This window comes from Acomys russatus, chromosome 24, assembly GCF_903995435.1.
Source record: "Acomys russatus chromosome 24, mAcoRus1.1, whole genome shotgun sequence".
Classification (NCBI taxonomy): Eukaryota; Metazoa; Chordata; class Mammalia; order Rodentia; family Muridae; genus Acomys; species Acomys russatus.
Window position 1 is genome coordinate 13293331 of NC_067160.1, and position 143647 is coordinate 13436977.

At 43.1% G+C, this 143647-nt stretch overlaps 4 protein-coding genes across 4 annotated transcripts; 2 read left to right on the top strand and 2 right to left on the bottom strand.

Moving 5' to 3' along the window:
* Positions 1-9590: 9590 nt before the first annotated feature.
* On the top strand, positions 9591-48785 carry Gpr155 (G protein-coupled receptor 155). The gene is made up of 16 exons (XM_051166203.1): positions 9591-9967; positions 10452-10943; positions 18904-19303; positions 21784-21949; positions 23418-23573; positions 25695-25778; positions 26535-26652; positions 30698-30782; positions 30860-30950; positions 31975-32185; positions 37493-37597; positions 38728-38864; positions 40558-40653; positions 43225-43289; positions 44495-44632; positions 48273-48785. The coding sequence occupies exons 2-16, from the start codon at positions 10484-10486 to the stop codon at positions 48571-48573; spliced, it is 2613 nt and encodes an 870-aa protein (XP_051022160.1). The 5' UTR covers positions 9591-9967; positions 10452-10483; the 3' UTR covers positions 48574-48785.
* Positions 48786-54223: 5438 nt separating this feature from the next.
* Scrn3 (secernin 3) lies at positions 54224-77383 on the bottom strand. Its single transcript, XM_051166089.1, has 8 exons — positions 77249-77383; positions 75293-75453; positions 73134-73315; positions 71919-72115; positions 68535-68744; positions 59641-59803; positions 58430-58604; positions 54224-54432 (listed from the first exon to the last, which is right to left on the bottom strand). Exons 2-8 carry the CDS (start codon positions 75449-75451, stop codon positions 54256-54258), a joined length of 1263 nt encoding a protein of 420 aa, XP_051022046.1. The 5' UTR covers positions 75452-75453; positions 77249-77383; the 3' UTR covers positions 54224-54255.
* A 14-nt stretch (positions 77384-77397) lies between these two features.
* Cir1 (corepressor interacting with RBPJ, CIR1) lies at positions 77398-108651 on the top strand. The gene is made up of 10 exons (XM_051166091.1): positions 77398-77544; positions 79269-79363; positions 82901-82974; positions 83489-83499; positions 83581-83645; positions 83988-84036; positions 86642-86759; positions 105224-105330; positions 106491-106576; positions 107999-108651. Exons 1-10 carry the CDS (start codon positions 77473-77475, stop codon positions 108636-108638), a joined length of 1317 nt encoding a protein of 438 aa, XP_051022048.1. The 5' UTR covers positions 77398-77472; the 3' UTR covers positions 108639-108651.
* A 9594-nt stretch (positions 108652-118245) lies between these two features.
* On the bottom strand, positions 118246-121202 carry Sp9 (Sp9 transcription factor). Its single transcript, XM_051166494.1, has 2 exons — positions 120966-121202; positions 118246-119952 (listed from the first exon to the last, which is right to left on the bottom strand). Exons 1-2 carry the CDS (start codon positions 120984-120986, stop codon positions 118510-118512), a joined length of 1464 nt encoding a protein of 487 aa, XP_051022451.1. The 5' UTR covers positions 120987-121202; the 3' UTR covers positions 118246-118509.
* Between the last annotated feature and the right edge of the window lie 22445 nt (positions 121203-143647).

Below are 143647 nucleotides of genomic sequence, written 5' to 3' on the forward strand. Positions count from 1 at the left end.
TATGTAATAAACACCCTAAAGTTCCAGGTTGCTTGCCGAAGTGGGTTCTCTCAATCAGAGTGCACACACCCAACCTGACCTCAGCTTTTCTGTCTGTGTCCCTGTGTCTCTGTAATTCCTTCATTCCTTCAATGCCATTTGTCATGGTTGCAGATCCAAGCTTGTGGGTCACAGCACTGAGATATATGGCGGGGGTGGGGGGTGAGAAATGCTGAGAAAAAGAAATAATAATAGAAATGCTGAACATCTCAGGCAGTGGTGTTGCACACCTTTAATCTCAGCACTCAGGAGGCAGAGGCAGGTGAATCTCTGTAAGTTCGAGGCCAGCCTACTCTACAGAGCAAATTCCAGGACAGCCAGGGGTACACAGAGAAACCCTGTCTTTAAAAAAACAAAACAAAACAAAAAACAAAAGAAGAAATACTAAAAGTGACCAGGTGTGGTGATACACACCTGTAATCTCAGCACTCAGGGAGCAGAGACAAGAGGAGCTCTGTAAGTTCGAGGCCTGAGGCCAGCCTGGTCTACAAAGAGAATCCAGGCCAGCCAAGGGTACACAAAACTTGTCTCGAAAAGCCAATAAATGAATAAATAAAAAGAAAGACAGGAAGCACATTAAGGCATAAGGAGGAGACAACAGAAGTCCCTACAAGCATGAACTAGGCCCTGCCCAGCTGTCTGCTTACAATAGCTTCCTATGGGGTAGTTTAGCTTCAGTGAGACTGTCACTATATTCTTTATTTCCCTTTCCAAGAGCTGAGAAGACAGACTTCTCTTGATTTTTTTTTTTTTTTTTTTTGTAATTGTTTTCAATGATGTGTCCTACTTCTAGCCAGTTCCATGAAAACTTTCTCTTCTCCAGTCTCCTCATAGGCTAGGCTCCTCGTAATAGAATCCACGCTCCTTCCTGGCTTGGTACTTCCAACTGGAGCAGAGGGATTTTGGAGAGACTAGGAAAGTGGTTCTCTCCGTCCTCAGAACACTCACGCTCAACAGGAAAAGGAAAGGGAAAGAGGAGGGCTCCATTTTATTGGAACCTGTGCTTGTGTGTAAGCATCCACGCTTCCTTACGGGACACCAAGGTCACCTGACATGGCTGCAAGGAATTAAGCCAGACCGATTGGAGGATTCCCAGCAAAATTTAAGCCGTGGCAGTTTTATTGAGAGCAATCAGACTTTTTGCACCTTTATTTTTTTGCTACTTTTAAAAGTGATTTTATTTGGATTTTTATATCTCTTCCTTTCTTCCTTCTCCTCTCCCTCTCCTTCCTAGTTCTTTCCAGCCCCCCAACACTAGGTAGGAGAGAAAGAAGGTTAGTGGGGAGAGGGGTGGAGTTCTTTAAAACAAAACAATGTTGACATAACATCACTGAGTTTTTTTAAAAAAGAAACCAGGAGTCATGTCTGTGATCTCAGGTGAGGGTCAATAACCCTACCTCCCTCTCCTTCTGCCACAGAATGTTGAGAGCTCAGAGTTGTAAGGATATGGGCAGTCATACCTTTTCTGATTTTGAGACAGCCATTGTCATAGCCAGAGGACAGAGTTCCACAACGGATTTGTTCACCCTATTGATTCTGCGTCACAGCCAATGATGAGTTCTTGTTTATTGCTTCAGCTACTGTCAGTTCCAAAGAACATCTGGTTACTCTTCCTTCTGCCAAACAGAGCTAAGTTTGGATAACTCCCTCTCTGCTACTTTCATTTACAGTGAAGCGGGCAGCCCACGAAAGAGCAGGTGTTTCCGTTTTCAAATGGCTCTTGAAATGAGAGCATTCACAGGCTTGTTAGGTTGTACCCCAAAAGGCAGAATACCAGCAAGTGTTTATCAAGTACCTATTGTATGGCAGGTAACGTCACCATGATGAGAGCAATGTAGACATCCTCTCAGAGAGGGAGAGGGTCTGCCCCTTCTAGCAGAGGAGACTGTGCCCCCTAAAATAGATTTTTGATATTATTGATTAGGTGAATACTTCAGGAGGTAAAAGTAGGTTGAGTTGAGGATATGAAATCTCTGCTCCACGACTTCCTCCTTCCTTGTGCTATTTACTGAACAGTTCTACCTAGAAGCTGCCAAATTTGGAACAAAAAAAAAGTTTGACTTCAAAGTAAAGATAAAAAAATCCAAAGTTTTCTCCAGTTCCTTTTTCTAGTATACAGAATTGGTTAGTTTTATTATCTGATCTTGGAGACCATTCAAGTTTTAAAATGCTTTGCAGAATCTGTCTTTTGAAATTGCCTGTTAAATTTGTCAGTGAGCTCCCATGCAGGCTAGAGGAGACAAATGCATCTCTTTCTTTTTTGTGTTCTTTCAAAATAAAGTGGTCAAAAGAAAACCACAAGTATGAAGAAGCTGAGTCTTGAAACAGATTGGATGTGCCCCCAGGGTTACCGTACTTCTATTTTTGGTTTCTGCATCCTGTCTTATCTAATTCACTGATTTTTCTCAGGATTTCACAACCTAATTCTGTTTTCATGGTTTTCTGCTTGAGTTTTGGCCCAGACTATGGCCTGCTTATTTGTTCCTATCTGAGCCTTACCTGAGGTCAGTAATAAGATCGATAGCCAGGTGAGGTGGTCTGGTTCCACCTCTTCTCAATGCTTTTGTGTGGGCACTTCAGTACCGGTTAAATGGGAGAGGTGAAAAATAGCGTCTTAAGTGTTAGTGGAAGCACACATACCTGTAAGCACAGGCAAAGTTAATTTTCAGGGCCTTAAAAATGACCTGAAAGTAAGTTAAATTATACTATTTACAAAAAAAAAAAAAAAAAAAAAAAAAAAAGTAAGCCACTTGGATGAATATTAAAATTGGGCTACAAAATGAAGCCAAGTGGAAAGCTGGGAAAAAAATAAGAAATCAGTTTCTGAGATGAAATAGCTACATGACAGTTCTTTATAGCAAAAAATCTCACACTGAATAGAACACTTCAACCTCCTGGTTAGCTGGTAGGCAAGGTAGGCAATTATAATTGATTCAGCCATTCAAAAGCCATTTATAGAACGCCTATCATGTGTCAATGGAAGCACTAGTCTAAGTGCTAAGGGTAAAAAGATTAACAAGCACAGGCCTCTGTCTTCTCAAAGTTAATATACTGCAGTGTCAGTGCCCTTAAATGGTTCCAGTTTGTGAAGGATTTTTTTCTTTTTCTTTTCTTTTCTTTTCTTTTTTTCCTTACCTGTTTTATCAAATAGTACCTGAATAAAAGAGTCTTATTCACCATGTCCTTATAACCAAAATACGTACCTTATGGCTTATTGTAGATTTTGGTTTTTTGTTTCGTTTTGTTTTGTTTTTAAAGTCTAACGAAAGTTCAGACCAAATGAACAAGCAAAACGTGAGAGAGCTAATAAGCAGACGCTGACGTATCGCACGTAAAGCAATAGATTGTCATGGATTGTCAACATGGCCGCTTACATTCCTAGGTGCCTGTGCTGTGGCCTTCTTGAGTGCTGTCAGTTCACAGTGAAGTGTTTTTAATTCTTTCATCTGGGAGTGACATCGGATGCCTGGAGGGGCTTTTTTTTTTTTAAACAAGTGTCTAAACTCCCAGGACCTCGGATGGAAGGAATGATAACGTTACAGATAACGCCTCAAGGTTTCAGACTTTAAGTCTAGAACCAAATTCCCTCTTCGTAATTGTTTCCTCTGTAAACACACTGCAATGGGTCTTTCTTCCAGATAAGAGAATTTTAGAGCTGGAAAATGTATTGGAAACTCTCTATCTGGATTCTTCCTCCTTATTTTAGTGGATGAGGAAATACTTTTCCCCATCCTTTGCCAAGCTCTAGAGTTCTATTACCTCTTAAACTTATTCCATTTGACTGCTATTAGCCCAAATGAGGTTAATTCCTTATGTTTTGGCCAGTCCCAAAGTCACCATACTGTTTTTCTTGCCTTTTATCTCTCAACTTATCCTGGGAAAGCTTCCAGATCATATAGCACAAAATCCACCGACTCAGTCTAGCGTGGGGAAAATGTACCAGTCTTACAGTGTGGTCAAAGGATAAGGTTCAAAAGCAAAGATAACGTAGGGAACTCCTACAGGTTGGTCGTCACCTGGCTTTCCAGGCCTATCTTTCAGTAGCCCTCTAATAGTCAAAGTCCACTAAATACTTAGTTTAACTAATCTCCGTATTTTCTAAGCAGAAATCCATTTAGCCTTGAGATAACAGGTATTGATTTTTTAAAATTTATTTTTATTTTTAAGTAGCTAGGTTCCTGGTTAAAAAGTGAAAAAGACAAAGAATGAACTAACAAGGAATAGGCTGCATTTTAAAAAGTTTCAATTCTGCTCACCTTCCCTTAGGTTTCCTATCTTTAAGCCTGCTCTTGGTTTTTTTCTTAGTAAACTGTATAGTATTGCAATTTTGTACCAAAACTGCACAGACTATAGGGCACGGCAGTTGCCAGACAAAACAGTTAAAATTGCAAGGCAGAAAAAAAGGGTTTCTTTTGAGCTTGGAGTGGTGGCGTACACCTTTGATATCAGCAGATGGAGGCAGATCTTCAAGGCCAGCCTGGGCTACAAAGTGAATCCAGGACAGCCTAGACTACATGGAGAAACCCTGTCTCGAAAAACAAAACAAACACTATATACACACACACACACACACACACACACACACACACACACACACACATATATATATATATATATATATATATATATATATATAAAGGCTTACAAAATCACTGCGATAAGAGTTTAAATTTGAAATAAATTTGGTTCCAGAAAGTTAATTCAACTACAGACCCTCTTCAGGTTCATACATTGACTTCAAGTAGCCCCAGTAGATTTCCATGAGTACTAGGAAATTCCTGTCGGTAAGATAAGAGAATACGCCCAGAGTTTCATGCACAATCGAAATAGAAGCAGTCACCGCCCGACAATTTATTCTAAGTCAAGCACACAACTAAAAGCTTATATTTTAATCTCTTTTGATTTAGGAGGGTCAAGGTCACGCTACTTTGGGAAAGGTAGAAGGCAAGCTTTGGACCCAGGTCCTTGCTTTTATGACTCTATACTGTGAAATGGCGAGACTAACCAAGAGAGGAATTGACAGGATTACTGGAGGCTGAGGTTAACCAAAAATATGACAGGCCTCCCCGAGTCTGAACAGAGGCGCCAATTGCGGGGAAGGTCGGGGGACCAACACTGGCAGTCCCCACCCAGGCGGCCATCTTGCGGGAGGAGGAAAGCCGGAAGTACTGCTACGGAGCTTGGCAGCCCTTGTTGCTCCCGCGGGGGCGAAGCCTGAAGGGGATGTGTGGGCGGTCCTCGGGCACCGGGGGGCGGGGTCTCTTGGGCTTGGGGGCGGAGCTTAAAGGCTGAGTGGAAACCTGCATTTCAGACCTCCGGGCTTGGGGCGGGGCCTTAGGGTGGGGCGAGTGTGTCCCTCGAGCCTGGGGGTGCGGCCTGGTGGCGGGGTGGAGATTCGAAACGCCGCCTTCCATTTTGGGGGCGGGGCCTGGGCGGAGCCTCATAGCAGGGTGGGGACGCGCATCTCCGACCTCCAGGCCAGGGGCGGGGCCTGAGGGCGGGGCGGAGGCGGGGAGGAGGACCGGGGCCGCGGACGCCCGAGGGAGCTGACAGGCAGCAGTGGTTCACCCCTCCCTTTCACAGAACGTGGTTGGGCAGCTGCCCCTGCCAAACGCCGCGCCGCTCGGAGAAGAGGGCTGGGTGCGGGAGATGTCGGTGGTGTGCTCGCTGCTTGGCCCACTGCGAGCACCGGCTTCCTTCTCCTTGCAGCTCAGGCTCCAGACCTAGCAGGTGAGATGAGCCCCGGTGGCGTGGACCTGCGGGGTCTTGCTCTGGCCGTTGCCCCTAGGGTCCGGACCAGTGGGCAGCAGCGACAGGCTCCGGTGTCCAGGGGCCTCGGCTCGTTGCTGCGCCTGTCCGCCTTTGCCCGGCAGCGCCTGCGCCTGATACCTGCGGGAATGCTCGGATGGTCTACACAGAAGGGGTGACTCGTCCCCTCTGATGCCAGAACTGCGATCCCACGGAGTGCGGAGCGCCCCGTTGCACGTGCGTCCACCTTGTCATCTCCGACTTTTCTCTTTATCCCAAGGAGGCCTCCCGTGTCTGCTCCTCCTGAGAGCCTCTGCACGGGTACCTGGTGCTTTGCGCCAAATTTTCTCCTTTACTTTTTACCGAGGACCTTACTCCCATGTTGTGACTCGCATGCCCTGTCTTTCCTTTTCCACGGGTGCCAGCCGCCATCGGGGCCATCTATTTGATTAGGGACTCTGCACTTGTTATCTTGGCGGGCCAAAGTCTGTCCCTTGCAGACAGACAAGGAGAAAAGGCACTGAATGGGGGTGCCTGTTGATGTTGAAGAGTGCTTTTTATAGTGCCACAAGGCATTAGGCGTTTCTCGTGTAGAAAGGATAGTTTGAGAACACCCTCAGTTTAAAGCTTTCTCTCTCAAGTTAACACTGCACCACATTTAACTTAATAGCAGTTAACCTACAATTTCAGTGCTTTAGTGGTGTTATCTAAGTCAGACATGAAGAGACCAGACAGTTTGTATACCTCATTTTCTGGTGTCTACCCCAGTGAACTGACTTTTATGGTGACAGGTCAACAACTTGTTTGTTCCGTAACAAGCCTTGTTTTTGTAGATTAAAGAACTGGATGTCTTTTTTTTTTTTTAACTTCCTTTGTTGTGGTTCTTGTTCATCTTAAAATGTGCTTTGGTAGCGGTTTCTCCCCCCCCCCCCATGTTTAAAATGGTATGAGATAAAACTTTTAAAATTATTTTTAATTTCCCCTTCCTTATTTTGAGACAGCGGCTAATGTAAGCCCTGGCTGCCTTTACTTTGTAGCTGGCTTTGAACTCATCGTCTCCTGCCTCTGCCTCCCTAGTGCTGGGATTACAGATGTGTGACATCGCATCAGACTAGGAGTCCTTTTCATTTTTATTTGCCTCAGGACCAGTTGCTTTTATAACATTGGGAAAAAAATTAATCGAGGGAAAGGGCAGGTTACTTTGAAAAGTTTCTTTTAACTTTCAATGAGATGAAAGTTGAACCCTTTGGTCATCACTTTGATGAAGAGCTCTTTGCTCACTGTCAATATATTGCCACTTAAGATCAAACTAAATTCAGCTCCTCTTAATTGGTGGGTGTGAAACAGAGACTGGTAACTTTATAATACATCTCACACTGGTAACTTAGTGGAACATCTGGTACATGGATCATTGAGGATCTTTAATGTCAGACGTGTTTGTATACCTACTTATGACGAGTGCTGTTTACTTCGTTACCATTCTAATCATTATCATTAGGTCTACAGAATCTCTTTCTCTCTCACCCTCATTGGTTTATTCTTTGATTGTTAGTTGTTTGTTTGTTTGTGAGACAGGGTCTCACTGCAGCCCCCAGTTGGCTTTGAACTTGTGACCCTCCAGCCTCTGTCTTCCAGTACTGGGTTTCTGGCATGGGGGGCCACACTTGGCACTAGGACTGTGGCTGCCATATCTTGAAGGCCTACCTTGGGATAAGCTTTGCATACAGTATCTCTCTAAGGAAGTTTTCCCACTCATTTTTTTCAGTTAGGGAAGCCAACCAAGGGAAGCCAAGTAATTAATCCAAAGAGTTGATAGATGTTAAGGCTCAAAGTCTGCTGCTCTTTCACTTAGCTATTTCTAATTAAGATTGTTGTAAATATACACACACATGATTGTTCTTATGTTGTCCAAATAGGGGATTGTGAGTTGTCCAAGCAAAGAAATACAGGAAGCTTTGGGAAGCGTCAGAAGGCTGGACCCGTCTCTCACCTCCTTTCCCACTACCTTTCTAAGTACACATTTCTTTTTTGTTTGTTTGTTTCTTTTGGTTTGGTTTTTGGTTTTTCGAGACAGGGTCTCTCTGTGTAAACCTTGGCTGTCCTGGACTCGCTCTGTAGACCAGGCTGGCCTCGAACTCACAGAGGTCCACCTGCCTCTGCCTCCCGAGTGCTGGGATTAAAGGTGTGCGCCACCACACCTGGCTAAGTACACATTTCTTAAGGGCTCCAATGTGTAACACTCAAGTCTGATTGTTGGCCAGATCCTTCAAGGATGACTATGTGTCCCAACCAGAACCTGGCTGCGTGTCCCAACCAGGACCTGGCTGCGTGTCCCAACCAGGACCTGGCTGCGTGTCCCAACCAGGACCTGGCTGTGTGTCCCAACCAGGACTTGGTTGTGTGTCCCAACCAGACCTGGCTGTGAGTCCCAACCAGGACTTGGTTGTGTGTCCCAATCAGGACCTGGCTGTGAGTCCCACCATAACCTGACTGTGTGTCCCAAGCAGAACCTGGTTCTGTGTCCCACCCAGGGCCTGGCTGTGTGTACCAACCAGTATAATTTGGCACTTATTTGGTAAAGTTCAAGTATGTAAACATTGTTGGATTTGTTTCTGTTAAGCACTCCTGTTTAATCCTGGTAGAAAAAAAAAAAAGAAATACTTGTCTTAAGCTCAATGAAATATAAGGTTTTTAAAGGGTTTGGCTTATAGAAAGCAGCATAGGAAATATTCTCTTACAGAAGCCGTGTATCATTTAATCTTTGGCCTGCCACCCAAGTCTTTTAAACGTAGTGTAAGTGTTTAAGAACTTAACCCAAGCATTATACATTGCAGGAAGCCCAGACTTTTTCCTCCTGTCTTATATAAGGCCACTTTAGATGGTAAACCTAGAATCAGTCCTTAGCACTTGGCAATTACTCTCATATTAATTTCAGTTTACTAATAGAAAAACCAGTTCGTTTCAAAATTATCTAAAGTTTGTGCTCATCATATCCCTGGCAGCAAGAGGAGGGGAGTATGACAGTTGCCACGTTAGCACACAGAGCTTGTTCATTAAAATCTCATGGACATCTTCAGAATCTTTTCAGATATAGTTTGTATTTGGGGGGCTTTTACTGCCGTGAGAAGCATTTATCATTTAGAAGAAGGATTATTCACTCACGAACTAGATAACACCTAAGAGAGAACTGACAGTGAGAGAAGAGGTTGACTTAAGAACTGGTTGCTAAGCCGGGCGGTGGTGGCGCACGCCTTTAATCCCAGCACTTGGGAGGCAGAGGCAGGCGGATCTCTGTGAGTTCGAGGCCAGCCTGGTCTACAAAGTGAGTCTAGGACAGCCAAGGCGACACAGAGAAACCCTGTCTTGAACCCCTTCCCCCCAAAAAGAGAACTGGTTGCTAAACCGGGCGGTGGTGGTGTACACCTTTAATCCCAGCACTTGGGAGGCATCAGGACAGCCAAGGCGAGCCCAGAGAACCCTGTCTCGGAAAAACAAAAAACAAAAACAAACAAAAGAACTGGTTGCTATTTAATGAATTAAATGAAAAATTTAATGAATCAAGTTGTTCTCCCTCCCCCCAGGTGTCTTCTATGTGCCAGATATTGTGCTAAATATTAAGGACACAAGAGCGTGCAAAGACATGCGCCGTCTTTGCTTCTGTGACATTTAAAGGTAGGCAAAGGAGACAGGCATAAGTCAGTTATCTTAAGGCATTGGGTTGCACAAACTGAGGCAAGTAGACTAGGGGGAAGGAGCCTGGTGTTATTTGTGAAAGAATCGTGCCTAACTGTGTGATTAAAAAAAACTTCACCTGATGAGATGGTTCCTGAGCCCTGTGGTTGCATTTGGTAGATGGGTAAGTGCTAATCATGTGGGCAGTGCAAATGGCACAGGACATAGTAGAGTGAACTCCATGTGCAAAGCCGCCTATGGCACTAAGGGACCGTTGGCCAGTGTGAGCTGACATAAAAGGAGCTAAGAGGAAGCTGGTAGAATGACGTTTTTCATCACTTTTTTCTCCCACAGACTCCCTCATACTCTACCAAAGTGACGCTCAGTTTGGTTACGTGATTCCTGTGTGCCGGCTGTGATGATACCGTAAGGACTCTGTTTGAAGTACATACTGACATTGCCACTTCACGGATGAGAAAGTGAAGCATAAGTTTGGGGTTCAGCGTTGGTAAGTAACACCCTGCTGTGATTCTCCCTCACGCAACAGCATGACCACAGGCTGCATGGGTCTCCTCCGCCTATCCCTCAGAACTTAGGATGTTTCCAGGCCTTTGCACCCCGTGGGCCTTTCTCCTCTCGTCCGGGTAGATGGAGGTGGATTGTGGATCCCTGCAGAGAACCACAGCGCATCACTGCAGCTGTAACGTTGATGGGCCTTATTTTACTTATGTCTGACACCAAAAATAGAATAGTAGCGTAAATATTTTGAACTGACCTGCCCTTTGTGTGTGAATCGCCTCTTCTACTTCTTTTCCATTGTGTTCCCTCCCTGGTGGTCTCTGAAGAGAGTAGTTATTTAGCCATTTAATATGTAAATAAGCCCAGGTTTGCTGTGGTCCATTTCAGTCTGAGCTCTGCTTGGTCATAAAACTGAATTTTCTTTCTTTCTTTCTTTCTTTCTTTCTTTCTTTCTTTCTTTCTTTCTTTTTCAGAGACCAGTTTGGAGGTGGAATTGAGAAGGAAAATGGATTCTTATATCTCAACAGAGAACTCAACTCTTGCTGTTAATATGAATGAGACTTTGTCTGCAACGTTGACTCATGGATTTAATTCCACCAATGAGCCACCTTCAATGTCAATAACGAGGCTTTTCCCAGCCTTGCTAGAATGCTTTGGCATAGTCCTCTGTGGCTACATAGCAGGGAGGGCCAACATCATAACATCAACCCAGGCCAAAGGACTGGGAAATTTCGTCTCCAGATTTGCCCTTCCAGCTTTATTATTCAAAAACATGGTCGTGCTTAACTTTTCCAATGTGGATTGGGCTTTTCTATATAGTATCTTAATTGGCAAAGCCTCTGTATTTTTCACTGTATGTGTGTTAACCTTATTGGTTGCCAGTCCCGAGAGTCGATTTAGCAAAGCTGGACTCTTCCCTATTTTTGCTACACAAAGTAATGACTTTGCACTGGGATACCCTATAGGTAAGTTGTTTTTCTTCTTCAGTTAAAAAAAATTCAAGTGTTTTATGTGGTAGCATAAACTTTTGATTTATCTAAGCATTCGTTAGTGACATATTCTTGTCTCTAAGAAATCATTCATTGTGTGTGTGTGTGTGTGTGTGTGTGTTTGTTTATTTGTTTTTTGTTTTTTGAGGCAGGGTTTCCCTGTGTAGCCTTGGCTGTCCTCGACTCACCTAGTAGACCAGGCTGGCTTTGAACTCACAGAGATCCGCCTGCCTCTGCCTTTAGAGTGCTGGGATTATAGGCGTGCTCCACCTCACCTGGCACCATTCATTGTTTTAATTGGAAAAAAACGTTTTTTCACACAATATATTCTGATTATAGTTTCCACCCCCCCCAACTCCTCCTAGACCCTCTCCACTCGCCCATCATTTTTTCTTAAATTAGCATACTTTTTCCCCTTTAATTTCAGCGTTTAAGGATCACTTAATTATCTACCTAAAATAAATGGCCATATCCTAATACCTTAGTGGGTAATCTTTCTATAGTATTCTCACTCTTCTCACTTAGCTCATGTAAAGACATCTAATTTCTAGAAGGGACTACATTCTGATTAAAAAAAAAAGGTGTCTCCAAAAAAAAAAAAAAAATCTATGTCTCAATGAAAGTCACCATCACATGCCAGCAGTGGGAATTTATGAGTGGTTTTTCCACACCATTCTTGTTCCTGTGCTCTAGAATATATAGATAATTCTGACATTAGAATTTATTTGTGAGCTTGTTATTTGAGTTTTCAGTGTATTTATGTTGACGTTAAATTCTCGTTTGAGGTCAGAAGTGTACTGCTGTACACAGCCTAATTTTGTATTTTCTTCTAAAACTAGAAACACACTAATTTGGGATGCTGAGGTTTCTTGATAGGTAATATATTCTGCTTTTCAGAATATACCACCATTCCCAGAAACCACTTCTTAGCACTTAAAAATGCAAGTTGTGTGGATTTTTACCACAGCATTGGGCCTCCTGTGCCTGTATCCATTCGTTTACTTATGAGAGCGTGTTACATGCCTGTGATGGAGCCAGCTGCTGGGCCCAGCCCTGTGAGCAAAGTTCTCAAGCAGACTGCATCCCTATCGGAATGACAAAATAAAGTTGTAAGATTGAAACTAATCTCCTATCAAATGCTAGCAGGGGCCAGAAGACTAAGTAAGAGGCAGGGATGATGGGATGGCGCTGTGGCAGAGTATCTAGTCCAGGCTCCTCCTCTGATGGCATACAGTGGGAGCAGAGATCCACTGGGATGCTAAATTGTATAGTTGAAACCTACCATGAACTCTCAGGCCTCCGTCATTTTTTTTTCCCCATCCTCCTCTCCACAAGTCATTTCACCACCCTCACCAAAAAGGGTGCAGCGAACTGTGCTTTCTCCCCATTTCCCACCTTAGCCATGAAAAACACCAAAGAAATCAAATAACACCGTGTAAAGCCAGAGACTGAAGAGGGAGGGAAACAAGGCCCTTAGGTAACTAGTCTGGAAATAGGAGTTCTGTACGTAGGCCTTTACAGTTACTGAACTTTAAATCCTAATTACACAGCAGAGGTCAATGTTTGTCCATCTCCTTGAGAGAACTAAGAACGTAGTCCGGGCGAAGGTTTGTAGTATAAAGACTCCACAAGTGGCTCATCGCCATAGTGCTAAGTATTTAATAAATATTGTCCTTATTTCAGACATGAACTAGAAGTACATAGTTTCACACTTTTATATAAACTAATGAGCTCATAAAGAGAAGTACTATTTGTAACTTGATAGTCTACAGGGGACTTTATTATTTGAATAGGGCAGATATTATCACTTTCAAGTCAGGGGACTGGGTTACGGGATTGTTTTACCCGGGTCACACAGCTAACATGTACCTGAGACCCAGCTTTACCTGGGTCACACAGCTAACATGTGCCTGAGACCCAGGTCTAGGTGCTCTGGTTCCAAATCCCAGGCACTCTTCTATGTCACACAGTTGCATAACAGGCTAAGCTCATCTTAGAAGGCCCAGCCAGCCTTTGTAATTCAGTAGTTTCAGATGGAATCAGATGGTTTTGTCCTTAAAATATGTTCGAGTGGGAGCAGGGTGGTGGTTTAGTAAGTGTTTGCTGCAACGGCGAGAGGATCTGAGTTCAAACCCCAGCACCCACACAAAGGCCAGGCCTGAGGGCTTGACCCTCCCAAGGCTCTCCTCTGCTTTGTTAAAGGTCTAGTACTCTGTGCACTGGCTTTATGTGCATGTTTCCTGGCCCTTAATAAAATCCTTTCCTTACCAGCTTGAAGGAAGAAAGAGCCAGGTGGGCCTTTCCTAGCTATAACCCTGAGAGCTGGGGAGGTGGGGCCTGGAGCTCACTGGTCAGTTGGCCTAACTGAATCAAGCTCCAGGTCCAGTGAGAAACTTGTCTCCCAAATAAAGTGGACGGAGATGGAGATGGGAGATGCAGACACCCCCTGCCACCTCTGGCTGCACACAAAGACGTAGGAACCCACAAAGGTACAGGGGGGAAAACAGAAGTAGGAAAAAGCTATTGGATAAATTACTTTTCCTATTAAGGCACTTTCCAAATTAAATATAAATACCAAGCCATTATTTTTATCAGTTGTTCTTACATTCCATGTTATATCAGTAAATTGGTAATAACCAGGTTCCTAGCATTATAGCAACCCAAATTTCCTTGATGAGTGGGTTGGTGATTTGGGAGTATACTTTTTCCTGTTTGTTTTACTCCCAGAAAATAACTCATGTAGCACCAGGCTGTAGGCTATAGCATTATTAAAAACCAGTCATATAGACAGCTTTCTCATCTGCTTATAAAATGGAAGGTGTGATTCGGAACATGCCATGTGTCTGCTCCCCAGCGGGGTGTCTGCTAGTGCTGTCTGTGTCCATCTGCCTTCCTCTGGTGAGCATGGTGAGCAGAGGAGACCGTTGTCAGAGAGACCTTTTAGTCTGTTTCACAAACCTCTCCTAGGAATTCCCACAGCCGTGCTCATGGAGGCGTACTGACAATGAGTTAGAGGAAATACCCTTCTTAAGGCTGCACTGACTCCTCATCTGCCCGGTTTTCAGGTGGCTTGGGAAATGCTGGCATGCAGAGAAGTTCGTGAATAAAGAAAAAAGATGGCTGCGCATCTTTTCTATATACTATGACTGTATTATATAGAAAATAAACAATGCCATATTACTGTGTAATATATCACTGTGTGATACAACATTATATAGTACATTAAAGTCCAAGCAGATTGCAGACTAAAAAGAGTTTACTGTCTTTTAGGACAACTCTTCTCAAAGGTACTTTAAAAAATCCAGGTGTTAGGAGAAACCAAGATTCTACCAAGGTGAAATGCCGACTTCGGCAGATCAGAAGGGCTCCCTGCCTCTGTCATTAAAAGATACTAATAGGCCATAGTTAAGTCCTATAATTTATTCTTCAAACAATGCTGATAGCATAAGTACCCTGACTAATCATAATTATGCTCTAGTGCTTGAGCTGTAAACAGAAAAGAGATGAAGCATTTAACTATATGCCATTAAATAATGGAATGATCTTGTCAGGGTCTTTGTGTTATTTGCTAGAGATTGAAACCCTGCAGAAATCAAAATAGGAGTCACAGTGGGTGGCTAATTTTACCTGAGTTCTTCCAAGCTATATAATAACTCCTCATAATGGGATTCCCCCGCCCTCTCAGAGCCTTATTTATGATCATTAATTAATTAGGACTTAATAGTTGATGTCGTGATTATAAATCTAATTTTAGTTGCTATAGGTCATTGTATTCATGTGTATTTTCCTGTTTGACTGGAAAGATTGTCTTCAGATTGCTAGCAAAAGGAAAGCACTGTGAATTCATAAAGATGAAGCATTAAGTTGTTATGGAAATGAGTGGCGAAAGAGACTAAAATTCCCACATTGAATCCCCTTTCTCTAGTAATTTAATAAGTATTTATTTAATCACAATTATTTGCTCTCCTACTAGATGTTACTTCTTTTGCCCTTGTGTACTCACTCAGCTGAGTTCAAAGGCTCTAATTGTAACCTGCATTATAAATATTCACAGTGTGTAAAAAGGAAAAAAAAAAAGTGAGATTTCAGTTAGATAGGAGGAATAAGTTCGAGAGAGCTATTATACAATATAGAGAATACGGATAAGAACATCATAAAAAATACATAAGAAAGTATGTATGCTGGTGAGCTTAATTTAACCACTTCAAAATGTTTACATTTCAAAATGACATGCATATATATAGCACATATGGTTTTATTGTCCAGTTTAAAAGAAATTTATAAGCTGAAGCAGGAGGACGGCTGGCATTTCAAAGCCGGTATAGACTACAGGGTGAGATTCAGTATCAAAAAAACAAAACAAAATAAGGAACTAGGGTGATGACTTGGTTGGCAAAGTGTTTGCTTTGTAAGCATGAGCTGGGTTGAACTCAAGCCCCCAGTTCTGGGGAGGTAGAGACAAAGAGCCCTAGAGTTCACAGGCCAGCTGTCCAGCTGAACTAGAGAGAGAGTGCCAGGTACAGTGAGAGACTCTGTTTAAAGAGAAAGGTGGGGAGTGATTAAAAAAGACACTCAATATCACCTCTGGCCTCCACCTACATGTGGATGTGTACACACACACACACACACACACACACACACACACACATACACACACACGCACACATCAAAAGAGCCTAATTTAGGTGATAATTTTTAAAGTAAAATATGGATCATAAAAGAGGTAGTTTAACCAATAGCAGATATAAATTATTGTGTGATACAAAATGCATTTTTACTATATCTGAAGCCCTCAGCGTTCATTGATGTGTCAGTTAGTCCTGTTCATCAGATTCGTCCATCACTGTGTTGGGTGGGGCCTGTGGATTATAAAATAATGCCTTCGGTCTCTTGAGATGGTATTGATACTAAATAAAGTATTCTAGTACTATAGAGGGGGTGAGATTTAATGGTGTAGGTTGAAGACTTGGTAGAAGGAATCCAAGAGACTGGCCTCAAATACGAGGCAAGCTTCAGTAAGGAACAAGTAAGTCAGAGAGTGGAGACATGATGAGCAAGTGGGGCGGATAGTTACGAGCGTAGTGTTTGCCCGTTGCAACTGTGATACGATTGCTTGCTTTAAGGAGCGGTAAAGGATGTGTTGGAGAAAGAGGAAGAGGACAGTTATGGGGACTGGCTGTGCTCGTTAAGAGAAAGCCACAAGAGCTGTTCCAGTGAGCGGCAGAAATGCTAAAAAATGCTAATTTGTGAAAGTTTTGGTTTTGAATAGCTGTGATTTAGATGCTACTCTTCAGCACTAATAATATGGATAAAGGGAATGGTTGGGAAAACACAAAGGAACTCTGGTTAGTTTATACACTAAGTAACCTAATTTTCAGATTTTTACCTAATAGGAGTAAGAACCAGGAGGAAAATATACAAAAGACCTTATAAAGGAAGGAAGGCCAGCAGTTTCCCACATCTGACAGGAGACTGTTTCAAGACCCCCCTTCTGAGTCCTATAGATATTAGACCTTAAACTCCCAGCAGCCGTTCCTTGCCTCAAAATCCTGAGTGAAGAGATTCTTAATTACATATACATATGCACATATATTACATATATAATAAATTTTGTCTTATACATACTTGCCTATAATCAGGTTTAATGAATAAATTAGGTACACTAAGCTTACAATCACTAGTAAGACAGAAAAGTAATTTACTGTAAAAGATGATGTGGGTTGTGGTCTCTTTTTCTTTGACACTGTCTCATGGCACTCTGCCTACCATTCTTGCTACCCTTGGATACCTGGGCACGTAGCAAGCCAAAGCAAGAATGGGGCATGCTGCAGGATTCAATGACTGCCTAACCATAGCCTTGGAAAACTGTTGCTCAGATTTGCATTAAATGAGACAGAGACAGTGTGTGTGTGTGTGTGTGTGTGTGTGTGTGTGTGTGTCTGTGTGTGTGTGTCTGTGTCCTGTGTGTGTGTGTCTGTGTCCTGTGTGTGTCCGTTATGTAATAATTATCACTAATTGACAAGAAGGGACATTTCTAGACACAAGCCATCAGTCAATATAAGGGCTTCAAGTACAGTGTGGAATTGGAGATGAAGGTTGCCACGGAAAACACCTTTGTAGTGCATTGCGGCCACTTAGGAAAAATTCTTAAAACCAGTCTGAAAACACTAGGCGTTCCCCAAATAGAAATTCCACTTAAAACACTTAGGTGGGCCAGGCGTGGTGGCACACACCTGTAATCTCAGCACTTGGGGAGGCAGAGGCAGGAGGATCTCTGTGAGTTCGAGGCCAGCCTGGTCTACAAAGCAAGTCCAGGACAAACCCTGTCATGAAAAGCCAAAACCAAACAACAGCAACAACAACAACCAAACAACAAAGACCAAACGTTAAGTAGTAGGCATCTTAGAGATGGAATACCTAAGAATAATTATCAAGATGCTGCTTCTTACGTAAACAAGCATCAGAAAACATGAGCTACAGCCACCAAGTCATAAAGCCAGCATATCTGATTTAGAGATCGGTTAAGAGAATTAAAGTGTTATGCAATCAAATGTGTTTTAACCTCTGCTCTATCTTGGAGATATTCTAGACCTTTGTGTGTGTGTCCTTAGCTGAGAGAAAAAAAAAATGATTTGAATCTTATAAAAAGGAAGAGCAGCTAATGAGATAAGGTGAAGTTCTGAGGTTATATAACTCTTTGCATAACTTTAGCGGGACACATGTCTGACACAAGCTGAACTTACGAATCCCGAGTAGGTAAACAAATATTTTCTGACCTGTGTCACCTTACCCTAATGTAAATTAAGAAACTTGATCTCCATTATTTTCACACGATTGCCTCTCTCCTTGGAATGATTCCAGCAGTTCATTTTGTCTTTTATTTCTCCACTTCACATCCATTATGAATGAGCTTTTTATACTTCCAGTTGGATAGGCTCAAGTTCTGGGTCCAAATCAAGCCTGAAGACCAAGTTGTGTATTCGGCAGCTTTGAGCTGCCTTGCTCGGCGGCGGCAGGCCAGCCATCAGCCTTCACCTTCTAGAACTGCTGGAAATAAGAACCGACCACTTACCTGCCTCTTCTATATGAGTCAAGTTCTTCTTTTTAAATTTTTTAAAATTTTAATGATTTATTTGTATTTGCATTGGTGTTTTGCCTGCATGTATATGTCTGTGAGAGGGTGTCAGATCCTCCAGACCTGCAGTTAAAGACAGTTGTGAGCCGCTATGTGGGTGCTGGGAATTGAACTCAGGACCCCTGGAAGAGCAGCCAGTGCTCTTAACCACTGAGCCATCTCTTCAGCCCAGTCACATTTTTCTTACACCCTCCAGAAGCCCCTTAAATCACCTACAGAATATAGCATGTGTGCTCTGCCATGTGCCGTTCTTCCTTGTAAATCTCACACAGCCTGGTTTTGTTGTTGTTTTGCTTTTTGTTTTCTCATTTTTCAGTAGGTAACTGGCTCTTTCAGCTCTGTTCTTTTCTTGGAGATTCATTTTTAAGCCCCTGTCTGGGAAAATAGTTAGGTTTTTATTAAAAAAAATAATTTAAAGTTGGTTGTTATTTTATAAACTGGATGGTACTTAATATAGTTAGGTTTCTCTTCCTTGTCAGTTTTATTACTAAAAATTGCCTTTCTAAAAATAAATAAATGGAGCTGGGTGCGGTGGTACATAACTGTAATCTCAGCACTGGGGAGGCAGAGGCAGGCGGATCTCTGTGAGTTCGAGGCCAGCCTGGTCTACAAAGCAAGTCCAGGACAGCCAAGGCTACACAGAGAAACCCTGTCTCAAAAAATGAAAAAAAAAAAAGTGAATGGGGTTATTAGTCACTATTTAGATTAATTTTCAGTGATGTAAACAAACACAGAGAATGTTATATACATATCTGTATAATTCCATGGTAACATTTTAAAACCAATATTCTTGTTTTACAGTTGAAGCTCTGTATCAAACTACGTACCCAGAATATCTCCAGTACATTTACTTGGTGGCACCAATATCTCTTATGATGTTAAACCCTATAGGGTTTATCTTCTGTGAAATCCAGAAGTCGAAAGACTCTCAAAGTGCTTCTCAAAATAAAGTGAAGATTGTGGGACTTGGGTTTCTACGTGTGCTACAGAACCCCATCGTATTTATGGTCTTTGTTGGCATTGCCTTCAATTTTATTCTTGATAAAAAGATCCCTGTATATATGGAAAATTTTCTTGATGGACTTGCAAATTCCTTCTCTGGATCAGCCCTGTTTTACCTTGGTCTGACAATGGTAGGAAAAATAAAGCGACTGAAGAAGTCGGCATTTGTTGTACTTACTCTTCTCATCACAGCGAAACTGTAAGTTTAACTTATTAAACTTGGGAATTTTAGTTTGAGAAAGAAAAGCCTATTAACCAACTCATTGGGTTGTATTCCACCTATTTTTCCCTTTAAACATTAATCCTTGCTTATATAGTTGTTGTGATTTAAAGGGAAATGGACTGTTTGGTTATTGTAAAATTATTCTTTCCTCATCTTTTTTTTTTTTTTTTTTTTAAAAGATTTATTTATTTACTCTGTATACAGGGCTCTGCCTGCATGTACACCTGCAGGCCAGAAGAGGGCATCAGATCACGTTACAGATAGTTGTGAGCCACCATGTGGTTGCTGGGAATTGAACTCAGGATCTCTGGAAGAGCAGCCAGTGCTTTTAACCTCTGAGCCATCTCTCCAGCCCCCCAAAATTATTTTCTTACTGTGCCATGTAGGTTATTTTTTCTACTTTTCTGTCAGAAGATAAAGATTATTGATTTTCCTTCAGGCTCCCCCCCCCACATTCAGCTTTTGTGTAAAGTTTATCTAATATTTTCAATGCCTCAGTAAAATTGTACTTAGTTAATTTTTATGTTTCTGGGCATCAAACCCAGGACCATTTATGTGCTAGGTAACTGGTCTACCACTGAGCTATAGTACATCCTGGATCATATTTTTAAAATAAATTCTGCAGATTTTCTAAGTCCATCAAAAAAAGTAAAAGCATCTTATTGTTTAAGAATAATAACTTTTAATGTACATTATTTTTTAAGAATTGTGACCATGAGTTTAGTTGTATGTTCTAAATATAAGTAAATCGATATAAACAGTTTTGGTCATATTATCATTATTGGAACAACATTATGGTGGAAATACTTTTTAGTTGATAGTTCTTCAGCTTCTTGGCTTGTCAGCCATGGAGTTAACACTGCAATATTACCCAAAGTACTTAGGTCAAGCTTAGATATGGAATTCAACTCTTATAAAAAAAAGTTGATTTATAAATATATAAATTGTCATGGGACCAGGACAGTGTTATACATTTATATTTCCAAAATAAATAAAAATGAATATTTCAGAAAATATTTTTAGTGGCAATATGTTTTTCATAATACATGAGTTAGGATTTCCACTGTAATGTTTCAATAATGATAATGCTGTAATTTGAACGTTAATTAAACATTTCAAGGTTTTCTATTCTTATTAGATATTTGATTCTTTTTTAAAAAAAAAATGGGGCTGGACCTATGTCCGAGCATTGCCTGTTCTTTCAGACAACAAGGGTTTGAGTCCCAGGGCTCACATGGTCGCTAACAGCCCTCTGCAACTCCAGTTCCAGAGGGATCTACCTCCCTCTTCTGGCCTCTGTAGGTACTGCATGCACACGATACACAAAAATACAAGCAGACAGTACACCCACACGCATAAAGAAAAAGAAATATTGAAATTTACAAAAAGGAATTGCAGTGCCTTAGCTGCATGAACTGTCTGTTAAACAAACATCTAATGGTAATTTAGGACGGGGGAAGTTGCTGTTAAGAATTTGTCGCACAAGTATGAGGTCATGAGTTCGGTTCTGCAGCAGTCATGTAAAAAGCCAGACCCAGGAGCAGGAGTCTGCAATTCCAGCACTGGGAGGGTGGAGAGGCCCTGGGGCTTCCTGGCTAGCCAGCCTAGCCAACGCAGGTTCAATGAGTCATCTTGTCTCAGAAGCTAAGGCAGAAAGCAAGTGAGGAAAACAGCCAGTGCCAGCCCTTGGCTAGGCACGCCCTTGCATGCCAGTGTACAGTGCACACACCCACCATGCCAGTGTTCCTCTCTAGCCACTGCTGTGAGAGCGTGTCAGCTTGCTCCTTCTGAAGACGAGCCTTTCAGCCTAGTGACTGTGCTGTGTCCTCTCTACAGGGCGGTGAAGACTCTAATAATAGCCTCCTCCTCCCCCCCAGAGCTTCCCTTTTCAGTTGCCTTTGCTGGATCTTTCCTTTTTATTTACAAATACCAAGAACTAATTATTAAGATGCCTACTTTCTACTGCTCTTCAGAATCCTATTGGGCTGCTTTGTTGTCGTTAATTGAGCCATTTAAATACCATTTAACCATGAAGTTCATCTTTTTTCTCCCAAAAAGTTTAGAAATATTGAAAGAAATTACTAGGATTTTCAATCTTTTTTAAAAATTTAACATTTCAATTAACCAATAGAGGAAGCAAGAAAGCACCTATAATTATAGTGCTTACTTTTTTTTTTTTTTTTTTTTTTTTTTTTTTGCAAGAAAATGTTGTAAAAGTCTATTTCCCCTTTTATATTCCCTAATGGTTGAAATATTCTAGGACATTGTTCTTGAAATTGCTCCTAGCTGAATTCTTGACTTTCAACCAAAAAGTTCAGCAGCAATAAAAAGATAGGCATGGAAATACTTTTGCCTTCTGGGCAGAACAAGAATAATTCCAGATTGGCCAGTGCAGTTATGAGCAGGCACAGCCGGGCGTCGGTGCTAAGCACGGTCTGCGTCTCTTCCTTCCGCAGCCTGGTGCTGCCCCTTCTGTGCAGAGAGATGGTGGAGCTCCTGGACGAGGGCGGCAGCGTGGGGAACCGCACCAGCCTGGCAAATTACGCGTTTCTCTACGGCGTCTTCCCTGTAGCCCCGGGAGTGGCCATCTTTGCCACACAGTTCAACATGGAAGTAGAGATTGTACGTATCCACTGTTTCTCTCTAAGCGGGGTGGCTGCTGTGCCGAACAGGAGAGCGAAGTTGGGAACCGCAGAAAGCAGCGCTCTCCTAATGAGAATTTGAGATTTCTGAGCCATCTCACTGTAAATAAGGAGGTATTTTGTAGCACTGCATAACCATAGTTATTTAATACAGGAATCTTATTTTTCTACACTTTTTCTACCTTTTAAAACCTGTGCTCTAAGCCGGGCGTGGTGGTGCACGCCTTTAATCCCAGCACTCGGGAGGCAGAGGCAGGCGGATCGCTGTGAGTTCGAGGCCAGCCTGGTCTACAAAATGAGTCCAGGATGGCCAAGGCTACACAGAGAAACCCTGTCTCGAAAAACCAAAAACAAACAAACAAAAACACCTGTGCTCTTTTATTAGTCTTTGTTTTGTTTCAAGTAGTTTGCATCTGTGCTTATACTTAAGCATTAAAGTTATTTCAAGAGGGGTAATTTTGAATTTTGAGGGAAAAATCTATTTCATTGATTATAATTCAACCATCACAAGAAATACCCCACAATAAGCTGAGAAAGTTGCTAAATTAGTGGTATCTGTGTATATTGTTTATGATATGCACACTGTTAAGGGGTTCTGAAAGTAATATGAGGGACAATTCCACTGATTAATACGTTGGCCTCTTTTAAAATTCTATTTTTACTTTGGGTTCCTTTCACTCTTCTCCACCCCATTCTCTTCCAACCCCCAACGCGAGGTAGGAGAGAAATGTTAGTGGGGAGAAGGGGCGGAGCTCTCCTCGGCTACTTCCTGCTGTTCCCCTGTCATCAGGTTCGTTGGGGCAAATCCAGTCAGTTAGTCAGTCTATCAGTTAGTCAGTCTGTCTGTCTGTCTCTGTCTCCCTCTCTCTCTCTGTCTGTCTCTGTGTCTCTGTCTCTGTCTCTGTCTCTCTGTCTCTCGCTGGCAAACACCTTGCAGGAGGCAAATAGTTTGCTGCTGCAGACAATCTGAGTCAGCGCCATATCCCACACCTGGGATTTTAAAAAAAATTTGTTCACATAACCTGAGTTTTTAAAGACACCAGAACTTTCCACTACATTAATCTATGTCATATTTGGTAATTATTTTCTGTTAATTTGTTACCATACACCCCATAGTTTGTGAAGTAGTGTGGGAGAAAACTGTTTATAGATTTAATTAGACAGTTGAAAGGTGTTTTTCTAGAACCTGGAAGAGAATCAATCGTCAGCAACAGAATTTGTAGTATTTTTTTGTATGTACATATCATTGAACCTAGATTAGAAAGAAAGGCTAATGGAGTGATGTCTTATAAAGGAAGAATCCAGCATCAGATAATATGTTGGATCCTAAAATGTCCTTACTGGTTTTCATTTTCAGTTTAAAATGCACTAGTGTATTATGGGTGTTTAAATTGTTAAGCAGTTGTTCAAATAAGATTGTGACTCCTTCATTTGCCCTCACTTTGCAGATAACCTCAGGGATGGTCATAAGTACATTTGTGTCTGCTCCAATCATGTATGTCTCTGCCTGGTTACTGACCTTCCCCACCATGGACGCTAAGCCATTGGCATATGCCATTCAGAACGTTAGCTTTGATATAAGTATCATCAGTCTGGTGTCCTTGGTGAGTACGTTTTAGTGTCAAATTGAAAGGAAACCACAAAACAAGGTTGACAGTAACTACTAGTAGAAAATTATTTTTAAAAATACTTCTTAAAAAAAAACCAAAATAGACAACTACAACCTATCGAAAGAAAGAAAGAAGGAAAGAAAGAAATGTAATATCAATTTCCTACTTAACTAAGTTTGTTTTCCAATTGGGAGTTTTGAGTTGTATAGCAGGTGAGGCATATGACTTAGACTTGGATTTGATTCTTTGACCTATTGCGTGTGACCTATGTGCCTCTTTGGCGTTACTTAACCTCTCTTAGGCTTCGGGTTTTTTAGCTGTATAATTATTTCACCTAGTTCTATGGATTGTTTTAAGGTTTGAAATAATGAGATAAGCGTCCTATAAATAATGATCATCATACAAATATTTATCTATTTTAGAATCATAGGATCAGCAGAGGTCTTTGAGATCAAGATTGACCATTTATGTAAATGGAACTTCAAATAACTTTTCAAACCTGATCCTCCTAGCTCACGTATATAAGCTTTTTAGCAACTAGCGTCTCCTCACAGGTCAGATTGCCTGCTGAGTCCAGTCAGAGCTGTGGATTGGAAGAGGCATTGTTTCTAAAAGGAACGGACGCAAGAGTGGATGTGTACACTAACAACAAACACACGCACGATTAATGTGAATTTTAGGAAATCCCATTGTCTATCACATGTTCTTGAGAATCTGGGCTGGAGAGATGCCTCAGTGGCAAAGAGCACTGCCTGCTCTTCCAGAGGTCCTGAGTTCAATCCCCAGCAACCACATGGTGGCTCCCAACCATCTAGAATGTGATCTGATGCCTTCTTCTGCAGATAAAGTACTCATATACAATAAATAAATTTTTTAAAAAGAAAGAAAGAAAGAAAAATCTATGTACTTTAATAAGAAGGTAGCTTGGGGAGAGAGAGGGTATCGACTTCTATCGGCAATTAGGGAAAAGAAGACCTTTAGCCAACGTGCTTCCGTGGGCACTATGAAGGAAGAATAGAAATTCAATCCTGGGGTTGGGGTGTAGCTTAGCTATAGAACATATGCTTAGCATGCATGAGGGCCTAGGTTCTGAGTGGTAGCCAGAAAAGAAAGAGAGAGGAGGAGGAAGAGGAGGAACAGGAAGAGGAGGAGGAGGAGGACAAGGAAGAAGAGGAGGAGGAGGAAAAGGAAACCAATCCTTTTAAATACTAGGAATAAAAGATTAATCTTGGTGTGGGAGGTATGTGTTGTTTGAAATAAGACTACCTGGAATTTAGACTCTTTGCTGGTGTCATAGAAATCAGAAAAGAAAAATTTAGAAAAGTCCTTTCTTAATTAATTGGCTGTGACATTGTGTCTTACCCTAGCCACTGAAGGTTGGCTTACTTAGAATATGGCCATGGTCAAGTCACTAATTCTTTTTTTAAAAAGATAGATTTATTTACTTATTTATTTTACAATTTTCTGCCTGCATGCCAGAAGAGGGCACCAGATCTCGTTATAGATGGTTATGAACCACCATGTGGTTGCTGAGAATTAAACTCAGGACCTCTGGAAGAGCAAACAGTGCTCTTAACCACTGAGCCATCTCTCTCCAGCCCCTCCCCCTTGGTTTTTCAAAACAAGGTTTCTCTGTGTAGCCCTGGCTGTCCTGGACTCACTCTGTAGATCAGGCTGGCCTCGAACTCACAGAGATCCGCCTGCCTCTGCCTCCTGAGTGCAGGGATTACAGGCATGCAGCAATGTACCTGGCTCAAGCCATTAGCTCTTAAAGAACTAATTTGTTAATCATGGGATCTCCCTGTGCCTTTTATTTCATGTTGGATACAGTAATTTATATTAATAATCTTCACTTTCAACGAAACATTAAAATTTCCTCTGGAATGAGGATAAAGAGGCTTCTCTAAAAATACTAATCACGGGACCAGGCCTAGTGGCACACATGTCACCTTTTAAGCGTTGGGAGGCTGGGACAGGAGGATCCAGAGTTCAAGGGCAAAGCCCATGTTACATAGTGAGATCCTGTCCCACATTAAAAAAGGTTTCCGACGTGCTGTTTAATAAGTACTTATAAAGACTGAGAAACATGAATGACTTGAACGTTTTGCCTTCAAGGTCTGGTCTCTGGCTATTCTCCTCTTCAGTAAGAAGTTCAAGCAGCTTCCGCACATGCTCACAACTAATCTACTCATCGCTCAGGTTAGTGGACCATAGACACTTAGGGCATGGCTTCTCCTGGGGCTAGTGGATCGCAGGAGAGACGGTTACTTTGTTAGAGTTCTCTTTCAGTTACAAAGTCAAAATGATTAGCAGATATGATCAATTATTACTTAAGTACAATTAGTTATTGCTTGTACGTGATATGTTGCAATGTCTTCAACCTTGAGGTTAGTAATGGCGCTCAGTGATAGCTTTGTATTTTTAAAATGCAAGCAGTTGAATCATTAAAAACCGAACTCTTCCGTGGGTGTGGTGACTCACACCTGTAAGTCCGAGGGTTTAAAAAGCTGATGCAGGAAGGTTGCTGTGAGTTTTAAATCAGCCTGTGCTGCAGAGTAGAACTGTCTAGAAGAAAAACAAAGAGAACTCACAACCCTGACTTTCAGTTAGGTCTTTGCATGTGGTCATGATGGAACGACGTTTGACATTTCTATGTAAATCGTTACTAGATAAGGCTAGAATTTAGAATATGGTCTTTATTTTAATTTAATATGTACATTGTTAAAGGCTCTATGGAAAGATGTTTTTTTAAATCATAAAGCTTGAAATTTAGTAAAATCAATATGTAATAGTTGACGATTAGCAATAGTTTTAAATGAATGATAGTTTTCCACGAATAAAACTTTAATGGGTATGATTAGATTAATAGGTTTTTTTTTTTTCTGTTATGGTATTAAATCGTACAATTTACTTTTAGCTACTTACAAAATCTTTTAATAATTTTTTTTTCTTTAGTCTATTGTTTGTGCTGGAATGATGATATGGAATTTCGTTAAAGAAAAAAATTTTGTTGGACAAATTTTGGTGTTTGTCCTGTTGTACGGCTCTCTGTACAGCACCTATCTATGGACAGGTAAGTTGGCTCATGAAAGGACAGTTAAAGTCTGCCTGCCCCTCCCCCCAGCCCCTCTCTCTCCCTAAGGGACCTTAGCATCTACTGATCCTGTTAGCACAGGTCAAGGTGTTTACTTAGTTTGTTACACACACACACACACACACACACACACACACACACACACACACACACACGGTATCTGCAAAGCTGAGTTATCTACTGAGTACACTATTACTGCCTGGCTCAGAGCCCTCAATGGCTCAAGGCCAGTGTTAGCATAGTTCCCCCTAGGAGACAGCAGGTGGTAAAAAGCAGAAGTGAGGTGTGTCCCAGTGCTCGCTGCTAAACACCTACCAACCATGAACTGTGCCTTTGCCTCATACAAACTAACTACCTTCCGGTCTTCTGTTTCATTACTTCTTCTTCTTTTTTTTAATTGGTTTTCTTTTTATTTTATGTACATTGGTGAATGTGTGAGGGTGTCGGATCCCCTGGAACAAGAGTTACAGATAGTTGTGAGCTGCCATGTGGGTGCTGGGAATTGAACCCGGGTCCTCTGGAAGAGCAGCCAGTGCTCTTAACTGCTGAGCCATCTCTCCAGCCCCCTGTTTTAATACTTCTGAAGCCGGCTTGCAGCACGCTACAGGGATATTCTGAAGACAGAGTAAAGTATGGCTATTTATGTCTGGTATACAGCAGACACTTAACAGATGGAAATCTACTAGTCATTTAATAGAGGGGGAAAGTGGGCTGGAGAGGTGGCCCAGAGGTTAAGAGTACTAACTGCTCTTCCAGAGGTCCAGAGTTCAGCAACCACATGGTGGCTCACAGCCATCTGAGAGGAGAGCTGGCGCCCTCTTCTGGCCTGCAGGGGTACATGCGGACAGAGTACTGTATTCATAATAATAAATAAATAAAATCTTTAGAAAAGTAGAGAGGGAACATTTGTAAGAGGACGTCGAGGGGCTGGAGGGATGACTCTGTGGTTAAGAGCACTGACTCCTCTTAAGGACCTAGTTTTGAGTCACAGCACCCACATGGAGGCTCACAACCATCTGTAACTCCAGTTCCAGGGGATCCAAAGCTCTTTACTGGTGCCCATTGGCACCAGACATGCACACGGAGCACAGACATACAGGCAAGCAAAATACTCATTAGATAAAGTAATTTTTTAATTGTAAAAAAATAGAGGTCCCAGTGAGAAAGGATACTCTTTCCACTGACTCCAAAAAGAATGACAAACTGTTTCACTCGACACTGCTATTTTGAAATGTAACATTCGTTCGGGAGCAGACATTCCGGCATGTTTGTCTGGATGTTGTTGTGTTCATACCACAAGTTTCAAACTGCAAAACAGTACCGGAAGGGGCAATCATACAATGGCTAGTACACAAGGGCCAGGAAGTGACCGTGGTGGGAAGACCTTTGATTTCATGCCCTGAAGATCAAAAGCTGGTCCCATCTAAGTCTGTAAGCCATTTGAAGGGAAGCAGAAGTGTGGGGAAGGATTGTAGAACGGCAAACTCTCCGCCAACAGAAGGCAGTCTGTGCTTCTTTGAGGCAAGAAGACCTGTCATAGCATGAGTCTTGTCATGAGACGTCACGTGAAAAGAACCTAGAGACTGTATTTCCAAATTTAGGTGGCCCAGAGGGATCTCTAGTACCCCAGTTTGTTCAGGTGGAGTTTGTAATGAGAGCGAGAGAATAACAACGAGATCAGGCTGTCAAAAGGCCCCAACTTTCTCCAAAACCTTCAAATGTGCAAGCTGAGATCCATATACAGGGGGAAGAGGTCCCCCTCAGTCACAGTCACAGGGGAGGGGAGTAAGGGGAAAATGGGAGGGAGGGAGGAATGGGAGGATACAAGGGATGGGATAACAATTGAGATGTAATATGAATAAATTAATAAAATATTTTTTAAAAAAGAATTTAGGAATTCACCAGTGCAGTGAAGGTGTCCTGTGATCGTCAGAGTATTTTAAATACAGCTCAATTTTGTGGCTCAGTTGTTCTAGGCAAAGACAAAATCCTAGAGCCGTTCAGTGCATTTAAAACCTCATGTCCAGCCATTTTCAGATTGGTTTACAAATCATCGTCACCGTTTCTGCCCTATCTGCAGAGCAAAGAACTTGCTTTGTTCTTCCTTTAAAATCAGTTGCTGCCTAACACTTCAGCTAAGTCCTCTACCAGTGAAGCCCCAAGCTTTGTGTGCTAATTAAACAATTCCAAATATACATGAAATGTGTAAATAGACAATTTCCCCACCTTTGTACTGGTCCAGTTTGAGTATTTTATTTTGCAAGTTATGATGAAAGCAAGACCAAAGAGCTGAGCTGACCTAAGCAGGCCTTCCCGGCTTCCTCAGCAGGTGATACAAGACTGTCCTCTGACAGCTGCAGTTCTTCACAGAGCCAGAAGAATCAGAATTTCAGGGTGCCAAGCCCTTCTTGGGGGACCTCAGTCTCTGTTTACGTTAATCCTAGTTTAAAGTGTTAATTATCAGTACCCATTTATGTTAATTCTAACGTAAGTGTTAATTATAAGAAAGGATCTTATTCTGCTAATGTAGATCACAGCTTGAAATGTAAAACGGAACTCTGCTCCCATTTCTTTTTGTTTTGTTTTGTTTTTAGGTTAGCTTCAGTTACTCCCACATACAGAGTTGTAATGTGGTTTATTTCACTCTCTTTCCTCAAACTACGAGAGAGTCTTCATTTGACTGTACGGTGTAACACCTTTAGGCCTCCACTTAGCTCACACTCAATATTTGAAGCAACATCTAAATTCTGAATAATGAGACTATTTAATTTATAAGGTGGACACAGGTGATTATCGTTGAGACTATGCCAAAAGACTGAAAAACTCTCCTAAAGACATAGTATTACCAGATCCTGAAAAATACATCGTAGGAATCCCAGGACAGTTTCAGAAGTTCACTCTGTGCTCCCCAATGGCTGGGTCTCTGCGCCACTCTGCCCTCTGCAGCCCAGGCAAGCCCTTGCTTCTCCCACATTCCTTCTTCCTACAGCGCTCAGACTCTGTAGTCTTGTGGAGCTTGTGAAGTGCCAGGTGTACAAAGGACAGCATCAGGCATATGGACACATTCAAGAAGTTGAAAATAAGCTGGGTGTGGTGGAGCGTGTCTATCATTTCGGCACTCAGAAAGCTGAGGCAGGAGGGCCGAGAGTTTAAGGACAGCTGGGCCACCTAGCAACCCAGTCTCAAAAAACAAAACAAACAAGAACTTGAAATATGCATATCTGTGTTAGGTTTGTGTCACATTTGTATTAAGTTTATATCATATCGTTATAAAGCGTCAGCCCTGCGTTTGAAGCATTTTCCAAAACCTAACCTGGGTAAGAAATCTTTACGCTTCTTAGCACCGATAAAATGGCATCACTCTGAGAAGTGTTCTGTGTACAGTTAACTTTTCCAATTCGACTTAGATTCTAATCACATAAATGGAAACAGACAGACGACAACAACAGGCCACTGTGGCTTTTTGAGAAGAAATCCTTTGGTAAATTCAGATTTGTGTATAGAAAGGATGATTCTAGGAAAGAAAACTCAAATGATTTTTAATTTAGAAAAATTGCTTCAAAGCTGGGCGTGGTGGCGCACGCCTTTAATCCCAGCACTCAGGAAGCACAGGCAGGCGGATCTTTGTGAGTTCGAGGCCAGCCTGGTCTACAGTGTGAGTCCAGGACAGCCAGGGCTATTACACAAAGAAACCCTGTCTTGAAAAAAACAAAAAGAAAAGAAAAATTGCTTCAAACAACATGTATTTATGAAGAGGAAATTTTGGAGCAAAATCTAGACTACTATTTTAAAAAAAAAGCATGGTGGTGCACACTTGCAACCTCAGGACTCGGGAAGTGGAGGAAAGCTGTTGGCTCAGCTGGGCTACTCAAAAGCCAGCCACACAAAGTCACTAAAGCAAATAGAGACTGGACCAGAGTACCCAAATAAGTGTGCTGCTGCCTTAGAGAGTAAAGTGCTGCGATTCTGCTCAGTGTCAGGAGGAGTCATTATTTCTTTTACAATCTTGGTTTCTTGTTCCTAGGCCTTCTAGCAGTTTCTTTGTTTCTTTTAAAAAAGCGTGAGAGTATACAGATCCCCGTGGGAATCATCATCATATCTGGCTGGGGGTGAGTGGCCGTTTTCTGTTTGCTTGTGGGCTTCCATATGCAGAGCTGCTTGTTCATTCTCTCTCGCTCTCTCACAGCATACCCACGCTCCTTGTTGGTGTGTTGCTGGTAACTGGAAAACACAGTGGAGACAGCATCGACTCAGCCTTCTTTTATGGAAAAGAGCAGGTAGAAAGAGTTTATTGGCAGTTCCCTTTCGAGAACGTCTCTATTTAACTAGTTTGTGTACTTTGATGTAATATCAAAATTAGATTGAAAATATATTTTCTTTATTGTATTTATTGTACATGAGTGTTTTATCTGCAGAAGAGGGCATCAGATAACATTATAGATGGTTGTGAGCCACCATGTGGTTGCTGGGAATTGAACTCAGTACCTCTGGAAGAGCAGGTGGTGCCCTTAGCCACTGAGCCATCTCTCCAGTCCCCGAAAATATATTTTAATTTATTGTATAAGGCATTGGTGATTTTATATGATCTTGTGACACATCAAGATGTGAACATTTTTACCTGAAGATTTCTAAATGCTTGCAGTTTGGTTATTTTAAAATTTTTATTTATGTAAAAAGAACTTAACATTAATACCATGTCCAGCTGGTACTCATAAATATTAGCTATACTTTTTAATGCTCATTTCTATAAGAAAGCCTCTATTCACTGAAGTGTGGTCGAACTGTACACAGCATTCAGAAGTGATAAAGGGTCTGAAAGAAATCATTTGGCTACTTAAAGGAAAACAGCGACTATATTGTTAGCCACTTGCTGTACAATGAGACATCTGAGAAACTTGTATGATTAAAGGCAAACCATAATTTCTTTATAAGTAAGTCACATTCCTTCCATACTCCTACCCATTTTGAAGAAACATTGTTCTGTGGTATTTAAAGCCATACAGATACATTTTTCTATCAAAAAGGTGTTTTAAATTTTTTTTTACTTATTTATTTTTATTTTATGTGCATTGGTGTTTTGCCTGTATGTATGTCTGTATGAGGGTGTCAGATCTCCTGGCAGGTGTGAGCTACCATGTGGGTGCCAGGAATTGAGCCCAGGTCCTCTGGAAGAGCAGCCAGTGTTCTTAACCACTGAGCCATCTCTCCAGCCCCACAAAAAGTGTTCTTAAACCTATTGTACTAAGGTTATTAAGATGAGAGTATGAGAACTGGCCTAACATCTTTTTCTGATGCTGGCAGATGATCACTACAGCAGTCACCCTGTTCTGCAGCATTCTGATAGCTGGTGTGTCACTCATGTGCATGAACCGTACCACCCAAGCTGGCCACTATGAAGGTTTCGGCCAATCTCAGAACCACAAACCAGTAGAGCCTGGAAGCACTATGTTTGAGGAGAGCCCGGCACCGACAAATGAACCAGAACTCTTCCCGAGTTCCATTCCAGAAACAAGTATGAGCCCTACGTATATTTTAAAACAAACAAAAACTGTCACTTGTATCCTAGGTGTTTTTGTTTAACAGAAATTTACCACACTTCTCTGGATGTTATAGATTTTTGTCAAGTAAACAACTTGAATAGTTCCATTAGAGCTTCATTCATTAATCTGAGATTAATGTTTTGTTGGATTCTAAGACTTCCAAGAGAGCTTGGTTGGCTGGCTGGCTGGCTGGCTGGCTGGCTGGCTGGGTGGCTGGCTGGCTGGCTGGCTGGCTGGCTGGAACAGGGTCTTACTCTGTAACCCAGGCTGAGCCTCAAATCACTGATCCTCCTGCTTAAGCCTCCTGAATGCTGGGATGACAGACATGAGCCACCATGCCCCTTTTCAGTGCTGGGGATTGAACCCAGGACCTCAGCACATGTTCAGAAAGTGTTCCACCTCTAAGCCACGTCTCCAGCTTTGACCTGAGAATTTTGGAAGAAGTGAAAGGAAGGAACATCCTTCCTAGGAATCTAAACATTTACTACTTTAACAAAATTTTATCAGACAAGTGCCGTCAATAAAATGAATTTTAAGGAGAGACCTAACTTAAGTTAAGGTTAATTGGGCTGGAGAGATGGCTCAGTGGTTAAGAGCACTGACTGCTCTTGCAGAGGTCCTGAGTTCAATTCCCAGCACCACATGGTGGCTCACAACCATCTATAATGTGATCGGATGCATACTGTATACATAATAAATAAACTTTAAAAAAAAAAAAAAAAAGGTTAATCATAGAAATTATCTGTCTACAAATTGTAGTCCACAAGCCAAATCAGACTTAGCACCTGATTTTGTGTAGTTTCTCAGTTAAGAATGATGATGATGATTATATATTTTTAAAAGATTGATATCAACTTAAGAGATTTTTCTATGAAATTTGAATCCCATCTACAGCTTTGTGGGATGTAGTCACAACCATCCACTTACCCGTTGACTGCGGCTGTGTTCACACTGGAATGGCTGAGTTGACTCATTGCCACAGAGCCCGAGTGGCCGCTATGAAAGATGCTTGGTTATTTTATTTTATAGCATGTAGTCCATCGCCCAGGGAAGTCAGAGCAGGAACTTAAGGTAGGAGCTGACCTAGTGGACCTGGAAGAGTGCTGCTCTCTGGCTTTCAGTCTTACAGCACCCAGGGCCACCAGCCCAGGGATGGCACCGCCTACGGTGAGCTAGACCCGCCCTCATTAGTCATCAGTCAAGAAAATGCACCACAGGCTTGCCAATGATCAGCCTGGTGGGGGCATTTTCTCCACTGACGTTCTTTCTTCCAGAATGACTCCAGCTGGCATCAAGTTAACATAAAACTGGCACCATGACACTGACTTCCTGTCACCTTGACACACAAATATATCACCGTTAAGCCAAAACCTTTTCCTTTTTTTCTTTTTTGGTTTTTTGAGATAGGGTTTCTCTGTGTAGCCTTGGCTGTCCTGCACTCACTTGTAGACCAGGCTGGCCTTGAGCTCACAGAGATCCACCTGCCTCTGCCTCCCACGTGCTGGGACTAAAAGCATGCACCACCATGCCCGGCTCCCTTTTCCTTTCTTATTCATTTCCAAGGTCTTAATATTAATACCACAATATAAAACATTCCAACTTTTAAAATCCCCACAGTCTTTAATAATTAAAATACTTTTAAAAGTTCAGTCTCTTTAAAACTGTCTCTCTAAAGTTCCAAAGTCTCGCTGGGCATGGTGCCACATGCCTTTATTCACAGCACTCAGGGAGGCAGAGAGAGGCGGATCTCTGTGAGTTCGAAGCCAGCCTGTTCTACAAAGCAAGTCCAAGACAGCCATAGCTACACAGAGAAATCCTGTCTCAAAACAAAACATAACAAAGAAAACCCAAAAAAATCAAACCAATAGCTAAACAGATAGATAGATAGATAGATAGATAAAATAAAATGAAATTCCAAAGTCTCTAAAATAACCAAGGCTCCTGTAAAATTAAAAATAAGTTAAATATTTTCTTACTCCAAGAGAGAACCAGGTCACAGTCACATTCAGATCAAAGCAAAAGCAAAGTCCAGCCACGTCAAACATCTAGGACTCACAATCTGAGCCCCACAGGGCTTGCACAGCACACACAGCTTAGCTCCTGGCCTTAGGCCAGCTCCAGTCTGCCCTTGGTGGCCGTCCCGTGGCACTGGCATCCCCAAAATGATGGCACCACCCGCAGTGGGTAGGTATCCACATTTTATTCATCTGTTTCCCTGCTGAGAGACATTTAATTTGCCGTAAAAGCATTTCTCTGTTGGGAGGGACGCATCAGTGGACATCTGTATTCAGACATCCTTGAACACCCAGCGAGACTCTTCTAAAGGTGGAATTTGTGAGTCACAGGAACTAGAGTAAACCCATTTCTCTGGGTCTGCTTCCAGCTTTCCTTGGCCTACACCTATATTGCTGGGATCTCTTCCTGACTTCTTTATTTTCAGACATCCTTCTTCAGGATTTCTAAGCAAAGCTCACTAGTTTCCCTCTCAAGCAAAGGAGCCAATCAGAGCAAGTAGTTACCCGTGCATGGGTGTCCAGCGTCTCCCCTGACCTCTGTTTTCCAGTGTCTGCTAGATCGTTCAAGTTCCCTTGTCACAGGGCTCCCTGTCCCCCGTCATTCCTGGATCCAGTCTAGCTCATGTCAAATGGCCAAACTAACTTTCCTCATGGAGCTCTGGCCATATCAGGCTCCTGCTGTGGTGCAGGTCAAGACCCTCAAGGCCCTCCAATCCAGAGTGTTCTGCTCGGCCTCTGGTCTTCATTCTCTTCCTGTGTGCACTACCGAGCTCTCTGTGCTACACCCCAGACTGGCACTTGTGAGTTTCTCACCTCTCTTTCAACTCTTGCTGCACAGCCCTTAAACCTGGGCTCACTCTCGATTTGTGATGACATCATCGGGATTTGATTCTTTTTTTTTTTTTTGGTTTTTCGAGACAGGGTTTCTCTGTGTAGCCTTGGCTATCCTGAACTCACTTTGTAGACCAGGCTGGCCTCAAACTCACAGCGATCCACCTGCCTCTGCCTCCCGAGTGCTGGGATTAAAGGCGTGCACCACCATGCCCGGCCGGAATTTGATTCTTTCGAGCTTTTTGGCCATCTTCCTTTCAAAGCTGAAGTTCCGTGACATCTTCACTGAAATGCTGCATGCTGCTTTCCCTAACCCCAGGATTCTTCTTCGAACACGCCCAGCCTCCTTCCCTTCTTCACTTTCTTAGCACTCTGCCATTTATACTCTAAACCAGTCCGATCTGGGGCCGAAGTAGAAGACCACCACCTTTAGATAGCCGACCATGTCTTCCTGCGTGAATGTTTTAGGATGGCTGCCAAAGGTTAACACCTCTGGGAAGCACTAAAGAAGGGTTGTAAGAGACCCTTGGGAGACTTTGGCATTTACCTTTCACCTGGCTTCTAGAAACAGCAAAAGACTGAACCATAGACTCTAAGCCCTGTTGCTATCATCACCAGCAAGAAAACTAATTTGAGCCTATCTTGTAAATAGGACAGCTTATCTGCTATGTCCATAGGAAACTTGCAATACTTTTGTCTCCTTATTTATAATACTAATTTCATGGCAATGCTTTTTGTTTGTTTGTTTGCTTGTTTTTGGCTTTTCAAAACAGGGTCTCTGGGTTAGCCTTGGCTGTCCTGGACTCGCTTTGTAGACCAGACTGGCCTCAAGACCTATGACTTTTGCATTATAAATAGTGGGAAATTTCGGATCGCACTATTTTAGTATGTGATCTAGACCTGGGTAATATGGCTGGAGAGGGCTGGTTCCATGGTTAAGAGCACTTGCTGCTCTTGCATGAGCCTGGGTTCAGTTCCCGGCTCCCACATGGTGGCTCACAACCATCTGTAATTCCAGGTCCAAGGGATCAGATGCCTTCTTCTGGTCTCCTTGCACACCAGGCACACACATGGTACACATACATACATGTAGGCAAAATACTCATGCACATAAAACAGAAATATGTAAATCTTAAAAATAAATCTTAAGAATAAACAAAACATTCTTTGTTTAATAAAAAAATGTTTTGCTAATAAAGAGAAAGCTGATGGGCTACTGATTAGCCTTTATATTTGAATGAAGAAACTGCAAAGTAGGTTTTGTTTTTTACAGAGGCCATATTGTTTACTTATGTATACATGTGTATGCACACATGCATTCATTCCTTGTAGGTATGTCATTGCAATGTACTGGCCTCATATATTTTCTTTTTATATTTTATATCTTTTTTTGTAATTTTATTATTTAAACCTTCACATTTTTGATGATAACTTATTTTCTTTTCTGTTATTCTGTGGTTCTCTTTTTAACCTTGAGGTGGCATTATTATCTTAATTTAAAAGCATTTGTAATGGCTTATAGATAATAGCTTTTACACTTTCAAATCCTTTTGCTTTTACGTATATCACAGAAGAACTTAAGCATATTATCAATGAGAGGTTAAGCCTAAGTATTACTCATTTTTCTAGCATATACATTTTAATGGCTTACCACTGAAGTTATTATTCTGTTAATATTGCAGTCCTTGTCAGGAAGCACCATGCCTATATAACTGTAAAAAAAATTATCTGAAGAAATAAATATATAAATAAACACGTTTACAAACATAATAAATAAAACCAGGAAAATTACAGCCGTGTAGCAGGCGTCTCACTGTGGCTCATGTAGAGCAGCCTGCCCGTAAACCAGCCAGAGCTTCGGCGTGTGTGCGTGAAGGGAAAAAGGTGGGGACCCGCTTCGACCGCCTCTTCCAGACTCGTAGGATCTGCGTGCTTGAGGGAAATGACAGCTAAAAAGAACCTACAAGAGGATTTTACCGACAGCCTCCAGATGAGGCTTCCGGGCGAGTGTAAAGAACCGTCCAGAAAGAAGGGGCCGCCTTTGCCTGATAGCTGGGGTGGGCGGATGGAGAGTCCAAGGCGCAGGTGACTTCCATTGAGGGCGCCATTGGTTTGACTTTTCCATGGTAAACAACAGAGCCACTGTGTTTATGAAAGTGATGAATGCAAGTCTTGCGTTTTTTAGGAAATGGTTTTGAATTCTTAGTTTCCAAAGCACGGTGGAGAGGAAGCGAGGGGATGGTGTAAAGGCTCTGGTCATTTGTCTGACACTGTTTAATTGCCCACTGCTGTATAGGCACACCTGGATATGCTCCCGTACAGAAAAGGTTGCCAGGGAGACAGCGTAGGGGCGTGGCCATGGTTTGGCACTCTGAACTTGTGCGTTTCTGTTGTGTCTGGGTTCTACCTTCACATGCTATTTCATCTTTCTAGGTTGCTGCTCTTGCTCCTTGGGAAATGGTGGAGTACACTGTTCATCAGTAGAGCCAGCGACAAACACAAGTGCCAGTGAGCCGATGTCTTCTTCCTTTGAGAAAAGTAAGTAAGCACTTACTATGAGGATGGGCTTAGGGGGGTGAAAGAAGGCGCTTCACTATACTGTATGTGAGAAGAATACTGCACAGGCTTTCTACTGAAGCCGTGCCTTGTAGAACATGCCTTAAGAATATGTTTCCAGGGGCCTGGAGAGATGGCTCAGAGGTTAAGAGCACCGTCTGCTCTTCCGAAGGTCCCGAGTTCAATTCCCAGCAACCACATGGTGGCTTACAACCACCTGCAATGAGATCTGGTGTCTTCTTGTGGTGGGCAGGCACATGTGTGGGCAGAATACTGTATAAATAATAAATAAATCTTAGAAAAAAGAATATGTCTCCAACAAGAAGGGGGAAAATTATAATAAGATCATAATCATAGACACAGAACACTCATTTAAAATTTTAATTTATTTTGTTTTTGTTTTGTTTTGTTTTCTGAGACATGGTTTCTCATGTAGCCCTGGCTGTCCTGGACTCACTTTGTAGACCAGGCTGGCCTCAAATCTACAAAGATTGAAGTTTGGTCTTCTTTCTTCTTTTAAAAACTGGGACTGCCTCTTCGCTTTATTCTCTGGGACCAGGACTAGTTTATTAGTTAGGCTCTTTAATAAAATGCAAGAGGTAATAGTATATTTGTTTCATGGTTTGTCAAAATAGGACATAATAGGGTGTTTGTGGCTTATGTGGATTTATCACAGATGAAACTTTATTAAGTCAACCTTTAAAATTATATGTGAGCTATATGAAGTGTGTCTAAACTATGTATCATAACTATATAACAATTTTTTTTCAAGACAAGGTTCCTCTGTGTAGCCTTGGCTGTCCTGGACTCACTTTATAGACCAGGCTGGCCTCAAACTCAGAGATCCACCTGCCTCTGCCCCACAAGTACTGTGATTATAACACAAAATTTGTAGACAGAGACCTTTGTTAACTATATAGAAGGAACCACTACGTTCTACTTGTGCATTTTCAGAGACTCTACAACTAAGAGTCTCTAACATAACCTGAGGGCGTTCTCCAGGGCCGCCGACAGCTAGGTCCCGGTTCTTAGCTGAGCGTACCTCTGTGCTGTTTCTCTTGGGAAGTCGTTAGGGGCTTGAAACAATCACACCTGTGCTCACTGTTTTGTAGCCGACCACTGTGTGAGTCGCTGCGAGTCCCAGAGCTGCGTCCTGGCCCAGGAAGAAGAGCAGCATCTGCAGAGTGGAGACCCGCAGCTGACGCGGCACGTCCTGCTGTGTTTGCTCCTCATCATTGGCTTGTTTGCTGTAAGCGTTTCTTCGGCTTCTATTTGGGGTTGTTTCTTTAACTATTTGGCTTTTCTCAGAGAAATTGTTTTGCAGAAGTATTGTAGGTTGGGTCGTCTGAGGAAGGGGATACATCGCGAGGAAGGGGACACATCGCGAGGAAGGGGACACAAAGAATGAATTTTTTTTACTCTGTTGCCCAAGCACCCCAACGGTCTGTCCTCCTTACCGTCACTGACTTGTCTATACCCTTGAGTCTGGAATTCGTCAAAAGAAAAGAGTATCTTCCTGATGTGTGCAGTGCACAAACAGCTAAACTATCTCTCTAAAGATACTTTTCAAATAAACTTTATAAAAAGTAATTTTAGGGGCTAGAGAGATGGCTCAGCAGTTAAGAGTACTTGCTGCTCTTGCGGAGGACACAAGTTTGGTTCTCAGAATCTGCAACCACTGTCTGAATCTCCAGCTCCAGGGGATCTGACGCCCTCTTGTGGCCTCTGTGGGCACCAGGCAAACGCATGGTGAACATACGTGACACAGGCACACACTCATATACATAAGTCTTTAAAAAATTTTTTCATAATGTAGAGTAAACAAGAAGAGTACCCATCATACTAATGCCTTCTAATTTTTCCTTTTTCATTGTTAATTAGTCTTTTTGTGCTGGGGATTGACCTCTGACCTCTATCCTCAGCCCCGCCTGCTAATGTTTTTAGCACACTCTACATGGTTGTAATAGTACGTTCAGGAGTCTAGGTTACTTTTTTTCACCTGTGTCGAGCAAGGCCACTTGGCTGAAGTGTTCGAAGCTATTGTTTTAAATTATTTCCCAATAACCCCAGAAAAGCAACATCATAATTTATTCAAATACTCTTCATTAGTTGTTTATAATTCTTTAAAATGTTATAATAAACACCTCCAGACGTTATACTTCCTACTGGTAAGCTCCCAAATTTGAGAAACTCACATCAAAGTCTATAAATATTCCTATGACACAAGTGCATTCTACAGATTCTTTTCCAAAGGGTTAGTGTGTCTCTATAGAGTCCTCATGGCAACACCAAACACGGAAGGGTTCCTCTTTTATAAGTTCAGTACTTTACTTTATTGTGTACATTTCTTTAATTATAGAAGGATTTTTCCTTGTTATCCTTGTTTGCGAGTCATCGGTTGTTACACAACTCCTTAGGATGGTTCTCAAGTATGACCTCCCCAGAGATGGGAGATGGTCCCAAAGCCTCTGCAGCCTCTTCACACTCGGACGCTCATTACACAGCATAATATTTGCCAGCAACACTTAACGGCCATCGAAGAACAAAGGACAAAAAAAAAAAAAAAAAAAAAAGAACTGCTGCCAAGAACCGCTGCTCAGTGATATAATTGTTTTCATTGTGTCAGACTAATTTTAAAATCCGTCCTGTGTAGGCTAGTCGGCAGCCCTGATATGTTATGTAAGCTTCTGTATTATGGCTCATGTCTTCTCCCTTCAGATCTGATCAGAATAGACGCTGTTGAGTGGCATCTGTCAAGAGGAGAGGTTGAAACCTCTTGTTTGAACGACACGGCTTCTACATTCTCTTGATGTTTTTCCCTTCACTCCTTCCCCCTAATTATTAGCGAGATAAGTTATACTGCGCGTGCGTGTGGTATGGAGAGAAATGATTCTTGTGCTTAATTTTCAAGTGCCCCTTCCCTCCCCCCCCCACTTTTACAGAATCTCTCTAGTTGTTTGTGGTGGCTGTTCAACCACGAGACTGGACGACTCTACGTTGAGTTGCAGTTCTTCTGTGCTGTGTTTAACTTTGGCCAGGTATTTATTTCCTGAGAACTGAGGGGGGCTCTGTTTCTTGGGTGAGTTGATTGGGGGGCGGGTGGGGTGCAGATGTTGTTTTCTTTTAAATCAAAAGGGTTTAGTTTGTTTGTCAGCTGCTGGCACGCGTGACGACAGCTGACAGCTGCGGCCTGTCTCCCCGTAGAGAGGAGTTATTATATTGGTTGAAGTCATCAGAATGTACACTGAGTGTTTCCACCAGAAATACCAAATACTTTTTTCCCCCCCTTTGGTGTTGAGATGTGAATGATAATTTAAGTAGGAACAAGATGTCCTCAAATTCTTCTTAAACTTCTTATGATCTTAATGGCTCACTTTGGAAAATAATTTGCTTCTCTGAGTCTTTAGTTTGGACACTTACACAACTACACATCATATGCCTTTTTTTTTTTTTTTTTTAATGACAGGGACTTAAATCAGTATTTTTTAAAATGATGTGATGTGTAATACATTTCAGCACAGAGAATGGCAGCCTTTCCCTGAGAGTCTACCATGTGCCAGCCATGGTTAGGGCTTTTACATTCATTATTGCATGTAAACACCAAAATACACACAAATAGATACTATCATCCTCCTGCCGTGATACTATTAACATTGGTGTTTAAGGCCTGGCGTTCAGAGGGCTCTGGGTTCAGTCCCTAGCACAGAGACAAAAAGAGCTATTTAAGGAAAATAACAGCTTACAAATTGGGAAATATTTTATGTGCAAGGTTTAAATTTTGATCTTATCATCAGCCTGCTTTTCTTACCCTTTCTTTCTTTCTTTTTACTCTCTCTCTCTCTCTCTCTCTCTTTTCTTTCTTTCTTTCCCAAGACAGGGTTTCTCTGTGTAGCTTTGGTTGTCTGGACTCCCTTTGTAGACCAGGCTGGCCTCGAACTCACAGTGATCCGCCTGCCTCTGCCTCCCGAGTGCTGGGATTAAAGGCGTGCACCACCATGCCCGGCCCTCCTTTCTTTCTTATGGTGCCAGGGACTGGATTTCACTCAGGGTTGTGTGCACACTAGACAAATGATCTACACTGAACCACATCTCCAACTCAAACCCTTACTTTTTTATTAGAGAATATTCATTCATAAACCAAATATCAACTTGAAAAATACTGTGTTAGAAATCATTGTCTATTAAATTTGAAATATTTTTGCCATATTAGGTAGTTAAAACTAGTTAGTTTATGCCCCTACATGTTTTTGGCTTCCACTAGCCGCTCCACATATTTGTTTGTTTTTGACGTTATTATTGGAAGAAAACCAGCAAAGTATAAAGAAGCATTGTGTAATCAGTTTATTACAGAAAAGCATGGGCACCCTAGGCCACCTGACACCACTCTTACTTTGTGACACCAATTAGGATTTGACGTTATCCCACTACAGATTGCTAGGCTGAAGATGCACAGTCCTCCTTAGTGTTTTGCATTCAGAATGCCCACTCCAGGCTGAGCCAAGCCAGGACAGGAACTAAGCAAGCTTCATTCCACAGGGCTCTGTCAAGAACAGAGCTAATGGAATGTTGTTCTTCAAATGCTGCCTGCGCAGTTTATGCCTTACATAGTTGAAAGGCATGAGAAGACACAAATCTCATGCCAAGCCCATTATCCTTTTAAGGACTTGGTATAGTGAGATACTTCTTCTAACCATTTATAGTTTGGGGTTGGGGATTTAGCTCAGTGGTAGAGCGCTTGCAAGGCCCTGGGTTCAGTTCTCAGATCTGGAAGAAAAAAAAGAAAGAAAGAAAGAAAGAAAGACAAACTAACAATTTATAGTTTAAGGAAAAAGACAAGCAAGACCTTCATGTGATTTATTTAAACATTGTTAATTATGTGTGTGTCTGCCTTAAGGTGCAATTGGGGAAGGTGGGTATGTGCATGTGAGTACAGTTGCCTGTGGAGGCCAGACGAGGGTGTCAGATGCCTGGGAACTGGAGCTGCAGGCACTTTTTAGCTACTCAGCGTGGGTGCTGGGAACTGAGCTCAGATGCTGGAGAAGAACAGTACGCACTCCTGCCTGCTGAGCCTGCCCTCCAGCTTCATGTGCAAGCATGAAGGACCATGCTTGCAATGTGTAGTCTTGGGGGACCTTTCATATCCACAACACAGCGCTAACTGAATCCCAACTACATTATTGGATATTACAGCCCTTGCTAATTACAGTTATGAAGTTTCAAGAGAAAAATAATAAGTACTCAGGCACAGTGAGAGATATTTTTTTTCTTTTCAAAAACAGGGAAACAAAAACATGTAGGCTTTAAATGGTTCCATTTTTTTCTTCAGTGAGCTGTCATATGAATGCAGTAGTTCCTCCGCACTGGGTGTTCTCACCCGTAAGGACCGGGGCAGAATGAGCAGGGGGTGAAGGGGTGCCGGGGGGGGGGTGGCGACAATGAGCAGGGTGTCATGTGTGCCCACAGGCACTGCACTCAGTTCTGCTTTGCATGCTGAATGGAAAATGTTGCTCTAATCGCTGTCGGCTGCTTCCTCACTCACTAAATGTCTTAATCTCTGTCTTAAGGTTTTATTGTTGAATTCAGGCAGAATAACTGTTTTCTCCCCCTAGGGATTTATTTCCTTTGGAATCTTTGGGTTGGACAAACATTTAATCATCCTACCGTTCAAAAGAAGGTAAATTCAGTTTCAAAATAAGCCTGTGTACCTAAAGGTGATGACAAGTCCATCCTATTAAAACATTGATACCTTTATCTCTGCTAGGAGACAACTAAATACCACACAAAGGTTATCTGTGGAATCATGTATTTGTTGCAGATAATTGCAGGGAAAGTACTGGAAGAAGTATTATAAATCTAACAATGTAATTTGCATTTTAACAAGAATTGATGGGCACTGACTTCTCTCTGTGCTATTAAATACATAGTTAAATGAAACTTGGAAATGGAAGTAGCAGGCGCTGTGTCCCCATTAGCGGCTGCACCTGATTGCTTTTCTCCCTTTGACAATGGGCTCTGTCTTCCTATCAAACTGAGAGTTTGCAGAAAACTCAAAGGTTTCCTCAACTTTCGGGGTTCTGTTCACTCCCAAGATTTCTTTTAATTAAAGTTTCTTTATGAAAAATAACGAGGTCAAAGTTTCAACTTGGGGATGGAAAGAGAGGCAGGGGGAATGTTTATTCTTTATTTGCCCTTAAGGCAAAATTCATAGCACTAGAGGTGCTGATGGAATCCACACCACTACTCTGTAATGAAGGCCAGGTAATAGTCACCACCCTTTCTTCTCCGTCATCATCACCACCGCCACCATTGTCTTCATTAGGATGTCTTTGCTAAGGGTCCTAATCATTTCTCACAGAAAAGTATGACAGGAAAGCTGTTCAGCTTAGTCAGCAGCTTCACAGTGCTGGCCAAGTCCATTGTCAACAGTTGTGTTGGCTGGATGGACAGGACCGAGTGCTCTGTACTCCAGAGCCTGGCATTTGGTTCTGGAGCACTAACGTTGAAAATAGTGAAATGGAATGCTCAATCTCTAACTTACCTTGGTTGGTTTGGTTTTGGTTTTAGTTTGTGAGGCAGTCTGAGACATCCTGCTTAAGTTATGTCTGCGCTTCAAAAAGGCCAAACACAGAAGGAATGTCTCGGGAGAAACTGCAATGGGTCAAACATATCTGGAGTGTATAAAATGGTCAGCCCTACCCCAGCCTGCTCAGAGTGCAAGTGTCCGAGCAAGGCTGTTTCCAGTTCAGAGATGAATGAAACCTGGGTTGATGACAGAGCTCTGGTGGCTGGTTTAGAACAGCTCCCTGGCGAGGCAGATAGGGTATTCTCTGGCTTGTTTTCTTTCCTTAAGAAATGGCCTGCTTATATTTTGGTTTTCAGGCTTGGATTTCTGTGGAACAATAAAGAAACAGCAGAAAACAGAGAATCGCCTGTTTCTGAGGAAATAAAAATGACCTGTCAACAATTTGTGCACTATCACCGTGACCTGTGCATCCGAAACATCGTCAGAGAAAGAAGGTAAAGTCAGTACAGGGTTTGGAAACAGAGATTCCAGATTACTAACACTAGGGTTTAACAAGCTAATAGTTGTGGGTCATTTTTATAGCTTATTTCTTAAACTACAAAAATGACATATCACTTTGATTTTTTACATTTAATGTCAGGCAGCTTGTGGTTTTGGTATAGTGTGAGCTGTAAAGGTGTGGTAGGGTATTAACATCCTCTTAGCTTGGTCATTAGTGCCTCTCCCTGAGGAACACGGGGCCTGGGAGGAATTTGATATGCTCATCTCCTGGTGCTATGTCATTTCTTATTACTAACGATGCTGTCAAGAGAACAAAATGAATTTTCTGCCTCTTAATTAATTCTATGATTTTTATTTCACCTCAAGTCCTAGTCATTATTGTGTGACATTATATTTATTCTTCTAATCCCAAGGTACAGAATGTGCTGCAGCAGGAAACGATGAACGATGAATAATCAAACATTACAGTGCCGGTAGCTTTCGCTGTCATAAAAGAGGAACATAAAACAAAGCAAAATATAAAGAATCCAATACCGTTATGTGTATTTCTAAAAACTTGGAGCTTGATGTTCAAGGTGGTTCAGTGTTAAGCATTGGCCGGTATGCCCACCATGACAGCCAGAGGAACGCCACCCTGGCAGAGGAAGTGGGCTCACCGAGTGTTAATACTCCCTGACTATGTGAACCTTGGAAAGTTTAATTCTCAAAGCCTCAGATTTTATTTTATTAAAAAAAAAACAAAAAAAAACAAAAACAAAAAAAAAAACACCACCAACAACAAGCCCCTACTGTGGGGCTGGAGAGATGGAGGGTTGAAAGTACTTGTTCTTGCAAAGCCCCAGAGTCTCAGTCCCCAGCACCCACATGGTGGCTCCCGACCTTCTGTGACTCCAGTCTCAGGGGAGCCCCGCCTCTGGCCTCCTTGGGCACCAAGCAGGCACACGCAGGAACAACACTCACACGCATAAAATAGTAATAAAGAAACCTTAGAGAAAAGTCTGACATTGATGGCCAAATGTCTGTGGTGAGCCTTGTCCAGTTACTGACAATGACAAACTCTGGAGAAGAGCGACCTTTCTATCTTGAAAGGCTGAGCACCATTTCAGGGTACTGTGCATGGATAAAGAACATTCTCACTGTCAGGTCACTGTGTTTGCCAAGTGTCAGGAAGCAGAACTCTGAGCATTTGCTGAGCTACCAGGTCCCAGATGGCTGAGTGGGCACCAGCTGGTAAAAACCAGCTCATTCCTGCTTCTTCCCCGGACCTACAGCTTGCACTGTCACATTCACTGACAGTCTGTACCATTCCACAGGCTCTTGTGACAGCTGCCTGATCACAGCAATCAAGGATCAAATATCTCCAGTTAGTGGTTGGGGCAGAAGGCATTTTCCTGTACTTTAAAAAGGCCCAGACTCAGCCTCTAACATTGAGGGAAATTTTATGTTAACTTTTCTCTTAATTGTTATATGTGAAATTTTATATTTACGATCAAATGCTTTCATTTTTTCCCTGACACCTTTTTGTCATTTCATCTTGCTCTTCACCCTCTATTTCCTGTTGTCAAGCTCTTTAGATTTCCCGGCTTGATTGATGCTTGTGGAGATTCTTGCTGCCTAGTGCACATTTGTATGAAAATGTTTGTAATTCATGTAATTGGTTTTCTTGTTTTGCATTTCTTTCTCTTCTTCATGTGCTCATACTTAGGCAGTCCAAATTTGCATTGGGAAGACAAATATTAAACAATCCAGAGGCAAATTAAAATCAAAGCATGCTTCTTAAAGAAGATTGGCTTTTATTATTTTGTTAGTGCGCATGTGTCTCTGTGCAGGCCTGTGGAGGTCGGAGGGGCGCATCAGATCCCGTGAGGCTGGAGTTACAGGCAGTGCTGAGTCGCCTGATGCAGATGCTGGGAACTGAGCTGGGGTCCCCTGGAAGAGCCATGGGTACTCCTAACCGCGAGCCATCTTTCCCGTCCCAAAACACACTTTTAAAACCTTGGGTTTGCTGTCAGACAGATCTCAGCTGTTTGCTTCCTGTTTCCTAATGGAGCAAATGGTTGCACTGGCTGCTGAGGGAAAGAGACTATTTGTGAGTAGCGGTAAGCTGAAAATAAAGTTGAACTTAACTAGGTTAATACAAGTAGTTCCATTTTTGTTCTTTGAGGTGGAATCTCATCATGTAGCCCATGCTCAGCCCAATTCTGCCTCTGAGGTGCTAGGATCACAGGCACACAGCGCACGCGCAGCTATAATCGTCAGCTATAGAGAGGAGTCTGTAAGGCAGATAGAAGGCCTTACTGAGAGCTGTGGAGACAGCTCAGTCACTAAAGTGCCCACTGCAGAAGCACAGGAGTTGGGTGTATAAAACCCATGTAGAAGTTGGACTAGTGCCATGTGCCTGTAACCTCAGGCCCAGTGGGGAGAAAGCAAGCTAGGCAGTTGGGGGAACTTCAGATCCAGTGAGACTCTTTCCAAATAAAGGCAGAGGGCAATTGAGTAAAGACACCAACACTGACCTCAGACCTCCACACACATGCACAGATTTCATGCATACAAATGAGCACATACACACACACACACACACACACACACACACACACACACATACACACACACACGGCGTGTGTGTCATGCTACTATTAAAAGATACTTCTTGGTGGGCTAGAGAAATGGCTCAGCAGTTAAGAGCACTGGCTGCTCTCCCAGAGGACCTGGGTTTGATTCCCAGCACCCACATGGCAGCTCACAACCATCTGTTAACTCCTGTTCCTAGGGATCTGATGCCCTGCTCTGGCCTTGGTATGTACACTGGGTGCCCACTAGACATAAATGCAGGCAAAACTTCCATACACATAAAATTAAAAGGTAAATAAATAATAAATGGTAAATATCTGTCTTGATCTATGCTGCTCAATGTAGCACCCATAAGCCACACATAGTTGTTTAAATTCTTGAAAGTTAAACCAAGTTTAAAAATAAAGCTTCCTGGGGGCAGGGGAGACAGCTCCACAGATAAAGGACTTGCCTCACGAGCCTGAGGCCTGGATTTGGAACCCCAGGGTTCACATAAAAGCTGAGCACCTACGGTGCTGGCCTGCCTGTAGTCCCAGCAAGAGGCAGGCAGACAGGGCGTCTGGTGAGCTAGACTGGCTGGGACGGGTGAGCTTCATGTTCAGCAAGAGGCTCTGCCTCAATAAATAAAGTGAGGAGACATCAACGTCACCCATTGTCAACTTCAGGCTTCCACATGTATGTGTCCATACATGTGCCCTCCACACAAAACATTCAAACCCGCATAAACATAGCGACACACACCATACACACGTATGTATCCATACATGCTCCCCTCCAGAAGGACTGTTTCTCAGGCAATATGCTTACCTATGTCATCTTTTAAAAGTGTTTGTTTTCACAAGCATCGCTGGCATACTTTATTTTTCACCAGAGGGTCTTTCTAGGGTCAGGAAGGCTGACAAATCCTTCATGTTTCGAACATTTGCATTTCTGCCATGCTCTTAACTATCATGCTGTCTCTCGTTATTTCCTTTGTGTTTTTCTTTGCTCATCCTCTGTCGTGCAGTGCTGATGCCAGAATTACAGAACACATGGGTGAATCTTTCCTTTGACACACAGGTGTGGCACGAAGACTTCCGCCGGGACCTTCTGTGGCTGTGACCTGGTGAACTGGCTGATTGAAGTCGGCCTCGCTTCTGACCGTGGAGAAGCTGTGATCTACGGAGACAGACTGGTGCAAGGCGGGGTCATCCAGCACATCACCAATGAATACTCGTTTCGGGACGAGTACTTGTTTTACAGATTTCTTCAAAGGAGCCCTGAACAGAGTCCTGCTGCTGTCACTGGAAGCAACCCCCAGCAGGAAAGCTACAAAGAAATCAGCCACTCCTCTCCATCCTCACTCTCCCCCAAGACTTAAATTACGCAGGAGAGAGCCCCACGTGGACTCGCACCCTCTGGCCTCACATCTGGTACTTCTAGCTGCAGGACCTTGGGCAGGTTACCTTTCTGAGCCTTGGTCATCTCTTCTGTAAAATGACAAACGCACTCCTACCCCATACTGACATGCTATAACTTTATGTGTATATAAAGCACACAGGAAACTGACAGGAGAAAACCCGAAGTTAAAAGTTCTAGTGATGAATACAATAATTGCTATAGCTATCGCTGTTGTCCCAATGTTTTTAGGTTTTTTGTTTGTTTGTTTTTCAAGACAGGGTTTCTCTGTGTAGCCTTGGCTGATCTGGATTCACTTTGTAGACCAGCTTGGCCTCGAACTCACATAGATCTGTCTGCCTCTGTCTCCCTGAGTGCTGGGATTAAAGGTGTTTGTCACCACTGCCCAGCATCCCAATATTCTTAGATAATTTTTTTCTGCAGCTGTTCACTATAATTTCAAAGTCAGCATCCAACTTGCTTGTTTTAAATTGCCAAATCTACCACATTTGCTGCTCTCAAAATGAACTTTAAGACGATGTTACATTTATTGATAACACTTCCCCCAACAGATTTTCATTTATTCTAGCAAAAGGTTTTATTTTTCTTTCCACTTCTTTGACAACTACTGCCCATTTAAAAATTGCAACTACTGTTTTGTTTTTGAGACAAGGTCTCATGTAGCCAAATATGGCTTTGAACTGCTGATCTTTCTGCGAAAGCCTCCTGAGTTCTCGGTTTATTGGTGTGCGCCACTATGCCTAGCTAACCCCAGTACTTTTTTTTTTAAGTAATTTTAAAATTTATTTTTGATAAAACACCAATTTTAAAGTTTTGTTTTTTCTTGTTCCTATCTAAAGTAATAATGTATGCCAATAAGAAGAGGATAAGAACATTATTTCTATCTCTATAATATTTTAAGTTAAAATTTTAAAGTAATTTGAACATATTCATTTAAATAAGAAATGTTGCCATGAGATATTCTGTTTCTGGTACTTTCAAAGTATCATACTGTGGAAGAAAAATCTACTTTACTTTCTGCATTAAGAAAGTATATACTCAGAAATTTAAAATTCTAACCCTAGCATCCTACTTTAGAATTTAATCTTTTTTAAAAAAATTGTGCCCATATCTAAAAATTTGTAAGTTTAAAAATTACTAAATGCTGCTTAGTCCATTAAGACGTTGAAAACAAAATGGCATGAACTACATAGCTCCTAAGCAACAGGAAAGCTTTCTCACAGGTGTGGAGGCTGGCTGAGGGTGCCCCATTCCAGGCCACAGGAGGAGCTGCACGTGGTGTGAGGGAGGGCTTGGGTCTCCTGACCCTCAGAAGAGCAAGTCCCATTTTGACACCTCTTCTCTCAGGAGCCACTCTTCTCCAGGTCACCACACTGGGGTTAGGTTTCGAAGAGCCGCGCCCAGACCCTAACAGCCTCAGGTAAAGCTTTACCCTCATATAATTTGCACACTTTGAACAGCTACTTAATTATTAAATAGCAATGATGATCTAACTTATTTTAAACTTATTTATGGGGTTAGTGCCCTGGCCTCTTTAATGTAGCAAATACATAATTAAAAGAAAACCTTGCATGGAAGCCTTGTGTATTTAAAAGGAAACGATGCTTATTTTATGTTATGATCATGGAATTTGGATGCTTTAGGCAGAACTATGTGGCTATAGAACTTAGGGGGAAAGAGACATGCCCACGCTGTACTCTCAATGCCCAGGGAAGCACCTGCCTTAGCAGCCTCGAGTGACACAAGACAGAATTCACATGCATGCGGGCAACACAAATCCAAGTGGGGGAATTTGTTTTGTGAGTAAACTATATTGAGTATGCTCTTTTATTTGCACAAATGGAATCTGAAACTTTATTTTCCATGGGAGATTCTAGAAGAAAACCATAGATCTGAGTGACATGCAGTTTCAGATGATAAAGGCTTTTAAGCGATGTTTTTAGGGTTAAGAATAAGCTAATTTTATTAAATGAAAACATTTGTATGTTACTTTCTCACTGAGAGCACGTTTCTCAATAAAATACCTATTTTAACTTGCTTTGTCAACATCTTTTCCTTTAATAGTCCAAATAATGCTGATGATACCACACAAGTCCTGTCTGTGGATTCTCAAAGCTCTCTGTCAATTTTCAATTCTCACCTCATACATTACATCCTGACTACAGTTTCCCTTCTGTCTCCCCCTCCCCCCTCCTCTCTCCTCAATCCATCCTTCCTCCACTCTGCCTCCCCTCAGAAAAGAACAGACCTCCCAAGGCCATCAACCAAACGCGGCACAACAAGCTATGATAAGACCAGGCACATATTCTCACATCAAGGCGGGATGAGGCAACCAAGCAGGAGGAAAGGGTCCCAAAGGCAGGCAAAAGAGTCAGAGGCAGCCCCCTCTCCCACGCTTAGGAACCCCGCAAGAACACCAAGCTACACAACCATAACCCGTATGCAGAGGACCTGGGGCAGACCCATGCAGGCTCCCGGATTCTGAGAGCGCACTTGAGTCCCTGTCAGTTGATTCTGTGTTCTTGATCTCTCTGGTTCTCCCAGCCCTTCCTCCCCCTCCTCCGCAGGACTCCCGAGCTCTGCCTAACGCTTGGCTGTGGGGCTCTGCATCTGCTCCTACAGTTGATGAACGAAGCCTTGCTGGTCTCTTTGATGATGGTTCTGCTAGGCTTGGGTTCCAGAACAGTGCAGGCAGGACAAAGCTTTCTTAAGTGAATTTCCTGGGGGCTATCTCATGACCTTTTGGTTCTGCAGTTTGGAGCAACCAGGTCATTGTCAGGAAACATCTTTTGTAAGTACTTTTAAAAACCTGGGTGTAAATGGTCAGGTGACGATTAGTGTTGGCAGACAGTCCAGGTTCATAAAATGTTGTCATTCTTCAGAGAAAGACAGATTAAATTTATCCCCTTATTTTTATAAAAACCTGAAGCAATTGATTCATTTTGTTACAGTTAAGGTTTCTCTGTGTAGCCCTGGCGGTCCTGGAACTCACTCTGTAGACTAGGCTGGCCTCAAACTCAAGAGATTCTCCTCCCTCTGCCTCCTGAGTGCTGGGATTAAAGGTGTGGGCTGGCACTATAACAGCATTAGCCAGGCAGTAGTAGCACAGGCCTTTAATCTCAGCATTCAGGAGGCAGATCTCTGAGGCCAGCCTGGTCTACAGAGCGAGTTCCAGGACCGCCAGGACTACACAGAGAGACCTTAACTATAACAAAACAAACGTGCAAACAAAAATACTTTTACAAAAAGAAATCCCCAAATTTCATTCTGTATGATTATTTTTAAAGAAATGTATTGGAGATTAGTATGTAAACTTAACATTTTTATCAAAGATGAAACAAACCAATTGTACGTAAAATAAGTTTATTAATTTTTACTCTTTATAACAGACAACATTTAAGAAAGCACTAAATTTTCTAAAATACACTCCAAGATATTAATTACCAGCATGAGTGCCCACAGAGTGTGCGGAGTGAAAGTCTCTACAACTTTCCTCACATGTCAGTATAATCCTGGTATTTTCTGGGGTTCAAACTTATGAGGCTACCAAGTTATACTGATAAATTATTTATCTAATTTATTCAAGCTTACACTTCTGTAGAAAGGTCTACATAGATTCTTCTCAACAGTATTTAGATGTTCACCTAGCAAATATTATATAGTATCAAAGCATCAACAAATGGGCTCCATTTAACAATGGAACTTCTACTATGAAGTAATTAAATGTAGGATTAATTTGGAGCCACATATAATCTTGATTATAGGGAAAGAAATCACCTAAGAAACCCATTTATTAGCAAGCTCTAAGACTGAAAAGAACTGCGAATATAAAAGGGAGACACAGGCAGAGGGTCCAGCCAGGAGGGAGGAAGGAAGGCGCACATTGGACACATGTGAGGACTTAGGAGGCCGGCACAGCTGAAACAAAAACCAACAGGAAATGTGGACTATAATACACAGGAAGGGCAGGTAGTCAAGAGTATCCCTAGCTGGCATCAGTTAAGGACTGAGACTCTCCCCACAGAGCAACGAGCTTTTACGCGGTTTAGACTTGCGTGGTGGGAGGGGCTGAGAGATGGCCCGGGTTATGAGTGCTCTTGCTCGTGTAGAGGACCTGGGTTTGGTCCCCAGCACCCATGTGGTGGCTCACACCATCTGTAATTCCAGTTCCAGAGCATCTCAAACCCTCCAAGGGCAGCAGCAGATGCTTGCTGCACACACACACACATACACACACACACACACACACACACACACACACACACACATACGCAGAGGCAAAACACCTATACACATAAAATAAAAATGTAAAATAAAAAAATAGTTTAGACTCCTTAGTCATATATGTAGATAATAAATAAAAAGCACCTAATTAAAGAATGGGCCACGATCTAGATACCTCATCAAATAAGGTATACAAATGAAAAATAAGCATACGGAAAGAAACAGCATTATATGCAATTTAGAATTACAAATTACATTGAAAAACAAAGTGAAAGGCCATAGGTTCAATCCCTGTTACCTAAATAAGTGAAAAACAGTTCACATATTAGAATGGTCAAACTCCAAAATATTGACACTCATAGGCCAGGGCTATGAACAGTGCTGCTTGTTAGAGGGCACAGAAGATGGCAACATTCTAGAAGACAGTTTGGCAGACACCATAGGATCTGGAGTACCTTGGTGTGATCCAAAATGGATTGAACACTTAGAACTACACAGCAACTTATATGCTTTTTTTTTGTTTTGTTTTGTTTTGGTTTGGTTTTCTGAGACAGGGTTTCCCTGCGTAGCCTTGCCTGTCCTGGACTCACTTTGTAGATCTGCCTGCATCTGCCTTCCTGAGTGCTGGGATTACAGGCATGTGCCACCACGCCTGTTATCTACACAGCAACTTGCACATGGATGTTTATTCATAATTGGCAAATTTTGGAAGCATCCAAGATGCCCTTTAATAGTGACACACCCAACCAGAAGCCATCACTCATGCTAAGAAATGAGCTATCACGGCATGGAGAGGCACGGTGAAAGCTGTTTCCTCAAGAAGCCAATATGAAAAGCACTATTGTAAGATTCCAAATACACGGCATCCTGGAAAAGAAAAACTACCCAGATAACGAAAGGATGAACAGCGTCTGAGGGGAGGAAGGAGAGAAAGCAAAAACAATTAGAGCCATAAGTTTGCTGCTCACGCAAGTCTTGACAAAGGTCACTTTTAAGTTTAATGACAGTGCTTCCGCAGAATATGCTGCAGCATCAAACAGTCTAACTGTGGACGCTTTTCTTTTTACACATTTTTTATTGAAAAATAAAATAATTCATATTACATCTCATTTGCTCTCCCATCCCATGCATCCTCCCATTCCTCCCTCCCTCCCACTTTCACCCCATTCCTCTTCTCTATGACTTTTCTTGTTAAAGCTGGTTGATATTTGCCTAAAGCACAAAAATACACCTGATATACTTTCCATTGCTTAACGAAAAGAAACCCTGAGCTGTCTTAAGTGAGGACGCGACCCAGAGGACACAGGAGTATAAGGGACACAGTCCGTGCTTCGTGTTAGTGCTTCATGCTCCGTGCAACCATGGGTTTTTAAATTACTACGGCCAAGGCAGTGAGGAATATTTTTTACTGCTTCCATGGTCACTGAGAACTAACACCTGACTGATAAATTTTAATTTCATCTTTTACACATCGAGGAAAGAGGTCAGCAGCCGTTTTAGCCACATCAAGATGCTTGTTTCGGAGGACTGACTCCATTTCTTCAAACACTTCTTGTTCCAGCTGCCTCATGTTGTCCAACACTGTCTTGCCTTTTTCCTAATTAAAATAATAAAAGTCAACACACACACATGAATCGAACGAAATTCAGATGTACTGGGAAGGCTTGCTCATTCTGGTTTCTACTGGTTTACTCACTTTCCTATTCTGTAGATGCAAAAGGAATGAAAAAGAAAAAAGGGGAAAATGGAATAGTTTTCTTAGGGAGAAATCATTGCCAAATACCAAAGTTAGTTATTTTAGTTAAAAATACAAGAGTGATCACAGAGTGTTAATACACAAGAAACAAATCACGACAATACAAACTTTGCTTTGATTGTATATGAAGAAGTGTGCTGAGTCAAGACGGAGAGGCTTTGTGGATTTAGAGCCTGTATATTTAAAGCCAAAGGCATCCCATAAGGAAATGGGCCTGGAATACGTCTCAGTGGCGAGTGTTTGCCTAGCATGCTTGAGGACCTGTGTTCAACCCCCAGCACTGGAAAACAGGAAAGTAGATAAATAAACGCCATTCGCACACTAAGGAAACAAAACAGTAATGTTCAAGAGGAAAAGCAAGAAAAAGACCGTGTACATGCTAGGCACACGCTTGGCCTCTGAACCAATGTTTCCAAGCTAAAGAGAAATCGTTTGTTTGTTGTTTTTCAAGACAGGGTTTCTCTGTGTAGCCCTGGCTGTCCTAGACTCACCCTGTAGGCCAGGCTGGCCTCTAACTCAGAGATCCACCTGCCTCTGCCTCCCAAGTGCTGGGATTAAAGGTGTGTGCCACCACACATGGCTTAAGAGGAATAATTTTTAAGTAGTTTAAAAGTCGCCATCAACGTTGAGTCTAGAGGAAAAAAAGAACACTGTATACAAGTAAGCACCTATTAAAACTTCTGAACAACTGTGGGACAGTGTGCCACAAAATGATGACTCCTACTACGGGCTGCATGCATTCCTGCCCCAGGCAGCTCTGTGGTGTGCAATAATGACGGAGAAGTAATTCTGTCAATAAACTATATTTAAATAATTGATTGCCTTTTTGGAAAACAAGCTCAGAATCTCTGCCTTCATGACATATTAAACGGATTCAAGATGGCAAGATCAAGAGAACTAAATGCTGTTAAATTTTATTTATTTATTTATTTGTGTGCATGGGCATGAATGTGCCCAGGACCTGCATGGTCAAAGGAGAGAACCAACTCCTGGAAACTGTCCTCTGACTTCACACATACACACACACACACACACACACACACACACACACACACACACACCGTGGCGTATGCATGCTCCCATACATATGCACAAAAATTAATAAGTATTTAAAAACCACATATAATGGAAAGAAAATATGGAAAAGTATTTATTATGAAGCAAGGCAGGTGTTTTTGAAGAATGAAATCAAGATGTCTTAAGAAAACAACAAATACAACTGACTAAATAAAAATTTCTTGACACATAAATGTATAGTGTTAAGTGACTGATATTTTAAAAAGGAACATAAGAGCCAGGTGGTGGTGATGCATGCTTTTAATCTCAGAACTCAGGAGGCAGAGGCAGGCAGATCACTGTGAGTTCGAGGCCAGCCTGGTCTACAAAGCAAGTCCAGGACAGCCAAGGCTACACAGAGAAACCCTGTCTCAAAAAACTAAAAAAAACACTAAAAAAAAAAAAAAAAAAAAGGAACAGAAGGTGGGATGGCGCATCTGCCTAACAAGCTGAGACAAGAAGACTATTTAAACTCAAGACGTAATATTCATATTATTGCCTCTTGACTCAATTGAGAAGTAAGCTAAGGAAAAACAAAGAGTTAAGTCACCAAGGAGAAAATATGACAGTAAGCATAGATTTCCAGCCTTACAGGTATTCAAGAAACATAAACTAAAGTAATCACAGAAGTGATTCTCCTTAAAGGACAGAAGGAGACACCAGCTCTGTGACACTTCCCTCAAATTCCCCTATCTTCTACCACTTCAGAATGTCAATGCATAGTGTTCATTAGAGTCTAAACCAGTAACATTAGTTTACCAAATATTAAAAAGTGCCATAAAACCTACATGCTAGAAGCACTTTGTAGGGGAAAGCTGTAAACACTTGCATGCTGTCATGAGCACTGAAGGGTGCGGAGGTGGATCAAGGGAGCAGACACAAGTTCCAAGAAGTACTGCTAGGGAGACTGGAGGAAAGCACTAAGGACCAGAGGGCCTGGAGTCTCAGCTGCTTTGGAGACTGAGGCAGGAAGGTCATAAATTCAAGCACTGCCTGGGTGGTAGAGTGACTTTAAGACCAGTCTGGGCAACTCAATGAGCCCTTGTCTCATAAAGCACGAGTAGGGTTGAGGACAGCGTAGTGGGGGAAAGGACAGTCAACAGGCGGTAGGGACAGACGAGAAACAGACAAGATGGCTGACATACGCATGGGCAGTGGCTTGATGCCAGCTTTAGATAGCACTCCCATTTCCTTTACATCTATTTTCCCCCTCTCTTCAGAAGTGGGGGAAAGGTTACTGAGAAGTAAAGAGGTATGATATAACATTTTCTCTCAATCTGTTCCACAAAATAAATACATGCTCTTTCTAGAGATGCTATTTCAAGTGATATATTATTTTTCTAAGCTGCTTCAAGTTTTAAAATAATGGGCACCTATCATTTTTGTAACAATAACAACAGCAAAACAAAACAAAACAAGCAACTAGCTGGGCATGGTGGCCCGTACCTTTAATCCCAGCACTTGTCCCAGCACTTGGGAGTCAAGGCCAGCCTGGTCTATACTGCAAATCCTGGGCTAGTCAGGAATACACAATGAGACCAGTCTCAAAACAAAGCAATAAACCAAAGCCCAAACAAAAAACTCAGCTTGTTATTTCAAATCCACAGAATTTTTTTTTTAATTTTGTTGTTGCTGTTGTTTTGGTTGTTTTGGTTTTTTGAGACAAGGTTTCTCTGTGTATCTTTGGCTGCCCTCGAACTCACAGTGATCCACCTGCCTCTGCCTCCAAAAAAAAAAAATTTATTTAATATGTATACAGTGCTCTGCCTACATGTACACCTGCAGGCCAGAAGAGGGCACCAGATCTCATTACAGAAGGTTGTGAGCCACCATGTGGGTGCTGGGAACTGAACTCAGGACCTTTGGAAGAACAGACAGTGCTCTTAACCTCTGAGCCATCTCTCCAGCCCCAAGTCTGTAGAATCTTAATCACCTACTCTAGTTGTGTTTTGTTTGTTGGCAGTGGTTGTTGGTATTGATCTGGAGACTCATACATGCCAGGTGAGCCCTCTCTGATCGACCTCTAGCCCCTTAAGTCACTTTACTGTTAATGTAGGGCTGTCAGACTAGGAACATTATATAGAAAGACCAGGTCAGGTGCCCTTCAGAGACTCTGTAATGTTTGCTGTGCAATATATACTGAGTAAATTATGCAACTTCCCCTGGTTTCAGAATTTTTATCAAAATAATAACATACATAAGGTGGATGTAAAGGTTAAATGATGCACATAAAACCAAGTGCTCAGTCACTGTTAGCTGCTGCTGCTGCTGTGTTCAAGACCCACATTTTTTAAAAAGAGCCAAAACATACATAGATACTCTTCTGGTGGGGGTAGGGTTGGGGAGCGGACAGGGCTGGCCTGTCAAGCTCACAGAGGTCCACCTACCTCTGTCTTCTGAGTGCTGGGATTAAAGGTGTGCACACCACTGGCCGGCCACAACACACACACTCTCAACCAAAGGTCAAAGCTATATTGCTCCATCAGTCTGAGAGTCATTACTTCTAATCCCTTTTTTTTTTTTCCCCAAGACAGAGTTTCTCTGTGTAGCCTTGGCTATCCTGGACTCACTTTGTAGACCAGGCTGGCCTCAAACTCACATCAATCCACCTGCCTCTGCCTCCCGAGTGCTGGGATTAAAGGTGTGCACCATCACGACCAGCCTAACCCTATGTTTAACATGAAGGACGGAAAGAAAGCTAATACTACAAAATCCAAAATATGAATTGAGTTATGCCTTGAACTGTTCGTAATTATACACAAAGCACACAGCCTGACCATACCTTATTGTTACTGATCACTTCCAAGGCCTGTTGATGGTTTTGGTAGAGTGGGTGTCTTCTGTCAGGCTTGACATACGGCTTCTTTGCCACTGGCCTTTCAAGTTCAAATGTTGGTGATTTCGTATCCAACAGTTGTGAAATATGTGGTACAAATATGAAAGGCTTAAAAACAGACCTAGAAGAAACAGTCTTTATTGAATTTGTATGTCAAATATATATATATAAAAAAACAATTATTGTGTCTTCCTAGAAACCTTCTAATTGAGGTTTCCAGTAATAACGTTTATATTCTAATTGGTTCCCGCCACATTAGTTATTCTCAGGCTCATCTCCCTTGGACATTAGGCAAGAAGACAATGCTTTATTTAGTCTTGTATTCCCAAAGACCTACCAGATGGCCTGCCACACTAAGAATATCAGAAAACAGAAAGTTTGTCATTTGTCAGGGTAAAAGCAATCCAGGGTAAAACTCACAGCAGTGGTTATGACTTAAAGTAAAATTCAGCACCAAAGTTAATGAGACACGGGTTTCATTTTATGCATTCAAAAATATCATTAATAAGATGAAGAACTGCAGCCCTAGAGAAGAATGAATATAAAATTGTTTCTAATATAATGTACATTAGGTCTAATAAGAGATACGAATGACTTAAATCAAGACATGTTATGGAAGCCCTAAGGCACTTGACTTGAACTGGTAATATTTTGCATTGTACATGTATGTAATTTCTAAATGAGGTGCATATGTGTATTTGACATAAGATCACTTCTGCTGTTCACTGTTGTCACTTAATGTTATAGCATCTGAAATCAGGAATCTACTTCTCTTGACAATGTTAAATATGCTGTGGGGAAAAGGATAACTGCACACAAGACATCTCATAAAGGTGCCAACAATTACGCACACAGAAAAACTGCAAATTAAAACCCAAACAGACAATACATTAAAAATTATAGCTTTATTTATGTGACAAAGATTTATACTGAGGAACTGAGAGGTGACTCAGTGGTATTGCTCTTGTACAAGACTTGCACTCAATTCTGTGTCTGTGTCTCTCTCCCTCTGCCCCTCCCTTCCCCTCCCTCCCTCCCTCCCTCCACCCTCCTCTCTCTCTCTCTCTTATAAAAACTATAATGACAAAAATCATCTACACACCAACGATTTGCCCATCCCATGACCTCTTGGTGGTTACAGTATTTGAGGACCTCACCTCTCAGGATGTGGAGTCCCTGTAAAGAAGTGAATGCAAGGAAGGCTGGGATCTTGAGGTAAAATAGAAACCATGCTTGCAGTGGTCAGGAACTCTCCCTTCATATTGATGCCACTTGGTTTATCTCGAAGAATTTCCATCATTGTTTCAAAAGTTATGTTTCCTGAGGAAATAATTTTTTTAAAAACCCATCAAATAATGCATATATTTTACAAACAAATCTCTATTAATAAGATAAAATGATGCATACTGGCATTGATCCTCCAGCACCAATGGGGCCTGGTGGGGGCAGGTGGCAAATGGTGAAGAATATGTTCATTACTGCCTGTGTCTTCACGCAGAATTTATATCAGCCACAAATTCACACATCAATTCAGTCATGTATGCTACTGTGTCACCATGTCTAGCACAGAGCAAGCACTGACTGACTATTTAATGACAAAATAAAAATCTGTGCATAATTGATTTTGAGCACTGCCACTATGGCCACAGAACATTAAGTACTATTTTAAAGTCAATTTTCATTTATTTCAAGCCATGTGCTTTCTGCTTCTCTCACTTTTCACCCAGCCCTGCACATCTTGCTTCTATCTGGGACCATCTCTGCTTTTCTTCTTTCTTCCTTCCCTACTTTTTTCACTTCTCTCTACTCACATAAGGATTACACCAGAGTGTCATGCTAACCAGGTATTCTGACACTGACCCACACCTCTCCAAACACTCATTTCCTTCCTTCCTTCCTTCCTTAAAAAAAAAAAATCATGAAGTGGCTGGAGAGATGGTTCAGACGGTAAGAACACTGTCTGCTCTTCCAGAGGTCCTGAGTTCAATTCCCAGCAACCACATGGTGGCTCACAAGCATCTATAAAGAGATCTGATGCCGTCTTCTGGCCTGCTGGCTTGCATGCAGGCAGAATACTGTATACATAGTGAATAAATAATTTTTTAAAAATCATGAGACAGTTTTGCTAAGTTATCCAGACTAGTCCTCAAACTCACAATCCTCTTGCTTCAACCTTCCAGCAGCTGTGACTACATGTGTGCAATACCACACTTAGCTGGGATTTATTTATTTATTTCCTAAAGAATGTCCCTTAAGAACACTCTTCCATTGCTGGTGGGAGTGCAAACTTGTACAACCACTGTAGAAATAAATCTGGTGCTTTCTCAGAAAATTGGAAAAAGTTCTATATCAAGACCTAGCCATACCACAAGGTGTATATTCCACCATACCACAGGGACACTTGCTCAACTAGGTTCATAGCAGCATTGTTCATAAGAACCAGAAACTGAAAACAAGCTAGATGTCCCTCAATGGGAAAATGGATAACGAAAATGTGGTACCCCCTTTCTGAGGGTATACCATTCGGCTATTAAAAACAAGAACATCTTGACATTTGCAGGCACATGGATAGAACTGGAAAATACCATCCTGAGTGAGATAACCCAGACCCAGAAAGAGACACATAGAATGTGCTCACTTATATGTGGATATTAGCCGTAATGCCAAGCATAACCAGGCTACAATCAATTGACCCAAAGAAGCTAAGTTACAAGGAGGACCTAAAGGAGGATGCTTGCATCTCTCTCAGAAAGGGAAATAAAATAGGCATTGGCGGTGGATGGATGGAGGGACCTGGGTAGGAGAGGGGATGAGGAGGGCGTTAGGAGCAGGGAGAGTGAGGAAGAGAAGGCCAGGTCAGAGAATGGAAACCAGAGGTGGGGGGACATCTCTGGGATTTTCCAGAGACCTGCGATAGGGGAGGCCCCAGGAAGTCAATGGGGTTGCCCTAGCTGAGATTCCTAACAAAGGGGGATGTGGAGCCTCAAGGGGCCACCTCCTGTAGCCATGCCTATAAGATGTGCAGAGACAAAGATGGAGCAAAGACTGAGGGAATTTCCAACCAAAGACTGGCCCTACTTGAGACTCATCCCATGGGAGAGAACCAATCCCTGACACTATTAATGTTACTCTGCTATGACTGTAGGCTAACAAGCCTCTGAGAGGCTTCACCCAGCAGCTGATGGAAAGTGATGCAGAGACCCACAGCCAAACATTAGACAGAGTTGGGGGAGTCCTATAAAGGGCTGGGGGGAATGACTGAGGGATCCAGAAGGGTCAAGCACTCCACAAGAAGACCTACATAGTCAACTAACCTGGGTGAGAGACTGAGCCACCAACCAAAGAGCACACATGGCCAGGTCGTAGGCCCCCTGCACATAAGTAGCAGATGCGCAGCTTGGTTAACACACAGATCCCCCAACAACAACTGAAGTAGGGCCCTCTCTGACTCTGATGCCTCCCTTTGGATCCTGTTCCCCTAACTGGGCTGCCTTGTCTGGCCTCAGTGGGAGAGGAAGCACCTAGTTCTGCAGTGACTTAATGTGCCAGGGTGAGTTGGTTGGTACCCATGGGGACGTTCCCCTTCTCTGAGGAGATGGAGAGGGAAGAATGAGGGGTTGTATGAGGTTGGGGTGGGGTGGGGTCGGGGGGAGACTGGGAGGGGGGGCTGCAATAAGGATGTAAAGTGAATAAATAATTTTTTAAAAAGTCCCTTAATATATTTAGTGCCCAATGATGAGTGATGAAATTTCTTTTTTATCTTAACTTTGTATTTGGAAAATATTCAAAATTGGTAGATAAAATTTTTTCTCCACCTTAGGATGCCATTTCCAGTCTTCTAGGTCCTCTCCTTTCTGTTGAAAACCAGCTGCCAGTTTCTATTTGCCCCGTGAGTACTTATTTTCTCTAGGTGCTTTACAGATTTCTGTCTCCTCTGAAATGCTGTGATGATATCAGTGTCCTGGTTAGATCCACCTTGTGATTTACAGAGCTGCTTTCTGGCTTTGGTGGCTTTTACTAATTAGAAAAATTTCTCAGCCAGTGGCCTTCAAATATTGCATCTGTGTCTCTCTAGTCTCTCCCTTTCTGCGCTCTCCCTTTCTGCTCTCTCTCTCTCTCTCTCTCTCTCTCTCTCTCTCTCTCTCTCTCTCTCTCTCTCTCTCTCTCTCTGTCTCTCTCTCTCCCTCCCTCTCTCTATCTCTCTCTCTGGGTCTGTCTGTCTCTGTCTCTTGGTCTCTCTCTTTCCTTTTCTGGTTTTTCAAGACAGGGTTTCTCCTTATAGCCCTGGCTGTCCTGGACTCACTTTGTAGACCAGGCTGGCCTTGAATTTCAGAGATCTACCTGCCTCTGCCTCCCTGAGTGCCACCATGCTCTGCAAGGCTATTTTCTATTGACCTTTAATTTTCTGTTTTTCTTCTCTGTTTAATCTGTTGTTAAATGATCTGACGAACTCTTAGCTTCAGTTACATTTTTCTGTTCTATCATTTCCATATGGTTCCCTAGTTTACAAATTAAATTCTCCATTTTCTCTTTCTCTTTATTCTCTTTGAAAGAGGGCCTCACTATGTTATGTTGGCTGGCCTAGATCTCAATATATAGATAAGCAGGCCTTGAACTCGAGGCCATTCGCTTGCCTTGCACATCCAGCTTCGGCTCCATTTCCTTCATCTCTCACAAACATAGTTTTTTGTTTTAAAAAAAAAAAGTTTTAAAGTAATTTTAACCTTAAGTTCTGTTTCTGATGAAGTTAATTTGTGGATAGCCTGAGAATTGGTTTCTAATGGTCACTTATTTTCTCTCTTGGTTTTCAGTCATTTGGTCCTTTGTCTTGGCAAGACTGATAATCTTCTTCCCATTTTCATGTGTGTTTATACACATGTGTCTATATGCATGTGATTACATGTGCTGTGCCCATGTTTTCATGTAGGGTCATGGCGCTGATGTCTAGCATCACCCTGGTCAGTCTTCCACTTTGGTACCTGAAGGACCTCTTGAGCAAGCCCAGAGCTTGCCAATATGGCTAGTGTCATGAATCAGCTTGTCCTGGGGGTCCTGTTTCTGCCTTCAAGGCCTATATTACAGGCAGGCCGCCATGCTCACCTGATGCTCACATATGTTCTGGGGATCTGAATGTGGGTCCTCATGATTTCACAGCAAATACCTTAACTGAGGTCCCCAGCCCCAGATGACTTCTGACTGGATGCTGAAAATATCAAATAAAAATTTGTAAAGTTCTGCACAGAACTTTTTAAAAGTTTTTTTTTAAAAGATTTATTTCTTTATTATATATACAGTGTTCTGCCTACATGTACACCTGCAGGCCAGAAGAGGGCATGAGATCATATCATAGATGGTTGTGAGCCACCATGTGGTTGCTGGGAATTGAACTCAGGACCTCTGAAAGAGCAGTCGGTGCTCTTAACCGCTGAGCCATCTCTCCAGCCCTAAAAGTTTTTTTTTTATTTGTGTATTTTGTATATGCGGATGTGTTGTCTTCATGTACATCTGCACACACCAGAAGAGGGCACTGGATTTCCTGGAACTACAGTTACAGAGGGTTGTAAGCATGGACGCTGGGAGTCAAAGTCAGGACTTCTGGAGAAGAGCAGCCAGTGCTCTGAACCACTGAACCATCTCTCCAGGCCCCAAATTTGAACTCTGCCTTTTGTTTTTTGTTTTGTTTTGTTTTGTTTTTTGCATGGAGTTTTCTTGTACAGAGGATTTCATGATCTTATGGAAATAAAATAAGTTGCATAAGGATGACTTTGATTCAGTTGAGATGGACCCACTCTGTTAATCCTCACCTCTCAAGACTGGCAGAATCCGGGTTCTTAACTGGACACTTGGGCCACTTTCCATTCTTGCCTCTCAGTTGATCCTCAAATAAAACTGCCTTAAGGCCTGTGACACTTGTGGGAGCTCTAGTAAGCTTTTAAGGGCCTTAACAATTACTTTCTGCTTACTTACTCTGTGTTCCATAATACCTTTAAATCAGAAACTGCTTTAAGGATCAATTATAACATAGAAAGTCAGGTTCTTGGACTAGGGATATTATCTCAGTGTCAAAAAGGTGTAAAGCCCAGGATTCGCTATTCAAAATGGAAGACTTGAAAGTAATGGAAAGAAAAGGCCCATCCAAGGTATTAGAAGAGTCTTTTCTAGGCTGTCTGGGGGGTGCTAATCCATGCCTTCAAACAGTGGGCTTTCCTTCTCAGATCATGAAGAGGTGTTCTTAGAAGGAGATCAGTCTAATGCCAGGTATTTCTTTACAGACAGCAGTAAGCTTTTACCCATTCTACCACTATGCCTCTCAGCTATCAAATATGTCAGCCGTCTGTTACCCTAAATTAGTACTAGTTTCCTAATAACAGTAATGGACATGGTCGGTCTATACTATAACAAGAATGGTTTTAAATTAATGTAACACATCCTCTCAAAAGCCACTGACTGTTTAACAAAAACCCCACACCTGTAACAGGCACAAAAGACCTCCTTTCAAACTGTTGGTCAGGGGATTACAAGATTCCCCATAGCTTATACAACCTATTGCTGCTGCCATTAGTTGCCTCCCAGAAGCTGAAGATCAAATCCTTAATAGCAAAAACAATACACACGTTGTACATAGGACTCAGCGGATTTGAGCAGTAGCTTTCATATTACCAGAAGGTGCTATGCAAGCTGCTGAGTAGCAAAGGAGTCAAAAGTCCTGCCCAGCTATGATGCCTATGAACCACAATGACCAGCATGGCCATATCACTGAAAGTGCACCGGGCACTTACATCTTGGTAACCAACAACTGTCTAATTAGACTCACAACCCACTTAGGCAGGAGGGAAGTCATGCCTGCTACGATAAATCTAGCCAACTACACATGGCCATGGGTTGAAGGAGAAATAAACCTGTTTTCGTTATGATTCCAAGTGTGGGGTCGGAACGGTCTTGTGAGAGAACAGGTGAGGTTAATCCACTAGAAGACAAACCATCTTGTGCAGGAGCATGATTGTTGCCAGCTGAAAAGATCCCGTGAACAGACTGTAGGAGGAGATATATAAATGAGCCCAAAAACTGAAGGCAGGGCTTTTGGAGACTTGGGATAGTTTTGGCTGTTCATCACTCCACTTTGAGATGCTCCTAGAGACAACCACTCGAGGGAAGGCTTCGGGGCTCCAGCTCCGGCTCCTGCTGAGGTTCCGGGTTCTGGTTACTCCAGGTTCCAGCAAAAGAAATCCTGCTGGTAACGCCAGGAGAATTGCTCCTCAGAACTGATATCCTTACAGTTTTGTTATTCTTTAATCCTCTTTTCCTATTGTTTAGGTTAGTCAGGTTATAAGGAACATACACTGGGTTAATAAGTTCGTAATAAAATATATTGGTTAAGAAAACTGAACCTACAATAGGTGCTAGGGACCCACTCCACCACTTCCCTAACCCAGTGTAAATCTTGATTGCATTCTATATGCTCTTCTTTACCCACAGATAAGCACAGATTTCGCCCCTCGTCAAATACACTGCCTTTTGCAGCAAGGACCATTATTACTGAAAGCCATAACTAATCAAAATGCAGAGAACAACGGAATACGGGGTGCCCAGGCACACTTGATACAGCACAGCTCTTTCACCCAAGGCTCAGGGAGCATAATAAAAGAAGGGAGGAAAGACTGCAAGTCAGAGGACCAGGAAGTCTGCTGCGAGACTGTGCACTCTGTCTGTAATAGGGAAACAAAACCCACAAAATACCAACAACCTGGACCTGAGCAACTCCAACAACAGCTGATATCCCAAAATAGACGGAGAAAGATCATGGGGCTCCTTCCCCTGGATGAAGAGTTACAGGCAATTAAGAACTGCTGAGAGATGGAGAATTAAGTCTTCCCCAGGGATAACCCTAATGGGTCATCCAATACTCAGTGGTCAATCCTAGAAACTGATGTGCAGGCAACACAGAATGGGCTCAGCAGGCTGCATTTTTATGTAGATTTATTTATATGTGTAGGTATGTATAAATATGATACACACACGTGTGTGTATATATACATATGTATGTTTGTTTGTTTTCAAGATAGGGTTTCTCGGTGCAGCCTTCGAACTTGCTCTGTACCAGGCTGGCCCTCAAACTCAGAGATCCACCTGCCTCTACCTCCTGAGTGCTAAGATTAAAGGTGTACACCACCACTGTCTAGTTATGAAAGTATATTTTAATTAAATTTTTTTGGTTAATTAAATTTTTTTTTAAATTTAAAAAGTAAAATATAATTTCTGCCATTAGATGCACTAGGATATGAAATGTTTACTGTATTAAAATTAGTCCTAAAGAAACGCATAATCTTTATTTACATTTAGTCGACTACGGGTTTTTCTTTCCTCACAAAACCGTACTAATTGGGACTGGAAGCATATCATAATAGAGTGTACATGCTTAGTATCCATCGGGCCCTGGGTTAACTCACAAAGGCAATCTAAAAGGCAAGAAGCTCCCTTTTCCTCTCCTTTAGTATGGGGATCAAAAGAGAAGCTCACCACAAGTCTGTATCCAAAATATGGATTTTTGATGCTTTGCTGAAAAAGGAAATTTAGATTCACGTGAAAGAACCTAAAGTGCTGCTGTTAGAGAAACAAGCTACCAACCAGTTTGTATTAGTGGCAGCAGGTTTTGTGCACACATGCTTACTCTTACTAGCTCCTTCATAACACAGCATGATTTCAAAGTCAAACGGCCTTACAGGGGACTTGTTAGAGGAGCTGCATCTTTCAGTAACTCCTGACTAACACTGGGAGAAGGGAGGGCTACATCTACACCCAGTGCTCTATGTGAAACTCAGCGGTAAAGCAAACCCTACCATTCACACTATCAGGCACAAAGCTTCAACATCTAGTGAGATTTAAAAATGGTTCAGGTCTAAATTCCTGCAAATGGCAGGCTGTAATAAAAAACAATGTCAGAACTATAACACCGTGATGATACAGGTATTATGAAAATGTTTTCAGGATTCAAAACCTACAATTCTCAAAATGAAAGGGGGATTTACATGATCACTTGAGTGAGGTAGCTGTAAGTAATCCCCGAGCAAGCGCTGAATAAGTACCAAGACTACAGCGGAAGGCTCCAGAAAGTAAATGTAAAACACAGGGTGCAATCTCATAGTAATTTAAACTGGTTACTTAAAATACACGCGTGAATATAGATACAGCTGGGCATCCATGCAGCACACTCAAATAGCCATCAGGTGGGGACAAACGGAAAGAAGGGAATAGGCTCTTCTGTCTAGAAAAAAAAAAATCATAGCAAACTTTAAACCTGCGATACCAGCAGACAATTTCCTATGGAACTATTATTGGAGAGACGTTTCTCCTCTTGGCAAAGCACTGAAAACTGGATGACCTGTTCATCACACTTGCACCCATTACAATACCCACGCATGAGCTTCAAGTCTGGGATTCCTATTTTATAGTTAATATGACAAATATTTCAATGTAGCAGCTTTCTGATTTATAATCATCTATTTGGTTTTCTTCCTTTTGTCCTGTGACTTCAGCCTTGGGATTCTTGACATTTTCCCTTCTGTCGAGTTTGCTTGAGGCACAGTCTTCCTATACAGCATACATTGGTACGGAACTAGTTTGGCTCCTCCTGCCTCAGCTCCGGAATGGTGAGCCCTCACCGCACTGAGGCGCGCGTCCTCACGCCTGGCGCATTCCTTTCTGTTTAGCTATGTGCTGATCTCCAGTTTTGTGAGGGCGGGTGGTTGTGCACAGCATGAGTGCACATGTGCACGCAGATGGAGTCAGGCCTATATAGTGAGACCCCAACTCAGATTTTTTACAAAAGAGAAGAAAATTTCTGAGGATTGAGAGTCTGAACTTGACCCTCAAAAGGAAGCAGTATGTTTTTATAATGGCTTAATACTTCACACATATCAGAAAACAAAATGGCTTGTACTATCCTAATGCTGTTTTACTCAGACCGTACTTTACTAAGTATAAGATGAGGTCACTCCCACGTTATATCTGCACAAAATTCAAAATTTTGTGTTATTTAAATGCTAAAAATTACCTGTGTGTTTATTCAGAAGCCTGTAGCCCTGACAGTATCTGCTTGATGAAGTCAGCATCGCAGCCGTGTTAATGTAAGAATATGTTGCAGCAAAGTCAAACTGCTCTTTGCCATCCCACCAGCCCTTCTGCTTAGCATAGGTCCTCATGTCTGGATGCTCCCGGTCAATCTTGGTTGTTATGGAAAGCTGATTGGAAATATTACGGACTCCTATTTGTAAAGGAGGAAAAGGAATGGAAACGTCACCTTTAACACAAAGTATCTACCTCTACATCATGACCTTTAACCACCACTTAAACACTGAGTCAGTTTTGCCATGTACAGCTACTGCATATTCTAAACAATTAAACTTTGGGATAACTGTAGACTCGGGTGCAGTTATATGAAATAATCCAGAGAGATTGTATACACGCCACGCAGTTTCCACCCATCACATTCTATAGGATAATATCACAGCAAGGACATTCATCTTCATCGTGTCAAGAAAAAGAACACCGGTACCATCACATTACCCTTTCATAGCAAACCTGTGCATCTCCCAATCCTAATGCTTTATTAACTCCAGGCACCCAGTATGTACTTTTTGACTCCAATGTAACGCAAAAGGTTTTATATATACATACATGTGTATATATGTATATATCCCATATATATATATATACATATTTGGTTATACATAAATTTAAAACTCAAAATGTTTTATATATACAAACATATATAACCATTATATTGAATATATATAACCAAATATATATATGGAGAGAGATATCTCCAAATGGATATATATAGCCATATATATCCAAATGGATATATATATCTCCAAATCGATATATATATATCCATTCATATATATTTATATATAACATTTTGAGTCTCTAGGTATTAGGATATATATATTCTATGTATATAGGGGTGTGTGTGTGTATCTAACAACCCAATATAATTTGGGTAAAGGCACTTGCCACAAACTGAACCACCTGAGTTCACATGATGGAAACAGAGAACTGATTCTCAAAAGTGGTCCTCTGACCTCCACACACATGCCAAAACACATATGCCCACATACACGTATGCCCACTTTTTTAAAAAGAATGTTATGTAAGTAGAATTATTCATTAAATAGTCTTCTGGCTTTTTAAATTTTTATTTATTTATTTACTTATTTATTTATTGAGACAGGGTTTCTCTTGTGTAGTCTTGGCTGTCCTGGCTACAGCTTTGTAGTCCAGGCTAGCCTAGAGCTCAGAGCCATCTGCCTGCCTCTGCCCCCAGAGTGCTGGGATTAAAGGTGTGTGCCACCATGAACAGCAGCCTTCTGCTTTTTAAATTTTATTTTAAAACATTTAAAAACGTACATGTGTTTACTTGTGTGTATGTGTGTATGAATTCTCAAACTCAGGTTGTGAGGGCTGGTGGCAAGCACCCTTATCTGCTGAGATATCATGCCCCCCCCTCCCCCCCTCTTGGGGCATGTGTTTGTTTGTCTTTTTTTTTTTTTTTTTTAAGATTTATTACGTATAGTGTTTTACCTGCAATGTACACCTGCATGCTAGAAGAGGGCATCAGATCACATTATAGATGGTTGTGAGCCACCATGGGGTTGCTGGGAATTGAACTCGGAACCTTTGGAAGAACAGCCAGTGTTCTTAACCTCTGAGCCACCTCTCCAGCCCTTTCCAGTGTTTTAAACTCAGCACAATTCTGGGAAGACTCATCATGCCATCTGCAGTTCATGGTGTATCTCATGGTTTGATGAATGACACTTTGTTTAGCATTTCAATACATGTGTGTGTGTACTACACACACAGGTGGTTAGCTAGCTATCAGAGATGTATCGTCTCTGTGCTGGAGACACTTGAAACAGCAATCTAGTTCTTGAGATCATTCAGTAAGAGGACAAGAATGCAGCAGCAAGGTTACTGCAACAGGATAATCGGACGCAAGAAGGCGTTCATTCTGCATGACCAGGTAAGACCTTTTTCAGTAGTATTTATTCCTTTGTCTTTCAGGTAGGATGTTTAGTAAAAGAAAAAGTGGTCAATGATATAACCATAATAATAAAATGGACTAAAATTTATATATGTTATTAATATATCAAAAATGCCAAGCATAAAATATAAAAACAGTATTCCTAAGTCCATGAAAATAACTGGCAATAACCTATTTGAAAGGTAACACCGGAACCTTCCACAGCAGGCTCCTCGTGAAGTCTTTTTGAACTCTTCCAGAAGCTCACAAAGACTTTTCCTTCCTCTGATGTTCAGAGCAACCATGGGTCCACATCATTCACGCAGTTAGCCAGCCAATTACCTGAGGCAGGCTCTGCTAGAGCCAAGGCTAGATGCAAACTCTGTGCAGTGGATAAGACTCCTGAACTTCTCGTCCCCCTAGCTCTCACCTGTCAGATGTTGGGATGACAGGTGTGCGCCACTACTCTGCTTTATGCAATGCTGGTGATTATAGCAGGGCTTTGTATGTGCTAGACAAGCGTGACACCAAGTGGGCTAGCCTCCACCTCGTGTTTTTCCGTGTGCCTCTTATCTCCTCTGTAAAACTAGGAGACTCAAGACACAAGTGAACAAGCAGTGTGTGAGTAGGTCTCAGCAGAAGGCTAGCCTCTGACTGTGGAGAAGGCAGTAAGAACAGGAGTGAAGATTCCACTCACTACTTTAAGCTCCTTTCTACTTCTGGGTTTCTCCCTTGAAATTAAGAGGACTGGCTGGAGGGAAAGCTTAATGGGTTATCTGAATGCAAATCCCCGGGGCTGTTGTAAAGTTGAGAGTGGTTGTACTGTCTAAAATCCCTCCGTGTCTGTGCTGAGAGGGAAGGCACTGAGAGGAAGAGCCCCCAAAGCACATGGGTCAGCTAGCCAGGCTTGTGCAGGAGCAGCAGACACCAGGGACCCTGCCTCAGAAAGGACCATGAGTCACCAGAGGCTGTCCTCTGACCTTTCCTTGTACACAGTGGTCCATGCCTGCCCCACGCCTGACATATATACATGTACACATGTCACAAACAAACACACACAAGAAAAAATAAGAGAAATATATGACCACAAATAAATCATGGGGAGAAATCAATTCCAACGCAATCAAATTGCATTGTTTTAGTCAATGACATCTAATTTTGTTTTACTGTTGTGTCAATACACTCTTTCTAAGCACACCCAAAGCCACCCATCCCAGCCAAATTCCCTTTTCTTTACCTCCAAATTTATACATGATACAATTCTGAAATTCTGCCCAAAGTTAGAAAAGGAATAAATAATATAAGTAGTTGTTCAAAAGAGAAAAAAAAAAAAAAAAAAACGCATTATCTACAGTTAAGTGTATATTTTATTAATTATATAAATATAGAAACCAAACTGCAAATAGTTGTTCATACCTTGAACTTTTTCTGCTGCCCAGTACTTCCCTGAAGTCTCCAGAATCCAGGCTTCATTCCTATCAGCTATCAGGAAACTGTTAAAATAGCTAAATTCTTGACCCTCTGCACAGTTTCCACCTTGGCCGTACTTTTCTAATAAGTCGACAATGACATCAAGAGCTTTTTCAGCTGTATCAGCTCTTTCAAGGCCAAGTCTAAAATAAAAATATTGAGGGTCTCAGATTAAAAATAATTTCCTTTATTCATTTTAACTTCATGTGCAAGAAACACTGTGTGAGCCAGATGTGGTGGCGCACGCCTTTAATCCCAGCAACTGGAGAGGCAGAGGCAGATGGATCACTGTAAATTTGAGGCCAGCCTGGTCTACAAAGCGAGTCCAGGACAGCCAAAGGTACACAGAGAACCCTGTCTCAAAAAAAGGAAAAACAAAACAAAACAAACAAACAAAAAAAGAAACACTGTGTTAACTATACTCAAAATAAGAAAACGCAAGTTAATATGTAAAATAAAGTCTTAGACTCCTGCTTCTCTCTCTCTCTCTCTTTTTTTTTTTTTTTTTTTTTTTTTTGATTTAAGGCGTGCGCCACCACTGCCTGGCTAGACTCCTACTTCTTAAGGCAGTTTGAGACAATGAAAACATTTTTGGAGTCAAGTTCCATCCTGGTAATTTACAGCAAAGTTATTTTTATCTCTAAGACTGAAATATTTCTTTGTAAAATGAAAGTATTAATCAACCACACGATAAAACAATTTAGGCATTTCTGATGAGTTGTAATTTCTAATTATGGCCTCTCTCCTAATTAATGATATGCATGAGTTTAGGTAGGTGTTTATGTGCTGCATATATGTGCTTATGTGGGTGTGAGTCTGAGGGTATGCATGCATGTAAGCATGTATGTAGAAGCCAGAGGTTGAGGTCCAACAACTTTTTCAATTGCATTCCACCTTAAGTTATGAGATAGAATCTCTGGGTGAACTGGAACTTACCAATTCAGCTAGACTAGCTGCCCCGCAAGCCCCAGGGAACTGCCTGCTTCTGCTTCCCCAGTGCTGGGATTTCTACAGACGCACATATGTGCTGGAGCTCAAACTCAGCTTTCACACTTGCACAGTGAGCACCGTGTGTGCTGAGCCACCCACCATAGACTACAAAACTGCATGCTGGAGGGAACACGGATGCAGCTCCATCACGAGAAACAGCACAGTAGCTACCTGACAAGGTCCATGCCCAGAAGAGCTTCCTCCTGAGGAATCTCTTCCCTTCCCCATACGGCTTCATTCCCAATGCAGACTCCGTGCTCATTGGCTCCCATTTCTGCTCCCCACAACCAAGCTGGGCGACTAAGGACGACAGCATATGTTTCGGGGACTTGATCAACTTCTATGTAAGTACACTGTCAAGAAGAAAAAGTCAGACAACTATAAGACCAAACATGAAAAGTTGCCGAATTCCAGAATTTAAAACACCATTTGGAAGACATGATCACGGAGCTAAACTGAAACTTTCAGTAATAAAAGCCTTAACCTTAAAACTGAGGCAGAATCCACTGTAAAGCATTCATCATTTAAATATGCTCTGAGTGTGCCTGTTATAAGGCACCCTGCTAGCCGGGCGGTGGTGGCGCACGCCTTTAACCCCAGCACTCGGGAGGCAGGGGCAGGAAGATCGCTGTGAGTTCGAGGCCAGCCTGGTCTACACCGTGAGTCCAGGACAGTCAAGGCTACAGAGAAACCCTGTCTCAAAAAACCAAAATAATATTAATAATAATAAATAATAATAAGGCACCCTGCTAAGACAGGTCAGTGGCAAAGATACATCAAGCTTCATTTCAAGAAGCAAAGACTTCTCCATTAGCTAAGATACAACAAATATTAAGTATGAAGGCCAGGAAGAGTGGGCAGAGCAGTTGTGGAAGCCCAGGAGTGAAGGTTACTAACCTTCAAGCTGTCTCATGGAGAATAACTAATATGAGGGGACGAGCAACAGCTCAAAGGGTCAGTGTCTACATGTCCTGACCCAGAGGTCAGATGGGAGTTGCCACAGGCCCACACTTCCGGTATAAGTGACCTCTGAGGCACCTTCACAGTGGTGGAAAGAGTAAGAACCTGACTTACATGACAGGCTAGATTTAAGCATACAGGTCTAGAATGGAAATGATATCCCATAATAAACGGATACAGAAAAAGAAAACTATAGTCTAACATACAAGAAGTCTTATACTTAATACATATCAGTGTTAGGACATCAAGAATCCAAAATGTTCATAACAATAGAAAGTAATATACACCTTTAAGTTCCATGTAAATACACGTTTAAATAAAAATTATAAAGGACATTTTATTCAATGTGCATATAAGAGGTGAGAAAAATACATAAAATGTAATTGATGGTATTATCAGATGCCTAATAAATCTTTCTAATGAACCACAAAACTTAGGTGTAAGGCTGTAGCTGTGGTTTGGGTGGTAGAATATGTGCCTAACATACCGTACAAGAGGGCATGGGTTTCATCGTCAGCACCAAAGACAAAGAAACTAAGCCTGTTATTTATAAGATCCAGAATAAAATCTGGATCCCACAGAGGTCAGACAGAGCACTGGATCTCATGCAACAGGGGGTTACCTATGGTTGTGAACCACCATGTGCATGCTGGGAAATTAATCTGGGTCCTCTGCAAGAGCAACGAATGCTCTTAAACACGGAGCCAACTCTCTAGCCCCATTCCTTAACCCCTAGTGTGATCTAGACATTGCTTCTCTGCTGCCACAATCTGCTGCTCCTGCCTACGTTCTGCATTTAAACCACCCTACTCTATTGTGCGGCCACAGTCCATTCGCACATGCTCAGCTCCAATAAGATGGTGCCCAGATTTTAATAAGTGACTTTAACTCCCTTGTCACATCTAACATACATAACATATAAAAAGTATTCAAATATTCGATCAAAGAGAACACTTTTTATTATTTCAGCAGTTCCTTCGAAATTATTGAAATAAAAGACCGGAAGTCTATTTTTAGTTCAAATTATTTTCAACCTTAATTCTTGAATTTTAACTTCTGTCAAATGGTAGCTACTGAAAGAAATAAGCATCTATGGGGATGGAGAAATGGCTCACTGGTTAAGAGCACTTGCTGCTCTTATAGAGGCCCCAGCTCAGGTCCTGGCACCTACATGACTGGCTGGTAACTACAGCCCCAGGACACCCAACACCCTCTTCTGGCCTCCTTGGGCACCAGGTACACACGTGCTGCACAAACATACATATATGTAAACTATCTGTACATATACAACAAAATTATTTTTTAAAGACGTATCCATTAACGACATTTTTTAAACTAGGTATTGTTAACACAGCATGCGTTCCACATACCTTAAGACGTTTTCCCAAATCATTATGAGCTGTAGCTGGAAAGTAAATTACTTCTTGTACTTCATCGAAGAGTCTGTCTGAATTTTTCCCAAAAATAACCCTATTTTCAACTGTTGCTGGCGGTAATGCCACAAAAGTGTCACAGGAGTAGGGTTCCATTTCTTAAAAAAAAAAAAAAAAAAAGAAAGAAAGAAAGAAAAAAAGAAAGAAAGAAAAGAAAGCATGTAGAAGTTTCAAAATAAAAAGAGAAAACATGTTAAGTACACTTAAAACAAAGAGCTTTCTCTATGGCCAAGGGATAGACCTAAGAAGGGTACATAGAAAAGTTTTAGCTATTGTATTACTTCTGGCCATGCCAGGGTGGCCAGCGGTATGCAGTAAGACCTGTCTTAAACAAATAAGTAACATTACATAAATTACAAAAATCAGAGTATGATTTAGTAATTAGCCATGTGCTGCTATAATAAAATGGCAACGAGAACCACGTTTTTCTAGTCTACAGGTCAAGTTTCCTCTGTAAACCTTCTTCCAATGTGTCTTCCCTACTCCTTTCACTTTGCCTGTAGCTGCTGTACATGCCATAGTCTGCTGCCTTGTGTATGCATGAGGCTCCTGACTAGACAGTGAGTCCTAGACAGCTAGATGACTTGTTAATCACTCTATCATTGTTCAAAATTATGTAAAGGCCGGGCGGTGATCGTGTACATCTTTAATCCAAGCATTTGGGAAGCAAAGGCAGACAGATCTCTAGTTTGGGGCCAACCTGGTCTAGACAGTGAGTGCCAGGATGGCCAGAGCCAAATAGAGAGACCCTGTCTCAAACAAACAAACAAAAATAAACAAAACAAAAAACCCAAAATGAAACCCCAACAACAACGAAACAAACCCCCCCCCCCCGCAAAACAAACAAACAAAAAACTAAACTACAAACTCTGCCTCCCAAGTGCTGGGATTAAGGGCACGTACCACTAAAAAAAAATCATGGCGCTCTTGGAGGCAGAGGCAGCCGGATCTCTGAGTTCGTGGTCAGTCTGGTCTACAAAGGGAGTGCAGGACATCCAAGGTTACACAGAGAAACCCTGTCTCGAGAAACCAAAACCAAACAAACTAAAACTAAAACACCATCTAGTAGGGCTGTTTTGAAGAGTCAGTAAAACCCCGAAGTTTCGTGAAAGCCCGGCTTGGTGGTAATACCGAGTTTGAGCATTACATGGACGGTGTCACAGAAACAAGATAAAAACCCTGGAACAGAGCCAACTCCCCGCCGCCAAAAAGCTGTCATCTGTTCCAATTTGGCTTATTCTTATCCTTGCTAGAGGTCAGTGGACTAAGCCATGCCCACACCAAACCCTGGGGTCCCTAGGGCCATCAAGTTGCAGTGGGTGACACACTAACTGGAATTTTGGCAGCAACAAAGAAAACAGCACCAGGGAGGAAAGCCCTTAACCCTAACCATTCACGATGTTTGCTGAACATCTTCCTGAATAGCTAGAAGTTTCTCCTAGGAAGCTGCGTGTGGTGGTGCACGCCTTTATTCCCAGCACTGGGGAGGCAAAGGCAGGCGGACCTCAGTAACTTCGAGGCCAACCTGGTCTACTTAGCCAATGCTACATTGTGAGACTGCCTCAAAATAGGCATAGTAACAACAACAATTATAATAATAATTGGAAAGGACGAGCCTCGGTTCTTGCGGCGCTAACCGTCTATTCCAGTGCTTTAGGTAACACCAATATTTTGAGTCTCACTGACGTCCTACAGTTGGCGTGAAACTGTCTCCATAAGCTACATGGAAACTGCGCTGCAAAAGAAAATTTTTGCAACTGGAGTTGGCGTTGCCAGAAAGTGCTGGGCTCGAACTTCGAAACCTCGTCGCTTTGCCTACGCTCGGAAGGACCCATCACTGCTCGCGACCCAGCCGAGAGCGAGCCTCACGCAGAGCCGGTTCCCCGAGCTTACCTCCTGTGCGCACGCGCGGACGCCGGGTAAGCCGCCGCAGCTACTAGAAGCAACCACCGGAAAAGACGAGGAGGGGCGGGGCGGGCCCAGGCTCTAATCGTCGGAAATAGTCACCTTCGACCTCGGAAGTTCTCTCCGCAGCCTAACAGTTCCGGTAACGCTCCGGGTGTTTGTTTACGTTCCTCTCAGACCTACCGGCTGTCTTCTTCATCTCGGACTCCAAGATGGGGAAGTCGTTCGCCAATTTCATGTGCAAAAAGGACTTTCATCCTGCGTCCAAATCCAACATCAAGAAGGTAAGTAGAGGGGTCCGGAGAGGACAGCGATATGCTGAGCTCCACGGGACAGTCATGTCGTCTGCGCATCTGGTGCCGTCACGCCTTCCTTCATGCTAACCCAACAGACCGAATGGTTCCCAAAGTCCGGCCTGCCAGTCAGTGTGGGGACCGACGCCATAGCTCGGTGACACTGTCTCCTAGAGCCCAAAGACCAAGGCCCGTAAACTGCACCCCTGGACACAGAAGACCCGTGGCAAGAATTAAAGCGCGAAAGAATGGCGACGGAACACAGAGAAACCCTGTCGGGGGAGGGCGGGGAGGGGGCAAGGCTGGCGACGGAGTCAGACAAGAATTCGTTAGTTCAGTACAGTCACTTTTAGCCCTGAAGCCTCGCACAAACTATTTGAATGACATCATCATTAGCCTCCTACCCTACCAATGAAGGATGATCAGTGTCAGTTGGCCCAATTTGTAAAATTGTTTGGAAGACGAAATGAAATCGTATGGGAAAAGACTAGAAATGAAAGCTTAGCACTATGCGTCACAAAAAGGACTCCAAAGTACACAAGCTTGTGATAATAGATTAAGCTTTTGCCTGTTTCTAGGCCTGTTGTAGGTTCTGTATGGTACCATGCGTGTAAACAATGTTATGTATATATTAGCATACATGGGCATTAGAATATCTGTGCAAGGGTGTACAAGAAACGCTAACAGTGCTTATCCGCGAGTATAGATACTTAGTTTTTAAGTCATATTCAAAAACAACAACAACAACTTGCCAGATCTTTCTATCCCAGCCTTAACTCCTTGCCCCCACCTCCACCCCCCGCCCGCCAAAAAAAATCCTGTTCTATTTCTTTATACATTCCATAGCCTTTTTTTTTGAGGAGAATCTTCTGTAGTCTAGACTGACTTCAAATGTACTATCGGAGGAGGATGGCTTTGAACTCTTGATCCTCCTGTCCCTGCCTCCCACATGCTGAGGTTATAGGGGTAAGCCCCTGCACCTGACTTTCTGTCATGTCTCCTTCCTAAGTCAAGAAATAGTTTATAATATGCAGAAGAATCATTATAGGCACCTTGACAATAGGCCTGTGTTTGATTTTTATTTCAGTTCCTAGAACATGAGTTCTTGAGCAGTTGAGACTAGGGAAATAACTGTAAAACCCAGAGCTTGAAATACATGGTAAATTTTCCATTTTGTTTTGGGGTTGTTTTCAGACCGGGTCTCACTGTGTAGCTCAGGCTGGCCTGGTACTCCTGGTAGTTCTACCTCAGCCTCCTGAGGCCTGGGATTGTAGGAATGAGCCAGGGTTACCTGGCTAAACAGGTGTGTTTGGTCATGGGAGCCGAGCAGGCTTCCAGGGTTCTCAAGACTGCTCAGTGGAAAAAGCACTTGATACACAAGTGTGTGGGCTAGAGTTTGGAACTCCAGCACCCGATAAAAGCCAGGTAGGTAGGCTTGGTGGCCCACATGTAATCCTAGCCTTCAGGAGATGACGGTGGGAGATTGTCTGTGTGAGCTGGTAGCTAAACTAGTGGAATTGTTAAACTCTGGGTTCAGTGAGAGGCTCTGCCTCAGTAAGTAAGGAGGAGAGTGACTAAAGAAGATAGCTTTTTTTTTTTAACCCCTGGACTCCGTGCTCTCACATACACACACTACACACATGCAAACAGGTGTATACACAAAGCAGGCTAATTTAAATCCAGTTGTTAAATCATATTTTGTTTCCCTAATACAGGTATGGATGGCAGAGCAGAAAATATCATATGATAAAAAGAAACAAGAAGAATTAATGCAGCAGTACCTTAAAGAACAAGAGTCCTATGATAACAGGTGAGTGCCACCTTGCAGGTGCTTTTAGAATAATCAGTTCCGTGGGAGTAATCACTGGGCCAGCCTCACTCCCATAATTACGCATGGCTGCCTTTTCTAGCTTTACCTTTCTTCACTTAACTCATCCAGTTCGACTCATCAGTCTATGAGCAAGTCCTAAATGAGGCAGAGCTTGCAGGGATTGTGAACACTGTGTTAGCTACTGAGACTGATAGAAAGGTTTCTCTTTGTACACTGTTATGGAAGGATGCTCAGGACACTCAGAAGAGTCCACTGGTAGTGTTTTGGTTATATAGACTGTACTCTGAAGCAACACTTATTTTTTAAACATTTATATTTGAAACTTGAGACATTCATCAGTTTCTGGATAAGTGGGTCATGCTGTTTTTGTTTTTTGTTTTTTTTCATGCTGTTAACATTGATACAGAGGTATTTGTTCAACGCTGTTTTCAGTTGCTTTGCTTATGTACTTAGAAGCAGAATTTCTGCACCTTAAGGTAATTCTTTGTTTAGCTTTTTAAAGAGCCACCAAACTTCCATAGTTACTGCACTATTTTATATTGCCTACTATTAATGCAAAAGTCTTTGTTTTCCTTCATGTTCAGTATTTGTAATTTTGCCTTTTTCCATTTTCTTTTATGTTTATTTATTGTTCTTGTCACTATTTTCCTAAGACAGGATCTCATATAGCCTAAGCTGGTCTTGAACTCCCTGTGTAGCTGAGGATGAGCTAAAACTCTAGATTCTCCTGCCCTGAACTCCCAAGTGCTGGCATGTGTTGCTAGACCTGCTGTAAGTGATGCTAGGAAGCAAACGCAGGCCTTCCTGTGTGCCAGACCAGCACTCTACCAACTGAGTTGCAGCTCACTCTATTTATTAATAGCCATGCTGATAAGCATGAAGTGGTAGCTCATCGTTTTGATTTGTATTTTTCCATGTCTAGTGAGGCTAAGCTTTTCATGTACTTGATTTAAAATTTTTAAATGGTGTTAAGACAAAATTTATAGATGTTTAAAGGTACACCTAGGGTTTTGTTGTTGTTGTTTTTATTTTTATTTTTTATTTTGGTTTTTTGAGACAAGGTTTCTCTGTTACACAGAGCCCTGGCTGTCCTGGACTCTCTTTGTAGACCAGGCCAGTCTGGCCTTGAACTCACAGAGATCGGCCTGCCTCTGCATCCCAAGTGCTGGGATTAAAGGCGTGCGCCACCATGTCCAGCTACACCAAGGTATTTAAGTTTGTTTAATGTTTGTAAGCCATCACAGTGGCTTTTGTTTGGAACATTTTTTTATCACCTGAAAAAGAAATTTTGTGCTCATTAGTAGTTCTCTTAGTTTGGGTTTCATTGCTGTGAGGAGACACCATGACCACGGCAACTCTTACAGAGAGGCAAACATTTAACTGAGTGAGGCTTGCTCACACTGCAGAAGTTTAGTCCATTATCATTGTGGCAGGAAACATGGCAGCATGAAGGCAGACATGGTGCTGGAGAAGGAGCTGAGAGCTCTACATCTTGATCCAAAGACCTCAGAAGGAGACTGTGTGCCACTGGGCATAGCTTGAGTAAGAACTCAATGCCTGCCTCCTCAGTGACATAACTTCCTCCAACAAGGCCACACTTCCTCATAGTGGCTCTCCCATGGCTAACCATTCAAACACATGAATCTATAGGCCATACCTGTTCAAACTGCCACAGTACTTATCCCTCATTTCCTCATGTATCCCATTTCTGTCTCACAAGTAATCACCATTTTATTTCCTCCCTATAAATGTATATTTAAAAAAAAAAACTTATAAACACATAAGAGAATTGATTAAAGGGTCTTTTCTGACTGTTTTATTTTTTAATGCATTTATTTATGTGTGTGTGTGTGTGTGTGTATGTGTAGGGGCATATGAGGACCTTTTTGCACATGTGGACATCAGAGGGCAACGTAGTGGGAGGTAATTCTCTCTTCACTCTATGGGTCCCAAGGATTGAACTCAGGTCAGCAAGCTTGGGTGGTGGCAACTTTGCCCACTGAGCCACGTTACTGGCTCTAGATTTCTTTTACTTAGTGTGTTTTTGAAGGTCATTTACCACATAATTAGTACACACTTCTTTTAATTAAAAAATAACATTCCACAATAAAGAGCATTTTTTTATGTCCATCTGATTTTTTGTTTGTTTGGCTGTTGTTGTTTTGGAATTGTTTTACAGATTTTTGGGTAAAGAATCGAATGGAGAAAAGAGAATTACATACAATAATGTATATCCTTTATGATTGCCTTTTCCAAATACAAGGATGTTACATGCTTACACTTTATCTTTTTCTAATACTTAACTTGGGTTTTAGAGATTTGACTTTAACTCAACACAGTCATCCTGTTTTCTGCAGGCCTTTTTCTTACAAGCCCAACAGTGTGCTATGCACAGAACCTTTGGAAAAATTTTTCAGTCGCTATATAAAATCTAAGCTTTTTTGAGGTGTAGTCATTTCTGTCTTCATTGTGTTAGCCTATTATAGAATTTTGTTAAGTTTGAAGTTTGTTTTTGTCTTTGTTCTCATTAAAGAATTTGGTTCTGGGCTGGGGAGCTGGCTCAGTGTGTGAAGTGCTTGTCACGCAGGCAGAAGGGCCTGAGTTTGCATTCTCAGCCGCCACATAAAAGCCAGATGTGTGGCCGGTGCTGTGATCCTGGAGCTCCAGAGGGAGTGACAGGAAGATCAGTGGGGCTTGCTGCTTAGCTGTTGCAGTCCAATCGGCGAAGCCCAGGTTTAGTGAGAGACCTCGTCTAAGGTGGAACACTGGCCAGCTGGTAAAGGTGAATGCAATCTCGAAGCCCCCGTGGAGGCAGAAGCCGAGAACTGCCTGCACATAGTTGCCCTTGGACCTTCATAAGCATGCAGATATGCTTCACAACCCCACACATAATAATTAATTTAAAACCAGGTGAGTGATTAACAAAAAAACCCTACTTTAACCTCTGGCCTCCACATGCATATGTATTCATGTGTGCCTGCTTGTGTACACACACACACACACACACACACACACACACACACACACACACACACACACACACACACACACTCACTCACTCACTGGCTATGGTAGAGCACATCTTTAATCCCAGCAGAGGAGGCAGGTGGATCACTGTATTAGGCTAGGCTGGCCTACAAAGTGAGATCCAGGACAGCTAGGCTACACAGCAAAACCCTATCTCAAAAAGCCAGAAAGAAAAAAGGCTAATTTTTTTTTTTTAAAGAAAAAGTTGTGGCACCAAAATATATGATGGCATATAGGATTTCAAAACTATTTCAGCAGCATTTCACAGCTTTTAAGGAAATCCTATAAGAATAATCATGTCATCTTTTTCCTCTTTTGGGAGAACTGGAGGGAAAAAGAAGCCTCAATTTTAGAGCAAGTTTCTAATAAGGTAGCACCTTTCAGCCTTTATCTCTAACAAAAACATCTTAATTCCTTTAGGGTTCTCTCTGGGAAATGGAATGCTCCGTGTTCTTCCTCTGCTTAACCGTTTGTCATCATTTCATCTAGATTGCTTATGGGAGATGAGCGTGTTAAGAATGGCCTGAACTTCATGTATGAGGCCCCGCCTGGAGCTAAAAAAGGTACTTGCCTCACTTCCTTTAAGCTTTTATGTGATTACCATTGCTGTTGCTCTGTGATGATAGCAACACAAACACTGTCATTAGCACAGCTCAGATATTAAGAATTAACATGCCCTAGGACTGGAGAGATGGCTCAGCAGTTAAGAGCACTGGCTGCTCTTCCAGAGGTCATGAGTTCAATTCCCAGCAACCACATGGTGGCTCACAACCATCTATAATGAGATCTGATGTCCTCCTCTGGCCAGCAGATGTACATGCAGGCAGAGCACTGTATACATAATAAATAAATAAATAAATTAAAAAAAAAAAAAAAAAAGAATTAACATGCCCATTCTGACCTCTGGTTCATGTTGTACCTCAGGGATCTGGAGTTTTATCTTATACAAAAAGAAAAGCCTGTAAATTCTTACAAGTTACACTTAAATAGCGCAGCATAGTAAGTAGTAGACTGTTGTACTGAAATTCTAACGTGTCCTGCTTCCTGCCCGCCCCATGCTTTGAATATGCAATCAAGAAAACAAAGAGGTAGAGTACTTTTCTCTGTTTTAATTGATTTACAGTTGATTTTGATTTTATGGGAAACTGAATTTTTACTGGCTGTTGTAGAAAGAAGACACGGAAGGAGAGACAGAGTACAAGTTCGAATGGCAGAAAGGTGCTCCAAGAGAAAAGTAAGGCCGCTTTGTGTTATGGGAACGTGTCGCTGTCCACCGTCCTTCCCTCTTACTTGTTAGGGTCACTCGCCAGGGCAGGTAACTCCAGTGAGAGGACGTTTAGTGAGCTACCTCTTACAGCCGTGTGCTTCAGTCTAGCGTTGGCTTATGTACTTGCTTGCTTTTTAAAGCTGTACATTATCAGGCAGTAAAGACACTGAAAATTGATGCTGGATTTATATCTTATAGTAATAATGCATTTTATAATGTTTTAAGAACTATTAGCTTTTTTCAGGTTAACTGTCATTGAATTTGTAAGTTATTCTTAACACTAAAGTCATACATTTTTGTACTTAACAGATACGCCAAAGATGACATGAACATCAGAGATCAGCCCTTTGGTATCCAGGTAAGTGACATATTTATTCTTTAAGGATAATTTTTACTTAGTACATATATCTTTACATTATTTTCCAAAAAATGTTTGTACTAGATTTCTCCAAAAGAACAGAACTAATAGGCTGTGTGTGTGTGTTGGGGGTTTATTATGCTAGCTTAGAGGGTCATGATAGGCAGTGTGTGTGTGTGTGTGTGTGTGTGTGTGTGTGTGTGTGTGTTGGGAGTTTATTATGCTAGCTTAGAGGGTCATGATGGACTCTGTGTGTGTGTGTGTGTGTGTGTGTGTGTGTGTGTGTGTGTGTCGGGAGTTTATTATGCTAGCTTAGAAGGTCATGATAGAGTGTGTGTGTGTGTGTGTGTGTGTGTGTGTGTGTGTGTGTGTGTGTGTTGGGGGTTTGTTATGCTAGCTTAGAGGGTCATGATGGGCTGTGTGTGTGTGTTGGGGGTTTATTATGCTAGCTTAGAGGGCATGATAGGCAGTGTGTGTGTGTGTGTGTGTGTGTGTGTGTGTGTGTTGGGGGTTTATTATGCTAGCTTAGAGGGTCATGATGGACTCTGTGTGTGTGTGTGTGTGTGTGTGTGTGTGTGTGTGTGTGTGTGTGTGTGTGTCGGGAGTTTATTATGCTAGCTTAGAAGGTCATGATAGAGTGTGTGTGTGTGTGTGTGTATGTGTGTGTTTGGGTTGGGGGTTTGTTATGCTAGCTTAGAGGGTCATGATGGGCTGTGTGTGTGTGTTGGGGGTTTATTGTGGTAGCTTAGAGGGTCATGATAAGGTGTGTGTGTGTGTGTGTGTGTGTGTGTGTGTGTGTTGGGGGTTTGTTATGCTAGCTTAGAGGGTCATGATAAGGTGGGTGTGTGTGTGTTGGGGGTTTGTTATGCTAGCTTAGAGGGTCATGATGGGCTGTATGTGTGTGTGTGTTGGGGGTTTATTGTGCTAGCTTAGAGGGTCATGATAAGGTGGATGTGGGTGTGTGTTGGGGGTTTGTTATGCTAGCTTAGAGGGTCATGATAGGCTGTGTGTGTGTGTGTGTGTGTGTGTGTGTGTGTGTGTGTGTGTGTGTGTGTGTGTTTTGGGGATTTATTATGCTAGCTTAGAGGGTCATGATAAGGTGGGTGTGTGTGTGTTGGGGGTTTGTTATGCTAGCTTAGAGGGTCATGATAGGCTGTGTGTGTGTGTGTGTGTGTGTGTGTGTGTGTGTGTGTGTGTGTCTGTGTTGGGAGTTTATTATGCTAGCTTAGAGGGTCATGATGGGAAGGGTAAGAAGCTGTTGTTGTCTGCTCTGTGAGGCTGAGTGTCTCTGCAGAGCTGCTAGTCTTTCTTTAATCTATGTTGGAATCTTGAGGAAGTTGAATTTAACAGCAACAGGATAGAGGAACTTGAACTTGTCAGTGAGAGAGAGAGAGAGAGAGCAAACAGGCAAAAAGCAAAGCTTCCTTCTTTGAATTCTTTTTATGTAGGCTGTCACCAGGAGGTGTGGCCCAGGTTTAATAATCTGATCAGGAAACCCCTCACAGCAGTGCCCAGCGGTTCAGGTGATTCCAGATGTGGTCAGGGTGGCAGCCAAGATTAGCATCACAGCATTTAAGCTAAAAAAGAACTTGGTTTACACTTAGTCAAATGCTAGGAGAGCAGTGAAAACATGCAATGCCATAGGCACATGGAACTGGATGAGAATAAGTCCTCTAGTGAAGGGATAATAATGTGATCACTAATAACGCAGAGTTACTGACTTAGAGACAGAGTCCACTGTCACTCCAGGGCTGATCCCCGTGGGAAACATTGCCCTAGTCATCTGTGCATTGTCTGTGGCAACTCTCCTGTCACATCTTCTGTCACAACAGCAGAGTTTAGTTGCACACAAATATAAGCAGCTTAAAATACCATTTTTATTTTACAGAATAGTTTGCTAACCCCTATCTTAGAAATGTGAAACCTCAGGACTGGAGGCAATAGCTCAGTGAAAAAGTACTTTCACAGTGTGCTATGAGGGCCTAGATAAAAAAATTAAAAAAGAAATGTAGCTGGGTATGGTGGCGCAGGCCTGTTTTTTCCAATGCGTGAACAGTGGAGGTGAGGTAAGAAGATTGAAAGTTCAGCCTGAGCCACATAGGGAGATCCTGTGTAGAAAAGGGAGGGTGGGGGTAGGATATTTAGATGGATGTATTAAAATTAGGAAACCTCAAATTAAACCATGGTGTAATTCTTTGTGATATTTTACCATTTCCTTTTGGACAACATTGTTTTATTGTAGGAGGCATAGATAGGATTCATCTTAGATTAAAGACAAAATTTATAGTAGAAGATTTTAGTATTTACATTGAATTCCTCACCATAGTTACAGAGTCTCTTTCCCTGGAGATCTTTTTAAAAAGTAATTTCGCCAAAAGTGGGCTGGTGCATGTTTTAGTCCTAGCACTCTGGAAGCAGAAGCAGGTTGATATCTGTGAATTCAGGCCAACCTGTCTGCAAAGCAAGTTCCATGCCAGCCAGGGCTACATGGTGAGGCCCTGTCTCCAAGGCAAAAAAGGAAAAAAGTAGCATGGGGGGAACCTAAGTTAGACAGACGTTAGGCTCTTAGTATTTGAGGATCAAAATAATGTTTATTATTTCTCAGGTTCGAAATGTAAGGTGTATTAAATGTCACAAGTGGGGTCATGTGAACACAGATCGAGAATGCCCCTTGTTTGGTCTTTCTGGAATCAATGCAAGTTCAGTTCCTACTGATGGCTCAGGTAGGCATTAGACAACATTTGTTTGTTTTAGAATTTTGTCAAACAAGGAAAAATAAAATAACATTTTTATTTAAAGTAAGTTCTTTTGTTGTACATAAGTTTAATTTACACCCCCACAATAGGATGATCAGAGCGAGTGGAGTAACTAAGTGGTAGAGTGCTGTGTTGTGGAGTGTGCAGGGGCTCAGGGTCAGCTCCTCATATGCCGCCCCTCCCTGCTAACCTGCAAAGAGACGATGAGTGGGAACTCTATTCTCTGTGTTAAATTTGAAGTGCTCTATAATAGAGTTTAATTTTTCTATCCAAGTTTCTTTATTTATTCATTTATTGGGGTTTTTTGTTGTGGTGGTGGTGGTGATTTTTAAGCAAGTTCTCAATAAAAGCCAGGCTGGCCCCAAATTTACTATGTAGCCAAAGATGGCCTTGAGCTACTGATTAGGCCTCCACCTCTTGAGTGCTGAGATTATAGCTTTGTGGAGACAGGCTCTTACTATGTAGCCCTGGCCGACCTGGAACACACTGTTTAGACCACGCTGCTTTTGAACTCACAGGCATCCCCCTGTCTTTACCTCCAGAGTGTTTGGATTAAAGGCATGAACCACCGTGCTTTGCTCTGGGGTTTTTTGTTTGTTTGTTTGTTTGTTTTGTTTTTAATATTTGCATTATGTGGGTGTGTGTGCATATACATATACACACACCTGTGCAGCTGGCCCAGGAGGCCACCTGGAGCTGGAGTCACAGGTGGTTTGACATGGATGCTAGGAACCAAATGGGTCCTCTAGAAGGGCAGTGATTTAACAACTGAGTCATTCATCTCTCCAGCCCCACTAAGTTTGATTTTAAAGTAAGAGGCATTAAACATGTTTATTAATGTTAGTAGCCTGAAATTAGAAGAAATGGTTCATCTCTGTGTGTGTATAATGCTTGTTTATGTGTGTGCACATGTGTGCATGTGTATGTTCACATTTGAATACATGAATGCAAATGTGTGAATGCCAGGAGGAATGCATGTCAGGGTGCACATGTGGAAATCAAAAGACAACCTTTGGTGTCATCCAGTCCTTGCCCTCCACCTTGTTTGAAACCAGTTATCTTTGTTGTTGGATGCTGCATACTCCAGGCTTGCTAGTTCATGAGCTTCCAGGCAGTTTCCTGTCTCTACTTCAGTGTTGTGGTAGGAGCACTAGTGTGTCAGTTACTTTTCTGTTACTGTAAATGGGTAATTCCCATTACCAATAGAACTTACAGACCAAAGAGTTTATTTGGGGCTTACCATTTCAGAGACCCGGAGTCCATGACGAGAAGCATGGCAGCACACACACCTCCTAATCCTTCCCAAACAGTTCTCACAACTGGGCACCTAGTCTTTAAATGCATGAGCCTCTGGGGGCCATTCTCACCACAGCTAAGGTCACAGGTACATGCTGCTGGCTTTGCATGGCTTCGCTGAACCATCTCCCCTGTCCAAAAATTGTTCTTAAATTTAGATTCTCCTGATTATAAAACTAGGTTTGACTGAAAACTCGCATTTCTGTTTAGTTGAGAGATGAAGCTTAAAACTGAGTTTTTTAATAAAAATATGAAACATGGTAAATTGGCTTTCTCTTGAAAGTTATTTATCTTGTGCATACTGCTTTCTACCTAAGAAAATTTGGTATGTGGATTATATCAATCATCTTGGTTCTTTTTATTAAAAAACTGAGAAGTTTTCACTTAAATTCATCAGTACCTTCTTAGTATTTCATCAAAACCCAACTTATAATAGATCATCGTGGAAATAACCTACTTAACTCTATAATAGTAAGCAAGTCACAGTACTTACATGACTTTCTGTTCCTGATTTTAAAAAATAAGGATAACCAAGGTATGGTAGCACACAGCTTTAATCCCAGAACTCAGGAGGCAGAGGCAGGTGAATCGCTGTGTGTTTGAGGTCAACCTGGTTTACATAGAGAGTTCCAGAATAAGCAAGGCTACACAGAGAGACCTTGTCTGAAGAATAGTAGTATAATTCCAATTTCCATCATTTTTAAAGCATCTGTAAAACTACTTTTCCTCTTCTTTGTTCTCTTCTTTCTGTATTTTAAAGGCACTATATATCCAGTTTTGGAGTAATGGTGAAATAAACACTTTGATAAACAGTCTTTCTTTCTAGAGTGCCATTTGAAAGCATGTATTAAAAAGAACATTAAAAATGGGCAGGGTGATGTCTCAATGGGCAAAAACACAAGTTTTGTAATTAAAGATTAGAAGCAACCCAAATGTTATCAGTATGGAGTTAGTAAAATAAACATTGATCTAGCATATATGCAGGCATGACCATGTAGCTCCCGGTAGAATACCTATTTGAAAATTAATTACTGAGGAGGTGGGTGGTGTGGAGGTACTTTTGCCATGTAAGTGTAGCCCAGGCTGGCCTCAAATTGTAGCAGTCTTCCTGCCTCAGTGCTAGAATTACAGGCTAAGCTACCATGCTTGCCTTTGACCCTTAATTCTTTTAAGACTTTCTCAAATAATTTTTTGAACTATGTATTTAGCATTGTACACATAAGCTAGTAAATTTTGTGTTTTAACTTACAAAGGATACATATTCTACTCATACCGTTTGGTTAAAACTTTAACATGCCATACAAGAACGCAGACAATAGCTCCCAAGTTTTCAGTCTAGCCAAGAACACAGACCTGATTATCTATGGATTTTCCTACAAGAGAAAATCTATTAGCCAAGGTAGACCTCGTGTAGGGGGAAAGCTTGGCCAAAAGCACAAAAGACCAGAACCAGATGGAAATGGCTCTCACGAGAGTGGACAGGCCGTTCATGCTGCAGCCTGTGTTTCCTAACTCAATAGTCAAAGGCAGTGGTTTTCAACAGGAAGGGGGGGGGGGTCACCTAAGACCACTGGAAAACAAGATCTTTACATTATTATTCATAACAGCAAAATTATAGTTATGCAGTAGCAGCAAAAATAATTTATTGCCAGATGTGTTGGTGCATGCCTTTAATCCCAGCACTCAGGAGGATGAGGCAGGCAGATCATTGTGAGTTCGAGGCTAACCTGGTCTACTTGTCTCAAAAAACCAAAAAAAGGGAAAAAATAAAAAAATTTATTGTTGGGAGTCACCACAACATGAGGAACTATATTTTAAAAAGGTCAAAATATTAGGAAGGTTGAGAACCACTGGTCTATGGGATCACTTAAATATTTTGTCTAAATACTAGCTTCCTGGAGCTGTAGAAGTGGCTCAGCAGTTCAGAGCACTCTTGCAAAAGACGTGGGTTCCCAGCACCCACACGGTGGCTCACAACTGCCTTTTGCTCATGTCCATGGGAATCCAGTGCTGTCCTTTGACCTCCCCAATCACCGCATATATAACACAGTGCCCACAAATAACCTGCACTCAGGCACATGTGCACGCACACACAGATGAATAAGTAAATATTTTAATCTTAGCTTCCAACCCCATCATAGAATTCTCCTAAATGAGAGTGTGCAGAGGGAAGTCCTCCATACGTGCCCAGTGATGCTTGTGATCTGGATGTGGAAAGGCTGTTAGAAGCAGAATGATGTCTCGGCATAGTGTGTCTCTGCGTGTTGCTTGTTTGGGAAGGGAATAGTTTGGAGGAAAATGAAAGCTATACTGAAAGAGCTTTTAAAAAGGGGGTGTATTTTCAGCATTTCTCATTTTCACTTGCAACTTAATCTAATACTAGGGAACTAGGCAAGAAAAACTGTTAGTATGTTGATGAGCTAAGGTGCACTGATTGAATCTGTGCGATGATTCTAATATAGACCTGCACACATGTCAATTAGGACTGGAAGAATACAGAGGAAAATAGTCAATATTTGGTAAGATTACAGGCAATTTTTATTTTATATTAAATGTGTGATTAATTAAAGTTGGAAAAGAAGCTTAAAATATTTGCCTTTTGGTATTGCATGTCATATGATCTTCGGGACACTAATATTTTCCTTTATATTCCCATATTAAACTCATTTTCAAAATAATTGGAATAGCTAAAGAGAACACAGTTACTAGTGGGTTGTAAAGGCTGTGTTCATGATGAGAACTAGTTAGCAGACTGAATTAATCCCTGTCTCAGTCTTTATAAAAACGTGATATTAAGGAAATTTCCATTTGCAATTTTTTCTTCCCAATTGGCAAGATATAAGTACAAGAACCATAAATACATAGAGATTTTGATTCTTTATATCCTGTACACTTAAGAATGTCTGAAGGCACTGAACTCTGTGACTAAATGAAGATAAAAACAGACCAGTATGTTCACCATCTATGCTACTCTTCTATGAACTAATGCAAGTTCCCGTGTAGTCAGGCATGACTAGGCTAATGCCAGTCCTTGAGAGGCCGAGGCAGAAAGATTGAGCTGCGTACTGAGACTCTGAAAGAAAGTCCTAATCTGTACCTGATGCATCATCAAGGCTGAGAACCATCTGCTTAAACCACAGTACGAACAATTGAGATTCAACTTGATACTACTTATTTCTGTTGACTTAAATTGTGGAACTTACAAAAGTCATAAATTTTTACCCTAAGGAAATAATCATGGATATGTCATTGAAGATTTTATATAATTCAGAGCAAAAAAATTGCCTGAGTACCTAATAAAAAGCTATTAAGTGAGTAAGTATAAACGTTGTTGCCGTACTGTGCAGCAATTAGAGCGAGAGGGAAAATATCTGGCTTGGTGGTGCACGCTTTTGATCTCAACACAGGTGGGAGAGGTGATCAGAGCTCTGGCTTCAAGGCTAATTAGGGATGCACAGTGAGACCCTGTCTCAACAGATGAATAAGATAATATGAAGATTTCTTTACAGATACTGTTTACAACATTTGGTCAGATAAAAAGACAGGTTATAACACAAAGACTAGAGCTTAGAGCTAGGCATAGGCGTGGTGGTGCACACCTTTAATCCCAGCACTCAGGGAGGCAGAGACAGGTGGAGCTCTGTGAGTTTGAGGCCATCCTGGTGTACAAATTGAGTCCAGAATAGCCAAGGCTACACAAAGAAACCCTGTCTCAAAAAAAAAAAATTAATAAAAAGAATAAAAAGACCAGAGTTCAGTGGTAAAGGCCTTGCCTACAGTACAAATACCCCGGATTTGAGCCCCAGCACCATGGCACTTTTAATTAATTAATTAATTTAGAAGTGGTTAGACTTATGTTTCTCTTATCTTTGGGTAGGCTTAGAGTGAAATACATAATTTGGAAAAAGTGTTGGAAGAAAAGGACCAAAATGTTAACAGTGTTTGTATTTGACTGTTAGGATTGCTTTAGATACTTTGCCTTATATTTTTTCTTATCTATATCTCCAACAGTGAAAGTAAATCACATTTCTTTTTTTTTTTTTTTTAATGAACATTGTTTTGGAAGAATTAAAAATTATACCTAGGGGACTGGGTATTTTAAAGCATGTTGCTCCATTAACAGTGCCTTCAAAGTCCGACCTGAACTTAGCACTAGCACTTAATGAAAGCTAACAGGAGCTCTTAAGAGCTCCTCCAAAACAAAACCACAACACTGCTGTATCAAAGAGGAAGGCAGACAATGGCAATGTGTTCTGAATCTGAATGCAGTAAAACATAAACTGACCAATTTCCTAATCCACTTGCTGATTCAAGCTAAAAATGTCTTTTCATTTAAAAAAAAAATCACCTATTGAATAATGTCCTGCCAGTGAATAGAGATTATTTTTGCAATAAGGCAATTTCAGTGGATGTGGTTATCATGGGATAATCACACCCCTGGGGTACAGCCTTGTGTCTGTAATCTCCCAGGAGTGTAATTATTTCATGATAACCACACCCCCTGGTGCTACATTATTTCTATTATGAAATTCTTGGTATAGTATATAAAGTAACTTACTTTGATCACTGGAAACTGCAAGGTGCTGTTAGAATATTCCAGCTGTGAGGTTTACGGAGACCAGCTATAAGACTTACTTCTCCTTTACAGAGTTAAATTAGGCAATCAAAATGCTTCTTTGGGCTAAGCTGGTTTAGAATATCTTTTCTGCTGATAAGACCATCTTAAGTTTGTAAGTTTCCATCCACTCCAGACACTTCAAAATTACCTCCAAAACTTGTGAGCTTCAGTAGTGAATGGCTTCTTATAAAGTATTTTTCCTACAGTGTAATTAAATGGCTGGCACACATGCCTATTCTATACTGGGTAGCTTTTCTTTCTTCCTTCCTAACAATATGTCATGTGGTCTGAGCCTAGCTTTACCTCCATATGTAGCCAAGCATTACCTCGAACCCTGGTCCTTCTGCCGCCTCCTCCTCCTGAGTGCTGGGATGACAGGCAGGAGCCGCTACTCCTGGTGAATGCCGGGTGGGGCTCAGACTCAGAGCCTCATGCACACTGGGAGCCACTCTGCCATCTGAAGCTATATCCCTGCCCTGTCACCTTGGTTTTTTACTGCTGACTCTTAGCTTTTAATGTATATTACAATTAAACTTCTTTTGAAAAAGTAGAGTGGGAAATAGCAAGTCCTTTTTAAATCAACTTTCTTAAGCTATAATTTCAAATAAGCAGTTCAATTCTGTGGCTTTTAATACAGTTGCAGAGTTGCATTCACAGCAGCCAAGTCTACGATGTTTTCACGACCCCAAGAAGAAACTCACCCTCCAGCTTCATTCCCCCGTTAGTCCCAACGGGAAGGCAGCCACTGATCTGCTTTATGCCTGTAAATCTGCCTGTTTGGAGATAGCCACTCTTCCATGGACTAGAGTTTCCTAGAGCTTACACTGCAGTGTGAATTGTCATGATAATAAGCCTAGTCCACCGAGAAACAGGTTTATGTGTGTTTACCTGTAAAACAGTAGGTTAGGTTGTCTTCATGAAATAAAAAAGTGACACTATTTTTTAAATGCTTCCTTTTCCTAGGTAAGACTTTGCATATCCTGGCTTGTTTGACTTTGAGGCTTCTGTCTTTAGGATGCAGATGCTGGCTCTAAGCAGTCACTGTGCAGGAGGGCTGAAGCACAGGAGTGTTTGATGCCAGCCTGCTTCAGCCTGCTTCTCAGCCACCCATCAGGCCCACCATTTAACTTAGCCAGTTCTAAAGCTCTGATAATGCCAGTCACTGGTTTTTAGAATTATGGATCAATGAGATGCACTATTTAGAAACATTCAACTTTATTATTTATAAATGTAGTATATGATCACATGGGTTTCCTTTTTAGCCTGATAATAAGGTTGATGGATTACCTTAATTAATTTTGTACATTTGGTTTTTTGGTTTTTCGAAACAGATTTTCTCTGTGTAGCCTCAGCTGTTCTGGGTTCACTTTGTAGACCAGGCTGGCCTTGAACTCACCGTGATCTGCCTGCCTCTGCCTCCCGAGTGCTGGGATTAAAGGCATGTGCCACCACACCTGGCTCACATTTGTTTTTGTTTTTATTTTTTATTTTTTTATTTTGTAACAGACTGGATTCAAAACTTACTGTGCAGTTCTGACTAACCTCAAACTTTGGATTCTTTTGCCTCAGGTGCACACACCACACTCAGCCACTTGAATTGATTTTCAAATGTCGAACCAGCCTTGCATATCTGGATTAAATCCCACTTGGTTGTGGTATACATTGTTTTTATACATTATTGGAATCAATTTGCTAAATTATGTCTGTGTTCACAAGAGACACTGGCCCGCAGCATTTTTTCTCCTATTATAGTCTCCGTTAGTTGTTTGATAGATGTAGCTAGTGAATCCATCTGGGCCTGCAGCTCTCTATCTCCAAATATCATTATTACCATCTGTTAAATCTCTCTGTGAATGCTCTTAGATGTTTGTATTCTAAGGCATTTGGCTCATTTTATATAAATACAACTCCAAAACACAGGGTTCTTTATCCTCTTCCTTTGTTACTTTATTACTTACATGAGACATTAGTGGTGTCCCTTCCTTCCTTGCTATTATTAGTCATTGTGTCCTCGCTCTTTCCTTGGTTAGCCTGGCTGATGCTTTTTCAGTTTCGTGCTCTTTCTAGAGAGTAGCTTTCGGTGTGGTGAATTTTTCTCTCCTATATTCCTGTTTTCAATTTTACTTACTGAGTTTAATTTGGTTTTGTTGTTGTTGTTTGTTTTGTTTTGTTTTGCTGGTTTTGGTTTTTTCAAGACAGGGTTTTTCTGTGTAGCCTTGACTGTCCTTGAACTCAGAGATCTGCCTGGCTGTGCCTCCGAAGTGCTGGGATTAGAGGTGTGCCCCACCATCACCTGGCCTAATTTGTTGCTCTTTAGGGTATGCATTTGGTTTTGGCTTGGGATTGGGCTTTCTTGAGATGCTGCAGATCTGCCCATAGCCTTCACACATACTAGCAGGTGCGTTACCATTGAGCTGTACCTGTAGCCCCAGAACTGATACAGACACGCGTTCCTACACGTTCACTCTGTGTGTGAGTGTGCACATAATGCGGAGGTCAGAGGCCAGATTTGGGGGGGAGGGCCAGTTGTTTCCTACTATGTGTATCCTAGAATGAGCCAGGGTCATTAGGCTGCAAGTGCCTTTATCCACTGAGCCTCATAGCATTAATTTTAAATCTTTCTTATTTTTCTAAAATGTGCATTCAGTTGTATAATTATCTCTCTAAGCATGTGATTTTTTTTTAAATAAATTTTATTTCAGTGGTTTAGGACTTTAGTGTTTTGGTTTTTTTCTCTATTTAGTGATTTCTGACACCAACTGCCCAGAGAAGTCAAAACTTCTCAAAAAGACCCCCTTGATCTAGGACAGCAGGTTCTACAGGACTGGGAGTTCCAGACTACTCACATTGCTCTTGCCAGTCAGGATGCCCTCTAGGGCAGCCCACGATTACTGACTCAGGGAAGCGTTCTTCTTAGCACTACAGTTTATAGCAGAAAGGACGCCCAGCAGAACAGCAGAAGAAGAGCTACAAAGAGCAAGGCGTGAGAACAACCCTGAGACGTCCACGTGCTTCCTGCAGAGAGGTAGACACTGTCACGTCCAGTGCACTGCTGTGGAGCGGCGTGCTGTATGTGTGCTTAACCAGGGAAGCTCACCTACCCTGCTGAGGGTTCTTATTGGTGGTTTAATTACATAGATTAGATCATGTACCATGATTGAACTCTGTCTCCATCCCCTTTCTCCTTCCCAGAGCTCTGTTCCTTCCGGCTCAAAGCTCAGCCCTCTGGTCACATGGTTTGTCTTTCTGACATGTCTAGCCACCGTTCCTAGCCACCTCCATAACCTGAGCTGTCTTGGCTCACTCTTGGCTACCCTAGTAACATAAGCTGTCTTGTCAGCTCTGCTTTGTTGTTTTCTTTAAGCTACTGTTTGTGGGATTGCATCTCTCCTTTCACCTGTCAAACTCAGTTTGTCAAGCTTGCATAGCAAGAGCTGCCAACACGGAATCCATCCCACCAGCCCGATATATACTGTTTGTATACCAGCCAGATTCTATTAGTGGAAAACTGCTATGTTTTTATTTTCCTTAATTCAGAATACTTTTTTCCTCTCTTCTGACACCTTCTTGCTGTGTGTTATAAGAAGTGTATTTCTTCACCTCCAAATCTTGTGAAATATTCCAGCTGTTGTCTTTTTACAGATTTCTCATTTAAATTTTGTGATCTGAGAGTAGGCCTTGTGCACTTTGCATTCTTTTATCATTTGTTCAGCAGTGTGGCCCAGAATATTTACTGTTTGGTGAATACCATACATTGGTGTGGGAAAAGCACATGTCTCTCTACTACTGGGTAAAATCTAAGTCAACTAGATCCATTGCTTGGGTCAGTTCACTGTTGCCTCCCGATTTTTTGCCTGGTGGATCTGTCAACTGGTAGAAGCGTGTCAAAGTCTTCAAAAGTAACCATGGCTTTGCCTGTTTCTAAAAACAAATCAAAGCATGTCTATCAGTTTCCCTCACACATTTTGATACTGTCATTAGGTATGTACATATTTCAGATTATTGGATCTTTTTAGAAAATTGCACCTTTGCCATTATAATGCCTCTCCTCATCCTTAATAATTGTCCTTGCTAGGGTTGTTTGAAGAAGAATGGCCGCCCATAGGCTCATATGTTTGAGTGCTTAGCACCCATCAGGGAATAGCACTGCTTGAGAAGGAGTAGGAGACGTGGCTTTGTTGGGGGAGGTGTAGCCCTGGGAGTGTACTTTGAGGTTTCAGAAGCCCAAGCAGTATCTCTCTCTCCTGCTTCCTTGTGGGTCTCGATGTAGAGCTCTCAGCTACTCCTCCAGTGCTGCATCTGCCTACGCGCCGTCATGCATCACCATTATCCATGAAACTGTAAGCAAGCCCAAATTAAACGCTTTAAAAAAAAATATTTCTTTCTTTCTTTATTTATTATGTATACAGTGCTCTGTCTGTATATATGCGTGCACCCCAGAAGAGGGCATTAGATCACATTATAGATGGTTGTGAGCCACACTGTGGTTCCTGGGAATTGAACTCAGGACCTCTGGAAGAGCAGTCGGTGCTCTTAACCCCTGAGCCATCTCTCCAGCCCCTAAATGCTTGCTTTTATAAGAATTGCCGTGTCTCTGCAGAGTACTAGTGACCCTAATTAAGACTCTTGCTTTGAACTCTGTTAGTGTCAAGATAAGTGTTGCTACTCTTGCTTTTCTGCTTACTGTCGGCGTGGTCTGTCCCTTTCTCCAGCCTCCCCTGAAGAACTACTGTTAATATCTCCTATAACCCGAGTCTAGCTCCCAATAGATTTTTCATTCATCTGCTTGATCTGAGCTTTTTGCTTCTCATTTACTTTTGAAACATTTCACTGGATGTTCAATTCTTTATTGGTAGCTTTTTCTTTTAACATTTTAAAAAGTCAGTCTTTTTCCCCCCTTGTCCCTCCCTCTCCCTCTCCTTCCCATACTGAAGATTAGACCCAAGGCTTTTTAGATCCAGAGTGCTCAGCGTACACTGTGCCATAGTCAAACCACCAGCCCTTTACTTTCTTCTGCTTTTTTTTTTTTTTTTTGTCATTTTATAGTTTTTCTTTATTTAGATGTATTTATCTTATTTTGTGAGTGTTTTGCCTACATATATGTCTGTGTACCACATGTGCGCCTGGTGCCTGCAGAGGTCAGATGATGGTGTTGGATCCCCTAGTACTGGAGTTACAGATGCTTGAAAGCCACCATGTGCTAGAAACCAAACCCAGGTCCTCTGCAGGGACAAATGCTCTCAACCCCTGAATCATCTCTTCAGCTCCTAAATTATGTTTAAAGTGGTTCTTTGAAATTCTACTGATGCCAATAAATTAATTATAGTCTTATTCTGTCAATAAGTGGCTCTGCTTGTTGTTAAAGGCATGTCTGGTACTAATGGAGGACACCACTCTCATAAGCTCACAGGGTGCCATGCTTCTCAGATCACAAGCACAAGTCTCTGTATGTGCAGGCAGACACATGGCTTGAGCCCCACAGATCCTTTTGTCTCCCTCCTGGTGCTGGGATTACAGGCATGTAGCACCACACCTCAGCTTTTTACATGAGCACTGGAGATCTGAACTCATGACCTTGTGCTTGCCGGAAAGCACTTTACTGACTGAGCTATCTCCCCAGCTCCATAAGTCTCGTTTATGTCAGCCTATGTGACTGTCAAGTAAAGGAAATTAACTTGTGGCAGTGCAGGTAAAGAATGACATTTGGTTTATCTTCTGTCCCAGTCAAACTTGGAGAATACTGTGAGCCTTCACCATGCTCCACTTAGAACGCCTGCGTTTCCTCTTTTCTAAGCCTCTGAGAGTCTGAGAATGAGTCGCTAGTTTACTCCTGGAGAATGTGTTTTTCTGAAATACGAACTATATCTTAACATTTCTGTATCCCCATTTTCTTGCGCAGTGTGCAGTTAGCAGGTAACGGTTGACTTGGCAAGTGTGCGCGTGGAAAAGCTTCACTAGCCACTCAGAACATCAAAGGGTTCATCCCATCTCTTCAATCAGATTTCTCAGTAGAAAGTTGTACTTTTCTTATGAACTAATTTTCTCAAAAGTATCACAAGTGTGAAGACAAAACAAGACCCTCCTAAAGTCTTAGTAAGATAGATTTTTAAAAAATCATTATCTATGGGCTGGAGAGATGGCTCAGAGGTTAAGGGCACTTGACTGCTCCTCCAGACGTCCTGAGTTCAATCCCAGCAACCACATGGTGGCTCGCAGCCATCTATGATGAGATCTGGTGCCCTCTTCTGGCCTGCAGATGTACATGCAGGTAGAGCATTGTATGCATAATACAATAAAATAAATCTTTAAATAAATAAATCTTTAAAAAAAAAAATCATTATCTACGTTGTGTCTGAAATTTAAATTTTCCATGCAACACCCTCCTTATAGTAGATGCAGTTTGGAGTCCTTAGTACCACCACTCAGCGGTCACTCTTTTTTGTTGTTGTTGTTTGTTTTTCTCAAGACAGTGTTTCTCTGTGTAGCCTTGGCTGTCCTGGACTCATTTTGTAGAAGTAGGCTGGCCTCGAACTCCCAGAGATCTGCCTATCTGCCTCCCTGAGTGCTGGGATTACAGGCATGTGCCACCGAACCCAACTCAGCAATCACTCTTGTCTAATGTACTATTATAACTCTTTTTGTGAGACAGGATCCTGGCTGACATGGAACTTGCTACACAGAACAAGGTGGCCTCTAGCTCACAGAGATGTGCCTGCCTCTGCCTCCCAAGTGCTGGGATTAGTGTGCATCCCCACACCCAGCCTCTTACAGCTGTTTAAGGTAAAATGCACTACTCTTGAGTGCAGGATTTGAGTTTGACGGATGTGTGCGCCTCCTAATGACATCCTAGACAAGATGGAGAGCATTCCCTTCGCCCTGCAAAACGCTGTTTGCCCTTTCCAGCTGGCCTCCTCCCGTAGGCACTAACTCCTAATCTGCCTTTCCTGCTCCTGAGCATCATGTACAGTGCACTCTCCTTCCTTCTCCCACTGGGATTTTGAGACAGGATCTCGTACAGCTCTGGCTGGCCTCCAATTCACTGTGTAGCCATGGATGACCCTGGATTGATCCCAAATTACAGGCATCAGCACCGTGTCCAGTGTATGGTGTGCTAGGGATCAGACCAAGCAAGGTCTTCACGTGTGCCAATCAAGACTCCACCAACTGAGCCGCATCCCTAGCCCTTGGTGTATTGTTTTGGGGCTCACTGTAACCAGAACATTTATATTCCTGTAATCAATTTAAAGTTGAATAGCAAGTTCTGATGCTTTGTGATCTCACAACACAGAGAAGTCTTGACAGTCCCTTCAGCATGTGAATTAGCTTTATTGTAAATTAAGTTGGAAACATAAGTAATAAAGATCTAATCAAATATGTCATAGGTCTTTATATTGATTCTATAAGGCAAAGTTGTTTCTAACAAAAAGTAATTTGGGCTAGCATGCAATAAGGATAGTTTCATATTTTGTTGCCTTTGTGCTTTTCAGCCACATAAATGTTTAATTTTCCTGTATATTCCATGTCCTAAGAGTGAGCAGTCTTCAGATGAACTTTGGGGTAAGAGCAGTAAGGAGCCCTGTTGTCTCCAACCTCCTCTCCGGTGAACTGGCAGTGTGTCAGGACAATCCTGCGGACGGCACAGGTTAATGCAGTTCAGTACAGTTGGTTCTTACATAACCTTTAGAAAATCATACGTAGAACATCCCCGTCTTTATAAATAAACATCACCCACACACTTTATTAATAGCCTTGTTCACTTTTTCCTGGGACTTAAGCTACATGTTCCTGCTACATCCATGCTTTTTCCCCATTGTTCTTACTGTTAGCCTACAGAGTAATGGGTTTCATTATGGCACTTTTGTAGTTTATGTTATTATACCTTGTTTTTATTATATCCTTTTCTCATTTTCAGTCTTTTCCCCCCTTTTTTCCTGTTTTGGTTTTTGAGTTGGGTTTCTCTGTATCTTTTGCTGTTCTGGAACTCACTCAGTAAACCAGGCTGGCCTCAAACCGAGAGCTGGGATTAAAGGTGTCCACCAATACACCCAGCTTCTACTTTAGTCTTTTATCTTTTTCTTCCTCTATGTATTTATTTTTTTTAATCACTTTACATCCTGACCCTAGCACCCTCTCTCCTCTCCTCCTAGTCTCCCCTACATTTTAATCTTTTCTTTTTTTTTTTTTTTTTAATTAAGCTTTCTAGGTATTTTTTTTCTAGTATATATGTGTGAGTGCCTGCATGTATGTATGTGGACCATGTTCATGCCTTGTGCCCATGGAGGTCAGAGGGGTATCAGATGCCCTGGCTCTGGTGCTAAAAGCCTATTGTAAGCTTCCATGTGGGTTCTGGGACCCACATCGTCTGCCAGAGCAGCAAGCACTCTCCAGCCCCTCCACAAGCTTTCCCAAAAGCAGAATTGTCATGGCACAGTAAGAAACTGGATGTAAGTGTAAGATAGTTTTTGATAATTCGCGCTAGCTAGCGCTCTCTGGGTAGCGTGCTGTAACTAGCTAGCGCTCTCCGAGTAGCGTGCTGTAACTAGCTAGCGCTCTCTGGGTAGCGTGCTGTAACTAGCTAGCGCTCTCTGGGTAGCGTGCTGTAACTAGTGTCCCTGTGTGCCCTTGTAAGAAGGAAGGGAAGAGCTGTGGTTCCCTAGAAACCCTGTCTCAAAAAGCAAAACAGAACCCCCAAATGCATGCTACCACACCTAGCCTTTTCTTTCACGTGGGTTCTGGGGTTGAGCTCTGACCCTTACACTGACCGAGCTATCTCCTTGGCCCAGGAAAGGCTTTTCTAACACTGGTTTGCTCACTACCCTTCTTTCATTTGATGCCATAAGTCATAGAAATATTCATTTGATCCAGTACTCAGGAGGCTGAAGTGGGAATATTCGAAGTTCAAAGCCGTATTTGGGATGCATACTGAGTTCTGGGGGCAGGGGGGTACAGCAGCGATGCTTTCTTTAAAAAGAAAGCGGAACTGCTGTGGACTGAGCAAGCGGTAGAGTACAGGTGCATCTTCGGCATGACTTGTGCTGTCCTCTGACTGCCTCAGACCCCAGCCTTCCTTTGTAAAACTCCTTTACTTTGTACTGTTATGTTTGTGTTTGGCTTTTTGAGATAGGGTCGTTCTTGGGTTACTCAGGCTAGCCACAAAGCAGCTAGAGGAGACTGAACTCCGTCTACACCTGTGTGTGGGTCTACAGGCACGTATCCTGACCCCAGCTTAAAACTTCCAAGTGTCTATATGACTGTCTAATGAAATACCTGTCTTACTGTAGAGCAGTTTGCCTCTCCTTGAAATTGTCTATTTCTAAAAAATAACCACCTTTAATAAGTAAAGCCCTTTGCAAATGTAATCTTGTACAACATATTTCACTTCCTGGGATTTCTTCTCTTCTTTAAGGCACAGATTACATGCATATTTTTTCTAGAATAGTTTGGATGTAGTCAGGACATGAGCTAAGCAGCAGCATCTAATCAGTGCTTTGACACAGTTCACAGTAAAGGAAGGCTGAGACTGAGTGAGTGTGTAGAGCAGTTGCTCCGTGGGCTGCCTTCCTGGGGTGGACTGGGGCTTTTTCTTGTTGTGGAGGCCAAGCCCAATTGACTCGGATTCTGAAGCTTCACAGACACATTACAACAACAGCCTAGACTGAGGCCTTGCCCAGCGTGCAGAAGCCCTGGGTTTGCTTGTGACACGAGGCTGTGCCTTCAATCCTAGCTCTCAGGAGGCAGAGGTAGGAAGATCAGGAGTTCAAGGCATCCTTGGCAATATGAAGCATTCAAGACTATTTGGGACTACATGAGACCTTGTCTTGAAAACAAATAAACAAGAATAGTTGGCCTCCTTAAAAACTCTCTAATGAATTCTGGCATTGTAGATTTAAGAAGAAGGGAAGCATCTCTATGACTCATATCCAGCTGTAATTTACCAGACATTAAGAGGACTTATTTTGTATTTGAAGATACTTGTTTTGTTTGTTTGGTTGATTGGTTGGTTTTTGGTTTTTCGAGACAGGGTTTCTCTGTGTAGCCTTGGCTGTCCTGGACTCACTCTGTAGACCAGGCTGGCCTCGAACTCACAGCAATCCACCTGCCTCTGCCTCCTGAGTGCTGGGATTAAAGGCACCACGCTTTGAAGATACTTGTTAGACAGCCTATTTTATGAGTGTGCCTGTTTTGCTAGGGGTGATATCTCACGCCTTTGCTGTGTATTTAGCCTCCTGAGCTGTAGTGTTGAGATCCAATCAGAGGGGTGGTCAAGGGAGAGAACCCTGTATACAGAATCATACAGGTTTATCTGTTTGTTATACAGACACACACGCACATGTGTTTATTCTGTCTGTTTTGACTTTCCAAAGAGCTAGAGTTACTTTTGTCAGCATAATTCTACATAGCCTCTGTCACAGTGACATGGAAAGTATAAAAATGTCTTGCTAAATATATCTTAATTAAACCTGCCTTGTCACATCTTCTAAACCAAGAACTTTAAACCTCAAGCTTTTGACAGCAGGAGGTTTAAGTACAAGAATCTGGAAACAACACTTGGTTCTGGGCTGGTGAGATACCCATAGTGGCAGCATGGTAGGTTAGCAAGTGTGAGGTTCAGTCCCCCGTGCAAAAGACAACTGGGGCCATCCAGATGCTACTTCACCTAATGGCCTGAGTTTGACCCCCGGAGCCCACTGACCTCCACACTCACTCATGTGCCTGTGAAGAGAGGGTTCCTTCAAGAGCATTTTTATGATTTTAAAGAGTATCATAAAATAGTCAAAAGTAGCATGGATGCTGTTCCAATGAGAACTGTTGTTGGTGTGCCACTGCACACAGCACTAACAGTCCACCGCGTGGAAGGGCTTGCTAAAACAGTACTGTTTATTTTATCATTTTATTATTGACACATGGCAAAGATCATTTTCAGGTAGTTAGAATTACTGAAAGCATTGTCTCTAAATTACCCATCCTGTGATGAAGTTAATTAAAAAATTTAAAAGTAACCTCTTAACCTAAGGGCCAAGCTCCTAGTCCTTACCATATTTGGCTTTGTGTGTGTGTGTTTCTGGGAACCCGACCCAAAATCCTGTTCAGGCTGCTCAAGTGCTCTAGCCCTGGCCTCCAACCCCAGCCCAGCATACATGCTTTCTGAGTTTGTCTGACATCAATTCAAGTTGTTGACAGGCAAATATAATTTTAATAATAAGGCCATTCTGTGCTTTATAAAATTATGTTCCTATAGATGAGACATGGAAAACCACCAAGGAGGACGTTGTTACTTATTTAAAGCTATTAGTTTTATGAGAACTTTTTTGCCACCCAGAGCCAACTAATATTTAAAAATCAAATTTTACTTAAGGTCTAATTAATGCTATCAAGAAAATTAAGTAAAATGATCCATAGAAGTTAGTCTTAGTCCTCATACTCTGGTCATGGGCAGTTCCCCCCATTGTGTGCCTCATGCCTAGGATGCAGAGCAGCAGGTGTGCAGGAAGGCCAGGAAAGCCAGGAAGGCATTGGCCTGTGCCTGGCTGCTGTTGACAGGTGAAGAGACGTACTCCATAGCTTTGGCTTTTCAGAATAGCATGTTGCTGAGCATTCGGATAAGTGGCAAAAGACCAAAAAGAGGGAGAGAAAGATCAAACTATTTGATGAACAAATTAAAAATCTGTTGCCAGATGCTTCTCTATCCCCCATCTTGTCATATGAAGTCTTGGCTGGCAGCAGCTCTCTCCTACCACAATATATTATTGACACCTCATCTGAGGCTGTGTGTGTCGTCTTGTGTATGACCTGCGTGCGGTGAAAACACGTAGCCGAGTCTCTTCTACTCTGAGAGAAGGGAGCAGACCTTAAATTTTTAAAAATTTTTGTTAGTGCATATTATGAGACCAGAAGCAGCTCAATTTGATATTGTCGTAAAAGTAAACACAGCAGTTTGTGGGAATAGAAAGACGCACACACTGTAGCTGTCCTAGAGCTGTTGGTTGCCAGCCCCAATGACTAAGCATCTCCAATGCCAGGCATATGTATAAATGCAACTAATAACTAATGTGCCTGAGTGAGTGAGTGAGTGTGTGTGTGTGTGCGTGTGTGCGTGTGTGTGTGTGCGTGTGTAGTGTTGGTAATATCAAACACATGGTTGTATATTCAGTATTAATATATTTGATTTTTTAAAAAGACTTCTAAATATTGAGAATAACCATTAAAAGTTTAATTGTAGCTTTTCATTTTGTTTTTATTTTATACTAAAAACTTCCAAGTAGACATTTCAATATGACAAAGTTACATAAGCCGAGCATCCCCTTGCACGTAAGGAAAAATGCAATTATTTTCTATTCTGAATCTCCAGACTGCTGTTTTAGAAAATCATATCTGATTATTTGCTCAGCAGAAGATTATTGAGTTGATTTAGCTGTGATTTTACTTAACAAAGCTTCAACTGCATTCCCACTGTGGAGTCCAGAAAAAAGGTACAGGGAGATAAATGATAGATTCAAACTGTGATTTTTGTGAGCAGGGCCGTCAATGCACCCCTCGGAGCTAATAGCGGAGATGAGAAACAGTGGGTTTGCACTGAAACGAAATGTACTGGGGAGAAACTTGACCGCAAATGATCCATCACAGGTAATGATCTTTTTATCAGTAAGCTGAAAATGTGGAAATCTAAATGTGATTGCTTGTGAATTGCTACTTAATGTTTTCCAATATGCATATATCCATAGGAAAGTAAGATAGAGCAAAGAAAATGCTTTAAATGTATTTTGGTTTTGCTTCTTTATTACTTTAACCTAAATGAGAAACTGTTTATAAACCTATATTTTAATAAATGAAATGGCTCCTTTGGGTTTATGTGGATAAATAACTAACTGAATTGGTGATAGGATTGTTTGTTCCTTCCTGCTAACACACCCTTGAAATGGCATTACATTGAACCAATAGAAGTCCACAGACAGCTCCCTTAGCATTACAGAAGGTGTTTTTAACTTATTTATTAAACTGTTCACAAATTTGGAAAGTTAAGAGATTTTAAACTTACTGCATTTTGTGCATGTTTGTGTGTGTACGAGCATCCTACAGAGGGGTGTGTGTGTGTGTGCGCGCGCGCGCGTGGGTGTGTGTGTGGTGTGCGTGCACATGTACTAGTGCAAATCAAAAAGAAAGCTTGGAGGAGTCAGTTTTCCCCCATGTGGAACCCAGGAATTAAACCTCAGGTCATCAGACTTGGTGGCAACTGCCCTTACACACTGACCCACCTCACTGGCCCTGGTTTGAGTTTTAAAGACTGTATTATTGCATATTTGATAATAAATAATTCCTTTGATCTAAGTTTCGTAGCCTTTATATTTTCACATCTGTACTGCTGAGCACACACCCGGGGCCATGTGAGTGTTAAGCAAGTGCTTTGTTAAGGAGCCATAGCCCCAGCCCTTCAAGTTGCTCTTATTTTTTATATTTCATTAAACTAAAGAAGCTGTGTTTAGCCAGTACATGTTTAACGTGTTAAAAAGAGAGCATAAGCCACGTGTAGAGCTTCCGTCTGTATTTGTCTCCCACTTCCTGACAGTTTCCAAGAATTATAAAGCATCTGTAGTAACGTCACGGTTCACCTTAGCAGGTAGAACGCAACTGCTGAAATAGTCTAATCCCTCACCCCTCCTATTCCAAGTGCCGCACCATCTCTGGGATGTCCCTCACACAAAACTCTCAGCTGCAAGTAGTTTTTTCCCCCATCTAATTAACTAGCTTGTCTAAAATCTAGCAATTGGATGTCTTTATTGACTAAGGACTATGTCGCAAGTGACGGTGAGGAAGACCCTGAAGTTGAGTTCTTAAAGTCGCTGACAACCAAACAGAAGCAGAAGCTGCTCAGGTAACTTAGGAATCTGTATGGGATGGATTTGTCTCTGTTTCACCTGGGCTCTCATTCAGAGAGTGCCTGATGGTGCTTAAGTCGGGCATTGCATGTATTGATTTATTCTTCAGCTATATGAATCCAACTTTGGCTTGTCAGTAACAAGAAAATCAGTGTTTGTGTCCTCAGATTATTTTACCAAGCTGTTGGACCTTCCAGAGTATTCAGTGTGGAAGTAGACCTACTTGTAGGTTTAACTCTTTTTAATAAATTTGTATATACGTTTCACACCGCTTGTTCTTAGAAAATATTTTTACTGTTTTTTTCCCCTTTTTTTCTTTTTTAACGTTTTGTGAAATTTTACAAGGAATGTTGAAAGAATGTTTAAATTTACAATAGTACTTAAGTTTGTCAAACACATTCCCTCTAGGGTAAAGAATTCAAGCATTATCTACTGAGTGCAATAGAGGGCGCTCACCATGTTTCAGTAACCGGAGAATGGTGGGCAGGGCCCAGTGCAGAGGCTGCTGTCTCACTTACTTAACTCAATCTCAACAACGTATGCCTCCCCAAGTGAAAATTCAGCAGCAGAGCTGCTCTATTTCTAAGGCTAAAAGTTGCTGGGAACTAGTAGGTAATTATTTTACATATTAAAATGCCAACGTATATCCTAATTCAAAAATTACAGATAGGCCGGGCATGGTGGCGCACGCCTTTAATCCCAGTACTCAGGAGGCAGAGGCAGGTGGATCACTGTGAGTTCGAGGTCAGCCTGGTCTACAAAGTGAGTCCAGGACAGCCATGGCTAACACAGAGAAACCCTGTCTCGAAACCACCCCCCCCCCCAAAAAAAATTACAGATAATCAGTTTTGGTAATTAACATTGGTTTGGTTTGGTTTGGTTTGGTTTTTCAAGACAGGGTTTCTCTCGAGCCCTGGCTGTCCTGGAACTTGCTTTGTAGACCAGGCTGGCCTCAAACTCAGAAATCCACCTGCCTCTGGCTCCCGAGTGCTGGGATTAAAGGCGTGCACCACCACCACCTGGAAATAATTAATGTTTATATTTCCACAATTAAACATATATACAAGATGAACTTTTCATCTAACATAGGTCCATTTAATGCTACACATATTTCCCAGGTTTTCTTTAAATCAAGAGAACCATTTTATTTAGGATGCTAAATAATTTCATGCTGTGACTCAATAGGAATGTTTTATCAAAAAGAGTCATTCCCGTTGAAGTACAGTCAGGAGTTTGGCCTTACTTAAAGTTATACTCAATGTTTACATGCCTGAATAATTTAGAAGGAAGAAAATGGTTTATCATCGAGTAAAGAATGTGTTTAGATGTGGACACCATTTTTAGCAGCATCTAAAAAGTTGTAGTCTGTTGACAGTTTCTATTTTGTTGATGAAAGAACTATTTTTTTCCAACTATAGGAAATTGGATAGACTTGAAAAGAAAAAAAAGAAAAAGAAAAGTGATAAGAGAAAGAAAAAGTTACAGAAGAACAGAAGTAAACACAAAAAACATAAAAACAAATCCCCTTCCTCTTCCTCCTCTTCCTCCTCTTCTTCTTCCTCCTCTTCTTCCTCCTCTTCTTCCTCCTCCTCCTCTTCAGATAATTCAGATAGTGAGAGTGACAACAAAGAAAAGAAAAGAGAGAAGAGGAAGAAAAAGAAGAAAACTAAATGTTCAGGAAATAAATCCAATTATTGTAAAGAGGACAAGTCTAAGAGCATACTTCATGAAGAACTTTCTAGCAGTCACAGTGACAGGGGAAAAGCCAACGAGAAAGAAAGGCTTCTAAAACAAGAGCCTGGGGAAAATAGCAAATGGGTCCACTCTGGTTCTGACCGAAGGCCCAGAAGCCATCGTCATAGTCCAGAGAAGAGATGGTCTGACAGAGACGAGGGAATCCGGAGCCACAGCAGGGCTGAGAGCAGGAGAAGCCGCAGCAGGAGTCCTGGCAGTCATAAGCAAAGGGAGATGAGGAACCGGCCTGGTGAAGAGCAGCACAGAAGGAAGGACGCCAGAAGCCATGGTGATGGTGACCGTAGAAGAAAGAGTGCACGGTGAGCACCCAGGAGATGAAGCTAAACACTGGACACCTGCCTGGGAATGAAGGACTCCCTTTCTTACCGAATAGCTTTAGCAAGGCCTGACTTGCACATTGTTATCTAATTACAGTTTTTAAAAGCCTCTTAATTTTCCATCTCTGTAAACTCACTTCAAGTGTAAAAGCACCTGAGTGCCACAAGGTTGAAATTTGCAGATATTTCTAGCAAATCTATTTAGAGATATGGAAACCTTTTTTTCTGTTGGTAGTTGTTTCTTATGCCTTGTATCAGATTTAAAATATGTAAGTAATTCTGTGATTTTGTTGTTGTTTGAAACACCATTAAAACAATGACAGAACCTTGAATGCCTATCTATTTTAAGATTTGGATTTGCTTGACGCAAAATGAAATCATTGGAGAAATTCACTAGGGTGAATAAAACACTGTATATCAATCAGCATTTCCTATATTTTTCCAGTAGTTTTTCTATAGAGTATAGAGATATTTATAATTGAATGTCCTGTTATTTGTCTTATTAGCATACAAAATTACTTTAAACTTAACAGTTCAGAAAACCAGAGTTCTGCCCTGGCTTTCACTAGAGTGAAATGAAGACAGCAGTGGAACTGTCTTCCTTCTGAAATGTCGGTGCTGGTGCTGGCGCTGGTGCTGGTGCTGGTGCTGGGCGCCTTTCTTTTATAGTTGAGGACTAAGAGAGGAGCGTCATTTCCACATCCAGCACTCTGATCCTTACTCTGCATCCTTCTGCTTGGTAAGGTTCCCCGTGGGTAGGTCCGCCTGAGGCCTCCAGAGTGAGCTCCACACTTAAGATCAAATGATTGTCAACCTCAATCTTACCTACACCCATAACCCTCCCTTTTCACATAATGTAACATGTTCATAGGTTCAGTGGGTTAAGGACATGCAGGGCATGGTCTGTTATCCTGCCTACCACAATAGCCTTTCTGTTGACACCATTACAAGGTTTTTCTTCAAAAAGTGAAACATATTACAAAATACAAAGAAACTATGTAAACTGTGGAGTTATTTTATTAAAAGGTATATGGGGGAGGAGGGTTCACTTTGTAAACAAAACCAATATGTAAAGTGTTCTATTTAATTTAGCTATAGATTTTGCCATATGTTCCAAAGGATTGGTAAAAGGAAACTATGGAAATTTTTCGATACAAATTGCAGATAATATGCTGTACAGAAATTTTTTCTTGTTGTGAATGTAGTATTTTTTTAAAATCTGGATTTCATTAATTTTTAAAGCATCTCTTATTTAGTACAGAAATAACTGATTTTGATGTCAATCACAATTTCCAAGTTTCGTAAAAAATTAAATGTGAAAGGAGTTAAAACTACTCCATGTCTAATACTTGCCTGTGCACACACAGATGTCCTGTGGTGTAGCTGCACCGAAGACGTAAATAGCCCTTGGATTATGCATGTGAAGGAAACTAGAGAGGAAGTGAACTCCTTCACCACACCCTTTAATGGCTCACAGCACACCTCAAAGATCCTACTCCTTCACTTGAAAAAGCATGCATTTGAAATTGATAAGGGCTGATTTATACCTAGTTCATCAGTGTCGCTGTGATTATTTTCCACCGTACGCCTTTTTAGACTTTATAATTTTTGTAATGTCAAAACCTATGCAATACTTACTGCCTTAAAAGAGGGTTCCAAACCAACATAGTGTTCATGAAGGAAAACGTTGAAATGCATCCTATAATTAAAAATGAATTAAAGAAATAATCTCTTACACTTTGACATTCACCAAAATGTGATACCTCACCCTTAACTTTGTAAGGTAGCCCCTAAGGGTTTTTATTTTTAATCTCTCATTTAATCCTTCCTGTTAAGAATATTAAATCATAAAGGAATAGCTTTTAAAGCTCTAATATTGCCCAATTCTGAGAGATTTTTCCTAGTGGTTATAGATAATGTGTATCTGCAGTTTAGTTTTTGGCCTTGGCCACTCACGGATGTTAGACAACCGAAAAGGGCCAGCATTCTAACTTAGAGGCGCAAGGGGAGGCATTTTCACACAAAACCACCGTAACAACAGCCTTCGCGAAACTCACTGTGTCTGCATGCGCTGGTGATCCTGAGGGATGGCACTGAAAGTGGTCTTTAAGATAGTTAGGGTTCTAGTAAGTAGCCAACGGAGGATCCTCCAAGTTCAATAGTTCAGACTAAACTCCACAAATCCACACATGAAATTGTCATTTTTCTTATCCTTTTAAATAAATCTGGGTACATGTCGACACTTTTCATTTTTTTCCCCTCCAATATGGACCTGTATGGAGAGGCATAGGACACATTTTGGGGACACCCCTCTCCAACTCTTTCCTTAAGCCTCATTTAACGCAACACTGACGTATTAATTCCTGTAGGAGGCACTGTCGATTTACAAACGACCAGGAAAAAGCGGGTTGTTAGGTTGGAATTTGTTTATCTGGATGTCTACATTGTAAATTAGTCATAACTTCTCCTAATAAATGCCCAAGTGGGTAGAAGTTGCCGCGGCAAAGCAGCAGGAATGGTCCATCTCTCTAGAATCATGCAGTTGCAATATGAAGGAAGCTTTTTATCTGAAAGGTTGTCGAGAGACCTTTCTTCCAGATTCTTCCACTGGCGGATAGTGGATCCTATCGCAGCTGGCGTTATTTCAGTTTCGATCACAGAATTTAGATCCGCACGGACTATTTCATGCTCTGACCTAATAGCCAAGACGCTGGTAGAGGCCTCTCAGGAAGGCTGCATCCTCCACACCCTGTGCCTAAGACCAAGGAGCAGGCTGAAGAAACAAAAGCAAAAACAAAGAAAAAAACCAAACACTTTTAATCTTATTTAGGTTTTCTGAAAAAATAAATTTTACTAGAGTTACCATTTCTTGACAAGTGTTAGCAGGCCTGCAACGGCGGCCTTTGCCGCGGGGTCAGATCTGAAATTGCTGGTAAAAGTGAGAAAACATCCTGAGACCTGAGCGCTTTCCTGACTTGAAGTTTCTACCCAGTTCCTATGACAGAAAAGGAGGCAGATAATTCTTACCACCTTCCACTCTTTCTTCATTTCACCTCACACTTAGCACCCCAGGGCCCCACAGTGTAGAGCGGTACCCATTGAGACGCGATGTTCCGTCTGCGAGGGACTGAAGACGTGGAAAATCTCTGGCATTTCCTTGGCAGAGGCTTCCAGGGTGCCGAGGCCATCGGAACCCACCAGACCCGGACCCGAAAGGGCGTCACACCAAAGGAAGCAGACGGCCCGGCCCGGGGAGCTTGATAGGATGAGTCCTGAATAGGTGTCTCCAGTCCACCCCGTAGGCGCCACAGCACCCTGCGTTCTCTGGGGCCTTTTCGGAATTTTCACCTGGTAACCAGGGACACAACACGCAGAGAAGTTGGGAATTTGGGGGCGCACATCCCCTCGACTTCCTGCCCACGGGGCGTTATGAGAAAGGGTCAGATCACTGGCGCTGATCCGCGGCGGCCCAAACCCAGCCAGGAGACACTCTCAGGCCCCTCCGCGAAGCTGCGTGCCCGGACAGCAGCTCAGCGCTCGCGACGGCTTGGCCCTTGCCGCCCTGTCCCTCCTGAAGCTTGCTCAGCCTCCCTCGTAGGTCCCCTGCTCGGCCGCGGGTCGCAGGGCACAATTGCTTGGAAGGCAAGAGAATTTTTTTCTGCTTGCTGGGGCTCCACAGGTGAAGATCGTGCTTTGGGAAGTCAATACTAATCTCTAGCTCCTGGCGCAGAAGAAAATACCAACTCTCCTAGAAATCTACAAAAAGAAAACGGTCCGAAGGAGTCACACCCTATCACTGCATTTCTCTCATCAGTGAACCAACCCCCCGAAGTGGCAAGATGCCCGAGAAACAATGCAAAATCCCCAGCGAATTTCCAAAGAAACAAATGCTACCGGCTGGGAAAACCTACAGCTCAAATGTTAAGCTTTTCCGGACCCCGGCCAACTGACTCTGGAGGAATGTGTCCCCACGGACATTTGGAAACCTTGCGTTCCAAACGCCGTGTATATATATTTATACCAATAATATATAGGGAGGCAAGTCTGTATGTATTTACCTCATACATATTTCTATAAACTCCATCGTCTGGAAAGGGTTGGGGGTAAATAACACTGAACGGTTAAAATTATGGAGAAGGGATAATAACTGATTACTAATTTGAAAGTAAATAAACAGGTGACTTTTTCAGATCAAATTCCTCCTTGGATCGTTACAATAAATATCTCTGAAGGAAGCGCTCTATTTATGTTGTCATTGATTAATTCTTCACTACCTCATTTGATTTCGATTTAGAACGATTTGATTCTAATTTAATTAGCATGTAATTTGGATGTACATAATTACTGTAATTATGACATTCAGGTAAGGCAGCTTTAGGCTGAAAGGCAATTTCAAATTTTCTAGCAACCTACTTTGTACTGGGAAATGGACAAGGACTTTGCGCCCTGCTATCCAAGTAGTAATTAGCACATCTTTGAAATAGGCAGTGCGGCGGGGTTTGTATTAAAACAGCAAATACAAACCCAGCCGAGTACCCGCTACAAAGGTGGCTGTTGAGTTCCCAGAAGTGCGTTGCGTTTCCAAGGCTTGAATTTGGGGAGCCCGGTACCCCGGAGCCTCCGCTCCGTTCTCACAGCTTCGGGCGACTGCGTTTCGTTCTTCCTCGGACGGGCACGGGGTTGGGAAGGTGTCGCTTTTTAAATTAAAATACAATAACTGCTGGGGGTGGGGTGGGGGAGTCGCTCCAAGCCGTCTAAGGCTTGTGGGTGGGGGAGGGGTAGTGGACTAGGAAGAGGAGGGAAGGGGGCGGCGGGAGGCAGGGCAAAGCACAGAGAAGAGAAAATTGGCCAACGCCCCCAACTGTTATCTCATTTCAGATTTGGGTTTCGAAAGGACGAGGACAAAAGGGGTGGGTCGGTTCTGGGAGGGGGTGCATACCCGTCGGGGGGCCTGGGGCGAGGGCTCTGGGGGCTCCAGGTCGCCCTCTGCAGCCCCCGCGCTGGCTACCCACCTCCGCTTGCCCAAACACTCGCAGCGCCTCCTCCTAGAGCACACAGCCGCCCGCTGGGGCTGCCTCCCAGAGCGTGGCGGCCCTGCCGAGGGCTGCCTCGGTGGTCGCTGGGTCCAGGCCGGCCATAGCTGTGGCGCTCTGGATTTCCCTTTTATTCTAGGGATTCTGGGAACTTGAGGGGGTCTTGGTGACCTGGTTGAGTGAACTGCGTTCCCGCCCTTCCTCGTTGTTCACGCAGACCTTCGTGGTCCTGCAGCCCCGAGTCCCAGGGCACTAGGTGAAGTGTACGAGACAAGCTAGGCCCATCCTAGGATCTCTGTCCCGGGTCCACGCCGTTACCGTTACCGAAAACGCTCAGCCTTTTCATCTATGAGTGCTGGAAGACCTTGAAATCGCCTAGGAAAGAATGCTAAATGAGACAATAAAGAAAGCTAAGACCAGGGCCAGGCAGGGTGTTAGTCCGTTTTGGTTGGATTTTTCAGTAAGCGTGTTCCAGAAACAACCCTTTTCTCTTGACGCCACTGCTAGGCAATGTCTCCTTAAAACGGGGCATGCCCCCAGCTAAAACACAAAACACAGCTTTTCTTTGCTTGATCCCCTGGGCTGTCGGAGTTCTAGACAGAAGCCGGTCTCCCGAAAGCTAATAGCCAAGTGCCAGGCTGACAGCGCGGACCGCCCATGCACGAGCTCTAGATGGCGCCAGAGAGCCGCACTCGCCATCCGCCTCTTGGGGGAATCAAGAGCTACTGTCAAACATAAAAGCAAATCAGAGTTTTCAGTTTTTTTAATGTGTTAAGAATGTTATTCCTTAAGAAAATTTGTAGCTAAATTATTCTCACTTAAAATAAACACTTAGTATACCAATTACACAAATGGGCGGGATTTATGTGAGATTTACTTCATCTGCATTTTTGTAGTGGAAGAGAGCCTTGGTGAATACAGATAATAGATGCAAATAAGATTAGAGTTAAAATAAATAAAGTTTCCATGTGAATAAAAAGAAATTCAATTTTACACAACTGGTGACGATTTGGTGGAATGTCCAGACGCACGGTTCAGGTGCACAATCTAATCTCATCCAAGTGTTTTCAAACGTCCTTGAGAAACAGAATTTTTTTTTTTTTTCTACTCACTTTTCCTCATCAGGTAGGACTCTGTTTACTCCAAGGGGTGGGGGTGAATTATGCCAAGAAAGAAAAATACCGGGGAAAGTGTGGATTGGGGCCCGGTAGGTGCAAGCCCAGCAAACTTGGTCTGGCTTCATCTATTGCGCAGGAATTGGAAGCAAGAAATCCCTGGAAACTCGCTGAAACGAAATTGCATTTCCCCTCACCCTGGCGGGGGCGGGACTCCCGGCCCCAGATCTCAGCCCTGGCTTCACAAAATACACTTCCAGGCCGCTGCTTTCGTTCCCAGTTTGGACCCCCCAGCCGCGCCACCCTATCTACTCTACCCTGTACCCAGTTAGGCCCAAGCCATGGGAATGCGGAGGTGGCCCTGGGGAGGCAAGCCGCATCTCAGCTGGGGACCCAATTGAGGTGTCTTAGCTGAAGGACCTCGCCTCCGGTGCCAGCCTCTCTTCAATTTGTTCGTCTTCAGTCGGTCGCCACCCACTGAGGTCAAGGTTCTCTGCGCCCTGGGGACGCCTAGAGCTGGGGGAGGGGGTGTATGTTTCCCTTGGTGGGTTTCCGACGGGAGCTAGGGACCGGGTCCCTCTTCGCTCAGCCTTGGAGTACACAGTGTCTGGCTGGACACTGAGGTCTGGGTTGCCGCCCGCGGTTCACCGGAGCCGCGGTGATGGACGTTGGCTGACCCACGGGGCAGAGGCAGCGCGCAGAGGCCTTGATCACTGGCCTGCGGAGGGAGCCCCTCCGGGAACGAGACCTGCACAGCCAAGCCCTTTGATCTGCCTTTATTATCAACAAGAAACAAAGCTGCCTGGGACCGACGTCCCGGCGCCCTCGTTTCTCCGGAACCACCAGCACACACTCACCTCTGCGCCTCCAGCCCGCAGCCCCCAGACGCGCAGGACACCCTATGGGCCTACAGAGCCTCTGCCCAAAGCCCCTGGAATAAGCGAACCCTGCCATCTTCTCCCCAAGACCAGACCCAAACTCGAAAACGCCTAGGGGGAGAAAGGGGGGGAGGGTGTCCCAAGCAGGAATGGATGAGCCTGGAGAGAAAATGACCAAAATTAGAGGAAGAAGAGCCGCGCAGCTGTGGCGGCAGAGTCCAAGAGAAAAGAGGAAGAAGCCACTGAACCTCACGCTGCAGACACCCCGCTGGGAACCTTCCTGCTGTTTCCTTGCTACTTTGCTATTTGGCCTTTCAGAGTAGTTTTTGTTGACTGTTACTACCAATAATTTATTCTTTCCAAAGAATCAAAATCTTCATTCAAGTTTCCAAGGCCAGTAATAAAAAAAAAGGGGGGGGGGCTTATTGATGCTGACTTCTCTTGTAGTTTCTATTGTGTGAGAAGCCTTTTAGAAATATTTTTTATTCCGTAAATATGTACTTTCTTTTCCAAACTAACATTTTTTTTTCGAGTTGCGAAATTGTCTCATTTACCAATTTTCCTTTCGTCATTTTCTCCCTTGTCCCTCTTTTAAACTGGGGCTGTTAAGTTGGTGGTCAGAAGACAAAGAGAGTGAAAATAATTTTCATTTCAATAATTGCCTTCTGGTCAATTTAACTGTGCCTTATTTTGAAAGAGACTGTCTAAATGAGATTCCTGTCCCAAATGTGTTCCCAGGCCTGATCCCAGCCTTTAATTATTCCTGAGTTTTTTTTCTTCAGAATAAGACGCCGCACTGAGTAATCACAAAGAAGGCAGAGAGCATCCTTGAACCTTTTCAGAAGCAGCCACTGATATTCAAATAACCTGCGAGGGCCATTTGACGGCGAGGGGACCTAGGCATTTCCAATTCACTATTTGCATAGATCAGCCGTCTTTGAAAAGGAAGGGAGCAGTTGTCTTCCATAACATTAAAAAGCCTAGTTATCAAATCAAGTGCTTAGTTTGGGGCTTTTAAAACGTTTACATTTTATCTCAGGTTGCCCTTTACCGTTTGACATGCAAATTTGGTGCAGTTAATTTAGACAATTAAAAAGATCTTCAAGGGAGCTTTGTCACAGAGAATATTTGGAGTTTTCCCCATGGACCAGCTGAGATAAAGTTGGCCAGAACAAATGATGTCTAGGAGATTAATTAGATATTTGATAAGACATGAATCCCTAATAAGGGAATACAAGGCACAGGGGGCTGCTATGTGCTCTAAGTCAAAATTAATAACATTTAACAAGATTTTCATTTAGGCATGAAATGTCTTTTCCGGGGTATTGACTCTAGCGATTTATTCCCCAGAGATGCCTCCCAATGTAGAAGGCCTTAGAAACTAAAAGACATTAAAAAAAAAAAAAAAAAGAAAAGAAAAGAAAAGAAAAGAAAGATTTTTCTTTCACAGATTGTTTTAAAATCAGGTTTTAAAAACAAACCCACCAATTTTCTCTGAGCCCTCCGGGGAGATGTAGGTACCTCTCCAGTTAAAACTGCCAAGACTTTGCTTTTTTAAAAAGGCGATCCAAAGATTTAAAATGTCACCTTTTGCGAGCACTCCCATTAAAGTAATGCAACTACACGTTCTTATAACCCAATTTAATTTATGCTGTTGATATACAAATAAATAATTTTGTATATGTGTTATGGCTTTTGTAACCCTTATAAACTTCATTGCCTACAGCTAACATTAAGGGATTTTGTTTCCCAACAAGAAAAGTTGATCCCACATTAAAGATTATTGAGGGGAAAACAGGATTTTTTTTAAAGGAGGGATGTTGTTCAGAGTCCTTTAATAACACCAAAATGAAAATATGATGTCAAGATTTTCTTCATACAGATAAACGCATTTAATTTCTTTAGATGACCTTAACTTACGTGTTTGAGTGAAATGGTAACTCAACATTTTAAATATCTTTTACATATATACTGACTTTCACAAAGTGCATCAGAAAATTAAAAAGAAACTCCCTGAATTTCAGGAATTCACAAAAAACCTATTTGAATGAACATTTACAAGAAAATAAAAAAGAACACAATCTTTTGAACCCTATTTATACAGATGTTATGAAATACAGAGAAACTGTTGCTAGACTTCCAGTTGAATATCTCACCTTAAGCCTTTTTTGATGCTTCCTTTTTTAGAAAAAAAAAAGTCTCACTGTAAGTAGACATCAAGCAGGACTTGGAGCATTTTTATATATAATATAATCCACACAAAGGGTCTGTTTTTATAGGTCTCGTTTGTTTTCATTCGAAAGTTCTGACAGTCCTTTGCTGAATGGTAACTAGTTTTTGTTTTTTGTTTTTGTGAAAAGGACAGAGAAGGATGGCGGAGGCAGTGGGCAGTGGAGAGTGGGCAGCGGGCAGCGCGCGGAGGGGGCCATTTCGGTGTATTGCTCTTCTCTGGAGAAGTTTGTACGTGTGGTTGCGTGGGAGTGCGCGCGAGAGTGTGAGTTCTTACGGTTGTGGGTCTCGTGTATGTGTGTGTGTGTGTGTGTGTGTGTGTGTGTGTGTGTGTGCGTGCGTGCAGTTTTGAACCTATTTATGTCGGAGGATGGTTTCTGGACCTCGCGTTCGATTCTCATCTGGGCGCAGTGGGTGGAAGGGACCTCCGGCGGCGCCAGCAAGCCACCGCCCGGGGATCCGCGCGGCTCCACCTCGCGCCCAGCCTGGGCTCCGGGCGCCTCTGGAGCCCCTGCCCTCCCGTGCGCCCACTCACTCGCCCACCGAACCTCTTGCTCGCTCTGGGTGTCTCTACTCGCTTGCTCGCGCCTCTCCGCCAGCCTCTAGGAGTCGTTGGGACCGGTTGCAGCTTCTTTGCCTCCCGCCGAAGCCGCTGCCGCCGCCGCTGCCGCCGCCGCCGCCGCCGCAGCAGCAGCAGCAGCCGCCCGGGCTGCACTGACGCCGGAGTCGTGCAGGATGAGGTCCGGGGATTCGGAGCGGGGCGTCTCCAGGTTGCTGGCGTCCGTGTCACTGTCGCTGCCCTTTTTGCCCCCGCCGCCCCCGTTGTGCGTCTTAATATGTTTGCTCAGGTGGTCGCTGCGCATGAACCGCTTGTTGCACACCGGGCAGGCGAAGCGCTTCTCTCCCGTGTGAGTCCGCAGGTGCCGTTGCAGCTCGTCCGAGCGCGTGAAGCGTTTGCCGCAGAAGAGCCAGTTGCACACGAAGGGCCGCTCGCCCGTGTGCCAGCGCAGGTGTGCCTTCAGGTGCGACGTCTTGCCGTACACCTTGCCGCAGCCAGGGATGTGGCAGCTGTGCAGCCCCTTGCGTCGTAGGCTCGCCCCAGCCGGACCCAGCCGTTCGGCCTCCTGGCAGTTGGGGCAGTCGCAGGTGGCACGACCGGAATAGCGGCGAGCGGAGCGCGCGGAACTGCCCCCGGCGGCGGCGGCCGCGGCGCCAGAAATCATGGCGCTGGCGGCGGCCGCGGCTACCGCGGCGCTGGAGTCCGAGTAGGAGGGCAGCACCGGCTTGAAGCCGTCCTGAGCCAGCAGGTGCTGGCTGGTGGAGAGCAGGTGCGAGGCGGCGGCAGCCGAGGAGCCGAGGCCGGTGGAGCTGAAGGCCGAATGCGTGAGCGAGCTGAAGTCGGGGTTGTAGGTGCCCAGCTGCGAGTGCAGCGAGGCCTGGGGGGCGCCCGAGTGCAGCGAGCTCTGCAGCCCCCCGGCGGGGTTCTGCACCTCCAGCCACGAACCGGGGCTGCTGTGCACGTCCCACCAAGACGACGCCGCGCCGTTGGTCACTTCGCCCGCCGCCAGTGTCGAGTGGAAACCTGACTTGTACCACGACTCGTATGGGTGCGCCATACCCACGCGCGGATACAGACCGTCGGCAGCCGTCGTATGCACCTTGGAGATGAAGGCCGACTGGCCGCCCGCCTCCTGCGGGGACACGCCGGCCGCCGCGGCCGCCGCTGCCGCAGAGTTGGAGAAGAGGCCGCCGTAGTCGCTACTGAAGGCGGACGACGTAGGGGACGTGGAGGCCAGGCAGAAGGCGCTGTTGGCGGCTCCCGAGCCACCCGCCAGGCCGCCCGAGCCGCGGCCTCCCGTGGCCACAGCGAAGCCCGAGAGGCTGGAGCCGAGGTTGCAGCTGGATGAGGAGCGCTTCCAGGGATGGAAGCCGCCTTTGGCGAAGGCGCTGGACTCGGGCAGCGTCGTCAGAGGGCTCGTGTTGCCGATCTTGTTGCAGGTCGCCGCCAGCATGGCCAACGGGGTCGTTCCGAAGCGTGGCTCTTCCTGGAGTGGGTGGGGTGAGGGAGGGAGTAAGGAGGAGGAGGGTAGGAGGGAGTGGGGGGAAGACACAAAGTGCACCCGTGAGCAGCCTCTTTTCCCCCCCTGCGCCGGTCCCTGAGGGCCCTGGCACCCCGGCTCGCGCCTCCTCCCCACGCGTTAGCCGAGGACGCGCCGCGCCCGGCGCAAGGTAGGGCGATCACAAGCGTGGAGGTCCCCGCGCTGGAAAGTTGCTCTTCGGTGAGACTATAGATCAGAGATGCCTTGGATTTCTCCACTTCGTTTGCTGTCACCCTTGTCCAGAATCAGACTTGGGTTGACACCATAAACCCGTTTGTCTCCCAGAAAGCCCCCAAGTCTCCCTTCCGGGTGTAGCACGAAGGTAAACACAGACAACAAATAGCGGGTGAGGGCAGGGGGATGGCAGAAACAACTGCCCAGGGCAGGGAGAAACTTAGAACACTCCTCGAACTAGTGGCTACGACTTGGCTATTTTATAGTTCAAAAACGTGATTTTTAAATACACACACACACAAACCAACTACAAAAATAATCCTAGAATAAGCGGCCCTCTGGCGGCTTTCAAAGTCAAGGGTGAACTGGGCAGCCACACAAATGTAAATGTTTATTGATGTAACTGCATGGCCGGCAAAACAAGACTTTTCTGAAAACTGTCGTGTAATGCAACAATCCCCAAATAGGGGGGAGGGGCGAGGAAGAGAGAACTAGAACCAAGAATGGAAGAAAAGAAACCTTTAGCTTTGCTTCAAAACCAGTTAAAAGGGAACTTGCTTAAGAAACTCTTTCTTGCAAAGGCAATAGCCCCAGGTTTCAATAACTTGAAAAGATCAGCTCCAGAAATGTGGAAGATGCTAAAAGGAACCTGAAGCTGTGGTCCAGCAACAGTTTCTTGTGAGCCGCGGAACCAGAGAAGCCATAAAGAAAGAAAAATAATAATAACTCCAATCCAAATTAATAAACAAAAAGAGCAAAGGCGTTTGCTGTGCTTTCTTACTTACCCCAAGAATAGACGTGGCCATAGCAGGTCTTTGGACTGCGCGGCGCGGCGAGGCCGGAGCGGTGTTAAGCCTGGCGGCTGCTGGGAAACACAATTCTGGTCCCGCGCGGGTCCCGCGTCCCGCGCTCGCGCCGAGCGGACTCTGGGCTCCCGCCGGCAAAACTCAGCCTAAGTGCGAGGAGCACCCGCTTTGAAGTGCCGCTGGCTGCGCCTCTCGCCCAATGAGGGCGCAGGCGGAGCAGACGGGAGCTGCCCCGCAGCCAATCAGACGCGCGGAGGGGCCCGAGCCCGGGCTCCTGGCGCGTGCCAGTCAAGTCTGCGGGCGTGGGTGGGAGCGGGGCGCGGGGGGGGGGGCGTGCGGCGGACTGGGGACAGAAGAAATTACAGTGCAATTAAAAATTTACACACACTCACGTACCAAGCCAGGTTTAAGTAGCGTTGAGACCCAGCCTCAAGCCCCCCTAACCACCCGGGCCACCTCAAGATGTTGCTGGTTAGGGCTGGCAGTCTTCACTCCCCACTTGTGGGAAAGAAGCAGGAGAGGTGAGGACACCCAGGCCTAGGGCACAAGAGGAAATGGTCTGCGTTCGCTCTGCCCGTACAGGTCCTTGCTGCGAAGAACTTCAGCTTGTAGCCATCCCTCTCGCTATGGATTTTGTTTGTCATGGTTCCCAGTTTATTATCCCAACCTCATTCAGTTTTATGCTCAGAGTCCTATTGAGCAGAGGGCACAAAGGACAACTGGGCCTCTCCAGGCAGGTCTACACCCACAGACTTGTTGGGAGAGCCCAGAGATTGGTCCTGCATCCCGCCATTTCCCTCCAGTGGTCTAAGTGACTTCCTAATTGTCGCTCTGGCCTCTGACCCGGGTGGTAATACAAGTGCCACTCACGCCAGAAGCTTCTGGTGGTAATTGAGGGGCACCCTTTGTACGGCTTCTCTAGAGCCTAGATGCCAGGTTAACCCAGTTGTCAAATATGACTAAACAGTGGGACGTGCTGATTATCTGCCAGGTTTTGCTGGGGGCTGGCGTGGGGGTGGGAAGCATCAGCCCATACAACACGCTGTACGAAGCCACTTATTTTCACATTGTAACAACTTTGGAAACGGAGACTGGCGCGAGCGGTGTCCGCCTCCCCCCCCCCCACTCCCCATCGCCACCCCCGCTGAAGCTGCAGCTTGCACCGCTGTTTGTTTAACCCAGTGGAGATTTACAAGTCGGATTTCAGGCTGAAATCGAGTTTTAGGAAGATGTTTAGAGAGTCATTTTTCTTGCTTCAGATCCAACCTGTCTCCGTTGCGGACTGTCAGGGCCTGTAGGGGTCTGCAGGGGTCTGCAGGGGCAAGGGCGTCCTAACTGTCAGCTCATCCTCGGCAGGCACCCTGCTGTCACAGACCAGCGGAGGATCTCTCTCCGGAACCTTCACCGATGACTCTGCCGAAAGCCAAGCCACACGTGGGCGCCTCCGCGTTCTGCAGGCTGGAAGCATCCTCAACTCCTCTCTGGACCTTGGTGTAAAAGAAGTGTCCTCACTCAACGCAAGGCGCCGCCGCTAGAGTATTTCCTGTCCTTCTGGGCTCCACTTTCTCTTTTCCTGGGTAGCCAGAGGCTGCTTTTGAACTGGAAATACTAGTGCCCGCAGGCAGATCAGGGTACTAAAGCATGTAGCACATTCCCCCTCCAAACTACATCCTGCTCTCTAAATAACAAACAAACAACATCCAACCAACGCTAAATGCTCCGGTGCAGAAGACAATTTGTCAAGGAAGGACAAGGAAAGAGGGCATGGAGGTGTGCTTCCGGGTTTTGTTCATTCGCAAGATCACTAGGCCCAAAAGTAAGTCCCCAGCAGGCTCTTCTCTCCCACCTTAAGGTGGAAGGCTAGGCCTGCGTGCACCGCCTCTCTTCGTGGATGGGGTAGGCTATCTGGATCGCTTTCATTGCTTTTCACTAGAATGTTTTTACTCAGAATGCCTTTAAAAAAAAAAAAAAAGCAGCTTTAAGGTGGCCAAAGGCACTGAGGAAAACGATAGCGGAGAAAGAGAAAAGAGAGGGGCGACCTGAACAGCTGCGGAGGGAGCGCAGTGCCCTAGGGGACTGAAAAAAATCTGAGGGGAGGGGGCGGTAAAGCAAGTCTACACGGAGTGGAAGATTGGGGGTGGGTGAATACCAGGCCGCAGGACCTAGGCAGAAAATCCAGCAGGGGGGACCCGGGAGCTGTTCCCAACAGGTGACTTCTGCCCTGTAAGGGGTGCCTGGCCTTCGGCCTCCCCTTGGGTCCCCGGCGTCGATTTACTAATAGAGGGGTTGTTAAGTGGCAGCGAGGCGTTTCCGAATCGCCCTGTGCAGCCCAGGGAGGAGCAGAGGGTCCCCCACGACTTCTCCTCCCCAACCCACTCTCTTCTTAAGAAAACCTGACCAAGTAATAAATAAGACAATCCGAAAAGCCACTTGGCACTGGTGACATTTTCAAGCCAACCGTTTAAGCAGCTCTCACAGGCACCTCGGGCTTGAGGAGCCCGGCTCTTCCCCTTCTCCGCCTCCAGCCGTCCCCTCCCCCTCCCGCTGTTTTCCACGCAGTTCCAGCTGTCAGGCTCTGGACGTGGGCACTCGCATATTCCTAGACACACGTTTCCTCATCACAATAAAAGTTAGGGAAATCTTCCAAAGGAACACCGACAAACAATCCGGGCCAGTTCAACTCTAACATGGGGCTCAAAGGAAATCTTTGGGGAAAAGTCCGGTTCCCCCCCCCCCCCTTCCATCTGACAGATTTTTTTCATCTTCTAAAAAAAATCTAGTTTTTAAACAAAGATCAATGTGTTATGCTAAAGTGTTGAGCTGACTGTTAAAACATTTGGGGAAATAATGACAATGTAACAAAGGCCTGGTTTGGAGTGAATCATCACCCTTTTAAAAGTTAAAGCAATTTTCAGGAGAATAGCTTTCAGCAAACGCTTTACATTATTCAAAACGGCCAAATAATGCTCTATTATAGCGCCTGAATGCTGCCAGTCAGCCCCTAAGTGCAATTTGTGCAAAGGCCCCGGTGCCTTATCTCCACTTCTTTATAAAGAGGTGAATATAAAACAATTTCTTCCAAACCCAGACAGAGAGCAGGAAAATTGCTTCCCTTTCTGCAATCAGGGCAATTTAACTGGAGTGCAATTAGCACTATTAAATGTCGATTCTGCATAAACAAATCTGACTGAGCAGAGAAAGTGGGGTGAGAACCTCATATACACTGAAACTGATTTTTTAAAATTATGTATCCGGGTCCTTTACAATTGATCCGTGACGTTTTCATCTTGGCATACATTTACATCGCAAATACCCTATGGTTAAATCAACATGATTTTTTTGCAAAAAAAAAAAAAATTCAATATGAAGCCCAATAAAGAAGAATGGAGTAATTAAAGGGGAGAATTCACTTCCTTTGAACAAATATTGTTTCTCTCTCATCTTGCCTCTCCTAAGGGCGTTGATCTGAGCAACTGCTCAAGTTTGTAGTGTTTCAGAGGCAAAGCTAGGGAAACAGTTTCATCTTGAGAACTCCTCATCCCCGTTCCCAGCGGCTATGCCACAGACAAAATGCTTTCTCGCTGATGCACGAAGCAGGGTGGTGATCCCGAAGAACAGTTATTCTCTGAACTCCTTCATACTGTAGCTGAGTAAGCAGTAGGTAACTGCCCAGTCTCCTCGCAGGTTAGCAGCGGGACCTCCTCCATCAGTGAGGTGTGGTAAGGTATAGTTGGAGTTTCATGCTATGGGCAGGAAGGGAGGCGGTAGGAGGGGGAGGTACTGAAGGGTTCTCAGATTGGTGGGGCTGGTTTCAGTAGAAGCCCCGGGCCACTAGAACTCGGCTGCTGGGCGGGGGCAGGGGTAAGAGGGGGAGCGCCCATAAAAGCATTTGTTTGACCTGTCCTCCCACCTGCCTTTATTTATTTATTTGCTAAGCCACAGAGGCTCCGGGTTTTGAATCATTTGTGCAATTAATTATGCTTTTCATTTGCATGATCTATACCAGACCAGTGATTATCAGGTCAGCACCGTGTGGGAGTTGGGGAGAAACATAATAACTTCAGTTTAAAGAAAAAAAAAAAAAAAAAAAGCTGCCTGTGTACGGGTTGTCGCCTGCCTTGAGCAAGAGGGAAGGAAGCCCAGGGGAGCCTTTAGCGCCTGTTGAGTCAGGTGGAGTATGTCAATGTGAGTGAAAAGGAAACACAGCTTTTGATTAGCCGGGAATCTTTTACAGTTGTTAATATATAGTTATGCCTTTAAAGGTGCCAGCCTTGAGCTCAAGTGGATCAAGAAAATTTATTTTCTGTGAAGCTTTTTATTTAGTACTCGTTTTATGACACCCTTCCTCGGTTTAGCCCAAACCCTTACTGGGGAAAAAAAAAAAAAAAAAAGAAAAAAGAAAGAAAGAAAAAGAAAAAGAAGCCAAGAAGAATCAATAGGCCAATGAGACTTTCATCTCCCCCCCCGCCCCCACCTCAAAGGTGGCACTCCTCTTTACAGGTGCTAGGAGGTCCAATGGATTCTAGCATCTGGAAGGTCTCTGAAAGAAACTGAAAGCCCCTGGGTTGTGGAGAACACTCCATGCCTTGGCTGTACAACCGGTTGTCTGCTGCTGGGTTTGACTGGACCTCATAGTCTGAGCTGGATCTGTTTATCTGAGCCAAAAGCGCATTAACAATTAGAGGAGACACTGGTATGTCAAAGGAAGGAAGGTGACTGGAGACCGTGATGACTTTAATGACTGCAATTATTGGAAGATTATTCAACAAGCATCATAGGTCTGTTTACTGCATTACTAGGAAACTAAAGGTGTGTGTGTGTGTGTGTGTGTGTGTGTGTGTGTGTGTGTGCGCGCGCGCACGCGCGCGCTGTTTGGCTTGGGCCTGTACTTATCCTCCTTATCTCACCAAGCACTAAGGGGGAGGCCCAGACCTAAGGGGGGAGGTGGGGGGGGGTGAGGGGGTAGGGAGTGGGGGGACAGGAGTCAGTGTCACTTTTCTTCTTTTAAAAGAGAAGCTCTTCCCAAATGGTACACAGGTGATGTTGCCTCAGGTAACTTTTTCAGATCTTCTCATAGGCATGCTAACCTAACAACAAGAAAGCCCATGACCCAGAGGATTCTGGTCAAGAATCCCGTTCTGGCCAGCATGCTAGTTCCCTCAGTTTAACCACTTGTGGGCAGCTTAAGAGAACGTTGCCAACTTTCCAGCTCTTTCCTCCTCCTTCATCCAAGGCTCAGAGGAGGAAGTCAAGCCAACTGGAAGAGCCTACCTCCAGAGCTGTCCTTTAAAAAAGCTGCCCTCCCCTTTTCCTTTAATGATCTGATCCCCTTCAAATGATTTCATAACATTATTGTTAAAAATAAACCGAGGGGGGGAGGGGAAGATAGGACCAAGAGCATATTGGTTTATGACTAGCCAAGTTGTGTGTGTGTTTCCTATAAATATAAATGCAGAGGATATAAATCCAGATGATTTCTGATATTGACAAAAGGTGTTTTGGTTTACAATAATCAATAGATTGGCAGGCTGAGCTTTATTTGTTACTGAAATGTTGATTTGCAAGTTAACTTTGGGGGCAGGGGGATGGATAACAACTTTCCTTAGCAAAACTCCCTCTCCTTGGTACCAAGGCTGGAGTGCTCATTCTGGGTTCTGTAATGACCAGTCTAGGGCTTCAGGCAGACTGAGCTGGCATTGAGGAAGTTCCCTACTCCAGTGTGAGCCTGCAGGCGTCTACAAATGACAATTAGGAACCTATTACAAGCCATTAGATTGACCAATGTACCTTAAACAATGTGAATGATTTATGTGGCTGATTTATAAGGGTAAAAGAAAGAGGGGGGGAAGATGGCTCCATATCCTTTATACCCGTGGCACTGCTACACAGGGTGGGGGGACCCAGACCCTGCTCACCTCAGCTTAGAGCCACCAGTGACTTAGACAACTTTTCAAGCAGAGACACAGGTTCCTCAGCTTGTCCAGTGGGTGGCGAGATGCATGGTTTTGCCCGTGTTCCTTCATTCTAAGGAAGAGTGAAGATGACTAAGGCCAGATGCTGAGAAGGAAGGTCACAGAGATGCCACTCCCCTAGCACAGGGGTCCCAGCTGCCTCCCTTCCTCAGTCTTTCCCCACGAAGATGACTTACACATTTGTTTAACGAGTGCTGGCCCCCTAATTACTGCAGGAGCACACACCATTAGCCCTTGAAATTTCAGGCCAGATTGGGGAGGAGCAGCAAGCCTGGCTCTGTGAGGAAGATGCCGCTGAGGAGGGAGGGAAGTCCTCGTTAGGGCTAACTCTTCCAGCTGATCTACAGAGCGAAGACAAAATTACAACAGAGCTGAAGCGATCAAAGCTGCCCTCCCCTTCCTGGTCCCAAGTCTGTTTGTAGTTGTCTACTTGCTGCAGACACTCATCGGCTTCTCACAAGAAAATTCCTTCCAGTTTATTCCGTGACACCCCCCCCCCTTCCCCGCCCGAGCCTGTAAGGAGAGCACAGACACACTTCACCCATCCCAAAAGAGGATTTCCCCTTCTGGTGCAGCTTCAACCAGACAATGGAGGAGGAGGCCAGGGGCCGGAAAGACTCTAAATCTGATGGAGTGATTACCACGGAACATCTCACACCCGGGACTAACTCTACCGCGACTGGTCCCTCCCCTCCTTCCCCCTCCCCCTCCTCTTTCCCAGTCCCCCCCCCCCCTTTCTCTTCTTCTCTCCTCTCCTCTCCTCACCCTAGTTCTTTCCCAGATCCTGTCCCTAGAGCCTGGCCAGGCTATGTCCCCTCTACCTTAGTTTGGCAGGAAAGACCTTCACCTTGCTTTGCTCACCAGTGTCTAGAACAAATTCTTTTGCTTTTGTCTAAGTGTGGAGTCAGATGCCTTCCGGGTATGCGGAAGGGAGAGAGAAAGAGCCGAGAAACAACGTGCACTTATCTTTTGCAGCCAATGTTCCCCGGGAGCCCAGGATTTGGAAAGCCTTCTAAATGGATCAAGTCCTGTCCCGCACACCCTGCAAACACACACACACACGCACACACACACATTTTCCAGCATCTCTCCCCAGACCTCATTTCTCCAGATGGCACCCTGCTGAGTTCTTCTCAGAGTAATTCCTTCAGTCCCCACCTACCTGGAATCTCTTCTCAAGGCCCTGCAACTCCAAGAGGCTGAGAAGGGGGGCTTGTGCGGGCCATGAGATTTTCTGTGAGGACTCAGGCGCCCCTGTGACCTTGCCCAGACAACCCCAATGCTTTCTGCATTTCAGCCTCTCTAAGGCCGGACCCTGGTAAGCTGGCCTTCTGTTTCACCACCCGCTGGTGTTACACTGGTTATCCTGAGAGAGCCCCTTTAGTCTCTTTCTGGAAGTATTGAATGACGTAGGGGTGGAGGGAGGCAGCACACACTTCAGGCACGTGCATCTTGCGCCTTTACTCTTTCCTAGGGCCCCAAGCAAAGGATACACTAGTTGACAACGGACACACTCACCGAGCACATGCCAGGGACGCCCATCCTTGTCCCCAGCCAGGCGTCAGCCGAGCAGGATGGCTTTGAGGCAGGGTACAACATACAGAGGCAGGCTCAGAGCTCCAGAAACAGCCCTGCGAATTCGGTCCGTGATGCTTAGGTCTCTCAGAATCTTCTAGGAGTCTCTAGCTGGGTGGTCTGTGGCGGTATAGGCTGGGCCTCTCCTCCATGTCCTGGTACCCAGCTCAGCTTCCTTTACCGCACCGTGTTGAATATCTCCAGGGCTACAGCACCCCTGCTCTCACCCAGCGCCCCCTTGCAGGAGCCCGCCAGCCGTCTTGCACGCCTTCCATAGACATCTGGGATGCATTGCCCCTTAATTGTCAACCCGTTATTCTGATCAAGTGAATGTTGCTAATCTCTACATTTATTGTTTAGGTAAACAGAGGCTGCGTTGCACCAATATGCAAGGCCCTAGCCCTCGCAGCGCCAAGTCACTTAAGTCAACGCTGAAATTTTCAGGGTGTGCGTAATTACACTCATTCCTAATTCCACATCTTTTCTCCGACCCGGGGGCAGCGGGGGTGGGGTGGGGCGGGGCGGGCAGAGGGAACCCGAGAATCTCCATCTCTAAGGAGTCGAGGGCCTGCTTATTGAGAGCAAAGGACTTCACTGGCGGTGGCACCGCGAGCCCTGCGCCTCAACCCACAGCCTGAGGTAGATCTGGGGAGAATCCCAAACTTCCGAGCTTCAGAATCCAACCCTCAGCATTCCTTTTGCAATGTCTCTGGACCCCTCCCCCCCGATCTGCCGCAGTGAGGCGGGTGATCCTCACTCGGTCGCTTGGCGGCGGCGGCCGGTCCTCGGGTGGGTGGAGGGGTCTTGAAAGGCGGTTGTCCCACGAGAGCTCCCGGCTTCTTGTTCTGCCTGGGTGCCCAGTTCCTTGGCCTGAGTTTGGAGCGAAGAGAGTGTGCTAAGCTTTGGCACGAAGAGGTCTGGTTATTCGCACTTCTTAAGTAGCTATTGTTTTCCAATTAAGAGGGTCTAAGTGCCAAGGCTGGTAGAAGGCCAGGGATTTGACTCAAGAAATGGATGGTTTCCTTCCGCCAAGTCTAGTGTGAGCATCTTACGGCTTCTAGACTCTGGGAGTGGCTTTGGGCTGAGGGCCTCAGGGCCTGGCAGGGAAAGGGTTAGCTGAGACTCTTCCAGAAGGCTGTGGGAAACTCCTGGGGCAGATCCTCAAGTCAGGGAGAGAAGCACTTTTTTAGGCAACTCGGTTGTAGGGAATTTGTTTTTCTGCTTCAGTTATAAGTGGATGCCCATCTTGCAGGAGGTTGTCTGGCTTTATTTAAGTAGAATTCTGAAGTCCACTCCTCACTTGCAAGTTTAGGGTGGTTAGTGCAACCACTAGATTACATTATAATCGAGGCTTGAATTGGGAGGGGGTGGCGCAGCATGGGGTGGCAGTTAGCTGTTTCTCATTTTTGGAACTGGGCACTTCTCATATAAGGCACCTCTCTTTGCTTTCTTCTTTCCTTATGAGTTGAATAGCATTTGCAACAAGGGAGAAATTAAACACAAATGTCAGTTCAATCCCGACAGACTTTCCGTTACTCCCTTCTGAACCTCCCCTCTGCAGGCCCAAGCTACTTTCAAGCCTGTGGCTCCTTTATCATGGATGCAGATCTTTTACCACGCTGACTGACACACACCAGCCCCGCCTCTCACAGAGCAGATAGATGTGGTTTTGGACTGCAAATGTTAACCTTTTCTGAGTTGTGATTGTTTTCAGCTAGGAAGAGGAGAAAAGACAGACAGACACAGAGAAAGAAAGAAAGAAAGAGAGAGGGGGGGGGGAAGTCCTCTGGGTGGCACAAACCCTTGGAAGTCTCAGGATGAGTATGCCTTAAGGCTCACCACTTAAAGCTTTGATCCTGGCCAGGTGGAAACATTTGTCAGTTGTCTCTTCTCCAAAGGGCAGCTAAGAGTTTCAGTTTTGAAGGATTGTTATAAAGGCTAAATAAATCCAGGCAGAGAAAGCCATAATGGTGCCTATTGAGAATTAAGCTTTAAAAAAAATTTTTTTTCTTTTTTTGCCCTGTTTGGAAATGCCATTCATAGCTAAAACACTGAGATTAAAACAAGGCCAATGAGCCATCCCACAACAGAGTTAGAGTGAGGGGCCAGGAAGGTAAGCAACAGCCTGTATCAGCTATCAGTTAGTGATGCCTTTTTAAAGGGGGGGAGGTAAGGGGGGGGGAAGAAGTCACTGCTCCATGGATGATTCTAGGGATGGTTTGTTTTTTGGTGGCTTGGTTGGTTGGTTTCTTTGCTTCCCCCCCCCCACCCCCCTTGGTCCTTCTGTGTGTCCTGGCTGTTCTGGAATTCTCTATGTTAACCAACTGTGCCTTCAGCTCTGCCACCTCTGAGATCTGCCTGCCTCTGCTTCCCAGGGTACTTGGACTAAAGCCACCATGCCTGGCTTGTTTTAATTTTTTTTTAAAGATTATTTTAATTTTATTTTTTAATTGTGTGCGACTGTAGGTAGACACGTGCAGGGTTCCCGAGGAGGCCAGAGGTGTGTGTTACTGGATGCAGAGGTGGTTATGAGCTACCCAGCATGGATGCTGGGAACTGAACCCAGCTCCTCTGCACAGACAGTAACGGCTTTTAATTATTAAGCCACCTTTCGGGTCCTTGTTTTGTTTTGAGATCAGCCCTCATTATATATCTCACACTGGGCTTGAACTCACTTATTTAGCCCAGGCTAGCCCTTGCAGTCCTTTTGGAGTTGCACACATATGCTAGCATGATCTTCTCTATCACTGGGGGTCTTGCCTCTAGGAACAGCAGGTAACATTTATTGAGCAATTATCATATACCAGGCATTCTGGAACATGCTTTGCACACAGCATCTCTTACACACACACACACACACACACACACACACACACACACACACACACACCAACATTAAAATCTCTCGTTTTAAAAGAGTACAATTTTTAATTGTGTGTATTGTGTGTGCACACATGGATGCCAGTACCCACAGAGACCAGAGGTGTCAGGTGTTCTGGAGCTGGAGTTACATGTGGCTGTGAGCCACAGTGATGTGGGTGCTTGGTTCTTCTGAAAGAGCCTATGCACTATTCTTAGCCATCGCGAGCCCTCTCTCCAGCCTAATCTGTCTCTTTATTGCTATATAGAGTGTCAAACACACATTGAAGAGTGGAGGAGATGCGGCCCAGCACCCACAATTCTCACCTCCGGGCCAAGAGCTTGTTTTTCTGATATTTTCTTCTCTTCTTGCTTCAGTTTAAGTCAAATCTCAGATTCCTGTGACTTGTCCGTGTGAAGAGCTATCTTAGAAACTAACCATGGCGTCATCTTATCTGAACACATTGGAAATCATTCTTTATAGTATAAAAGATCTAATCAATGTTCAAGTATCCCCTGGACTCTTATAAATGATGTTTTATGATTATTTTTGTTAGGTCAAGATATTCTTATGCAATAGCTAATTGACTCTTTGGGGGCTGTGGTTTTGTTTTGGTTTGTTTTTGGTTGGTTGGTTGGTTGGTTGGTTGGTTGGTTGGTTGGCTGGTTTTGTTTGGTTGGTTGGCTGAGACAGGGTCTTTCTATGTAGCCCTGGCTGTCTTGGCACTCTTTATGTAGACCAGGTTAGCCTCGAATGAGCAGTGGTCTCCTTGCCTCTGCCTTCCAAGTGCGGAGATTAAGTGAATATGCAACCAAGGCTGGATTTAGTTGCTTTTAAGTCAGTTTTAGTCTATATGTCCCCAATCTCTCTCTTCCTTTTTTTTTGTTTTGTTTTGGTTTGGTTTTTGGTTTTTGGTTTTTTGAGACAGGCTCTCTCTGTGTTAGCCTTGGCTGTCCTGGACTCACTTTGTAGACCAGGCTGGTCTCGAACTCGCAGTGATCCACCTGCCTCTGCCTCCCAAGTGCTGGGATTAAAAGCCTGCGCCACCACGCCCAGCTCCTTTTTTGTTTGTTTGTTTGTTTGCTTGCTTGTTTAACATCAAGTCACTCATTTTTTTCTTGCACTTCATTTGTTGACATGAGTCATTGGTCCCGATATTCATTTTTAAAGTGAAGAAACCAAGGCTCAGAGAGGTTAGAGCAATTTAGGACTGAATAGAAAAAGAATTTGGTTTTAGCTACTTCTAACTATGGTATCTATGCTGAATTGGCTTTATTATATTCCCTTTAAGTCAAATGATGAAAAAAAAATCAAGACACAGGAAAACCTAGTCCCCCTTAAGGGTTTCAAGCATGCATGGCTCCCCTAAGTAACCAGATTTACCTACTACCCACAGAACACCCTTAACACTCAGTCGGGGCTTGAAACTGGGGAGAGAAAAATTGAAAACAGTAACTCTGCATGACTGAATAATCCTCACACACCCTTGTATTTGTAATATGCACAGACTTTATGTCCAACAAATATGTAATAAGATACAAAGATTTCTTGAAGAAATCTACCAAATTCCTTTATCTTCCTTTTCCTCATTTGCTCTGCAATCTCTACTTTCCATTGCTCTACAAGGCAAGATAAGAAGGAAACATCTCTTTCCAGTAGTTATTTTAAAATACCAGTCAAATTAACAATTTGGTAGTTTGATATGTGATATCTGGCTTTTGTTCGGTAGTTTTGAAACCACAGGTTACCCTAGCAACTGAATACATTTTTTTTTCTTTAAAAAAAAATTTTTTTTTTTAGCTGTCTGGAGGAGAAAAAAAGAAAAAGAAAACTTCTTGCCAGAATTTCCCCATAATAGCTTCCATTAACTGCAGTGACTTCTATTGGAGAGGCCAGCACTGCTGTCTCCTGCTGTCACCAGTCATTCACTGATCTAGCAGATGTTTTGTTTGATAAGGCCAATTTGAGCTTTATAAAACATTTATTTTTTTCACCTCCAAGGAGCAAATACCAGTAAGGATGGGATTCAGCAGTGATCACTAGATACCACACAAGGGCTCAACCTGCCAGTGGAGATGCTGGGCCAGAAGACACACTAAAACCAGTCTAGAGGTTTCATTGACTAAAAAGAAAGGGCACAAAAAGGAAAAGAAAAAAAAAAGAAAAAAAAAAAGAGGAGGGATGGTTAGAGAGCATTAGATCAGTCCCTAGGGACTTAATGGGAAGAAGGAAGAACCCAAGTTGAAGAGGCAAGAGTCTACTGTGGAATCAACTGGAAATTCCTGGTGAGTACGCCATTCCCTGAGAGGGTACCACCAATAGTGAGAAAACAGAAAGAGATTCTGTGTGATTCGTGTCTATTTATTTGGAACTTTTGCTGAGCCGGGTGTCATCATTTCAAGCAAAGTAGAGAAGAATCCAGATGGGAAAACAAGTAGGGGTTAGGTATTCGCACAACCTCCAGACTGAGGTAAGCACTTCTATCTGAACAGAATGCCCCATCCCCCTGCAAGCAACATCATGCCCCAGTGCAGATGGCTCCAGGTTGCACTCTTTTTAAACACAGATCGATTTGATACAATTATGGGCCTATCAGTCCTTTTCCTGGTTTAAAAAGAAGAAAAAGTCTCAAGGCCTGGAGTTGTGCTCTGTGTCAATAAAAAGCAGGAAAAGGAGAAGGCTCCAGTGGTTTTTGCCGTTAGGCCCCCCTTTTACTCTGGGAGAGAAGAAATGCTAAAAAGTCTAAAGGCTTCATTGACTAAAAAGGAAGGAGATAAAAAGAAAAGCTAAAGAGCCTTAGATCAGTCACCCCACTTTTCCACAAGGCTCCCTATGCATCACCCAATGTTTGGCTGTGAGTCTCAGCATCTGTTTTAAACTGCTACTGGGTGGAGGCTCACAGAGGAGCACTCTACTAGGCTCCTTTCTGCAAGCATAGCAGAGTGTCATTAATAGTGTCAGGGGTTAGATTCATAAATGGGACCTCTTGACACTGAAAACAAGAAGAGGCAAGAGTCTGCTGTGGAAATCCCTGATGGCTGTGCCATTCCCACAGAGGGCAGTACTGATACTGAGAAAGCAATCTCCTCATGGGGGCCATTTTGTAGAAGAGAGAGAAAAAGAGGAAGCCATTTGTTGCAGCACCATGGTTGAACCAAGTTTGAGAAAAAAACGGTTCCACTGCTCAGAATTTTATTTTAGATTACCCTACCTCTATATAATATTTTTATTTGAGCAATCATATTTTGGATATATATTATATTGTATTGTATTACATTACATTACATTACATTATATTATATTATATCCTGGTCATAGCCCCATCCCTCCTCTCCTCACAGCTCCACCCTTCCTCTCTCTCCCTTCCCCCCTCCCCTATGGCTTGGCAAGGCAGTCCCACCAGCGGAGAGTGATCAAAAAGCAGGCAACTGAGTCCATGTCAGAGACAGCCCCTGCTTCCCTTACTAGAGGACCCACATGAAGCCTGAGCTGCCCATCGGCTACATCTGTGTAGAACCTAGGCCCTGGCCATGCATGGTCCTTGGTTGGTGCTTCAGTCTCAGCAGGCCCCTCTGGGCCCTGGTTAGTTGGCACTGTTGGTCTTCTTGTGGAGCTCCTGTCACCTCCAGGTCCTTTTCTCCTTCCCTCCACTTTTCCACAAGGCTCCCTACACATCACCCAATGTTTGCCTGTGAGTCTCAGCATCTGTTTTAAACTGCTACAGGGTGGAGCCTCACAGAGGACAACTCTGCTAGGCTCCTTTCTGCAAGCATAGCAGACTACCATTAATAGTGTCAGGGGTTAGATTAATAAATGGGACCTCTTGAAACTGAAAAGCTTCTGTAAGGCAAAGGACACTGTCAATAGAATGAAATGACAGTCTACAGCTTGGGAAAAGATCTTCATCAATCCTACATCTGACAAAGGGCTAATATCCAAAACATATAAAGAACTCAAAACATTAAACACCAACAAACAAAATAACCCAATTAAGAAATGGGGCACAGAGCTAAACAGAAAAATGGCTGAGAAGCACTTAAAAATGCTCCACGTCCTTAGTCAACAGAGAAATGCAAATCAAAATGACTCTGAGATTCCAACTTACACCTGTCAGAATGGCTAAGATCAAAAACTCAAGCGACAGCACGTGCTGCCGAGGATGTGGAGAAAGGGGAATACTCCTCTATTGGCGTGCAAACTTGTACAACCACTTTGGAAGTCAATCTGGCACTTTCTCAGAAAATTGGGACTAGTTCCACCTCAAGACCCAGCTATACCACTCCTGGGTATACACCCAAAAGATGCTCCACCATACAGCAAGGACACTTGCTCAATTATGTTCATAGCCAGCTTTATTCCTAGATGTCCCTCAACTGAAGACTGGATAAAGAAACTATGGTACATTTACACAATGGAATACTACTCAGCTATTAAAAACAAAGAAATTATGATTTTTGCAGGCAAAGGGATGGAACTAGAAAAGATCATCCTGAGTGAGGTGACCCAGACCCGGAAGGACACACATGGCATGTACTCTCTTATAAGTCAACTTTAGCCGGTTAGTACAGGGTACACATACTACAACGCACACACCCAAAGAGGATCCAAGGAAGGATGCTCAAATAACACTCAGAAGGGGAAATAGCAAAGCCAGAGGTAGGGGTTAGAGAGCGAGAACAAGGTAAGAGAAGGAGCCCAGAGAGATATGAGCACAGAGATTAGACTTGGGGAGAGTCGGGGCTGGGAGACAGAAGGCCTGCAGAGAAAAGAGAAACTGCAGAGGGAGGAATCATACTTTGAGCCAGAGTGAGAACTAAAGAACAAGGAGAGGGAGGGGAGGGAGGGAGGGAGGGAGGGAAGGAGGGAGGGAGGGAGGGAATGAAAATGTTGGCTTTTAACCTTTTAGCCTGGTTGTAATCCCAGCACTCGGGAGGCAGAGGCAGGCAGATCTCTGTGAGTTCAATGTCAGCCTGCTCTACAAAAGCGAGTCCAGGACAGCTAAGGCTACACAGAGAAACCCTGTCTCGAAAAACAGAGAGAGAGAGAGAGAGAGAGAGAGAGAGAGAGAGAGAGAGAGAGAGAGAGAGAGAGAGAGAGAGCGCTGGATATTGGGAAGACCAAAAAAGAAATATCCACTATAGAGAGCATAAAGAAAGCCTAAATAATATTGATTGGTTTGAGAAAAGAGCCGAGGAAATGAGAATAAAAGGTTATTCCGAAATGTTTCAGTATCAATAACAACATTCATGCATTCATGACCAGACATTGTGAAATGTGTGATAGAGTCAGTTATAATTTCGTCATTGCCTCTTGTATGCCTTTTCTCCTTTCTTTCTTTGTTTCTTTCTTTCTTCCTTTCCTTCTCTCTCTCTCTCCTTTTTCTCTGTTTCTCCCTGGGTGTCCCTCCCTCCTTCCCCTCCCTCCCTCTTTTTTCCTTCCTTCCTTCCTTTCCTTCTCCTCCTCCTCTTCCTCCTCCTCCTCCTGTTTGTCCATGGGTAGTCTGGAAGTCACTCTGTAGACTGGGCTGACCTGGAACTCAACAGAGATGCGCCTCCCTCTGCCTCTTGAGTGCTGGGAATTAAAGATTTGCCCTGCCACAGCCAGCAACTTTTTAATTTTTAAATAATTTCAGATGCACAGGGGAATTGTAAGAACCATACGAGTAAGCACTTTTCTTTTGTTTTGTTTTCTTCACCTGATTCACCAGAGTTTTTATTTTGTTTTGTTTCTCTGTGTAGTCCTGAACGTCCTGGAACTCACTCTACAGAGCAGGCTGACCTCGAACTCAGATCCACCTGCCTCTGCTGGGATTAAAGGCCCGCCCCACCAGACCAGCTCTTCACCAGGTTTTAACACTTGGCATCATTTGTCTTTCTGCTCCCTCCGAAGGCTCAGATTTACAAAGAAGACAGTGGATGGGCTGCTTTTGAGAACAATGAAAATTGGCATAATGGTGGGGATCCAAACAGATAGCTCAGGTACATTAGGGTTCAAGAAAGACACTGCCCACAAACATTCACATCTGAAGCAGAACACTAGACAGCTGAGGACAGAACCTTTGGGGAAACGAACTCTGGAAGACAAAAGGCTAAACCCACTAAAAAGACACAGTCTGTGAATGGCCGTCTCAGTCCTTTCTAGGCGGCACAATGACAGTCTTGTCCATGCCAGGCAAGCACTGCATTCCCTAACTAACTATAGCTCCAGGCCTGTAGGTCTTACTTCATGTTTGAGAGATACTTTCCAACATGTCAATTTCGTGGTTGCTGGTAGTTACTCACTTCATCGCTGTGACAAAACACCCCGACCAACACAACTGAAGGAAGACAGTTTATTTTAGTTCACAGTTTGGGGTAGCATTCAGCATGACACAGAAATAAATCGTGGACAGGAACGAGGCAGCTGGTCACACACATCCACAGCCAGTAAGCAGAGGACCGTTAAATGGACGTGTGCCTGTTTTTAACTTATTTCTTTTTTCTTTTTTACATTTTTTTTTAATGTTGTCTCCTTTTCTTGAAAACCTGTAACCATCCTCTTAACTCTCAGCCAGCCCTCCTCCCCAGTTCCCCCCAGCTCTTTCAAATGTTGTCTCCCAACCGTTCCTTCCTTGGCTCCCCAAAACCGTGCTTTAATGGTTCTGTCTCCCAGTTTCCCCAGTACGAGTAGCTCCAAACTGTACCAACTGTTCTAGCCTATCTGTTCAGCTCAGCTTTTCTGGCTCAGCTGTCACTGAGCTAGCACAGGTCACTTTCAACCAATCTGATGTAGGCAATTGCTCAACCCAGGCTTTTCTGTCAGGCTGTGTCAAGTTGGCAACCAAGGCTAACTAGAAGATAACCACGTGATGGTTACTGTTGTCAACATGACAGAGTCTAGCATCACCTAAGAGACAAGACTAGGATCACCTAGGAGACAAGACTCTAGATGACATTAAGTGAGATGGGAGGACCCACCCTGAATGTGGGCTACAGCATTCTGTGGGCTGGGGTCATAGACTTAATAAAAAAGAGAAAATGAACTAGACATTAACATTCACCGTCCTCTGTCATGTGATTTATTTTTGTGTGCCTGGCCCTTTAAAGGATTCCCAGTTGACCCTGTGACCTTCAGTGTTGACTCTTAGACCATGGGTCAGGAGGAGGGGTTGGAAAGGAGGTAGAGGTAGAAGATAACCCAAATAAAATAGCTTGAAAAAGTACACATTACAAAAGACATTATATTCAGTTACTGTTATCCACCAATGAACCATCCTGAGACTCGGTGGCATAAAGCAATTATTTTATCATGCTTTCAGATTTTTGAGTCAGAAATCCAGATAGGAGTCAGTAAGATGCCTTCTCTCTGCTCTGTGACACAGAAGCCTCAGGGGAAGACACAAAGGCCAGATATGTTCATGAGGACACAACTGTGGGGGCTGGAATCACTGAACACATCTTCGCACGTATCTCAAAGATGACAGTGGCCATTAGCTGAGGCACTTTTAATTTTTTTATTTTAATTTTTAAAATTTTTTTATTTTTTTGGTTTTTTGAGACAGAGTCTCTCTGGGTTAGCCTTGGCTGTCCTGAACTCACTTTGTAGACCAGGCTGTCCTCAAACTCACAACCATCTGCTTGCCTCTGCCTCCCAAGTGCTGGGATGAAAGGCATGTGCCACCACGCCTGGCTAGCTGGGGCACTTTTGAAATAGCAGTCTATTTTGGGCTTCCTCGAGGTAACCAAGTGAGTTCCTACTGTGACTGCCCCGAGCAACCAGCATGAAACACTTGGACTTTTTATTATCTAGCCTCAAACTCTACATAATGCTGCTTCCCTAAATTCTGCCTGTTGATACAGTCACAAATGTTTATCCAAATTTAGGGGGAAAAGGGCATGAACTCAATCTTCCCCTGGAACTAATGTTAAGGTCGAATTGTGAAGAGAGCACTAGGAGAGTTCATACTGTTCCATCCACTTTCAGAAGACAGTCTGCAATGATTTATGTATATGCATTTGAAGAGAAAATTGACATCTGCTTTATGTTTTCCTATTTCTGGTAGTTGTAGTTTCTTCTCAGAGTCTGAGAGATAAAGTAGGATTTCCGTTCTCCATGATTCTTTACTGGAATTGTTTTTTCCTAATTTCCTAGACGTATAAGACTTACAGTATTCTTTTGAATTTATTTTATATGTTTATTTAAATTTGCTATACACATATACACACATATATATGTTTTGACTGCATGTATGTTTGTGTACCACATGCATGTCTGGTGCCTGAGGAGGTCAGAAGAGAACCTCATGTCTCCTGTAACAAGAATTACAGACAGTTATGGACTACATGAGTACTGGGAATTGAACCCGGGTCCTCTGGAAGAGCAGCCAGTGCTCTTAACCACTGAAATGTTTCCTAGCTCCCCCTTTTTAATTTTTTTAACAGAATTTTATTTAATATTATGCTCTCACACATGTACTAGAGTAGCAACATAGCAGCTTTTATGGTCATGTGAACAGCAGCAAGCCTGGAATGCCAGAGGGCAACAGTAGCTGTTGAGGATGCTATCTCTTGCATCTCCTTCGGGTAAAATGTGATGCTGAGCATTATAGCTCAATGGTAGAGCACTCGTCTATATGGGTAAGGCTCTAGGGTCAATCCTTGGCACTGAAAAAAGAAGGTAGATTTGATAGATGATTTCAATAGATTTTTTTTTTTTTTTTTTTTTAGAGAGAGAAACAATACTTTCGTGTTCACTCCATCAGAATTGGAACAATACAAAGTTTAATGCGACCACAACATAAGGACGACATGCAAATCTGTGAGGCGGTCCATATTTTTTCAAAATACAAAACAAAACAAAAAACAAATGCAGAACTTCATTGTGCGTTTTTAAATGAGCCCCCCCCCCCCATTCTTAGCTTAAATGTTTGGAATATTAGAAACTCACTTCCTTCTTTGACAGAACCTGTGGAGGAATGTTGAGGGGATGTATTAACCATCAATAAAGCACTGGTTAACCAATCAGCTGGGCAGAAAGACAGGAAGTGGAAGGCGGGGCTTACTGGGGGCGGAAGAGCGAGTTTGGCAATTGGAGATAGTTGACTGCGGAGGAGGAAGGGAAGAATGGCCTGTGGCGCATCATAGTAGCAAATGCTTGGGGTGTAAGTATTATTTATCAGTTTAGAGTAGTTTGTTTACTATAGTTTAGAAATAGATTTGTATTACTATAGTTTCTGCCCAGAGCGTTGTGTTAGCCGCTTTAAAGTAAGCTTCAGACTCTGTGTCTTTATTTAGCTTCCATAGGCTGAACCGATACATTTTTAATGTAACAGAAACCTTAATCCTTTTCTTTTGTTACCAAAGATCTTTTTTCTTCTTTTCTTTTCTTTCTTTCTTTCTTTCTTTTTTTTTTTTTTAAAGATTTATTTATTATACATACAGTGTTCTACCTACCTGCTTGTACCCCTATAGGCCAGAAGAGGGCATTAGATCACATTACAGATGGTTGTGAGCCACCGTGTGGTTGCTGGGAATTGAACTCAGGACCTCTGGAAGAGCAGTCAGTGCTCTTAACCGCTGAGCCATCATCTCTCCAGCCCTTATTTTCTTTTAACATGAAAAGAGATCGAGGAAATATCATGATGTTCACTTAACAAATGAAAATCTCATGTTTAACTTAATACCTTGGTCCTATTTTACTGCGTCACCAGGGGCTGGTTTCCCAGCTGTAGAATTACTTGAGAAACCACTTAGATTTGGAACTGTTGACAGCGTTTGAACTTTTGTACAAAGGACTTTGCCAAGAACTGCATGCAGTGCATCCATCAGTAGCGTTCACCCACCACCGCCTGAAGTCAGTCACCTGTGTTTAGAGATCTCAGGCCTTTTACCAGACAGCTTGCTCTAGTATCCAGTTTCTGGGCTACTCTCAGTAGTTCAGGCTCCCTGCAATACTTTTTCGCAGGTCAGCAACAAAATATTTCTCTTAAGATGCAATAAATTGCCAGGCAGTGATGACACATACCTTTAATTCCAGCACTCGGGAGGCAGAGACATGTGGGTCTCTGTGAGTTCAAGGCCAGCCTGGTCTACAGAGCGAGTTCCAGGACAGCCAGAGCTACACGGAGAAACCCTGTCTCAAAAGCAAACAAACAAATAAAAAAGGCAATCGATTGGTCTATTTGTACAGCTTATTAATTAAGATAGCAGAAAAGACATTGATTATGTAGCAAGGACAGTTTCTGAGGAAAGTCGGTTGGGGTGGACATGCATCATTTTAAAATGGTAGATTTTATGGGCTTTGTCTTAGTTAACAGCGTGTTAGCTGAGGAGCATTAGCTCAGAGCTAATCTTTGTGGCTGCATCTACAGCCACCACAATGAAAGGACTATACAGAAATATTTGTCTGTTATGATTAATTCATCTATATGTGCCAAAATAACCAGAAACCAAGATAAATAACATTGGCTTGAAGCTTGGAGGGCAGAGGCTTACTTTACAGCTGACCAGGCACCTCCATAACCATTAAGGATCTAAGTCTTTCTATCCTGGATGCCTCACCCATGTTTATGTAGTATGTAGGCTCCAGCTACAGTGAGGACAACATGTGTTCTTCCTACTTGAGGCCATCTTCAGAAGCTTAATTCAACATGCCAGGGAATGCATCACGTTCTAGACTTCCTTTCTCTAACTGCATCATGTGGCAGGACAGCTTGCTTCCCCAGGACCACATCTCTCCCTAAACATCTGTAACTGAGTGCTGTGCTTAGGGAGTTTACATCCTCTCAAGATTCTCAAGGGAGAAGCCTGTTTCTGGTACAACAGTATTGATAGGTGGATCCTGGGGAGTGTTTAGCGCCTACGGGTTTAGCACTGATGAGTGGAAAAGAACTTGCAGGGCTGTTTTTCTGATACTTAAGAAAGAGCACAGCCGGGCAGGGGTGGCGCACACCTTTAATCCCAGCACTCGGGAGGCAGAGGCAGGTGGATCGCTGTGAGTTCGAGGCCAGCCTGGTCTACAAAGTGAGTACAGGACAGCCAAGGCTACACAGAGAAACCCTGTCTCAAAAAAACAAACAAACAAACAAAAAAAAAAAAACAAAAAACAAAACAAAACAAAAAAAAACCCAACCAAACAAACAAAACTATAAGCAAGAACTCTTTTTATAAGTCACTTAAACTTAGGCATTCTGCTATAGCAGTGCAAATGAACACTAAGGCACTAATATCATTTCTTAACACAAAATAAATGCTTTGGGCAAGGACAATCCAGTGACTTCTTCTGGCCTTCACAGGCACCTGCACATACGTGTGCACAGATTCCACCCCCACCCCTCACATACACATATATACCACACATTAAAAAAAAAAAATACAGATGAAACTAATTTGTCCTAAGCAATTAACAGTCTTTTGGTGAAGCTCAAGTGTAAAACTGCCCGTGAGATGCTTTGGAATCTATGTGTTTTACAGCAGGATATCAGTTATCATCAATGATACACTTGCTGCCATTTTTAGTACTATGAATGGGAGCACTGAGGCCATGTCTCACGGTTTACCATTGCATCTCAAATGATGGGTGAGATGCTTGGCACATAATAGACTAGAAATAAATGATCGGTGATCAAAGCAAAATTAAGGGGAAAAAAAAATCTGAGATTGATACATGCTCATGAGAATAGAAAAGACTGGATAATTACCCTCACGTCATCCACGAGGAACACTTAGTTCCGGACAAATACAGTGACTAACCTAAAATGTCAGAATGGCTGTTTTCAGTGGAGAAGAAATGATAAAAGCATCGTCCTCCTCAAATCCACGAGAGAAACACCAGCACTGCAGAGAGGATGTCTTTCTCCTTTTAGTTAGCTTGCGGGAAACTATGTGACAATATAACCACACCGCTTCTAGTTAGAATCCCAAGGAACAGCACATTTCCTTGCAGTTCTCAGGTTTTGTTCTATTAACTACTGTTTCCAAATAGGAGGCTAACCAGTGGGGACTCAAATCCTTTTTGTCACACTAACATTTTGGTTCTAATGGTCTCAATTATGAAAACTGGTTCTGTAGATGGAACTACAATTACTTGCAATCATTTCTTTAAAAATTCTCCTAATACTGTTACATAATTTGTGTGTGTGTGTGTGTGTGTGTGGCCGAGAGCTGTTTATTCTGTTTAAGTATTTCATTGGGAAATCTACTTGAGCATGTACCTGAGCCAATCACGTTAACAACGTTCTGACACAAAGAGTTACATTTACATATGAATGTGACCTT

Coding starts and splice junctions, on each gene's coding strand:
- Cir1 (XM_051166091.1), top strand. CDS start 77,473: ATGGGGAAGTCGTTCGCCAATTTCATGTGCAAAAAGGACTTTCATCCT. Junction 105,331..106,490: donor CCGCAAATGATCCATCACAG/GTAATGATCTTT, acceptor TTATTGACTAAG/GACTATGTCGCAAGTGACGG. Junction 106,577..107,998: donor CAGAAGCAGAAGCTGCTCAG/GTAACTTAGGAA, acceptor TTCCAACTATAG/GAAATTGGATAGACTTGAAA.
- Scrn3 (XM_051166089.1), bottom strand. CDS start 75,451: ATGGAACCCTACTCCTGTGACACTTTTGTGGCATTACCGCCAGCAACA. Junction 73,316..75,292: donor ATTTGGGAAAACGTCTTAAG/GTATGTGGAACG, acceptor TCTTCTTGACAG/TGTACTTACATAGAAGTTGA. Junction 58,605..59,640: donor GGGACTCCACATCCTGAGAG/GTGAGGTCCTCA, acceptor TGTTTCTTCTAG/GTCTGTTTTTAAGCCTTTCA.
- Sp9 (XM_051166494.1), bottom strand. CDS start 120,986: ATGGCCACGTCTATTCTTGGG. Junction 119,953..120,965: donor TGGCCACGTCTATTCTTGGG/GTAAGTAAGAAA, acceptor CACCCACTCCAG/GAAGAGCCACGCTTCGGAAC.
- Gpr155 (XM_051166203.1), top strand. CDS start 10,484: ATGGATTCTTATATCTCAACAGAGAACTCAACTCTTGCTGTTAATATG. Junction 25,779..26,534: donor CTAATCTACTCATCGCTCAG/GTTAGTGGACCA, acceptor TTTTTTCTTTAG/TCTATTGTTTGTGCTGGAAT. Junction 30,783..30,859: donor ATCATCATATCTGGCTGGGG/GTGAGTGGCCGT, acceptor GCTCTCTCACAG/CATACCCACGCTCCTTGTTG.